Raw genomic sequence first — 137,830 nt, 5'->3', positions numbered from 1 at the left:
ATTATTATTATTATATAAAACAGATAATTGTAAAAAAAGTCACTTCACATATGACTCGAACATCATGTGTAATCGGGCCTTAAAGGCCAGTTTCCACATCGTGTTAGAGTCATATATAAAGTTGTTTTTTTTTTGACATTTTACAATTAACACTTTTATAGCAGACTTTAAAGCGCGCCAAGTAATTTTTAAATTCAAACTAAATCCTATACATTATAAAATATATACTACACAAATCATATTTTTACTGCCCTCATAATTCAATTTTAATATATAATATGGTATAAGGCGTTTCCTTTCAGATAACAAATTGTGTGAAACGCCTTAAGGTATGCTCTAGAAATGTTCAACATAAATATAGAAAATTTAGTTTTACATAAGCCTTCAGAGAATATTTCTTTAAAAAGATATAATAATTATTGATTTCGAGCTGTATATGGATTCTTAAGGTAGCAAGTCCTAATTTCGTATGCCTATCAATACAAATTTATGTCGCAACATTTATTAATATAATTCTACCCTCCAATATACAATGAATCGTATGGCACACGTTCCAATTGGATGGAATTGAATAGTACAATATCACTTACATATGTACCTGTCTGCACCTTTAGAATTGAGAGGGAGGTAAAGATTATGTTTTAAAGGTGAATACTCATCCTCAAGTTCGTTAGGACAGACATAAGATTTGAGTAATTCAATCGGATGTATGAGGTGTGTTTGTGTGCGTTTTATGACCCTATTTAAACGCTTGGCAACAACATTGAAGTCATAAAAGGACTTTTTTAACTTCGAAGAAAGTGTTCGCAATTTCACTATAAGCGATCATGTCGCCTGGTATCGGTTTGCGGCAGTTTTACAACTGGGAATTCCCAATTTAGGGACAGGCAGTGCCTGAGGTGTACTATGAGAGGTCACATTACAAATCGAGGTCTACATTTTCATATCAAACGAAGACATCGCATCCAATATGCCAACTCATGTTGGATTTTGAATAGAATTCTTGAGAAAATGTTGAATAGGTGGCGGACTGTGTTGTTGTTACTGTTTGAGTTTGGTATAGGAAGGATTCCTGTTTGCAATTGTCTTGTAAGGATTAGTCAAAGAAGAGTGCGCGAAACGCGCTTTTGTATTTGTTATTTATGAATGTTGCTCTATTTTATGGCATCTTTGGTTGACATGTTGTTGTTGGTGCTGCTTTATTGTAACAAAACAAATACACATGTCTTCCTCTTCTATTTTCGAGGTGTAGAGGATTAATTATAGGCCTGCTGTGCTCTATGACACTTGTTACCAACGGAAGATTACAATTGTTACAGCGATATTATTATAGGGTATTAGAACGTTAAGTTGCCGGTACATGCCAAGGTTATACGATTCATATGAGATAAAAAAGTACAACAAAGTTAAAAGAAATAGTTTTTACATTTTTTTTTTTTAATTTTATTGAATGAAAGCAAAAAATGTAGGAAATAGCATCAAATTTTAGAATAAGTTTACATATGTTCGATCAACATTGGCATGAATTATGGCCTTCAAACGGCCAATGAAACCGTCACACGCTGTCCGAATATTGCTCTGTTGTATTTTGGCCCATTCCCGGAGAAGCGCTTGCTTGAGGTGATCAACATTTTGGTATTTTTTAGTGCCAAACTTTCTTTCCAAAATACTTCAGACACAATAGTCCAACGGATTGGTATCCGGAGATTTTGGTGGTGGCCATTGTGCGCTGGAAATGAAGCAAGGAACCTCATTTTGTAACCATTCTTGGGTGCTGAGTCCTGTTGGAATGTCCAAGGCTGCGGCCAAAATGTTTGCGTGTCCAAGGCTTTAATACACCATACATACATATTTTCCCGAAAATAGTCGGAATTTATTCTGATGCCACGGTCGATTAATACGAGCGGATAGCGACCATCGGCTGTTATGGCGGCACACACCATCACCATGGCCGGCGCTTGAATTCTGGTGGCCAACCGAAAATGCACATTTTCACCTGACATCGTTGGCAAGTAAACACGATCATTTTGGTTGTTTACAAACTGCTCTGCTGGACAACGAATGTTTTCTCACCGGAGAAAACCAAATTCGGCAGTTCACCACTTTCGGCCAAGCGAAGCACTTTTGAGTCTATTTTCTTTCTGTTGCGGTGTAAGTTCTTGCACTTTTTGGAATGTCAATGGCTTTACCCCGAGCTCATTTTTCAATATTTACCGAATGGAATATTGCGATCACGAGCCATTTTTCGATCTTTACTTCTCGAACCATTTCTGCTGATGTTGCTGTTTTCTTCCGTCCACTTCCTTGACGTCGGGCTACGCTGCCAGTATCACGGTAACGAGCGATGGTACGAGACACAAAAGATTTGTTCACATTTAAATGCTGGAGTGCCCTAACGATAGCCACTTGTGGCTTTCCAGCCAAATATAAAGAAATCACACTATCACGCTTGAATTCCATCACGAATAACTTTTTTTCTGGAAAACTCTCACCAAAATGCTTTTGTACACTTGTAAACAACATAATGAGCTGTCACTGGAATAATTTTAACAGCTGTCGGACGTGTGGCTTAGAAATGAGAGCAGTCTGAAGTTGGTTGCAGTTGTTTGATCTCACCCTGTATTTTTAGCCTCCAACATATATTCCAATTGGGCAGGATAAAAAAATAAGGTAAGCGGATTACTTATATAGTATAATATCACTTACATGTATACCTGTTCTTTTGAATTGACAGACAGAAAGATTATGTTGAACAGAGTGTAAGGAGAGAAGTATGATTAAAGTAATTCGATCGGATACTTGAAGTGTTCGTGGATGCTACTATGACCTTTTTCAAATCGCATAGGTAGAGATATTGCAGTCATACCAATGTGGTCATAAAAGGACATTTTTATTAACTTCGGAGAAAGTGTCCACAAGTTCTCTACAAGCGAACATGATGCTTGGTCTCCGATTTACGGCAGTTTTACAACTGGGAATTCCCAATTTATGGACAGGCAGTGCGTGTGGTATACTCACAGTTTGAGATCTATATTTGCGAAGATATGGCATTGAGTTGGCATATTGAATTTCGAATAGAATTCTTGAGAAAATATTGAATAGACGACGGGTGGTGTTGTTGTTGTTTGGTTTTAGATTTGGAAGGATTCTTGTTTGCCAATGTCTTGTAAGGATTAGTCAAAGAAGAGTATACGAAACGAATTTTGGGTAGTTGCTATTTATGAATGTTGTTTTATTTTATGGCATCTTTGGTTGACATGTAGTTGTTGTTGTTGCTTTATTGTAAGAAAACAAATGCACATTCTTCCTCTTCTATTTTCGAGGTGTAGAGGATTAATTATTGCCCTGCTGAGCTTCATAACAATTGTTCCTAACGGAAGATCACATTTATTAGAATGACATTATTAAAAGTGATTAGAATAGCGATTTGTCGGTACAAGCCAAAGCTATATATTTTAATCTATCTGCAATTCACATTTTTTATACCCTCCACCATACTATGGAAGACATATTAACTTTGTCATTCCGTTTTTAACTGCTCGAAATACTCATGTCAGACCCAACAGCGTAAAATTCTAAGTCACGCTATCTTTCGAACAAATTGAGATAGAAGGCTAAAATTTAGCACACATGTTTATTTTGGCAGTAGGCAGGTTAAGTTCGTAAATGGGTCATGTAGGTCCACGTTTTCATATAGCCGCCATATAACGGTAACTCCCGATATTCGGTATTTTGATGATTTTAGCGACATTATTCACCGGAATTGTTTTAAAATTTGGTATTGGAAGTTCGTAATGGTTACTGCAGCCTATGACAGAAAATTGTCTGTGCAGGTGTACGTCTTCGTATAGCCCCCATATAACGGTACCTCCCAATATTCGGTATTAGTTTCAAATTACGTATTTAGAGTTCGTAATGGGAACTACAGTCTGTGACAGAAATTTGTCTTTGCAGGTCCAGGTCTACGTATAGCTCCGATATGACGATACCTCCCTATATACGGTAGTTTGAGGATTTTAGCTACATTATTCACCGTTTATTTCAAGTTTCGAATTTGAATATGGTAATGGCTTATAACAAACAATGCCTGTGTGGGTCCATGTCGTATAGACCCCAATATAAGGGCTATATTCGGTATTTTTACTTTTTAACTTGTTTATTTTGAATTTTTTGTTGCGAATTTTAATTTTTAAATTTAGGTGATGATACACAAACAGATTGGTGCCATGGCATGGCATATTAAAGTCGAATTATACTAGGGGCAGGATTCGAGTGTGGCTCTGGCATTCCCTTATGGCATATCACAATATATGCCATTTCATGATGCCAAACTGCTATCAGGGATAAAGCCTGACCATTTTGCAACAAGAAAATACTACGGTATCCCAAAAACTGCCACGAATTGCATCGGACAAAGAATTATTTAGTCACATTGCTGATTAAAACTTTCATTAGTAGGGCGCCATCTACAATTCGTCACAAAATATTAACTATTGTCCAACATCTAGCACAGACACGATCCTTAAATTACTACCACCGACAATTGCAGGTCGAAATATAAACTTGGCATCATAGGTTGGTAGCATGTTTACATATAAAATCGTTACCCCATGTTAATAATTTACCTAGGTCTCTTCGGACCAAATCCATTTGGTGTCGATCTAGAGGTGTCCGTTCGTCTGTTTGGCTGGCTGGTGCGCACGATAACTCACGAAGGGAGTATCCGATTTGGCCCAAACTTGGTACATAGTAATATTTTTGTCATACTTAGATCGAGTTCGGAGATGGCCAATATCGGTCCACTACTTCTGGTACCTCCCCAACAAATTATCTAAAATTTCAAAAAAAAAAATATATTTTCTGCACAGAAAAAAAATAATCCGATTTTGCTACAACTTTGCATATCCTAAAATTTGCGTCAAAGCAAGATTAGGTTCGGAAATGGACAATATCGGTCTACTATATCAAGTACCTCCCCCACAAAGGGTCAAAATTTTGAATAATTACAACTCTTATAAAATGTGATGTAAGAGACCTATTGTCTTCAAACATCCCAATAATTTTACTAGCCCAAGGTCTGGTGTTAAGATGGAATATATTGGTACACTCTTTCTGGTACTTCCCCACAAAAGATCTGTATTTTTAAAAAATATATTTTCTGCACAGAAAGAGGAACTATAATCCGATTTTGCTTCAACTTTGCAAATCCTAATATTTATGTCAGTTCTAGGTCAGGTGCATCTCTTATAAAATGTGATATAAGAGTCCGATTGTCTTCAAATTTCACAGATCCAAATATTTTTATTAACCCATGATCTGGTGTTATGATGGAATATATTGGTCCACACCTTCTGGTACCTCCCCCACAAAAGGTCGAAATTTTGAAAATCCATGATTCTCATAAAACGCGAAAATAAGAACCGATCTCGATCAAATTTGACAGAGGTATTTTTCGAGCAGTATCTGATACCAGACATCATTCTTGTGGGGTTCATATTACGAGCGTGAGAGACTTTAACACCAAATCGAATGAAACATATATATGGCTATAGCTATAGCTACATCTGAACCGATTTTCACCAAATTTGAAGTATTTGTTTCTAGAATGAAATCGATCGGATGTGCCAAAATTCAGGTCATTTGGACTGATATTGGCAAAATTAAATCGAAATCGGTTGAAGATATATATATAAATCCGATTATCACCAATTTCAATAGGATTCGTCCTTAGGCCAAACAAATATTGTTTGGAAAAATTCATCTCAATAGGATAATAAATGCAACCTGCATTTTGTTCACAACAATACATGGACGGACGGACTGAATGCATAAATCGACTAAGAAAGTGATTTTATGAATACCCTCAAAAGTAACCATGGGCCTCTCTCACTTCCTTCTCCATGTTACAAACAAATGCACATTGTGGTGTAGGGTATAATGACCACAATATTCCCCCAACTTTAAATACGAATTTGTTGAATTTAAATGTTTGTCTATTTTCGGTATAATTACTATATAATATTATTATTAATATTAAATTAAATCCTAATCTTCGGTCAATTCTTTCTATTATTTTCGCTAACAAAGCATTAGCTAGCATTTTCATATAAGAATATCTCAAAAGAGCAATAATCCAGAATCTACTCTCTTTGTTGTTACTACTCTCGCCATATAAACAACTAATTTCTCTCTGCATCAAATTACTCTTTGAGAAAAATATTTGAATCTGGTAACACCGCCAAGAAAAAGAGCGCGAAAAACTGTCATGCACACATTGTATTTTTTGTTGCTTTTTAAAAATCCAACCAACTGCTGATTTTTGAAACAAGAACAATAGAACATTTGTACATGCTTGATCTCCCATTTCAAAGAGCTTGTTGTCGTAGACATTAACAAGAATTTGCCCGCCATAAAAGAATTTCAGGTAGTCATCTGCAAACTACCCTGGTTAACCAGAAAACGAAATAGGATATAATTTCAGTTAGAATGTCAGATCACAATGTATGAGAATTTTGCTCCCCTAATGTGACATGGGATGCCTCTAGGTAGCCGAAGAATGTGTGTAATACAACAGGCAAGTAAAAAAGGAGGATCAGTTGTTGTAATCCAGTAGGTATACATAAATGAGTTCAAAGATATCCTTATATTATGTGTCCTGCGCAGCAAACTCCAGTCAGTACTAAGTGGAACCGGCTTGAGTGCAGAGAGTGACGCAAAAAACATTTAACCGAAGAAGGATATTCTGGTTTGAATTGCCTAATAGCAGTGATATAATAAATTTATTCTACTAATGGATTCCAAAATGGTAAGTAAATTTGAAGCGAATAAGTCCAGCGAGTTTTTTTACTAATCCCTTGCTTCCTCATTTTTAGATTTCCTCACAGATCATCATTAAGCCTCAACAGAATATGACCGCCAAAATATTGGTGGGAAGTGGACAAAATTTTAAACGTTCTCCCGATGTCTATGAACGCCCCTTGATGGTGAATGCCTGGTGTCAGACCACAAATGATGATTTCAAGTTCCTGCACGAATTCGAGCACAAACAGGAACAGACAAAACGTGAAAATGAGTTGCTGGAAAAAATCCGCATTTTGGAGGAAAATCTTAAGGCCCATACGGAATTACTTTCTCAAATTCATGCCACATCGGCACGGACGTCAGCCCTGCTGGGACAATCATCCACAACGGTTACTGAACAAATCAGTGTTAAACCCATACAGATTCAAACGATTGAATCACAATCTTCGAGCGTAAATACCTACAAAATAACTGAGCCCAGGCTCAGTAGGAGCTCTCACAACTCTCCCACAAGTTCGGTGATAAATCCCCAACAAATGCCTACCAATCACATGGAGAGTGTAAAATATACCATCATCGCTGAAGGTGCTGGCGATGCTCATGGCGAGCCAATAGAAATCCAGTTGGCCGAAGATGATGGGGCATTGAATCTCAACACCTCTGCAGATTCGGATCGTTTGGAAATATGTTTGGCATCAGATGATATGGAAATTAAAACGGAAACCCTAAACACTCTTTCCACAACCACCAATACCATTACCCCTTTGTCTCGCAGCAATGCCAGCAGTGAACAGAACTTTTTGAAACGTAGAAGACTACCGGCTGATGAAAATGAGGAACCTGCTGATAATTCCTATTCCTATGAACAAACAAAGAGAAGATCAAGCAACAACAATAACAAGAACAACAACATGTCAAACATTAAAACCGAAAATCCATATCAATCCACGCCAAAACAACAGCCATCTCCGTCGTCTTCAGGAAACGACACGGATATCGAATACAAACTCAATATGGACAATGTTATGGTATCCATAGGTCCAAACAATACCAGAATACCGGCCAAAATCTATGAGGGCATGAACTGGAGTTCAGCATCGATTGCCACACGCAAATTACTTATGGCCATATTCGATCGTAAAACCCTGGCAACCCACTCCATGACTGGCAAACCGTCACCTGCCTTCAAAGATCATGGCAAGCCATTGAAGCAAATGTTAGACCCGCTGGCAATACAAGATATCATTTTTGCTGTAACTCGCAAATGCAATGTTTCAGAGAAGGAGGTACGCAATGCCATTACAACAAAGTGCGCCGACGAGAACAAGATGATGAAGCTGCAGCTAAACAAACGAACGCCAATGCGAGAAATCAAAAAGGAAAACAGTCTTGGCGTCAAAGCGAACATGATGATGTGAGAGGGTTGAAATGCTACCGGAAAGAGACTTTAAAAAGTTCAATATTATTGTTGTTGAAAATGGAATCCCAAGGAATCTTCTGTTCAAAAAAGCACTTGAGTACAAAAAAAAAAAAAAAGAAATTGTATTAAAATATTTACAAATACAAATGTATTTATTTCTATGAAAATAAAACCAAATATTATTGTTTAAGTTAATGTGTCAGCTTATCACTCATTCGGGTCAAAGGGTATTTTGATGAATGGCTTTGTAAAGGGTCTCTTGGATCAAATGTATTTTTATGGATATAAACCCAGTTTTGGAACTTTTTATACCCTACACCACATAGTGCTAAGGGTTTTATGTCGTTTTGCATTTGTTTGTAACATGGAAAAGGAAACGAGATAGACCCATTGTAACTTTTGAAGATCTTCACAGAATCACTTTCTGAGTCCGTCCGTCTGTCCATGTATTTTTGTGAATAAAATGCAGTTTGTATTTATTATCCCATTGAGATGAAATTTTCCAAACAATATTTGTTTGGCCCAAAGACGAACCCTTTTGAAATTCGTCAGAATCGGTTCAAATTTGGATATAGCTCCCATATATATCTTCAATCGATTTCTGGTTAATTGTGTACCAAATGGCCAATAATAGTCCAAATGACCTGAATTTCGGCATATCTGACCGAATTCAGTCTAGAAGCAAGTACAACAAGAAAATCGTTTCAGATACAACTATATCTCCCATATATATGTTTCATCCGATTTGTGGGTTTAAGTCCTCACATGCGTAATATGCACTCCACAAGAATGATATTGGGTACCGGACATCAGCTACAGCTCGTATGCCAAATTGTATCAAGATCGGTCCAGATTAGGATATAGCTCCCATATACATCTTTATCCGATGTCAGGTTTATTGTGCACCAAACGGCTAGTATCTGTCCAAAAGTCTCAGTTTTGGTACATCCGACCGAATTCAGTCTAGAAACAAGTACATCAAATTTGGAGAAAATCGGTTCAGATATAGCTATAGCTCCCATATACAGAGTGAGATGAAAAAAAAACTGCAGCCAACTTCAGACTGCTGTCATTTCTGAGCCACTCGTCCGACAGCTGTTAAAATTATTCCAGTGACAGCTCATTATATTGTTTACAAGCGTACTAAAACATTTTGGTGATAATTTTCCAGAAAAAAAGTTATTCGTGATGGAATTCAAGCGTGATAGTGTTATTTCTTTATATTTGGCTGGAAAACCACAAGTGTCTATCGTTAGAGTACTCCAGCATTTAAATGTGTGTCGCGTACCATCGCTCATTACCGTGATACCGGCAGCGTAGCCCCCCAACGTCAAGGAAGTGAACGGAAGAAAACAGCAACATCAGCAGAAATGGTTCGGAAAGTAAGGAAGCGACTTGATCGAAACCCGCGTCGCAGTGACCGAAAAATGGCTCGTCAGCTGAACATATCGCAATATTCCATTCGGCAAATATTGAAAAATGAGCTCGAGGTAAAGCCATTGGAATTCCAAAAAGTGCAAGAACTTACACCGCAACAGAAAGAAAATAGACTAAAAAGAGCTGTTTCGCTTGGCCAAAAGTGGTAAACTGCCGAATTTGGTTTTCTCCGATGAGAAAACATTCGTTGTCCAGCAGTTTGTAAACAAACAAAATGATCGTGGTTACTTGCCAAAGAGGCCAGCTAAAAGTCTTCACCTTCGGTTGGCAACCAGAGCTCAAGCGCCGGCCATGGTGATGGTGTGAGCCGCCACAACAGCCGAAGGTCGCTCTCCGCTCGTATTAATCGACCATGGCATCAGAATAAATGCCGAATATTATCGCGATAATATTCTGGAGGGTTTCGTGAGTGTGAGTACGTGGATACCTGCCGCTTTGGCTTAACCCCACGGTGCTCTAAACACTGGGTGAATACTATGCGTCCACCAACGCCCCCACATAAGTGAGTACCAATTGTTCACACGTATTTGGACGTGATCACCCCCTTGGTTAGGGGCGGAGCCTATCTAAACTCCTGCCTTTCTATGGGTCAGGCACCCGGTTGAAAATGCAACTCCACATTCGAGTTAAACTCTACCCGCGATTTGGGTACAAACCACAGCCACCGCGAAGCTCCCACTAGGGGACCAACACCAACTGCCAGGCTAGGTCCAAGGACCTAGGGGCACCTGGCACCCGCGGTACCAGAATATAGCCTCCGGTCAGGCTTCGTAACCGAAGTTACTACCAGTTGGACTCCAAACAATCCTGGACTGGTAACCAACTCCATCACAAACCAGCAATGTTAAAAAAAAACAAAACACATCAACAGTGGACACACAGACAACGACTCAGTCTCCCTCACGGGTGACTTGCAACCAATAGATGGCTATCACCTTCACAAGCAGAGACAAAAGACACAACAATAAACAAGACCCTCCTCACGGAGGATCCCACGACATGACACAGTGGAAAGGCAGATCTCAAAAGACACCAACCAACAACGAAGACACTAACAGCAGGCCACAAAAACCAACAACCACCAGGGAAGACCGGCAATTTAGAGCCTGGACAGGCGCAGCAATTCTGAAACAAATCAGGGCACAATTACGAGGTGGTTAGCTCTCGGTTTCCAGAGCAGCAGTCCTTCTTCTATTAAAGACCTCTTTGGAGAACAAGTCCAAAGCTTGAAATGTACCCTCGTCATCCAGACACTTACTATAGTCCCATCGGTCATTAACAAGGACAATCCCCATTCTATTAATGTCACGTATGTCATCATACAATGGACACTGCGTCAGCACATGCGCGGAGTTCTCACGACCCCTGCCACATGCACATTCAGCAGTGTCTGACAGGCCCCTAGTATGCAGAAAAGCATTTAGGGAACCATGTCCAGTCAATATGAATCCAAGACTAAGGCCAAAACCAAAGCTTGGACGATTCATAACGAACGTCACATCTGGGATAAATCCATATGTGACTCTCCCGTTCTGGCTCTCATTCCACCTATTTTGCCACCTGGTGATCATACGCTCAAGAAGAAGAGCCTTGTTTCTCGCCATATCACGAGACACCTCCAACTCCGACACCCAGTCTTGCTCCGAGAGAGGTAAACCTCTCTTGATCTTAAATGCAATTCCCCGCCGTGTTACCTCTAGATCCAAAGGAGGAACACCTAACAAGACCTGGAGCGCGTCCGTCGATACCGTCCTACAAACAGGCATACAACCAAGCAAAGCCACTCGCTGGCAGGTCAGAATATTCTGGAGGGTGTATTAAAGCCTTGGACACGCAATCATTTTGACTGCAGACCTTGGACATTCCAACAGGACTCCGCACCATCGCACTCAGCACGCGCCAGTCAAGAATGGTTACAAAATGAGGTTCCTCGCTTCATTTCCAGCGCACAATGACCACCAAAATCTCCGGATACCAATCCGTTGGACTACTGCGTCTGAAGTATTTTGGAAAGCAAGGTTGATACTACAAAAACACCAAAGTGTCGATCACCTCAAGCAAGCGCTTCGCCGGGAGGTGGCCAAATTACAGCAGAGCAAAATTCGGGCAGCGTGTGACGGTTTCATTGGCCGTTTGAAGGCCATAACTCGTGCCAAAGGTGACCAATTCGAACAAATCAAAACTTATTCTAAAATTTTATGCTATATCCGACATTTTTTGCTTTCATTCAATAAAATTTAAAAAATATGTAAAAATTATGGCGTTTGACTTTGTTGCTGATTTTTAATCAAATTTTGGGACTTTATGAAATAGCGTAGATTAGATTTAGATTTATTTATCTTACTTATTGCGTAAGACATATAATGCACATTATACATTGAGACATTTAACTTCTAATAAATTAAAATATATTATTTCAAAATTCTCACGTTAAGCGCTAAGTTCAATAAATTACATATGTTTACGTTACTCAAACATGTATAGGTATTTGCCATTTTTACATTCGTGAAGGCCATAATCGTATTCTATTTAAATGTTTATGAGAGACGCAATCAAACATTCGAGTAGGAGTAGGAAAACTGGGAATTTCCCACTCATAAAAAGCCGAAACGAAACTGAGCGCAGCAGGTACAAAATATAAAAATGCATTTCAAGGTCAGCCAGTTTAAAAATTTATGGCGGCAAACTCACTGATCCTACCAGAGCTACTGATGATAGATTCCAAGAATTGGATTTCTTATTAGACATGTGGTTTTGATACCTTGTCCAGCTGCATAAATAAAACCAGAGTCTGTAATCCTGTCTTTTCAAAGGACTATATGTTATCTTATACATATGCTAAAATCTATGTGAATATTAAATCTAATTTGACGGATTGACAGAATGGTCAAATAATTTGAATTTATTAATATTTTGATGTGTATTAAAAATGACTATGTTAGTGCAAGCCATGGTAGAGGAATACAGATAGATGGATTAACGCTTGTGAACATTAATATGTGAACATTTTTTAATGTTTTTTTTTTTGTCAAAAATAAGTAGATTTTTATAAGTTTTCTTATACGACACCAATCGAGGTTGTTATGGTATGTCCAGTAGCCGTGTCGATGCGACTACCTGTATTTTTCTACCATAGTGCAAGCGGTATGATAAAATCGCCTTACCAAAGTTTCTCTATATGTGTGACGTGTAAACGGAGGAATTTTAAATCTAATTAACACGTTTTATTAAAACACGTTCGGTGTAGATAAGTCTTAACATTGGCTCTTTAAGACATTAAAGATTAAAAATCAAAATAGTCTTTTTACATATGATTCATAATTTTTGCTTTCACACACTTGCATATGCTTTTTTTATTTCCTGTGATTTATTTATGAAAAAAATGTAGTCAATGTATCACATGATGTGTGCAACTTCTACACACGGAAAAATTTACATTACATATCTAAAGATAGAACCATGGTAAAATTAAGAAGCTAAAGTCATTTCAAGTAAGCATATCACCCACCTCTTCACTTTCTGTAATTTACCTTGTCAACTTTCGCTGCATAGTAAACTGGTTCCTATCTCTGATTTGTGTACATACAATGGAATTGTAAATTCAAAATTTGACAATGTGATATTGAGTCCAAACATATGATTGCATGATTTTACCTTCATTTCGTGTATCACACTTGTCTGTCCTTTGCATAAAACAAACTGTCTTGAAGAGATGTATTTTTCTACACTTACTTCCTAATCTCACGTATACACAATACAAATTGTCTGAATCAGAGCAGAGACATAAGTATTGTGTCTGGTTACCCAAAAATATGTAGCAATTGTTGCAAATTATTACTGGAAGTCGTCTGTTGACACAAAAGTCAAGCAAAAGATAGCGGTTCAAGAGAGACTTTTTGACAGACCTTTCACTGAGAGTTTCTCAATTCTTGCTGGACAATTTTCTTCTTGCAATCGCTTGTAACTCCTCTCCTACCGGTGATTTATGTTTGAGCAAGCAATTTTAAAAAATCTTGAAATCGGAATCCTAATTGTTCTGAGTTTCGGCCGTATTTATATTTAATTATCGTGTGATTAATTTATATTTATATGGCTGACAAATTGTTTTGTCAAATCAGCTGGTAGCATGCAAGTTTTTGTATGGGTTTACATCTGTTTACTTTTCACAGTTTTATTGCAAAGCAGAATAAAACTATTTAACGCTCTCAAGAAGAAGCTGCTGAACAATTCCCGCAGGAAAAGTAAACTTAAAGATGGGAATCTCCATATTTGCATTGTTTAAGTAGATGGCGTTGACAATATGAATACATGTTATGTCACCATATAATGACATAATTTGACATATTTGTTATAGGGTTTACACTGATTTGTACTAATTCAATGTTCAAGGGAATTTGCTGCAATGGATTTCTGAGTTCATATCTAACATTTCCGACGCTTTTGGTTGGTTTTTTTTTTTTTTTGGGTTTATAGTTTTACTCATGGTAGAATAAGAAGGTAAAGTCATGCAAACATTTTTACCTTCTTAATTTCACCATAGTTTTACTATTATTCTTGAATTTTTTTGGACGCCTACATCACAGAAAAAACATTTTCGACAAATATTGCAGGAAAATTACGCATTTATATCATAAATGTGAAAATAAAGAATTTTCCAATGTTTAATGCAATAAATGATGTTGAGATATTTGGTATAATTCGCTTCTAGTTGTTTCAGGTCAGTTCTAAATACTGTTTACATCTAGTGTGTACCCCACTTCACTAATATTATTCAGCACACTGTTGCGCCCATTGCCACAATGGGATTCTCTTTCATCCAATTGGCATCTGCAATATGGCAACCATGAGAATCGGGCGCGTAAAATGTGTTTTGTTTTGAACTCAACTCCAGCTGCTTTTCATTCAAACCAAACTGCAAATAATTATACTTTGTGTGTGTATGTGTGTTGCGTGCTGTTCCGCTTGTTTAGATTGTGGCGCGTTCTGTTCATTTACCTACCCGGCCATACCTATTAAGGGAATAGGATTTCATTGCAGTTAGAAATAAATGGTATATGGCTTACACACTCGTTCACAGACATTTTCCACCCCTAAATTTGTGCAGCCCTCTTACGATCGTGTATGAACGTGCAACAAGAACTAGGAATTTAGGTAGACAAATTACAAAGGACATCGCAGCAGGCCGACAGGCATGCCAATGAGACTAATCCCTGGCACAAATTTTGTGTATATTCAAGTACGCTCATGAAACAAACAGCCAGTCCCGATCGAAACGACAAAGAGCAAAGTGGTTTTGCTAAAACGCATTCTAAATTGAATTATTCTCGTTCATCGAATATTCCTTTCTTCAAAATGGATCCCAAAATGGTAAGTACAGTGTAATGTGATATCTAAGAGGACTTTAACCTTATGGATTTTTATAACCCAAATTTTTTTCCTTACAGATATCATCACAAATCATAGTTAGGCCACAACAAAGAATTCCCATAAAAGTGGTAACTGCCTGTTCCCAGAATTTCAAAGGAATTCCAGATCAGAAACAGGAACGTCCCCTTATGGTAAATGCCTGGTCTCAAACCACTGGTGATGACTTTAATTTCCTACACGAACTAGAACAGAAACAAAAATCATCGAAACGAGAGGAAGAACTTATGGAAAAAATACGCATTCTTGAGGAGAATCTTAAAGCACACACCGAATTGTTGTCTCAAATACATGAAACCTCTGCCAGAACATCGGCATTACTTGGACAAAGCAATCAAACAAAACCTATACAAATACAAACTATTGAATCGTTATCGCTTCAACATTCCCATCCTGTCCCCAAGGTAGAACGTTCTGAACACTCACCCAACAGTTCCAGTCACGATCCAATGCAAAACAGCAGAACATCGTCCCCGAAAAGTGTAAGCTATACCATCATTGCTGAAGGTTCAGGTGATGGGAGCCACGAACCCATTGAAATACAATTAGCTGAAGATGATGGGGCTCTGAATCTTAACAGTTCGGCGGATTCTGGTCGTTTGGAAATTTGTCTTACCTCAGATGAGGTTGACATGAAAAACGATACAATTTCAACACCAAATACTTCGCAAATATCCCGCAGTAACTCAATGGCATCGCTTACCAATAGTACTGAACATAATGGCATAAGAAAACGGAAATTCGATGCGTATGATGCTGGAAAAGAAAATGAAAGCACCAACTACTATTTCAACGAGCAAGGGGTTTTAACAAATTCCAACAAAAAACACTCAAGTGAACAAACACCCCAAAAAAGTCTGCTAAAACCGGTGAAGGCAGAAAATCTACTGGCCTCAACAAATGACTATGGTGTGAACGGCCAAAATTTTAATACACCAAAAAATAACAACATCGATTTAGACAATAAAATCAACAAAGACTATGTCATGGTCTCAATTGGTCCAAATAACACTAAAATACCCGCCAAGGTGTATGAGAGTATGAACTGGAGTTCGGCATCGATTGCAACACGAAAACTGCTCATGTCCATATTTAATAGACAGACTTTGGCAACCCACTCCATGACGGGCAAACCTTCCCCGGCATTTAAAGGCCATGGTAAGCCCCTAAAGCAAATGCTTGATCCTTTGGCAATACAGGACATTATCTTTGCTGTGACGCGAAAATGTAATGTATCCGAAAAGGAAGTTCGCAACGCCATTACAACCAAGTGTGCCGATGAGAATAAAATGATGAAACTACAAATGAACAAACGAACGCCAATGCGTGAAATGAATAAAGAAAACATAGAATATAAGTAGCCTGCATTCGTAGGCATTGCATAGAGTCGTAATCCCAAGGATTGTCGCCTTATTTGTTAATAATTTGTTTAAAATTTTCGCCCATACAGCACTAAGGTACAAATTGATGAAAGGTTTTTTTTTACAATATATTTGCAAGAACATATATTTTTATTAAGACCATAAACCAAAAGATAAATGGACCAAACCCACATTAAACAATACAATTTTAATTTAAGATAAAAGTGTATCTATCTTGTTAAATTTACATATATGCATATGTAATAAATATTTTTAAAATTTTGTGTACTTAATTATTATTATTTATAATAAAACATAATAATTATCGTTGAAAAATGCCCAAAGGGTGTTTTGTTTAAATAGTTCTATTGAATATTTCAGGACTTGTAAAACGAAAACTTTTATGAAGGAAACAAATGCCAAATGGAAAGTTCTATGAAGGAAAAAATTATCATTTCATATTCTTATAGAACAAGAATCGAGCTAGCAAACTTGAATATGCATGAAATTTTTATTTGAATTGATAGTAAGGTCCATATAACTCATGGTACAATTAAATCAATTTAACCTCATTTTAAATAATAATTTCCAGCTCTGTATTTTTCTGTAACTTAAGGTAAAAGCACATAAAAGACTTTTTTGACTGGCTTAAGCCATCGGCTGGCTTCTTCGTAGAGGAACATATGCGTTTTAGGTTGACTTAGTTCGATTACGGTCCTAGGCTCCTTTGTTCTTTTCCGAAGAAGCCAGCCGATTACTTAAGCCTGTTAGAAAAGCGTTTTATGTATTCTCACCTTTACCTTGTCAAATTTAACTCTATTGAAAACAGGTTTCACATTTTGACAATGAGATGTTGTCAAATGTATAACTTTGAAAAAAATTGTAAACATTACATTTTTAATTGTACCCATGGTACAATGAAGAGAAGGTAGGTCAACTTTGAAATAATTGCAAGTATAGAGGTCTACCTGTTTGGCTTGTAATGTCAGAATTAGTATCAAAACAATAAAAAATCAAACAACTTGTTGCATTTATTTTGAAAAAATAATTGAAAAACGCGATAAATGAATGAAAGGTCAACACTTCTTTTCAAAATCATGTACTATATATCTCTAAGGGATTATTTCGCTACAAAAACTCTAGATTTTGTCGATGCATACGTTGAAATAAACATTTTGAAAACATCCGAATTTGAATATTTTCTGAACAATTTTTTTTGTTATTGAAAAGAAAACACATACATAAACAAATATAGATGACATATTAAGCCAAGAAAATGAAAAAAATTAAAATCATATGGTATCATGGCCCTACCTTGATATTATTGTACCATGGTTTGAACATTATTTTATACAAATGAATGTTGACGCGACCGCGCCTCAGTGGAGAAGATTTTAGACATTACTTTATGTTTAGAATATCTTAAAAACGAGATTCAAAATTGGAGGGTCTTGGATGTGGACTTCTTGAGTTTTCGAAGGCTACTGAAAGAGAGGCTAGGGAAAGATAGCATAGAATTCCTAAGCATATATCATATAGACAGGGATGATAAAGGAAATATTTTTCATTCGAAAGTAGCTGTCCCCATGGTAGAATTAAGAAGATAAGGTAAAGTAATCATATGTTTAAAATTTTTTGAAAATTATTCGGTGACAACATCTCAGGCTGGAAATACATAAAGCGCATATTTGGCTGGCTTAAGTCATCGGCTGGCTTCTTCGTAGATGAACAAAGGAGTTTTAGGTTGACCTAGTTCGAGTTTGACCCTAGGCTCCTTTCATGGTAGAAAAATACAGGTAGATGCATCAACGCTTGGGAGCATTGATCTGTCAACATTTTTTAAATTTCTTTTCAAATATAAGTAGATTTTTATATGTTTTCTTATACGACGTCATTCCGAGGATATTATAATACTCGTTTTTCAACAATTTTTACAAATTTAAATAATTTTTCATTCAACATTTTCAATTCCAAATTTTGTTTGACAGTTTACTGTCCTAGCAGCTGTGTCGATGCGTCTACCTATATTCTTCTACCATGGCTCCTTTGTTCATTTCCGAAGAAGCCAGCCGATGACTTAAGCCAGCCAAATAAGCGCTTTATGTATTCCCAGCTTCATTGTCAACATTTATACTTATAAATTCATTGTGTACACAGAAATCAGAGATGGAAACCTCTTTTTTATTCAGTGCAATCAGACAAGGTAAAATACCGAAAATGCAGAGATGGAAATCCCTTTTTGAAATGATCTTACCTTCTTAATTTTACCATGGAAGGGACATAAAAGAAAAAATTGTAATCGTAGGGTCTATTATGTATATTTCGAGGAGTTACAAACGGAATGACAAAGTTAATATACCCTCCATAGAATGGTGTAGGGTATAACGAGTAAGAAAGCAGCTAAATTCGGCCGGGCCAAACTTTTTATACCCTCCATCATTTGGAAGAAACTTGAAAAATTTTCAAACAATTCTGTCGAAGAATACCGCTCGAATGAAAACCGCTATATGGGGGCTATACAATGACGTGGTCCTGCATAAGTAATTTGTGTCATAGGCTGTAGTAACGGTTCCGGACTTTATATACGATTCCTTCGAAAACAGTGGCTAAAATCATAAAAATACCGAATATCGGGTGGTACCGTCTGTTAGAGAGTAAAGTTCTCACAAAGAACTTCTTGTGTAGAATTTCAGACAATTCCATTGAAAAATATGGCTAAAATCATTAAAATACAGAATATCGGGGGTACCGTTATATGGGGGCTATACGATGTCTTGGACCGATATAGCCCATCTTCCGACTTGACTTGCCTGCAGACAAAAGACAGATCTGTGCAAAATTTTAGCTTCGTATCTTAATTCTTTTTGACTGTAGCGTGATTACGACGGACGGATGGACGGACGGACAGTGTTAAATCGTCTTAGAATTTTACGCTGATCAAGAATATATATACTTTGTTGGGTCTAAAATTATTATTTCTATGAGTTACAAACGGAATAGCGTACTTAATATACCCTCCATACTATGTATGGTGGAGGGTATAAAAATTGCATGGCATGTCGCCAGTATGCTTTACAAAACGCCATATGTCAAAGAAAATTACAGTATTCAACATTTGTTAACAGATGTCGCTACAATGTATAAACAACAAACGTGCTGTCAAAAGAACATAAACAGTGTTGCCACGGCAATCCATCATTTGACATTCTGCAGCCGGGGGTATTTTAAGGAGAAACAAGAACAATTCTCACATAACTTGTATAAATAACAATAAGAAAAGTGAGTGACATAAGGGTTGCTGTGGATACCAACAAATCATATAAAATTTATTGTAAAAAAAGTAAACATGCGCATTTGAAAAAAATCATCCTCATAACACAGCTAAGCTCGTAAAATACCATAGAGAAATTTGGTCGTATTTCGGCTCTCAGTTAAACGATTTTGACAGATTGGTTGGGACAGACGTCTTGCATTATCGCGCGGATAAATAATCGGAAAGATATATGTTGTGTAAAAAGTTGGAAAATTGCAAGTGTTTTTCTTTCATCAGTATAAAATAAACCAAGGGGAAAAGAACAATCAGCGACAACAACAAAACAGTGCAAATTGCCAAAAAGAACGTAAATAAAGTCACAAAGAGGCAAAACAAAAAACATTCGAGCATATTCTGCTGATAAACGAAAAAGAATACAAAAGCTAATTACAAAAACAAACTACCGAAATCTGTAAGATACTTTGAGTTTGGATTTTCTTTTAATTTCCAATCATCGTGTTGGTGGTTTACAACGTTTTGGGGGAAATTGTGTATCTTTGATTTGTTTGGTGCGTTCGTGTGTGGGCAAAACAAATATTGTTTTCCATTAAATTATATTTTCGAGCTATGGATATATTGAAGAAAATGTTCCAACAATCGGAGGAAGACGGCAAGGATAAAGAGTAAGTAGTAATAACGTAACATTGTTGTATGCGCTACAAACTGACCTGTTTGTTGGAACGTATTAATAATTCAATTCCATCCTAGACTAATTTCAATTTCTCGATTAGAATTGCATAAATGCATAGACACACAACCAAATCCTATAGTATATAAAAATGGATTGACTCTGCTGCTGCTGGCTGGCTAGCCAGCTGATAGAGAATTTCAAATTGTCGAACTTTGGCAAAAGAGAACAGGCAGAAAATCAATAAAACAACAGTGTTGTCTGAGCACTCAGTCGATTTCAAATCAAATTTCCTGGCCAAATGTTTTCAGCTAAAATTTCCGTTTGCGGTGGTTGTGTTGTCTAATACACACATACCTACTACAATCTATATGGACCATTTCGGTGTAGACAATTTTATTGTTTTTGTTGCAAAAGTTATCATATACCGTCAGGATATATGCATGGCTGGTTGATGTATGGAGGCTGCGCACTTCCCAAAAATTCTTATGAATTGCTTTTGGGATGTACAATTTGATAGGACTAGATTTATACACAACTCCTTAATTTAGAATATTAGCTTTTTTATAACGATTTTGATTTTAAAGTGCATATTTAGTTAATACACTTTTTATGTCCCCAAATATTGAATGTAGAATATCCAAATGCCCATTTGCTGTCATTCCGTTTTCGATTCACTAAAACTAAAATATTCTTCATTAGCGTTAAAGGTGGTTATCATTGAGAGGACTAGATATGTAATTGAGAGGACAGCTTGTAATTTTTCCTGGATCACCTACCGTAATATTTTGTTGATGATCATTATCCAGTTTTCCAATACCACTACTGTAGTACGCGCTTCCGCTTCTCTTTCACTTCTGTAAATATCAGGATTTGTCCACAGAATTCCTAGACTCTACTAGGGAAAATTTTAAGTCCTTTCTTTTTTTAAATGTTTTTTTTTAGTACCGAAAAGTCTCTAAATATAACAATATGGATATTATTTCATTTCAGCTCCTTGGCCAAGGATGAGTTTCGGAAACCTCAATGGTTCGAAGAGGCCGAGACCGATGATGAATTATTTGATGATGATCGCAAGTTTGCTTTCCAAATATTTACCAATCCCATGGAGTTGCAAAAACATTTTGAACGTCAAATGCAACAAATTTTGGAAGCTGTCAGCGAAATGGAGGGTGGAGGTACAATTTACATAGCTCACAAAAAAGTGTTTCTCGAAAATTAACTTTCTTCTTTACCATTTTCTTTAGACAAGAACATCATTGTTGAAAAGAACATCAAGGAAGATTATCTAAAACCCGGTTTTGAAAGTGAAATTCTTAAGGAATTTGAAAAGCAAAAAGCTAAATACTATGACACCGATTTGGATGGCGAGTAAGTTACAATAAGCTTTCTTTAAAGATTCGATTTGTTAAGTTTTTTAATTTCAATAGAATCTATCCGGATCAATTGCATTCGCTATTGCAACGTTTCGCCAACGGCGAGGGAGAGGTTATAAAACATTTACATGATCCCGAGACGCCTGGCCACATTTTGCCACGCAATGATAATAAGGCATTCCGTAATTGGAATAGAAAACCAAAAATGAGCGATGAAGAGATAATAATGGGTAAAATTCATGGTACCCTTGATGATGATGCCCAGGGCGAGAAACATAAACGTGCACCACCGCCCCCCGCATTCCCACGTCGTCCGGATATTATGACACCAATGACCCCGATGATGCCGAGAGGATCATTTGGCGGCGGTGGTGCCTTTGAGGGGACTTATACGGTAAGATATCAAGAAATATTTTATTCAGAAACTCCTGAATTAGGGTTTCACCACGTAGCTGTCATAGATACATTGTTGTTATGCTAATCTGTTTAGGATGCATGGCCTATGGCCTGTAGCCATATACCTTCCGGTATGCGTTGGAAAGGATTGACAGGGCAATTGAAATAATGCAGTGCTGTAATTGAAGCAGTTTTAAAAACTATGAAAACTTCTGCATTATTTTAAAATGAAGAAACGGTAAATGTTCTGGAATACAGCAAGATTGGATATAAAGAATCTAGTTGTGGAGAATGTTTCCAACTTTTTCCGTGTGGCTACCTTTAAACTGAACCTTTTGATTAGTTTATGTTTGAGATGATGCAGAGGCATTGTCCGTTAGATCACTTGTAGTTTTAATAAAGTGTGATCTCAAGAATTGACTCACAACGGATTTGGGTAACAGTATTTTTCCAGTTAAGGAAGTGAGTTCTGGCTCAAAGGTCTGTAATTTTAATTTATTAGAGGGTTCATGAATGGTTTTTAATTCTTTGCCAAAACCTTGCTAAAACTAGCTTCCACTTTACCCACCCTATTTACCCATACTGCTCTACATATGGGGATCCTACACATCGAGAGTTGTTGCATTAGGATATGACCTCTCGAATTTCGTAAAGAACTTCAGTTTCGTCCCTATAAGCTCCCACTCCTTGTCAGTGAGATTCGATAGATCCCCATCGACATATCGGCTACAGAAGTTTTCTACTCGCCGATAAGCCTTTTTAGCCCTTGTCTCCTTGGATTTGGCATTCTTGGTGTCAGAAGAACTACCTCAATTACCTTCTACCTTGAGAGAATGGGCTTGTCGGTGTCTACCATCAAATTTGTATTGGGTCCGCTGGGTCTTCTTAGGTCAACTTTCTTTCAATTGAAAGAATTTAGGAAGAAAATCGAACATTGATCTGTAGCCATATTACTGAGGGTATACGAATAGGTTCAAAAATCGATTATTTTTCTATGACCCCCGAACAGATTTAGATAACCCTATCATGTGACCACTTCTTAGCTCACAAAAAAATTCCGGGTAGCCAGGGTCGTGCCCCAAGAAAAAAAAAATGGTTTTTACGAAATCAGAATAAAAATCTATGGTCGAAAGTTGGACGTACCGATTACTTAATACCCTACCCGTAACAAATTAGCGCATCTGTCTCACTCCGATAAGAGTTGGGCAGTTGCAGAGTAAGTGCTTCACAGTCCTGACAAAGTATTCAGTATCGTCAACACCCCCCCCCCCCCCAACACTTCGAATTCATCATACAGGTGGCTTCACTGGGCTCTCAATCTCTCGATCTACTGACTCAGATCCGCGTCTGGCCAATTCATCAGCCGATTCATTGCTAGATATGTTGCAGTGTGCAGGGACCCAATAGAGTTTGACAAACGACTTAACCTTTTCCAGAGCATTCCTGTAATCCAGAACCGCCATAGATTTTATTGTAAAAGAATTTAGAGACTTCAGGGCCGCTTGACTAACAACATATATAGTCACTGGTCCATCCATTGCTCATTGCTTCTCTTTGCCAGCAGCTCTAGGGACTTTCTGACAGCAAAGATTTCTGCCTGAAAATGCTGAATTCGTTGTTTAGTTTGAAGGATCTTTGAATACTTAGGCTTTCACAGAAGACCCCAGCTCCCGTTCCACTTTCCATCTTTGAACCATCAGTTCATTAAAAAATATTTATCGTAGCAATAGATATATGCGAACCGAGTTTCATCAAATGGAAAAATTCGGTTAAAGGTGCAAAAATCCATCCAATTTCGAACCAATTAATTGCATATTAAAACCTATTCATTGTTATTTTTACAGGGTCCCAAAATGTTTAGTCAAAGTGTTATGACCAAAACCATACGCAAACCGGATGGAACATATGAAACTACAAAGATTACCCAAGATTCTCAGGGCAATAAAACTACAACGGTTACACGTGTCGTCGATGGCAAAACTGAAACAATTACTACATATGATGGTGCCGCAGCCGGTGCTGCTGCTGCCGGTTCCGTTACGGGAAAGAATCATTTGAAACAACATTCAAACGAACCCCAGGCTCAAGTATATTCAGATCGTAATGTTTATGTATCCAAAGAAGGTTATGCCTTACCACGGAACCTCTGGTGACCAGTGGTTGGCCAATTGCAGATCACTGATAATTTGCAAATTCAATTTATTATTATTAATATTATCCTCAAAGCAAATAAGCAAAACCAACAACAACAGCAGCAACAAGACAAGACATTGTGTAAAACAACAACCACAGCAGACCCTTCTCTATTTACGGATTCTGTTTATGTAGTTTCTATTATTATAATGATTGTAGTAGTAATGGCTTTAGCTTCTTTAAAATCAACACCAACAACAACAACAACCACAACAAAGGCAAATATTTATTCAACAACACCATTAACACCTATCGTCGTCTCCAATGATATTTTAGTTTATAGATTACCACGAATTTGGTGTTTTAGATGAAGAAAATCTTATTGAGATATTGACAATTGCATTGAATAAGACAAAGCAAAACAAAAGTAATCCCCCATGAGTGGTGGGACATTTAAATGCCACAATTATTACAAAATAATAATGACTTTTTTGCAGTTGAACAATGGAAAAAACAAACAACAATTAGTCATTGTCGATTTTGTTAACAATTGTCTTTATATTGTTTGGAACATTCTGTAGCAATGATGATGGATGGTGTTGTAACTTCTACATAACCATTGTTATGCAGGAATGCAGAAAACATTGTTGGCCATCAGTTTGGTTGGTCGGTTGGCTGGCTGGCTTGACTCTTACTGGCCGGTTGGCTGACTCTGGCTACATGACAATGTACAAAATTTCTTTTGTACATCCTAACACTTGGGAAAAGACAACAATTATGAATGACAACAAACAAAACAAAACTTTCCTATGCGGAGCTGTAATTCTCTGGTAGGTTTTTGTTTTTCAAATATTTTACGTTTTAATATCATTTGCATGGCATTGGCCTCAATCATCATCTCAAAGCACCAGAGGTTAATGACAACTCCTCATTAACTGTTGGTCGGGGATGGACGAGAGGAAGCTGAAGGAAACGTAAGTGAATTGATTTTATGTTTTTGGATTTGTTAAAAAAAATGAAACGAAATATTTTCTTTAAATTTTGAGAAAATTTAACTAAACACACTTAGATAAGATTCTATTTTAAGGAATATGGAATATATTCCGACCTTAGGTCAATGCAATTCTGGTTAATGTTTGTGCAATTCTTACGGAGTAAACAATATTTTTGCAATGTCTGATCTAAGTGTGTTTTTGAGAAACCAAAGTCTTGCAAAAAAAAGTATTTTTTTATGTTTAATTAGAATTAAAAAATGTTAATTTAGTCATTTTCATGGAATAGTCCACTAACACATACACACCAACACGTATACACAGTCAGTCGTCTGTCTCAATAATGAAAGTTGAAAGCAAAAAAAAAAAACAAAAACGCAGCGAAACAAAGCTCATCTAAAATACCAAATTGTCAGTAACATTGCTTAAAGTAAATGAAAAAGACCCTATTTTTCTTTGTTCTTAAAATAAAATCTCACATTGATGTTGAACTATAATTTCAAATAACTAAATATTTATAAATAAAATCTGCTAAAAAAAAAGAACTACAAAAATCATCACATGAATTTTCAATCAATCATTTAGAACGAAGTTTTCCTTACGAAGAAGACAAAATTTTAGATTTTACTTTTAAGTTCCTCTTTTTATTTTAATTTTATAAAACAGTTTATGTATTGCTATTTTCTTGATTATATTAGAGAAATTAAATTTCTCGTAATTTTTAATTATTTTATTATTATTTTAGATTGTAATGAAATAATTAGTTTTATGAAGATATTTTAAGTTATAAATTCGAGTTTGGTTTTACCTTTCTGCCATGTTCAAACGTTACCTACCTTACCTAATAAAAAAATCAAAAATCAAATCAAATTTAGATCGAGTTCGGAGATGGCCAATTTCGGTCCACTCCTTCTGGTACCTCCCATACAAAAGGTCGAAATTTTCAATAATAATCCGATTTTGCTGCAAGTTTGAAAATCCTAATATTTGCGTCAGAGCTAGGTCAGGTGTGAAAATGGACAATATCGGTCCACTCCATCAAGTACCTCACCCACAAAGGGTCAACATTTTGAATAATTACAACTCTTATAAAATGTGATTTAAAAAAAAGGTAATGGGAAATAGCCAACATTCCCAAACGGCATTGAAGGAAAATAAATTTATTTCGAAATGTAATATGTACCAATAACAAAAGGAGCAGTTGATACTTTTATATGGTTTATCTGGTCTTTTAATTTGAACTTTGAAGTCTTGTTGGGTGTACGTAACATCTGAAAATGGCAGAGAACATAATTATAGTTATAATTATATTTTAAATGAATGTAATTGTTTGTAGATTTTCAAAATTTTACTTAAGGGGAATTCCTCTATTTTCAGTATATATTGTATATCAACTGGAAAGAGTAATATCCAATATGATTTCCAATATCATAAATAAACTTTTGCCTTTCCCTGTTCATTTACAATAGGTGATTAAGAGAGATTCCCTGACATTTGAAATTAAGTTAAATAAAAATTATTATTTGGCTATGTAACAAAATTGGTAATTTTTGTATTTTTGTTTAGCTTAAACACATTTTAGTTACATATTGAATTAGTTATACTTTTTTTGTGTTAAAAATACATGCTTTTTTAAGTTTCATGGAAATAAAATGAAAAAAATATGATTTTCATAAAAATTCTTTTGTTGTTTACTTTTTTACTCGACAGCAGCTATACTTTTTACATTGGCCTATTTGAACGTTGCTTGCAATACAATCACCATTATTCTACTTGTCGACGTCGATACTTATTTGGTATTAATTAACGGCGACGATTGTTTATACACAATTATAATCTGACATTTCTATTAGTTCCGCCAGCTCTTGCAATTTTTGTTAAAACAACTGAAAAAAGCTGTAAGTTCGGCCGGGCTGAACTTTGAATAGCCTCAACCATTTGGAACGAATTTTGCAATTTTCAAAAGAAAATAAAAACCCTTAAAAACTCTGTTCAAATCTTAAAAATGCCGAATGTAGCCGTTATATTAGGGTCTATACGACGACGTGGACCTGCATAGCCAGCTTTTGTCTCTGATAATATTATATGGGGGCTATACCAAAACGTGGATCTGCAGAGACAATATTCTGTCATAGGCTGTAGTATCCATTGGGAACTTCAAATACCAAATTTGAAACATTTCCAGTGAATAATTTCGCTAAAATCATCAAAATACCGAATATCGTGAGGTACCGTTATATGGGGGCTATACGAAGACGTGGACCTGAACAGACAATTTTCTGTCATAGGCTGTAGTATCGATTAAGAACTTCAAATACCAATATTGAAACAATTCCGGTGAATAATGTCGCTTAAATAACCAAACTACCGTATATCGGGAGGTGCCGTTATATGGGGGCTATACCAAAACGTGGACCTACTTCGCCCATTTTCGATTACGATACAGCTTACATTATTTTACATAGAGCTTCAAAATTTGGCACAATAATTTGTATTGAGTCTAGGATGGTTGGTATTGAAAATAGGAGGTCCACGTTTTCGTATAGCCCCCATATAACAGTACCTCCCGATATTCGGTATTTTGATGATTTTTTGCCACATTTTCCACGAATTAGTCTAAATATCGTAATGGGTTCTAGCTCCGAAACATTGTATGTACAGGTCCACGTTTTCCTATAGCACCCATATAAAGGTACCTCCCGCTATTTCGTATTTCGAGTATTTTTGCCGCATTTTTCCACGGATTTGTCTAAAAACTGGAATTTTTATTCTTAATGGGTTCTCGCTCCGGTGGCAGAACATTGAATATCTAGGTCCATGTTTTCCTATAGCGCACGTATAACGGTGACCACCGATATTCAGTATTTTGATAATCAAAGTTACATTTACCCACTATTTTTTTTTTTCAAATTTGCCATTTAAGACTCGCGATAGATAACAATCGTTGTTATATTAAATTGTCTTAGAGGTTCCCGTTTTGGTATGGCCCCCCTATATAACGGCCCCACTCACTTTATGGTTTTTTGATAAGTTTAACGGCATTATCCGAACGGTCTTACTGGTATATGTAGTTTAAAGTGGAACACACTTCAATTCAGATACTTTTATATAAAATGTTTTCCTTACCCAATGGCGGAGGGGAATTAAACGTTCGGCCCGACCTTACTTAATGTGTTTTTACTTGTTTTTGAGTAGACGTATTAGGCATTGTTTTCAAAGGGATCCCGTTATTATTTGGCGTTGAACTGATTGCTGATTCTAGTTGTCGGCTTTCACTCTCAGGTGGTCCAAGCACATTTGCCAAAACAAAACTGTCTACCGTTTCAAACTCGCATTCTTGGTGTCGGCACTCCCTGAACAGCACTCTCAGGATTCTATGTTGTCGTTACATTTTCTTAAAGAATATCAAAAAACATCTCAAATATCGATAAATTGTGATATTGACACTTAGAATACCGATTCGCGACAAACGCCGTCGACTTGTGTGGACGTCGACAAATAGAATATGGATGAATATAAACACATTCCTTTTGGTGTTAACGATTTTCAATCATTTTATTTTGTAATATATATTCAACAAAATTGATATTTTTAAATTTAATTGCAATATTATTTTTCTAAATTTGTTTTAATGATGACCATCTTTCTTGACAAATCTCAGACCGCAATAGCCACATGTGTGTGCACCAGGTTTGTCCTGAAAAGAAAAGGAAAACACAAGTAAGTATTGTAATATATTAGCCAACGTAGATTCTGGCCACTTTGCATGTTACACTTAAAAATCAAGCCTAAACTTTTAAGGATTTCAAGGGGATCAACGACTGTTAAGCTTTAGCATACGGAACTGAGTAGCCTCAAATTTAGTTTTCCATTCTGAAGGAACATTTTTCGAAGGAAGCTTTTGGTGGTTTCCAAAAAGGTCTAAACACAGAATGCCGCAGTATACAAGCGAAATGTAAATCTTGTTATTGGTTCCACTCAGTGGGTAATGCGCATACCGATGTAATATATAAACTACTACATTGTTGCGATATATTTTGCCAAACTTCGGGAAAAAAAATTTTTGACAACCTAGGCTTAACAAGGTGTTACTGGAAAATGTGTTTAAATTTCTGTTAGACAGTTTAATCCCAACTAAGTTTGAATAGGTTTACCCACATAACTGGACAAGGGCAGCGCTGGGATACCATAGTAGACATAAAACAAGGGAACTGATGAGGATTGGTGGCTCTTTCCGAAGCCTAGGTATTCCCTGCCTTACCCCCTGGTAAACATTGCCATCGTTCTCCACTAATAAACAAACGTTGTTTTTATAAAAACAACAATAATGGGATTAAGCCTGGCCATTTTGAAACAACAAAGTAGTTTTGAAATTATTACATGAACTATCAAAATTGTACTCTCCTTATATTTTCCAATATCTCGAGTAAATCAATTTTCGCAATAATATTAGGAATAGGAAAAAGTCCCTTAGTCTGTGTTCAGCAACTAGTAGGACGTTCATACGATTGAACTCAATGCTAACAGACAAGTCAGTCAGGGGAGCTATGTCGTGACAGCGAGGTTTGTCAATTTATGTGCTACGTAATGGAAGAGAATTTTCAGGCTTGTGACAATACCGCGCTACGACTACAATAGAGTACTACCACAAAGGGCCATCTACGTGAGAGATCTAAATTTTTCCCGTACGACAGCACAACCCAATTTTCTCCGCGAAGTAACTTCATGTGTGCAATCTTTGCCGTATCATTGTAAACTGGATTCGTTAACTAGGCACGCAAGAAGCTAGTCTCTTTACAGGTCTATCAGGCAGATGTGAATCGTAATTATACGAGTTCGTTCGAACAGCACTTGAACAATACAGTGCGAATTTCACAAGGAAAGTAGTCCTACTTTTAACGTAGACAGATAACAACGTGTATTGATAGTGTGGCTGCTCAATCGGTCTATTAATGCACGACACCTATCACTATGTATTGCCTCTGTTCCAGAACTCGTTTATAATATTGACATGCAAAAAATTGAATTGCAAAAGTAGTGGATTCTTGCAGGTTCTGGAACAGAGCTATGCCAATAACAATATTAACACCATAATTGCATCCAAATTTTTACTTTGTAACCTGGGAGTCTTGATTATCTTAATAGCTAAGATTCATCCGCAAGCTCTTAACTTTGATGACATGGTTTCAATTTCTTGTTTTTTAGTGGCATGAAATAACACCTAGATCCAGTAAAACTCGGGTCGTTTGGGATCGTCGAATCCTTGCCCTTGGGAATGTGTAAATTTGTTGTTAAGTCAACTATTTTATTATTTGGGAGCAACTCTAGTTTAATAAAAATTCTCGGATTTTTTTTTTTTTTGAAAAATTTTCCAGAGGTAGGTATTTTTACCCTGGAAATTGAAAGCTAATGAGAATACCTAATCAACAAGTGGCCACATGATGGAGCTAATTAAAAGGATTCCAGATTTTTATTAAAATTCGAGATTTTTTAAATCTCCCAAAAGTCAAAAAAAAAAAAAATTATGCCAGATTATAGTTTCCAAAATGCTACGAGCCTATTATGTTCGGTATATTGAAATGATCTTTGCAGTATAAAAAACTTTACTTCGCGAAACCGCTGTTGGACATTTTTATTTTGGGTAGGTATTCTCATTAGCCTTCAAAAGATAACTATTTTGTCCATATCGGTTCAAATATCCGAGAGTTTTTACTAAACTAGAGTTAAGCCATTATTTGTCCTGTGCTAAGCAATAGTCGATCGGTAATATTATTGCAACTTACCAAATTAATGTAAACCTTAGGATGTCCCAATGGGCCATCTCCTCCATCGCAGTATACCACACGTTCTGTGCATTCTTTGGGAGGAATCTCATCGACTAACTTAATACCCCAATTTTCGTTGACATAACGTTTGGCATTGTTGAAACGGACATTGCGATAATCCTTTTCGTCAAAGACCTGAAAAATATAACATTATTTATAATTGTCATAAGAAAGAAATTCGCAACGAAACGTTTGCGTAACAGAACCAAACACACATTTGCCCATGCAATGGGTCTGGGTTTGTTTCCAACTTACTTGACCAGTGTGGGTGACTTTTTCCAAATCGTTGCGTGAAGAATATGAACGCACTGGACTGGTGGCCAAGGGTGCAATCAAATTCTTGCCGTTCTTTGACAAAATCGACAAATTCGACACAACTTTGCGGCAGGCCATTTCAATTTTTTTCCACAATAACTAAAGACAGACAAACTACACAGCCGAGTGTTTTTCTCAACGGCGGGGTTGCTTGCCAGTTAAGTACAGGGATGGAAGTTCAAGATTCGAATAGTACTCAAATAGTGTTTTTTATGTCACTTTTATGAACACTGAAGATATCTTGAGAATTCTATACTAAAGACTCTATACTTCGTTTTTGCGAACATTATTAAAATTATAATAAAATAGAATTTATTTTACGCAAAGCATATTACGTATTTTAGATTTAATGCGCCATGGACATAGATGACAGGCTTTCAACCAATATATTAAATCAAATATCTAATAATAGAATACTATAAAAGATAACATTAAGTTTACATATAAACTTTAAATAAAGTAAAAAAAGTTCTAACGTATACATGGCATAATAGAAATTTGCGTGTTTGTACCATTCCCCGTAAATTAGATTCTGGAAAGACTTTTAAAAAGAAAATATACATATATTAAATAAAGCATTAAGAAAAAAATATTTTATATAAGATATCTGAAAGACTTAATGTATTTCCCCCCTTTAAATATGACTGCGAGCAATGGGCCTACAGCTACTAAGCTTAAAATTACTTAAGGTGGTTATACATAATACGCATATTTGGCTGGCTTCTTCGGAAATGAACAAAGGAGGCTAGGGTCAAAATCGAACCAAGCCAATCTAAAACTCCTTTGTTCATTTACGAAGAAGCCAGCCGACGACTTAAGTCAGCAAAATATGCATATTATGTATTTCCACCCTAAGGTCTGCACTTTTTCATGCAAGCAGTTTCCTCTTGTAAAATGGATTATTAATTTTTATTCTATTATCACTTTTTATCCACTTTTGAATTTACATTTCCCCAAAATAAGAGTTCTGGAAATCGCTTCAGGGTACTTGTGAAATTGTCGAAAGGAGATGTATTAAAAAAGTTCTATTTTACTACAGTTTCCATCCCTGGTTGTAGTTAATTGTAGGCGGCGCTATTTTTCTCCCAAAGCAGCTGATTTTCGCTGCCGGAAAGAAAAAATGGAAACAATTGAAAAAAAAATTATCAACGAAAAGGACTTGGATTGATAATTGCGAAAACCTAATTTGTTTTGATCCGTTCACTATTATCCAACTATAAATGTTCCAATAAGAAACAAGAGAGGATGTCCAATGAAAAATGAGTAACGCAAAACAAAATCACAGACAGTTTTTCTTGTTTACGAATGATAGTGAAACGTAATGCCGACAAGCTGTTTTTTACGAATGACACTGGGGCTTTGTTTAGTAAATCATACCATGGTCATAAGATCAGTGTTTGGCACATAAAGCCGCTATCAGACGGCATGAGTTTATATGCGTCAAAGAAACAAGAAAAAAGTAACTCTGTGCTGGAGTCCCATAGTGTCAAATAGACTTTTAAATATGCAACAGTTGGTTTCGTTAATTTTTCATTATTTTTTAACAAAATTCTTATATTGTGGAAAATCCACGAAACAAGAATGGAATTTGGGGGTTATCCCACAAGATTTAATCTACAATAGCTGGACAATACAGTTGCATCCCATAATTATACAATGCGTTGTTCATTAAAGTCGAAAATATGCATTTATTTTGCAATTATTGAATTTTTTATTCAAAACAATACACACACATACAAAGATGTGTACATGGCTCAACAAGAAAGGTTGCTCAACTTCAAAGAAACTGGAAAAATGCAACTCTGTGCAGGAGTCTTATAGTGTCGAAAACCCGCGAAACATGAATGGAATTTCGGGGTTATTCCACAAGATTGAATCTAAAATAGTAGGACAATACAGTTTATCCCAAATTTTTACAATTTGTTGCCCAACGTCGAAATATGCGTTTATTTTGCAACCAAATTTGGAATATTTTCAAATTATTGTATTTTTTTTTTTAAATACACACACACACAAAATGTGTATATGTTTTGACAGAATAAGGGCACCAAAAGAAAAAAAATGTATTTAGGGGTTAGCTTTGTTCTACCAAAGGTTCTACCTTCTGTAATTGTGTCATCCTTTTATGTACTCTTAAGAACATAAAAGGTGTTGCAATAAATACATTTATATCCCAAAATTGTGGAATGTGTTGCCCATTAACGTCAAAAATATGAATTTATTTTGCAACTGAATTTGAAATAATTATAATTTTTTTTTAGTCAAAACAATACACACACATACAAAAAATGTGTACTATGTTTTGACAGAATAAGGGCACAAAAAGAAAAATATTGTATTTACGGATTAGCTTTGTTCTACCTTCTGTAATTGTGCCATGGATGTGCATATGTTTTGACAGAAAAGAAAAAAATGGTATTTAGGGGGTAGCTTTGTTCTACCTTGAGTAATATTGCCATGGGTTATTCAACACCCAAGTTTTTCTCTCCCATATAAAAAATCCTTTCCGTACCCTGGGTAAAAATATGCAATATATTCAAAACATGTGGTCTGTTCCAGAACTTGAAAGAATCTGCTAGTTTTGCGATTTCGTAAAGGGAAGATCTGTTATCGTAGTAAAAAATTGTACATTCTTGCAGTTCTGGAACAGACCAATGAATATCAACAATATTTGGTCTGTTCAGAGCTGCAAGAATGTAAAAGTTTTTACTGCGACAACCGATTTTCCCTTTACAAAAATTTTAAAACTAGTAGATTCTAGCAGGTTTTCAACAGAGCACTTAAAAACTTCTTTGGGAGTGGTGGATTTTCAAAATGTAATTTGCTTTTTATACTATCCAATTATCGGGTTCTTATTTTAAAATTAAGTTATGTATTTTTTTTAACGTAGAATGCAATATCGGTTAAAAAGCCATGGGCCCTTACTGACGTAGTCAGGGTGGGCCTAGTCGGTCCGGCCCTATTCGAAATTATGATTTTTTAGATTTTTAGAGCTTTTTGCTTGTTTTTTTTTTCTTTTTTTTTTGGTTGGCACCCGAAATTGTTTCGAAAGACATTTCTAGCTACAGACACTGCAATAGTGTGTATGATATCAACACATGCAATATCTAAACGCGGATATTGCTTTGTTACGTAGGTTGACTTTCAAAGCATACAAAACTTGAAATAAAAAATCTTTATTATTAACATTATATACAGTTTGTTCTTTTATTTGTATTTTAATAAAAATTTCTTTTAAATTTCAAATATGATTTTTAATTGAAAATAATACATATTAATAAATGTGTGTGTGTGTGTGTTGTTGATTTATAGTCATACATAATATATATAGATCATATTATATTTATGATGTAATATGTTTCTTAAACCCTTTATTAACTCTCATTTTGTATTCTAATACAAACATGATAATGGTAATGTGTGAAGGCCAATTATTTTGTTGTTTCTTTTTATATATTTTTGTTTACCGTTAGGAGTTTTTGTCTAATACCGATTCGATTTCTTTCTTTTCTTTTTTTTATAACGATAGATAACATGTAAAAAATGTGTTTTTTTGCTGTATAAAATTAAGAAAAAAAAAAATAATAATAATTTTCAGTAACATAATATTAAACTTTAAAAGTTTCATGGAAATACATAGATATTTTAACAAAAAGAAATAATAATTATAATGTAGTAAATGTACGAGATTTTAAATCTGTGAGGGTGTCTAAAATAATTGTTGGAACGTTTCATGTTTTTATATATGTGTGTGTCCCCATAGGAGGAATAACACAGAATAAATTGAATTACTTTATGACTGAGGTAATCTTAACAAAGGTGATGATATTATGCACAAATAGTCAAATAAGATTCAAATCTTATGTAGATAGAAATTTAAAGCAACAATATTTCGACTCCTCTGGTTTTGCGCATTAATTAGAAATGTAATTGCGTTTTAAGCAACGGCAATATACAAAAAAAGTTATCAATTTTATTGGTGGTATTTTATCAAAGCCATAGTGTGTCTTGGAGGGGGTGGTCTTAACGCATTTGGTCCCACGCATCAAGGGAATTTCGTATAACAACAATTATGTTCCACTTGTAGTGGCTGTGGAGTTTAAAAAGGCGAAACATTGGCATTGGTTGTTACATACAAGTAAGAGAAAACGCGTTTTGACTTTATGGGATGACCTCATTTTTAAACAATCTCGCGGGCACTGGGCACAAATGACTCCCAATAGCTTATTATCTAGAATGGAATGGACATTTTTTTTAATAATTACTTTTAATCTCTGAGATTATGTGGCTTACCTGCTGCTGATGGGCCATCTGATCTTCAAGATATTTGACAATGTTTGCCTTAAAATCTTGTATCCGATTTAATTCAAAACGTTCCATTTCCTTTTTAATTTCTGTTGAAATTTCCTCGAATTGTTGTTGACATCTTTGTACCTTGACTTGCCACTAAGAATAAAAAGTGAATAACAAGTTTGATAAATAAATTAAAAGTGAATTTGAATTGAACTACAAAAAACATAATCCATTGTTTCAACACCTTACCTCTTCCACTTCCTGGTGAGCTTGTTCCAATTTATCAGCTCGATTATTCAGTTCATAACGACCACGATTTTCCCGACGTTTAGACAACTGCATTTGGGCATGTTGCCAATTTTGAAAAACTTTAACACGTTCATGAAATACGGATTTAATGGCAACAAACAAACCCAAATAGTCTTTTATAAATTCCGACATAATATAGTAATCCGAGTTTGATTGTTCCGAACGTAAAATTTCTATTTTCTCCTCAACATCGGCCAAACTTGATAAGGCTCGCGAAAGACCGGTGTGTTCCTCACACGTGCTAAGCATGGCAGCCGATTTCGCCACCATACCGGTAAGATTCGCCAGTTCTTTGCGCGTGGTAACCAGGGATTTTAATGCGGAATGTAATTTTTGAAGGTTATTATCCAAGTTTTCCACTTCAGTTATTTTGTCATCAAACCACTGCAAATTAAAAAAAAAATAAAATAAAAAAAGAGATTATTAAAATTACCTTTAAACTTTGAAATTATGGGAGTTTTAAATTTACCGGATCATTTTCATCCATTTTATATGTTATTTTATTAACAGTCTCACCAACTTTATTGAATAGACGCACCACAGCAGCTCCACTCAAGGCCGCAGTGTTAACGGCACGAGGTAACTCCTTTGAAAAATGTTTAAGATTTCTTTTTAATTGTTGGAATATTAGAAAAAATTTTCAAAAGAAATACATACCTGATCACTTTCTAAAAAGTTAACGAAATCCAAATCAACTCTAAGCACTGGATGTTGAGCGGTACGATTAATGTATCGTTCTAATGCGGCCCTGCGCTGTTCTACCCATTCAACATTGGATCCATTGCCAGGTTCATTTTGTTGGGGACTTATTTTAACTTTTGTAGTACCTTTTAAACAAAAAAAAAGGTGTGTGTGTCACAGGACCAAATTAAACCCAGTAAGGAAATGTCAAAGTCGGGCGGGCCGACTATATAATACCCTACACCACGACGTGTATTTAGAGGAGCTCCCGTAACAAAAATATTATATTGGGAATTTATGGGAAGTAGATCATACCAACTATGAACCTTAGTTGAAAGCGTATCATGTCTTTAGAGCAGTCACAATTTGGGAACTATATCCAACTCTAAACCCAACCATATCTGTATAGTGCATGATATGATTTCGATGAAAACTATATTAAAAAACATTTATTTGAGCAATAAATATACCGTAGTATCATCAAAAGGAAGAATTCGGTTGAATATGAAAAAATCTCTCCAATTTGGGCTGATATAACATATAGTTGATAGAAACCTTAAAATCTGAACCGATCTCGATGAAATTTAGCAGAGGTATTTTCAAGGTATATCTGATACGGTACGGTACAGTATCAAATATCATTGTTGTGGAGTGCATATAACGCACGTGAGGGACTTAAACACCAAATCGGATGAAACATATATATGATAGCTATAGCTATAACTGAACCGATCTTCACTTAATTTGATGTACTTGCTTCTAGACTGAATTTCGTCGGTAGTGGCAAAATTCAGTCCATTTGGACTGACATAAGTTATTTAGTGCACAAAAAACCTAAAATCGCATAAAGTTATGTATGGGAGCTATATCCAAATCTAAACCGATCTTGACAAAATTGTATGCATTTATTTCTGGGCTGTATCTGATATGTTGAACCAAAGATCATAGTTATGGAGTGCATATTACGCATGTGAGGGACCTAAAACCCCAAATCGGATGAAATATAGTTATTGGAGCTATAGCTAAATCTGAAATGATTTTTTACCAATTTTGTTGTACTTACTGCTAGACTGAATTCGTATGAATTTGCCAAAATGCAGGATATTTAGATTGATATTGACCATTTGGTGCACAATTAACCTTAAATCGGTTGAAGATATATTTGGGAGCTATATCTACAATTTGACCGATTACTTCCAATTTCAATATTGTTTGTCCTTGGGTCAAATAAATTATTTGTGCAGAATTTAATCTCGATTGGGCAATAATTGTGACCTGTACTTTTACAAAAATACATGGACAGACGGACATGCTACAAAGGCATAATACCCTTACCATTATGTGGTGTAGGGTATAAAAATTTGATTCGAAATAAATTCGAGTGCATGAGATAACGGTTTAATTGAAAATGCCGATTAAAGTCTAATTCTAAAGGTTTAGATACAAAGTATTTTTACTGGTTAAAGTCATCGGCTGGCTTTTACGCAATTTGCATTTGTTCATCCTACGACTTAAGATATGGGTGCATAAGCAGCTTGCAGTCTTCGTATGGCATATTTTGTGACATATCATAAAGGAATGCCATAACCGCACTCGAGCCCTGACGTCGTTATTCTTATAATCTGACATTAAAATGCCTAGTCATGATGTCAAGCTGTTTATTCACCCACTCCTTTAAGCCAGTAAAAAGGGCCCTTATATCTGTAACTTTAGAGGCAAATTCCTTCCAATCGACATTTGTCCAATATCGAAAACGAGAAATCGGTCCCTGTGTTCAAAACTGTTCAAGGAAGAGATCTTCTTTTATAGAACTTACCAAAAATATTTTTTGACGGTGCTGGTGGAACAATTTTTCCTAATTTTATATATTTGCTAGCCAGCAGCGAATGTATACCCAGAAAATCACTAAATCGCCGAAGTGTACTAAATTCGGTACGCTTAAATTTAGGAATGTTGGTTTTGGTTGTAACCCTTTCAAGGAGAGAATGAAGTTTTATTAATATACATATATATTAAAATAAACAAATATATAATATATTTACTTGTATGTCAGATATGAACCCATGCCATCACCAACTTTTTGGGGTTCTGATACTGTTATTTCGATAAAATAGTCACCATTATCGGATAGAACATCTTGCATGTTACTTGATGAGATACGACGCTGGAAAATAAGATAGTTAACATGTATTATCACAAATAGCTGTTAAATTTGAATTTTAATTTTAACAGAATTTGATTTGAATTTGATTTATTATTCAAAACAGTACATATAAGGTGAGATGAAAAAACTGCAACCAACTTCAGACAGCTGTCATTTTCAAGGCACTCGTTCGACAGCTGTTAAAATTATTCCAGTGACAGCTCATTATATTGTGTTAATCATACAAACGCATTTTGGTGAGTATGTTCCAGAAAACAAGTTATTCGTGATGGAAATCAAGCATGATAGTGTGATTTCTTTATATTTGGCTGGAAAACCAAAAGTGGCTATTGTTAGAGCACTCTAGCACTTAAATGGGAATAAACCTTTTGTGTCTCGTACCATAGCTCGTTACCGTGATATTGGTAGCGTAGCCCAACATCAAAAGCCATTAAAATTCCAAAAAGTGCAAGAACTTACACCGCATAGGCTCAAAAGAGCTAAATAGTTGCTTCGCTTGGCCGATAGTGGTGAACTGCCGAATTTGGTTTTCTCCGATGAGAAAACATTCGTTGTCCAGCAGTTTGTAAGCGAACAAAATTATCGTGTTTACTTGCCAAAAAGGTCAGCTGAAAATGTGCACCTTCGGTTGGCCACCAGAACTCAAGCGCCGGCATGGTGATGGTGTGGGCCGCCATAACAGCCGATGGTCGCTCTCGCTCGCATTAATCGACCGTGGCATCAGAATAAATGGCGTTTGACTTTATTGCAGTTGTTTTATCTCACCCTTTACATATGCCTTGACATTACAAGGCTACCATTAGAAAAAATTGCCAGCCTATCTGGTTGTATGTTTCAATATCAATCTAGCATATCCCCCAACCCCCCGTATCCCCAAACTTTATGTATTTTGAAAATTGCATATACTGCAGCAAAAAACAAAAAAAAAAATGCGCTGAAATTGAAAACCGATAATTTAATAAAAAACGAGAATATAAAACCTGCCTGGACAAAAATTTCCGATATGTTCCCACCATTTTTTAGCTCCCATATTAGGTCGCAAGGTATTATTTTTTTTGGGTTGAAAGGTATAATTTTTTATGTTGAGCATATTTTTTACTTAGATATTTGAGGAGGAATTCCTATAGACCCTTGTCGAATCTTCCAATCCACATGGCTATAAATTGGTATTTTTGGCTCTTAGCGGGAACAAAGAAGGAAAGAAATCGACATAACTATGAAAAATTGCTGATTATTAAGATTTTCATCATTATATCTGAAAATAATAGAATTTTTTTGGGCATCTACAAACTTAACAACCCTTCCGTACAGAGGCCCTACGTCACTAATAAAAAAGGGTATTAAACATAACCATATTTGCTTTATGAAAAAAACCTTATCAGTAACTTTTAACATTTTGTATTTTTATCTCTGCTGCATTTGAAATGAATCAGAATGTTTTGTACGTATATATTCATAAATTCTACATTATCAATCAATTATGAACACTGGACATGTTTTGTTTTTAATTCAATCATCGAAAAAAAAGGAAAACTAGGGAACATAACCGATTTGACCATCATCGATGAGTGCAACACTTTGGGCAGAACGGAAATAATGCTCATAACCATTCAAACAGTTGCACTGATGCATGAACAAACAATCCACAATACAAATAAACAACCGATTTGGTGGTGGTATTAACCTGATAAGCAACAAATGAATTAATATATACAAAAACAAAAAGCAATGCAAAATTATAAAATAAACAAAGGATGATTGAGCAAGTTAATAAACATATTTATATTTAATATATGTATATTGCGGTTTAGTAAGAATGACAAGAACATACAAAGAGAGGGGGGAGTAGAAGAATCTGCTTAGCTGTGTGTACAATACCAACAATCTTATATTAAACTAGAAAAGAAATTACTGCAGATAGTCCGCTCTATTATACGCCTCATTCCCTGCTGTTTGCAAAGCAAATTATGTTGGACACCACAGACACCGCCCATCAATTTCTTTTAAATTTGTATTTTTTTTTACACTTGGCACCACAGATTACACACACCGCAGATTGAAGAGTTCGTTTTTGACACGCAAGCTATAAGCGTATTGGCAATTTTACCGGATGCCTTCCAATGCATAGGCTACCCTCATTTTTCTTTTCTAACTCTAACGTTTGCCCCAATTCTTAATAACTTACATGTATTGAAGATTGGCTTAAACCATTATTATTTGTGGCCGGAGATGGCACTTCTTCTTCCTCTTGTTCATCTTCATTGTTGGAATCTGCTCCGTTATTTATATCAACATCGGCAAAATCGCGTTGCATATTTGATATATCATCAACGTTTTCCATAGACATAATTTAATTTGTGACTTTTTTTAGTTCCTTCAAATATACTATTTGTTAATTTAATAATATTTTGTTAATAGTTCTATAAATATTAGAGAGGCGGCACAAAAAACAAGATTTTCACATAAAATAAAGATATCTCTTCTTCTCTCCAACAGTTTTACTGTCAATCAAAAGTTTTGATATCGTATAATTGTCAGATTCTTATTCGAAATGTCGGTAATGCAGTGTAAAGAAATGAAGTTTTCAAATAAAGTGGCTTGTCGGTATGCCAATTTTTCTCATAAATGCCAATTCGTATAATAAAGTTACTTTAGTCACAAAAATGATAGAGATGACCTTATTCTTTCAAAACATATACACAGCTTGTATGTGTGTATTTTTTTTTGAATTAAATAATAAATTGAAATTATTTCAAATTTAGATGCAAAAAATACATATTTTCAACGTTAAAGGGGAAAAATTGTATTATTTTGCTATGAAACAACAATGTACCTCTATCTTGGATTCAATTTTGTGGAGAAACCCCAATATTTCATTCACATTTTGTGGCATGTTTAAATATATATTTGACACTATAAAACTCCGGTACAGAGTTGCATTTTCCTTGTTTTTTCGAAGTTGAGCAACCTTTCTTTTTGAGTCATTGTCAAAATGAATTGCAACATAGCAAGCATGGTACAATAAGGAGGTAGAACAACTTCTTAAAACTACAGAAATACAGCCCTGAAGTTATGCCCGCTTCCTGTCCAATTCATACAAAATTATATGCATCAAGTTGTTTGCATTTATTTGATATTTTTCCTTATTTTTAAAATGATTAACGTAGCCCGAAAGATGACTGAAATACCCGGATTTGCTTTCAATAACATGAAATAAACTGTTAAAACTTTCAATTCATTGGTAAAACTGGTTAAAAGCTTTAATGCGCGTAAGTTTTTTCCAATCATTAATTTTGAAAATATTTTGTTTTTAATATTCAAAACGATATATACAGACAGAAAATTGATAGAAGTCGGGCACACTTAAGGTACAAGTACATAAGAAGCTTGAGGTCATGGCTAGGTTTATTTTGTGACACTTCATAAAGGGATTACAGAGCCGCACTAAAATCCTGCCGTCGTTTTCCATTATAATTTGACAATAATACGCCTAGCCATGACTTCAAGCTTTTTATGTACTTGCACCCTTAAGCTGGAAATACATAAAGCGCTTATCTGGCTGGCTTAAGTCATCGGCTGGCTTCTTCGTAAATTAACAAAGGTGGTTTAAGTTGACTTAGTTCGATTTTGGCCCTAGGCTCCTTTGTTCATTTCCGAAGAAGCCAGACGATGACTTAAGCCAGCCAGATAAGCGCTTATGTATTTCCACGCTTACACAAAAATTGTAATCAGCTGGTAGCTCTACCATACCTTTTCATTGTACCATGATATCAAGTATTGTACAACTCATGGTAGAAGAATACAGGTAGTCGCATCGACACAGCTGTTGGGACAACGAGCTGTCAAACCATATAAAAATATATAAATCTACCTATTTTTGAAAACACATTTTAACATCTTTGGCATATCAATGTTGTCAAGCGTAAATAACACTAATGACACTTGAGAAATCTAATATAAATGTAAACAAAGACTCACAAGGTGTAAAAAACGTACTTTCAACACTTCCAATTTATCTTTCAGAGAACTGATCCTTTCTTGGTTTTTATTTCTTTGCATTTCAGACTTCTTTCCTTTCCGTAACTTAAAACAACAACTACAGTACAATTTTTTGGTAGAATTTCAAAGCTAATGGTTCTTTTCGTACCTTGTAATGCCGATGACCTAAGCCAGTCAAAAAAGCCTTTTATATACTCTCACCTTTATTCTCCTAAAGGAATTTTCTACTATCAAACTTTTTAAGTCACAGGGTGATACGAAGTCATATTTTTTTTTTGCAAACATGTTTATGTCAAGCAATACATTAGGAATGTGATTGAGATAAGAGCTTAATTAATTTAAAAATAATAATAGCTATCACGTATTGTCTTAAGTTTTATTAAATTTCCTGATAACCAGTAATAACAATTCTGAAGAGAAAAAAATAATAGATACCAAGTTGTTGAATTAATTGCTTTATCAATTTATTTTATTTGCAATAATGAAATTAGAAAAATAATTGGAATCAAATAATAAATCCAGTGGATTTCCTTCGACACATACTTAATGGTATTTACATTTGAAATCCACTGGATTTATTAGTTGTGCCCCAACTTTATTGGGACCTTTAGGATGGTACTACTTGGTTCTGTGCAATCCATGTTATAAAAGATGACACTTGGACAAATACCGATGGCGAATTTGCTTGGCCACATGGCAATTTGCCCCATGACACAATACCAATCAAAACATTTTGACCATTTACTGTTTGTACCAATGGTCCACCTGAGTCCGAGGTACAAATACTTATACCGCCTGTAAGAGGGCCGGTGCAAAGATTTGTCGAATGAACGTTGCTCCCTTGAGCCCCCAAAGCTGATTCACATGTCGCCAAAGATATTATGGGGACCGTTGCAACTTGCAAAATGGAGGGATATGCAGCTGTATTTGTTGTCGATGTACTACCCCAACCGTAGATTAAAGCATTTCCAGTGGGAACCACACCGCTGGGGGGCAGCGAAACAGCAGCCACTGCACTTGACCATTGGAATGGAGTTTTGGTGTAGATCAAACCAATGTCGTACGGAGCTGTTCCACCCAAATACAAGTCATTCACAACAAAATAATCAACGGAACGGGTCTGGGTTGTAGCGGCCGTGCCTGCAACGTAAATACTTCCAGCTACAAGAGTACTGCTCATAACTTGTGTGGATGAAGATAAACAATGAGCTGCGGTAACAACCCAATTAGCGTTCAGAATACTTCCACCACAATAGTGAGTGCCATCCAATTGGATCGACACAGCGAAGGGAGCACTATTTGGAGCTGCATCAGTACCACCAACTAGACGGCCAATCGGTGCTACAGTTGTCAATGTACCTCCTTTACATATTTGAAAATTCAACAAAATAAACACTATACGAAAGTATAATAATTTCCGCCTGTTAGCCATGGTGAGAAGAAATGAACTGACCTAAACGATTAAGCTTTCTATCAATTTATTGCTAAATATTTCCTAAGATAAAGACTCTCAAAACATAAAGGCAATAGCTACTCAATGATATCCAGCAAAGTCGGCTAATAGCTCGTTTATACTATACTATTGAAGATTAACCTACTGGATTCAATATACCCAGTGGGTTCACATTGTGTGTCTATATACATTCTTATGAGGATATAAATGCAGCTCAGCTTATTTTTTTGTTTACGTATTCATACACAACCAAAAAGAGAAAATTAAAAAAATATCCAAAAATAATGTAGCGATAAATATTATGGAGAGAGTTGAGAATGCTTAAACTAACAGCCTGTTCCACCATATCGAAAGAACACGTTCGCACAACTTTTACACGACAAGCAGCTGATTTCCGTTCCACTAAAATACATCAGAACAAAAAATTGTACGAACATCAAAGCGAAAGAAAACGTAAGCATTTCAGTATAATTTTGCGTTCCACTATCTATTTTCTTTCGCATGCATGCGAAGACAAATGTCAAAATCCGTCACTTGTGTGATTGCTGTCGTCCATGGTAGAAGAATACAGGTAGTCGCATCAACACAGCTGCTGGGACAATGAACTGTCAAACACATTTTGCAATTGAAATTTTAGAATGAAAAATTATTCAAATTTGTAAAAATTGTTAAATAAACGCATATTATAATAACCTCCGATTGACGTCGTATAAGAATACATATAAAAATCTACTTTTATTTGAAACAACATTTTGAAATGTTTGACATATCAATGTTCCCAAGCGTTGATGCATCTACCAATATTCTTCTACCACGTTGTCGTCTAATTATAATTTAGGAGAATTGTTTCAACATAAATATTGCGATGATTGAAAATGGAAACAAAAAGGTGAGCAAAAATATTAAATACCATTATAATATGTGAACAACAAATATACTTTTTATTTCCTCAATTCCAACTTGAAAAAATCATCTCAAACACAATTGCGGGTACTAATTGATTATATGAAAAATAATCCTGAGTTCGCCTAAGAATTGCTAATATTTGGAGCAGCAGGCTCCTCAACATCATCCATAAAATATAGGGCAACAGAAATATTCATTTTTTAATTTTTGGAATAAATAAATAAATTTAACATAATTACTGGGAAACTCGGAATATTACTGAAATGAAAAAACTGCAACCAACTTCAGACTGCTGTCATTTCTAAGCCACTCGTCCGACAGTTATTATTATTCCAGTGACAGCTCATTATATTGTTTACAAGCGTACAAAAGCATTTTGGTGAGAATTTTCCAGAAACAAAGTTATTCGTGATGGAATTCAAGCGTGATAGTGATTTCTTTATATTTGGCTGGAAACCCACAAGTTGCTATCGTTAGAGCACTCCAGCATTTAAATGTGAATAAATCTTTTGTGTCTCGTACCATTGCTCATTACCTTGATACTGGTAGCGTAGCTCGACGTCAAAGAAGTGGACGGAAGAAAACAGCAACATCAACAGAAATGGTTCGAAAAATAAAGAAGCGACTTGATCGAAACCCGCGTCGCAGTGGTCAAAAAATGGCTCGTGAGCTGAACATATCGCAATATTCCATTCGGCAAATATTGAAAAATGAGATCGGGGTAAAGCCATTGAAATTCCAAAAAGTGCAGAAACTTACACCGCAACAGAAAGAAAACAGAATCAAAACAGCTAAAGAGTTGCTTCGCTTGGCCGAAAGTGGTGAACTGTCGAATTTGGTTTTCTCCGATCAGAAAACATTCGTTGTCTACCAATCCGTTGGACTATTGTGTCTGGAGTATTTTGGAAAGCAAGGTTGGCACTAAAAAATACAAATGTTTCTATCACCTCAAGCAAGCGCTTCGCCGGGAATGGACCAAAGTGCCGTAGTGCAACATTCGGGCAGCCTGTGACGGTTTCATTGGCCGTTTGAAGGCCATAATTTGTACCAAAGATGACCAATTCGAGCAATTCTAAACTTATTCTAAGATTTAATGCTATTTCCGACGTTTTGTGTTTCATTCAATAAAAATTAAAACAAGTAAAAAAGCAGTAAGTTCGGCCGGGCCGAACTTTTAATACCCTCCACCATTTGGTACAAATTTGGCAATTTCCAAAAAAAAAAATAAAAAAATAAAATAAAATCCGTTAAAAATTCTGTTAAAATCTTAAAAATACCGAATGCGAAATTTGAAACAATACCGTTAAATAATGTCGCTAAATCATCAAAATATCGAATATCGGGGAGTACCGTTATATTGGTGCATGAAGACTAGGTCCACGTCTTGGCTCATTTTTTGACTTAGGATGTAGTATCCATTACGAACTTCAAATACCAAATTTGAAACGATTCCGGTAAACAATGTCAATCATCAAAATACCGAATTTTGGGAGGTACCGTTATATGGGGGCTATATGAAGACGTGGACCTGCACAGATAATTTTCTGTCATAGGCTGTAGCATCCATTTCGAACTTCAAATACCAAAGTTGAAACAATTCCGGTGAATAATGTCGCTAAAATCATCAAAATACCGAATATCGAGAGGTACCATTATAATGGGGCTATATGAAAACATAGACCTACATGGCCCATTTACGAACTTAACCTGCCTACTGGAAAAATAAATACGTGTGTAAAATTTTAGCCTTCTATCTCAATTCGTTCGAAAGATAGCGTGATTAATATGCCATATAAAGGCAATATTCGGTATTTTTAAAATTTAACAGAATTTTTTAAGGATTTTAATTTTTTTAATTTCCAAATTCGTTTCAAATGGTAGAGGGTATTCAAAGTTTGGCCCGGTCGAACTTACTGCTTTTTAACTTGTTTTTATATCACCTTGTATTTTGTTTGTTTATTTACAATTAGCTTGTTTAAAACTGAACTGTCAGTTCGGACGGAGCCAGCTGACATATTGTTGTATTTTTTACAGCTTTTTCGCGTTTAAAACTGTCAGTTTTGCGATTTTTTGATTAACTACGCGATTATTTTTTTCAAAGGTATATTTAGTAACACTGAGTCACGAAAGAACGAACAAATGTTTGTGGAACGCACTCTGATACGAAAGTGAGTGACTAGCTTTTGTAAATTTTCTTTCGATATCGTGAGTGTTTGGATTTGTTCAACAAGATTTACCATCCAAAAAATAGTTTTTTTCACGACCGGATTTATTTCAAATCCCGTGCGGAATCAACATACTATGCAGAAGTACTGGGTTCTTACATAGGAAACGCGGCGGAAACATTTTTATGACGGTCAACAATGTGAATAAACACTAATTTTATCCTTCACCTTGAAAAGTAGGGTATATTAACTTTGTATTTCCATTTGTAACATCCCCAAATATTCATAGTAGACCCCATAAGGTGTATATATTCATAATCAGCATAAAATTCTAAGTCGATTTAACGATGTCCGTCTGTTTGTTTAAATCACGATACAACCCACATTATTTCACATAAAGCAGAATTTGGCAGAACAATTTGTATTGTGTCTAGGATAGCTGGTATTGAAAATGAGATATATCTCTCCACGTTTTGATATAGCCGTCATATAACGGTACCTCCCGATATTTGGTATTTTGATGATTTTTGCCACATTTTTCCATGGATTTATCTAAAAATTGGTATTTGTAGGTCATAGTGGGTTCTAGTTCCGGTGGCGAAACATTTTTGTATAGCCCCACATAATGATACCTCCCAATATTCGGTATTTTGATGATTTTTGCCATATATTTTCACGGATTTGTCTTAAAATTGGTATTTGTATGTCCTAGTGGGTTCTAGCTCCGGTGGGGGAACATAGTATATATAGGTCCACGTTTTGGTATGGCCCCCCATTTAACGGCACCTTCCAATATTCGGCATTTTTATGATTTTTAGTTCGCAATTGGTTCTAGCTCCGGTGGCGGAATATAGTATATATAGGTCCACTCTTTCCTATAGCGCACATATAACGATACCCAGTGATATTCGGTATTTTAATAATCCCAGTTACATTTACCCACGAAATTGTTTCAAATTTGGTATTATAAAGATTTGGTAGATAACATGGTACAATGAATTCAAGGTAGGGCAGAACTACCATATGATTTTAATTTTTTTTATTTTTCTGGCTTAATAAGTCAACTTCGTTTGTTTATGTGTGTGTTTTCTTTTCAATTACAAAAAAATTGTTCAGAAAATATTCAAATTCGGGTGTTTTCAAAATGCTTATTGCAACGTGTGCATCGACAAAATCTACAGTTTTTGTCGCGAAATAAACCATAAGAAATATATAGAACATGATTTTGAAAAGAAATTTTGACCTTTCATTCATTTTTCGCGGTTTTAAATTATTTATTCAAAATCAATGCAACAAGTTGTTTGCTTTTTTATTGTTTTGATAGTAATTTTGACATTACAAGCCAAACAGGTAGACCTCTATACTTGCAATTTTTTCAAAGTTAGCCTACCTTCTCTTCATTGTACCATGAGCCTACCTTCTCTTCATTGTACCATGGTAGATAACAGCATTATTCAAACTGTCTTACACGTTTGAATTCAGATATTTTATATAGAAATGCGGAGGGTATTACCTTACCTCCATTTTACCTTTTTTCTGACACCATTTTGGCTATTTTTTGCCTATCATTTGGATATGTAAACATACTCCAGCTGGGCGACATTTATACCCTTCTAACAACTACAAAATGTCTATCATCTCAAATTGCATTGCATTGAAAATTCGAGCAGTATTCAACTTGAATCAAATCGAAGACATGTTGTACCTGTACCGCACTCAAATGTAGGGTGGTGAGCAAAATTATTGATAAGAAAATACGCGAGTTTTTTAATACACAGCACACATATCTGCAATTAAATAAAAGAATTTAATAAGAACTAATCAAATTGTGTGCAGAAATTCTGCTTTCCAAGTATTTGATAACCAATTGTTAAAAGTGTACACATTTTTATAAATATTTAGATAAATACTTTATCTTATTATTTTCAATTTCCACCATTTCCCAAATAGCTTATTCCCTGAGTTTTTGCAATTGTCAAATAGCCATGTTGGAAATATCAAGGGTGAATAACTACGGACTTACTATTGACTTTGTCACCAGTACTACTGACCAAGCGTAGACAAGCAATGTTTTTTCCTACAGATATTTTGTGACATTGTCAATAGTAAATCCACGGTTTTTTCGAGGCCTATGGAGACATTAAAAACAGTGAGTCAGTATTCCATGAGGGTCATGTAATTGCATTAGTACCAAATATGATTTTTTATACCCTACACCACATAGTGGTATTATGTCTTTGGGCATTTGTTTGTAACAGGGAGAAGAAGCGAGATAGACCCATAATTACTTTTGAGGATCTTCATAAAATCACTTTTTGAGTCGATTTATGCATCTCAGCCCGTCTGTCCATGTATTTTTGTGAACAAAATGCAGGTCGCATTTATTATCCGATTGAGATGAAATTTTCCAAACAATATTTTTTTGGCCAAGGACGAACCATATTTAATTTAGTGATAATCGGACTAGATTTAGATATAGCTCCCATATATATTCAACCGATTTCGGGTTAACTATGCACCAAATAGCCAATATAAGTCCAAATTACCTGCCCATTCCCGGCGAAGCGCTTGCATAAAGTGATCGACACTTATTTTTTAGTGCCAAACTTGATTTTCAAAATACTGCAGACACAATAGTCCAACGGATTGGTATCCGGAGATTTTGGTGGCCATTGTGCGCTTGAAATGAAGCGAGCAAGCTCATTTTGTAACCATTCTTGGGTAGCGCCTGCTTAGTCCTGTTGGATGTCCAAGGTCTGCGGCCAAAATATTTGCGTGCCCAAGGCTTTAATACATACTCCAGAATATTTTCGCGATAATATTCGGCATATATTCTGATGCCACGGTCGATTAATTAATGAGCTGTCACTGGAATAATTTTAACAGCTGTCGGATGAGTGGCTTAGAAATGACAGCGGTCTGAAGTTGATTGCAGTTTTTTCATCTCATCCTGTATCTTCAACCGATTTCGGGTTAATTGTGCACCAAATGACCAATATAAGTTCAAACGACTGAATTTTGGCACATCCGACCGAATTCAGTCTAGAAGCATGTAAATCAAATTTGGTGAAAATCCGTTCAGATATAGCTATAGCTCCCATATATATTTCTCATCTCTCATTCGTACTATGCATTCTACAGCAATGATATTTGGTACCAGATATTATATAGAGTTCAGAAATACCTTTTCCAAATTTTATCAAGAACGGCTAAGCCATATATATCCTTAATCGGATTTCAGGTTTATTGTGCAAATAGTGGCAAATATCAGCCCAAATAGAGTGAATTTCGGGACGTACGTTTCCATTTTGTGGAACTCGGCTCTGATATATATTTTTTTAATATAATCCTTCTCCAAGTGATATCATGCACTCTATAGTAAACTATATCGGTGGGTATCGTTATATCTGCGCTATAGGAGAACGTGGAACTAAATATTAAATGTTCTGCCACCGGGCTAGAACCCATTATGAACTAAAACTACCAATCTTTATCAAAATATCGAATATCGGCAGGTACTGTTATATGGGGGATATAGCAAAACGTGGACCTACACATAGAATGTTTCGCCACCGGAGCTAGAACCCATTATGACCCACTAATACCAATTTTTAGACAAATTCGTGCAAATATGTGGCAAAAATTATCAAAATACCGAATATCGGGAGGTACCATTATATGTGGGCTGCCTATACATACAATTTTTCGCCGCTGGAACTAGAACCCATCATGGCCAACAAATGCCAATTTATATACAAATCCGTGAAAAATTGTGGCAAAAATCAGCAAAATACCGAATATCGGGCTCTTGTCAGTCACAACAGTAACCACCACAAAAACAACCACAGCTTTTCCAACAGCATCAACAAAACTATCCCCAGTTCTTTCAACAGCAGCAACAAAACCACCTACAAATATTGCCACCAGAACGCCCGCAGCAGGATCTGCAAAAAGAGAGATACATGGTCCGCAGCAAGTGACTATTCCTAAAAAAGATTCAAGGTCATCATTACAAAATATGAATATTAATAACGATAATGTCATTTAAAGGTGAAATCGTTTTTCTTTATACGCAAACTAGTTGAACCCGGTGCGCTTCGCTACCCCCTTTGATTTTATATGCATTCAAAATTTTATATACGAATATTTGTTGGGTTAAAAAAATAAAACAAATTCAAAAAAAAAAAAAAAGAAATAGCTCGGTCTGCCAACGCGTGAACATGCCGGGAATAGCTGATCATGAGAAAAGCAGGAACATGTCAAATTTAGTCCGCATATACGAAGAGTTTGTCCTTCGGATTTATTAATTTCATAGCAAATGTCAAACGTGAAGGAAACTGAATCTTTTGAAGTTGAGTGGCATTTCTGTTGCAATTAGAGAATTCAAGGTGGCAACATACTTCCCCGTAATAATCGTATCCTCAATTAAATTGTTGTGTAGTTTTTTACTGTTAGCCTAATGCCATTGGAAAGGCTTTGTGGGTACGTGCTTCTTAATAAAATCACCTTCCAATCTGAACCGATTTCAATATAATTTGACAAAATTTACTTTTACACCAAATTCCGTCCCACCTTCCCTATTTCATTGAAATTAAATGCACGTACCGAGTTTGGTTCATCAAATATGTGAAATCGGGAGAGAATATATATGGGAGCTATATCCAAATCCATCTGAATTTTCCGCCACACTATCTGAATTTCATTGGAATCGGACATACATATCGTGTTTGGTGCATAACATTCATGAAATCGGCCGAAAATATATATGGGAGCTACATCCAAATCTGAACAGATTTCAATATAATTTGGTAAACGTATGTTCATTTTAAATTCCGTCACACATTCCAAATTTCATTGAAATTAGAGATACATAGCATGTTTGGCACATAGCAAATAAACGCAATCGGTCGAAAATATATGTAGGAGCTATATCTAAATCTGAACCGATTTCAATATAATTTGGAAAATGTTTTTTCTTTTTAAATTTCGTTATGCATTCTAAAATTTGGAGACTGTATTTGTAATCTATCAATAGATATGTGCATATAAAATCTAAATTTTTGGGAGATACCTCCGATTCTTGCCACCAGCAGTTCCCAGTGAATTTCAAAAATTTATATAGCCTATGTTACTTTCAGGCGATGTAGTACTACACGGTTTCAGGAAAATCTTTGCAGCGATTTTCGAGTCCATAAATTAACAAGTAAAAAAGCTGTAAGTTCGGCCGGGCCGAACTTTTAATACCTTCCACCATCTGGTACAAATTTGGAAATTTCCAAAAAAAAAAAAATAAATAAATAAATAAATAAAATCCGTTAAAAATTCTGTTAACATCTTAGAAATGCCGATTGCCTATACGACAAAGTGGGATACCGTTATATGGGGGCTATACGAAGACGTGGACTTGCACAGACAATTTTCTGGCATGGGCTGAAGTATTCATTTCAAACTTCACATGCGAAATTTGAAACAATCCCGGTAAATAATGTCGCTAAAATCATCAAAATATCGAATATCGGGAGGTACCGTTATATGGGGGCTATACGAAGACGTGGATCTACATGGCCCATTTTCTGTTTTATGCTGCAGTATCTAGTACGAACTTCAAATACCAAATTTGGAACGACTCCGTTAAATAATGTCGCTAAAATCATCAAAATACCGAATATCGGGGAGTACCGTTATATGGGGGCTATATAAAGACGTGGACCTACATGGCTAATTTTTTGACTTAGGATGTAGTATTCCTTACGAACTTCAAATACCAAATATGAAACGATTCCGGTAAATAATGTCGTTAAAATTATCAAAATATTGTATATAGGGATGTACCGTTACATCGGAGCTGTGCGAAGACCTGGACCAGCATAGACAATTTTCTGTCATAGGCTGTAGCATCCATTAGGAAGTTCAAATACGACATCTCAAACAATTTCGGAGGGTATTGTACCTAAACTCGTCTAAATACCAAATATAGGGAGGTACTGATATGTGGGACCTGGACCTGCGTAGACAATTTTCTGTCTCAGACTGTAGATCCCATTACGAATTCTAAATACGTAATTTGAAACAATTCCGGTGAACAATGACGATAAAATCATCATCAAAATACCGAACACATCTCCTAATACGAAATGGTCTAGAATACATATTCTTTGTAGAGTCTAAAATGTTACAAACGGAATGACAAACTTAATATACCCTCCACACTAAGGTGGGTATTAAAAAAATTAAATTGTTCTTTTGCATTTAGTGTAACTTTATCTATCTGTTTTGTAATTGCCACATTTAGTATATTTTAATATTTTAAAAGGTACTTTTTATATAAATATATTAGTCATTGAAGGAAAATCCCCTCTCGTCAAGTCGAAATGCGCCAACTGCGTTGCTTACAATGGTATTTATCAAAAATATATTCATATTAAACCATATAGGCAAAACTTGAAGATAACACCTCAATTTATTTGCAAATCATAAATCCCCTTAAAAGGGCTCCACCAACAAAATACAAAGTAATACTGAGTTTTCAATTAATTGTTTTATCGACATTTATTTATAATGTAATTTAAAAAAATGATAAGCCAGCATTTCCGCTACTTTTCTTAGCCCAATGTAGATGGTACCACCTGGTTTTGTGCAATCCACGTAGTAAATGCCGATACTCGGACATACACCGATGGCGAATTAGCTTGACCACATGGCAACTTGCCCCATGACACAATGCCAATCAAAACATTTTTACCGTTGACTTTTTGCACCAGTGGTCCACCAGAATCGGAAGTACAAATGCTTATGCCGCCTGTTAGAGGCCCAGTACAGAGATTTGTCGAGTGAACATCTCTTCCCTTAGCTCCCAACGCTGACTCACATGACTGCAATGATATTATGGGAACTGTTGCCACCTGCAGGATGGATGGATATTTAGCTGTATTTGTTGTCGATGTACTACCCCAGCCATAAATGATGGCATTTCCAGTGGGAACCACACCGCTGGGGGGCAGCGAAACAGCAGCCACGGCACTTGACCATTTGAAGGGTGTTTTCGTGTAGACCAAACCAATATCGTATGGGGTGGTGCCACCCAAATACAAATCGTGTACTACATAATAATCAATGGATCTCTTCTGGGTGGTCGAGCCGCTACCTGCTACATTGATACTCCCGGCCACAAGAGTGCTCTTCCTGACCTGAGTTGGCGAAGTTAAACAATGGGCGGCAGTTACTATCCAATTTTGATTTAGAATACTTCCGGCACAATAATGAATGCCATCCTTTTGTAGCGACACAATGAAGGGAGCAACATTTGCCGTTGCACCAGTGCCACCAACTAAACGACCGGTTGGTGTTACGGCTGTTAATGTGCTCCCTTCGCAAAGTATATTGGCGAATATCAAAATAACCACCACCGCGAAGTAGATGTTTTTTGCTGCGCTAGCCATGGCGAGTAAATATAAACTGACCGAGAAGATTAATTTGTTTTTAGCGCCTTGCAGCCTGAGACGAGTGCTTCTCAAGATAAACTTTTTCAAAAACACACTCAAAAAAAAAAAAAAGAATTTGTGTGGCAAGCTCGACATTGTTAGGCTCTACAACTTTGAGATTCGCAAAGAAAATCAAAAAAATTGTCAGGAAGGGAAATTGCGATAAGGTTGAGACTTTTCTTTGTACCTTTATTTAAAAAAAAAAAAAACAGTAAGGCAAAGTGGAAAGTCGGGCGGGGCCGACTATATGATACCCCACACCACTGTACATATTTTGAAAAGCTTCCGTAACAAAATAATTTATTTAAAGTAGATCATACCACCTATCAACATTTGGCTTTAAAGCAGTTATAGTTGGGCTTCAGGGGGAATTAATTTATGGGATGCATATCCAAATCTGAATCGAATCTCACAAAATTTGACGGAGACATTTTAATCTTTTACAACAAATAAAATTGCTATTCAGAGTGAGATGAAAAAACTGGGACCAATTTCAGACTGCTGTCATTTCTAAGCCACTCGTCCGATAGCTGTTAAAATTATTCCAGTGACAGCTCATTATATTGTTAGCAAGCGTACAAAAGCATTTTGGTGAGAATTTTCCAGGAAAAAAGTTATTCGTGATGGAATTCAAGCGTTATAGTGTGATTTCTTTATATTTGGCTGGAAAAACACAAGTGACTATCGTTAGAGCACTCCTGCATTTAAATGTGAATAAATCTTTTGTGTCTCGTACCATTGCTTGTTACCGTGATACTGGTAGCGTGGCCCGACGTCAAGGAAGTGGACGCAAGAAAACAGCAACATCAGTAGAAATGGTTCGAGAAGTAAAGAAGCGACTTGGTCGAAACCCGCTTCGCATTGGCCGAAAAATGGCTCGAGAGCTGATCATATCGCAATATTCCATTCGGCAAATATTGAAAAGTAAGCTCGAGGTAAAGCCATTGAGATTCCAAAAAGTGCAAGAACTTACACCGCAACAGAAAGAAAATAGACTCAAAAGAGCTAAAGAGTTGCTTCGCTTGGCCGAAAGTGGTGAACTGCCGAATTTGGTTTTCTCCGACAAGAAAACATTCGTTGTCCATCAGTTTGTAAACAAAGAAAATGATCGTGTTTACTTGCCAAAGAGGTCAGCTGAAATTGTACACCTTCGGTTTGCCACCAGAACTCAAGCTCCGGCCATGGTGATGGTGTGGGCCGCCATAACAGCTGATGGTCGCTCTCCGCTCGTATTAATCAACCGTGGCATCAGAATAAATGTCGAATATTATAGCGAAAATATTCTGGAGGGTGTATTTGAGCCTTGGGCAGACCTTGGACATTCCAACAGGACTCAGCACCATCGCACTCAGCACGCGCCACCCAAGAATGGTTACAAAATGAGATTCCTCGCTTCATTTCCAGCGCATAATGGCCACCAAAATCTCCGGATACCAATCCGTTGTACTATTGTGTCTGGAGTATTTTGGAAAGCAAGGTTGACACTAAAAATGCGAAAGTGTCGATCAACTCAAGTCGCAGAGCAACATTCGGGCAGCATGTGACGGTTTTATTGACCGTTTGAACTCCATAATTCATGCCAAATGTGACCAATTCGAACAAATCTAAATGTTAGCTATTATCTGCACAATAAACCCGAAATCGGTTGAAGATATATGGGAGCTATGTCCAAATCTAAACCGATTTTGATACAAATTGGCAGAGCTATTTCTGGGCTGTATCTGATATCTGGTATAAAATATCATTGTTGTTGAATGCATATTACAAATGTGAGGTACTTAAACACCAAATCGGATGAAATATATATGGGAGCTATAACTATATCTGAATCGATTTTCACTAAGTTTGATGTATTTGTTTCTAGAATGAATTCGGTCGGATGTATCAAAATGTACATCCTCAATATAGCCTCAATAAGTTTGATAGGAATTTAGTGTAATGTGGACTACACACAGGCATTTCGTGTCAATTTCATAAAACATGGCTCAGACGCTGTCGATAACGAGTTCTGACCAACGACACATTTGAACATGAATCCCAAATAAATGTAGTGTATTGAGCAAAATAATTGATAAGACAATACGCGAAACTGTTTATAAACATCATTGATTATAAAGAGGGTATAAAACCAATTAAAGTGAGAGCAGATATTCGTCTTCGTTTTAGAATTAATAACAACAAATATATACACAACTGTCGGTCTTTCCATTCTTACAGTGTTTTTGTCTGACGCAAATATTTGATCTAAAAATGTTAAGTTCCATCAAAATAAACACTCGGATTAGAATTATCCAACTTACAGTAACGTAAACAGTGTAACCACTTGTAAAATCCATTCCAACTGCCAATTATGTATTGTGAATACCTCGCAAGGGATTTCAGATTGTACTTATACGCAATGAAAATGACAGTTTAATCCACACGTATATGTAAACATGGTATTCGCCTAAGTTTACATCATGGCAGAAGAATATAGGTAGATGCATCAACGCTTGGGAGCATTGATATGTCAAAAAAAATTAAATGTTTTTTCAAATATAAGTAGATTTTTATATGTTTTCTTGTACTACGTCATTCGGAGGCTATTTTAATTCGCGTTTTCATCAATTTTTGCAAATTTAAATAATTTTTCATTCAACATTTTCAATTAAAAAATTGGTTTGACAGTTCATTGTCCCAGCAGCTGTGTCGACGCGTCTACCTATATTCTTCTACCATGGTTTATATCAAATCAGAACGTGGACTTTCATAGAACCAAAAAGTCATCGGCTGGCTTCATCGGAATAGAACAAAGGAGCGTAGGGCCAAAATCGATCTAAGTTAACCTAAAACTTCTTTTGTTCCTACACGAAGAAGCCAGTCGATGACTTGAGTCAGTCAAAAATCGTTTTATGTATTCTAACCTTAAGTCTCTTCCAGCCGGCTCAATGGTGATGTCATCCGAAGGGCTAAGTGTAATATCGATGGTGATGCTTCAACAACCGGGAGTTGTGTATGTCACCCAAATTTCTGATGTCTGGAAAATGGACAGGGTGGTCCTGTCGTTGAAGAGAAGAAAGGATACCAGCATAACTTAATCGTTCTGGCCGATCTTAATTTTGTCTGCACTTTCTGTAATTTACTTTGAAAAATTTCTCTGAATAGAAAAAAAGGTTTCCATCTCTGATTTGTGTATAGACAAAGGATTTATAAATATACATTTTGACAATGAGATGTTGTCAAATGAATAATTTCGAAAAAAAAAATTGTAAATATATGATATCATGACCTTACCTTCTTGATTCTGCCATGTACTCATGGTAGAATTTTCAAAATTATTCATTTGACAACATCTCATTGTCAAAATTTATATTTACAAATCCATTGTATACAAACAAACCGGAGATGGGGGTCTGTTTTCTACCCAGCTAAATTTGACAAAGGATAGGTTTATTTGAATTTACTTTTCCTTCGTAATTTTACCATAACAAGACTCTTGAGGCAGTAATGCCTCAGGAAGTAATCTTATTTCAAAAAAGCATCCCCAGCTCTGCATTTCTCTAGAATAGATAGTATAATCGATGTGAAAATGACAAAATATTTGGCTGGAAATGCATGTACATTTCTTGGCAATCGTACGCCCATATCTAAGGAGGAAGTACAAAATATAAATTGGACAATGAGGGGACATAGAATGCATGTAAATTTCTTGGCGGTCGTACGCCCATGTCTAAGGAGGAAGTACAAAATATAAATTGGACAATGAGGGGACATAGAAAAAAAGAATTGTCATCGTATAATACATGGCACAAATATAATCTAAAATAGAAAAATAAAATATTAGAGTCATAAGCAGACCTCCAAACATCTCGCTCGAATTTTTACAAAGAACGAAACTCTCTCGAGCGAAAACTATGAATAATTACCCTAATTGTTAATTTTATCCCTTATATGTAACATATGCCAATAAAAAATTAATAATTTGTTATGTATAGATTATGTATTACAGTCAGTGTAATACTGCCATTTACATCAACTCTTTAAGGGGGAAAGTAAATAATTAAAAACAAGTAAAAAAGCTGAACCATTTGGAATGAATTTGGAAATTTTCAAAAACAATAAAATCCATTAAAAATTCTGTTAAAATCTTAAAAATACCGAATGTAGCTGTTATATTAGGGTTTATACGATGACATGGACCTGCATAGGTAACTTTTGTCATAAGCCATTACAATATTCAAATTCGAAACTTAAAAAAAAAACTCGGTGAATAACCCAAAACGTGAACCTACATGACTCATTTTCAATACCAAAAGTCCTGCAGACATAATACACATTTGAGTAAAATTTTATCAACCTACTTCCTTTCGTTCGGAAGCTAGAGTGATTTCCACAGATGGACGGATATCGCTAAATCGACATAGAATTTAATGCTGATCAAGAATATATATACTTTGTGGGGTCTAAAATGTATATTTTGAGGTGTTACAAAAGGAATGACAAACTTAATAAAACATTTTTGTTTCAAACAAATTTTATTATTAAATTAATTTTTCTTTAAGATAATATACAACAAATTACACATACATACACATGGCTCAATAAGAAAGGTTGCTCAAGTTCAAGGATGCTAGGAAAATGCAACTCTTTACTGGAGTCTTATTATGTCAAATAGATTTTTTAAACATGCAACAATTTGGTTTTGTTTATTAACCGTTTTTTGAGTGGAATATTGGACAAAATTGAATCCAAGATAGTAAAACAACAAGTTTGTTATATCCCAAAATTATACATTTTAACGTTAACGTGGCAAATAAGCATTTCTTTTGTCTCTAAATTTGAAACAATTTCAAATTATTGTCTTTTTTATTCAGAACAATACACACACATATATAAACTGTGTATATGTTTTAACAGAATAGGAGCACCAAAAGAAAAAAATTGTATTTAGGGGATAGCTTTGTTCTACCTTTTGTAATTATGCCATGCATATACATACAAATTATGTGTATTTCGATACAAGTCTGTAATCTGAACAATTCAATATTTCTGCTGTAATGTTTGTCGATATTAACATATACCAAATGCACACTCTTTTTTCTGCTGAGGCGAATTCTAGTTGATTCCACTACTTGAAAGTCCACGATTCATTCGAGTATTTACAATATTGACAATCTTAGGCTGGAAATACATGATGAGCATATTTGGCTGGCTTCTTCGTAGACGAACGAAGGAGTTGTAGGTTGACTTAGTTCGATTTTGGCTGTAGGCTTCTTTGTTCATTTCCGAAGAAGCCAGCCAAATATGCTCTTTATGTATTTCCAGCCTTACTGTATTGTGGCCTATGAAACATTCTATCTTATCCATTTGCCATAGATCCATAAGTTCCTTGCAAGATTTACCCACATCGATTCGCTTTTAATAAAAACCAGCGAAAGGAATTAGAAGACATATTTTGCGATTACACGTCATAGATGTGCTTCACGTTAGATCCGATCAAAACAGCCTTTTGCAACAAGCATGGCATTGCCAACCCGTTGGCGATTCTACTACCTTCAATTCAGGCTTTTTTATTTCCATTTTGATCTGTTGCTCTATTAAGGTTTGCGTGGCCAACTCAAACATTTGTTTGACATTTGATCTAGTTTTCGCACTTGTTTCTATAAACATTACATTCTTTGCTTTTGACGTCCTTTCTCCTTCATCTGTTGTAATTTGACGTTCCTCGCAGATATCAGTTTTATTGCCTACAAGCATTATTTTCACTTCCCTATGTTCTTCGGCTCGTATGACATCAATCCATCTAGAAGCTTGTCGAAAAGATAATGGATTGGTAATATCATAGACTATTATCGTCAATATTGAGTCACGAACATACGACGGTAATATGGAATAAAAACGTTCTTGGCCAGCTGTATCCCACATTTGAAGACGCACATACCGTTGGCTGGAGTGCATTGTCGTTGTTACAAATTCGATACCAACGGTAGGCTGATAACTGTCATCGAAGATTTCGTACAAGAAACTTTTAATTAGGGAGCTTTTTCCTACTCCCTGACTTCCCAGGATAATTACTTTATTTGTTGGAATTTTGTTGGCGAAACTTCGAGCGAATGTCATATTTCCTTCTTCGACTGGGACCGTGGCCGTTATATAAATACGTATTGAAGAGCAAAGTATAAACTCGTATACTAACTGAAGAGGCTTGTTTATATCTACTTATATAACGGCCGTATTTTTGTGTTACAATAAAAAAAGCCACTCCGGGTTTTTTGTTTACCCCGTCTTAGCAATCACATTCTTACATTAACTGATGACATACATATATAAATGGGTGTTTTACATGAAAATCGATTTCACATTAATGGTCGATTCATTCATTCTTTAGCAATTGTAGAAGTCATTCATTGCCTATTTTGTCAATTAATTAATCAGAACTTTGGAAGGTATTTCCATTTGCGGTATTAATGTTAACTGATGCAATGTGGCATTTCGTTACGTACCTCCTTAATGTCGCTCTGCTGCATGTCATTTGGGGGTGAGATGATTTCCAAAACTTCCGCCTTTTGCATGAGGTAGGATAATTAAGAAAGAGGGTTACAAAACATACATAACCCTGGTACAATAAAGAGTTAGAACAGCTTCGTAAAACTACAGAAATACAGCTCTGAGGCTGTCAGAATTATTCAAAATTATGTATATGCAACAAGTTGTTTTCATTCATTTACAGCCTATTCCACGATATGGAAAGAATACGTTCGTACTCCTTTAACACGACAAACAGCTGATTTCCGTTACACTAAAATCCATCAGAACGAAAAATTATACGAACGAAAAGCAAGTAAGCATTTCAGTGTAATTTTGCGTTCTGCTATCTTTTTTCTTTCGCGCGCATGTGAACACAAATGTCAAAATAAGTCACTTGTGTGATTGCTATAATTCAACATAAAAATTGCTATGATTGAAAATGGAAACAAGAAGGTGAGTAAAAATAATAAATACGATTATAATATGTCAGCAACAAATATAATATTTATTTACAGAACGAGAATTCCGAACAAATCATCTACTACAGAGCTGCGGGCACTAGTTGATTATATGAAAAAGAGTCCTGGGTCCGCCAGAGGAGTGCCAGTATTTGGAAGCAGCAGGCTCCTCCACATCATCCATAACATATAGGGCAACAGAAATATCCATTTTTTGAATAAATAAATAAATTGAACACAATCACTGGAAAACTAGGAATGTTATTTTGTTTATTTATTTACAATTTGTTTTTGTTTGTTAACAGCTGAACTGTCGGTTCAGGCAGAGCCAGCTTACGCTTAGTTGTATTTTTTACAGCTTTTATTCGGCCATTTTGGCGATTTTTTGTTTAATTTCGCGATTAATTTTTTCAATGGTATATTTAAGGTAAGGTCACATTGGGCAAATATTTGACGAAAAATGTCAAATATTTCTTTGTCACAATCTGACCAACAAATATTATTTGACGGCAAATACAAAAACAGCTGATTTTGGGAAAACAAAATTATTTGAAAGGAAACAAAAATTTGACCAGTGTGTCCATAATGTGAACACATATGTGACAGCCACCTTTGGGCTGGGTATGAATACCCACACATAATTATGCATTGGCCACATTTGAATATTATCGCACAGTCGATTATATATTTTGGGTCACAAACAAATTACAATTAATTCTATTTATTTGGTTGAATTTATAGTTTCCATCAAGAAGTTGTGAAAAGGTAAAAGCAAAACAAAATAATAAAAACATCTGTTCGTGTCTACCAGTGTTGTAAAGGGATTCAATTTCATGTTGCGTAGTTACACCACGGTGTAAAAAAACAGTGACCTTCAAACTGTGCCTGATCGTAAATTGTACGATCAATTCTCAAACCAAATATGTACAATTTATCGAATGAATCAAGTTTTGATTTTTTTATTAAATTTTAAAAATAATATTGAATACAATTTATAATGTAGTAAACTACTTGAATACTATTTTTGGTATACATAAAATATATACGTGTTTACTACTGAAAACATTCTTGCAAGTGATGTAATTTAGCGCCATCTGGAGATTAAACCCAGAACAAAGGATGAAAAATATCGAGATCCACCATGGTTGATATTCGAATGACAGTATATCACTATATTTCCACCATGTGCATTCTGACCTTCATTGAAAGTGACATTGAAGTTACGATTTAGAAAGTCATAGACTGTCAGAGTGAAGGTGATATACTAAAAACCACCACGAAGTACAAAATAGCCGTTAAATAAATACAAAAAGTCTGTAAAATAAATGGTGAACCAGTGAAATTATTTACTGATTTTAATCAAAATCAATTCAAGAATAGTCATAGCTAACGTTGACGTTAATAAAATATTTTTGTTATTAAAAATATTTTACACTCGGGTAAGAATTGTATTAAGTTCTTTAAATATATATAGATTCCTTAAAACGAATTATTTCATCCTTCTTAAAGGATATTGTGGTAAAACCAGGACATTTTTTTTTATCAGGAACAAGCAGTCCTCAGGTTGGATTATATATATATATATATATATATACACATGTTGCAAACCAACTTCACCTGTGGATGGTGAAACCACTTTATCCCGGGATTCACAATAAATGAGAAAGCTTCACTTATCTAACTCAAAAACCAGATTGAAAGACTACATTTTTTTTTGATAAAAAAAATTGATACGAGTGAGTACGACAGTCAAAAAAAATTATAAAATTATGAAAGATCATTCTGCATAAAAAAAATATATATATTAAATGCGAAAAAAAACTAATATTTGTATTCAAATATAATCAAATTCGACACACCTCACGTGTTCAAAAAAATAACTGTACAAACAAGAAAAATTGTTCGTAAAACTATTTAAAATAAATTGTCGAAAATCTAAAGCGGAGTTTTAGGCGCTTATGATTTTCAATAAAAATTATCCCTGTATAAAAGGTTTTCTTCACAAAATATGTAGCATGACACAAAATTTTACTTTCATTTTAAATCAATATAAATATAAATCATATAATGTCCTAAAATAACTCATTAATTTGCCAAAACAATTTTTTATGAATAATAATTTTTATGAGTAAAATTAGTAAAAAAAATATAAAACTGAAAGAAATTATATACATAAATTTATACAAATCAAAAAAAAAATAGAACTAGTTTTAATTATTAAAAATAATATAAAAAAGAATGTAAAAATAATATATATTATATAAAAAAAAAATTATAAATATTAAAATTATTAAATAAATTAAATATTAAATAAATTAAGGTAAAATTAGTATGATTAAAATATTATTATAAATAATGTGAAGCATATTTGCTAAAGATTAATAATATATGAACAAATTAAATGATTAGAAAATGGAAATGTAAACTTTTATTTAAAATGGGTTGAGTAATTTATCAGGGTAGTGATAGTCGTTTTTGGGGTGTTTCTACAGAATTTTTGGCGACAGAAACACCAAGGTATACTGAAAAATGTATATGAGGGGTGGGCAAAGCCAAAGAGGTGTAACATCAGAACCTCATTCAAACTGGAATTCTACCTTGTGTTTATTTTAAATTGAAAGGCTAAGGCAGATATATGTATACATCCGTTTCCTCTTAAATTCTTTTTATTGTTTTCCCTTTTTTTTCTTAATACAAACTATGATGACAGTTACGAACTAATCAAAGGTACACAAATTTAAGTGTGCTGTCAAGTGGATAAAGAACTCCCCTATCCGGCGAGCTAAGCCGCAGCCTACCAACATGTACCTACTCCACTTAACCCAGGCAGTCACATTTATGGCGCCCAACGTGGGGCAATTTAAATTTTTGATTTTTCCAACATAGCCCAAACTTTGGAACAGATTGTATTCTACACATCGGTATCCCGGAAGGCATTTTCATAGCCATGCCGTGTTGTACAGGTGCTCAGTTACAATCAATTCCACAAGTCTACAATCGATCAAGATGAATAAGCAATCATAAAAATAAAGAAACATAATCAGAGGCTATACAGCATGGTATTATACGTTCTTTTTTTCTTTTGAAAGCAGAAAGCAGAAATGACTTCGAAAGTTTTTATAACAATTAACTTATTTTTGTCCCAAATTGTATACTTATACTTGCCTACAAAATACTCTAGCCAAAACAAAGAAAACAAATAACATCCAATTTAAAATAAATACTTTATTTTATATGTTTATAGATAATGTAAACATAATTTAAAATATTTCAAAAACAATTCAATTTTTCTGTTATTTTAAATTTCTAATTATAATTAGAAATTAGTAAAATTTTGAAAATCCATTAAATTGTTTTATTCTTAGATAAACATATTATAAAAAAATCACTACCTGATAAAATATATTCAACCTAAATATTCAAAAAAATTAACAGTAAAAGAATAATACAAATTATTATCGTACAATAATTTTTTTTTATTAAAAAGATTGTCAAAGTTCATTATTTAAAAAAAAAATATATATTAGAGATATTAAATTTATCTAGAAATATTATAAAAAAAATACAAATTCTATAATCAATTTATATTAAAAAAAACGAAAAACAAAAACATTTATATTGTCTTGAATTATTAATATAATTTATTTTTATTAATAATATAATATAGATACTGAATGAATTGAAAGTATATATAATTATAAATACATATATGTGATTTTGTTAAAATTAATTGAATTATAAATAACGATACAAAAAAATACAATCAAAAAAAGTATATAAATAAGAAACAATACATGTAAACTATATATAAACACATTTATTATTTAATTTAAATTCATTAAAAAAAAAAAAAAAAATTCCCCAAAAATATAATTACTTAAAAACATTATATATTTATATTAAGAAAACAAAATAAATGTGGATATATAATAAATTAAAATATTAAAATTCAATCAAAATTAGACAAATAAGTAAACAGAAAAATACAGAACTCGAATATTATAAAATACATAAGTTATAAAAAAAATACCAGGAATATTTACCTGAAAAAAAAAATACTTTATTAATATTTAAAAATACAAAAAAAAAGCAATTTTTATGTTAATATATATACGTAAACATATCAAACAATTATACAAATATTAAGTCATAACTTCTAATATAGTCATTTAACTTCAAATATTATAATACTACACTTCAACAATTTTTTTTATCCTTTTATCTGTTTTCTTGCATGAGATACATATAATTTTCTAACTTGAATTCATTATGGCCAACAAAAACCCAAGTCAAACTAGAACTTCTAGCAGATTGGCAAACAAAAATACACCTATTGCGAGCGGCACTAATATTGATGTTGCAAGCACATCTAATGCTGCAATACTAACTAACCCCAATCTCATAAATCACAATACTTTAACCAATATTACAACTTCTAATACACCTATCAGCAATCGTAACAATATGAATATTTCTAATACTTCAGCACAAGGTGCAGATAGAACTGTGGTTGAAGCAGGTATTCCACCACTTATGTCAATCATTACATCTTTACCTACTGGTGTACATACATCATCACCTGAAACTAGTACATCAATTACAAGACCACCATACAGTAGTTTAACAGGTCAGGAAACAACAAGAAATACTGACATAAACACGGCAATGCCAAGTTCTAATAATAATATAAATTTAGAAGTACCAATAAATAGCAACGATGGTCCAAGTCTCAGAGAATTTATTAGCGCTTCTGTAAGAATTGCTCAATCTGAAGCAATGAAAAATATGGAAGATCGTCTTGCATTAATGATACCTCAAGTAGTGAGAAACTCAATTGACTCACTAAGAAATATGTCATTAAATATTACTCCTGATCCAATAAGACCGGAGATATTTTCTCAAAATGCGCAACAGCAGAACACACATTTCCAACAACAACCTAATCAACATTACAATCCACAAACAATTAGGGAACCATATTCTCAGAATTTTCCTCTTGGTTATAAATCAATAACACCACTACAACTTCAAAAGTGGGGATTGAAATTTGATGGTTCTTCTAAGTCCATCAGTGTGGAAGAATTCGTATTTAGGGTCGAGTCTTTAAGGTTAGACTATAACTGTCCTTTAGACATTTTCGTGAAAGGATTTCACCATTTACTCACTGGTAGAGCATCAGAATGGCTTTGGTTATTTAGACAACAAAACCCAGTATGCGAATGGGATCATTTAAAATACCACTTCATAAAAAAATTTCGAAATTTCGAAAGTGATTTCGAAATACAACGAAAAATAATAGAGCGTCGACAGCTTCCATCGGAAACTGCTGACATCTACATATCGGAAATTGTTCGTCTCAAAAATCAAATGAGAATACCCATACCCGAATTTGAGATTGTGAGAATCATAAAAGACAATCTCAAAGACGGATTAGTTCAACTAATTTATGCCAAAAACATAGATTCAATCGATGACCTCCTTGAGGAATGCAAAAGAGCTGAAGTTACAATGTCAAAACGTCTATCTTTTCGACAACAACAGCCACATAATTATAGACGAATTCATGAACTAGAACATGACTTAAATGAGACATTCGAAAATGCCCTAGATGTAGAAGCTCTACATAACAACAAAACAACAACAACTAAGATCCTAACTTGTTGGAACTGCAAGCAATCAGGCCATACTTTTATGGATTGCGAATTGGACCAACGTAACATATTCTGTTACAGATGTGGGTTCGATGGGGTCACATCACCAAAATGCCCTAGGTGTTTGGGAAACCAAATGAAGAACATAGGAAAAACTGGGACCTCATGTTCTCAACAGAATGTAAACCAGTAAACAAAACTAAAAATATATTAGAAGCAAAACCTATTCTACTAAAAACCACAAATCATCAATTAAGACAGCATACACCAAAATTAAAAATCCTTGTTCCATATGAACAACGATTGGAACAATACAATAAAATTAGGTCTGACATATTTAAAGATTTTGTACCTACGATAAGCAAAAAAGTACTTAAAGCTAGGAAATCTTACACCAAACGAAAAAAAGAAAGACAGGAGATAGCATCTGCCTGCATAGAAGTAGCTAACGACATCAGACCATACATGGATGTCAAGTTAAATGGAATTGATTTCACAGGTCTCATGGATAGTGGTGCATCGGTCAGTTGTTTAGGCAAAAACTGCCTAGAAAATGCCAAAATGATGAATACACCTATCCTTAATTTTAAATCATCGATTAAAACAGCAGACGGTAAACATCAAGAAATAATAGGCAAAATAAATGTTGAATTGAAATGCGGAAATAAGACGAAAGAATTGACATTGTATCTAGTACCAAACTTAAAACAAAGTTTGATACTAGGATATGATTTTTGGAAAAAATTAAACATTAAAATATCTGTCGAACCGGATGTTAATGAATTGCACAATGACGTCATGAACATAGAAACTAAAAAGACACATGAACTATCATATGAGGAAAATATACAATTAGAAAATGCGAAACTATTCTTTAGATGTTATACAAAACATGGGTTGGGAAAAACTCATCTCGAAAAACATATCATTGACGTCGGAAATGCTATTCCGAAAAAAATGAGATATTTTCCAGTCAGTCCAGCGGTTCAAAAACTAATGTATAATGAATTGGATCGCATGATAGAATTAGATGTTATAGAAGTCGCAACAAATGCAGAGTGGAATAATAGAGTGACGCTAGTTATCAAGCCGAATAAAAACCGATTATGTCTTGACGCAAGGGAATTAAATAAAGTAACTCGAAAAGACGCATATCCATTGCCAAACATTGATGGTTTATTGGCTAGACTAGGAGATACACATTTCATAACCGCCATCGATCTAAAGGATGCATTTTGGCAAATTCCTCTGGAGGAATCAAGTCGCCCCTTAACAGCGTTCACTGTCCAAGGTAGACCTCACTACCAATTTAAGGTAATGCCTTTTGGACTGTGCAATGCAGCTCAAAGGATGTGTCGACTTATGGACAAAGTGATTCCTTCAGAGTTGAAAGACCGAGTGTTTGTGTACCTAGATGATCTCCTGATAGTGTCACAGAATTTTAAGGATCATGTGCAAATACTTAAAGTAGTAGGAGAAAGGTTAACTAACGCGGGATTGACAATTAATATGGAAAAATCCAAATTTTGCTACAAAGAATTGAAATACCTAGGGTACATTGTCGGAGCAGGTAAACTCAAACCTGACCCTGGAAAAATTGAAGCAATTGTCAATATAAAACCTCCTAAATCTCAAAAAGATGTGAGAAAATTCTTAGGAACGGTAGGATGGTATCGTAGATTCATCCATGAATTTTCCACTCTGACAGCTCCTTTGACAGATACTTTAAGAAAATGTCCAAAATTCATCATGACTCCAGAAGCTCTAGAGTCATTCGAAAAATTGAAAATATGTCTAACTTCCAGTCCGATATTGTGGAGTCCTGATTTTACTAGACAATTCTTCGTACAATGTGACGCTTCAAACGTCGGAGTTGGTGCTGTTCTTTTTCAGAAAGATGATGAAAATGGAGAACATCCAATTGAATATTTTTCCAAGAAACTGAACAGTGCCCAACGAAACTATTCAACGACGGAAAAAGAATGTCTGGCAGTCATACTCGCAATAGAAAGATTTAGACAGTATATTGAGCTCATGGATTTTACTGTAATAACAGACCATTCCAGTTTACAATGGCTTATGCGCCAAAAAGATTTAAACGGAAGACTAGCAAGATGGAGTTTACAACTCCAAAGCTACAGCTTTACAATCGAGCATCGTAAAGGCACTAAAAACGTTGTACCTGATATGCTATCACGTATGGACATGGATGAAATCACCGCGGAAAATACTTCATTTATTGATTTCAATTCAAATGAGTTCAAAAATCCAACATATTTAAGTCTTATTGATACCATTGAGCAAAACAGAAACCGTCTACCTGACCTAAAAGTGTGCGATGGAATCGTGTACAAAAGGGTAAAATTTAATAGAATAGATGTTGAAAGTGAAGACGACTGTTGGAAGATATGGCTTCCAGATAATTTAACAACAGAAATAATAGCAAAATCTCATAACAACAACACTTGTCATGCTGGTATATCGAAGACATTGTATGATATCAGGCAATATTTCTATTGGCCAACGATGGCTTATGAAATTAAACAATATATTAACAATTGTGAAATTTGTAAAGAAAATAAACACCCTAAACAGATATTAAGACCACCAATGGGTAATGAAGTTATAACCCAAAGGCCTTTTCAGAAGATTTATATCGACTTCTTGGGTCCATATCCAAGAACGAAATCTGGAAAAGCCTACATTTTTATCGTTTTAGACCATAAAACCAAATTTGTGGTACTAAAGGCAATGACAAAGGCTACGGTTACACAAGTCATAAAATTTTTGGTAGAAGAGATTTTTTATAAATTCGGTGTACCAGAATTTATTCATTCCGACAACGGAAGACAATTTACATCCGATATGTTTAAAGATACATTAAAATTATTTGGAATCAAACATATACGAACTGCAATACACGCACCACAAGCAAATGCAAGTGAGCGAGTGAACCAAACCATTCTTAGCAGTATAAGAAGTTATATAAACTCCGACCAATCTAAATGGGATGAAAAGTTACCCAAAATCGAGTGTGCCTTGCGATCGACGTTACACGCCTCAACAGGTACATCTCCATATTTTGCCTTAACAGGCTACAATATGATAACACACGCAGACGCGTATGGAATTCTCAGAAAACTAAACGCATTAGAAGATGGTAGTCTGGATTGTTTACCTGCATCAGACAGAATGCAAATTTTGCATAAGAATATTAATAAAAATCTGCATGAGGCTTATGAACGTAATAAACGCTCATATGATAGAAGAAGCAGAATTGTAACCTACAAACCAGGACAAGAAGTCTATAGGAAAAATTTTGTACAAAGCAATTTTGCCAAAGGAATAAATGCAAAATTTTGTAAACCATGGCTTAAATGCAGAATAAGAAAAGCCATTGGAAATTGCTATTACGAAGTGGAAAACCTAAAGGGCCAACTCATTGGTACCATTCATGCGCAACACCTCAAACAATAGGTTAGTAACTACATTGTCATCTATGGTTAGTAAAATAATAGTTACTCTCACCAAATGCCAGTTGATGCAATGTTGTTAAAATAAAATCCATGACATCCATAGGTCGTCATTGTGTTCGGCAAACAAGATATAACACCATCTGAAAAAGAAAGAATGGTATTTCATTAAATTATATTCAAAAAACCAAAATAAGATAATTTCATTTTTGATACAAAAGTGGACAATCCTATTCCATTGAAAGTAAACCCATTTTACTACAGCCCAAATACCTGAAAAGGGTAAAAAAATAAATGTTAAAATAACAATAACAATCTATTGGAAACCAACTTTCACGAAATATTTCATTACATCTTTAGCTGAATACATGCATTTATGATATGCACATATGACAGCAAATGCAAAACTCTGTCTTGAGTAATTTCCACATCAGATTTTTATTGTCCTGTCACAAACAGATATCCTTTTTTTGTTATGACAGACTTTCAGTTTTTGTTTATGTTATTATAAACCTTACAAGACAGGTAGTTCTGGGTATTTCCAATCCCATACAAACATTGGCATGTATTTCAAGAAGGTGAATCATTTCAATAATAATTGTAGCCTGAAATATATAAAATAATATTTATGAATACGTTTTATACAATAATTATTTGTAATTACCTGATGGTAGTATTCATACTAACTCCCAAATCATTTTCCCTACACAGGTTCCGAAAAATGATCTGGCTTTGTGACAGCCACCTTTGGGCTGGGTATGAATACCCACACATAATTATGCATTGGCCACATTTGAATATTATCGCACAGTCGATTATATATTTTTGGGTCACAAACAAATTACAATTAATTCTATTTATTTGGTTGAATTTATAGTTTCCATCAAGAAGTTGTGAAAAGGTAAAAGCAAAACAAAATAATAAAAACATCTGTTCGTGTCTACCAGTGTTGTAAAGGGATTCAATTTCATGTTGCGTAGTTACACCACGGTGTAAAAAAACAGTGACCTTCAAACTGTGCCTGATCGTAAATTGTACGATCAATTCTCAAACCAAATATGTACAATTTATCGAATGAATCAAGTTTTGATTTTTTTTATTAAATTTTAAAAATAATATTGAATACAATTTATAATGTAGTAAACTACTTGAATACTATTTTTGGTATACATAAAATATATACGTGTTTACTACTGAAAACATTCTTGCAAGTGATGTAATTTAGCGCCATCTGGAGATTAAACCCAGAACAAAGGATGAAAAATATCGAGATCCACCATGGTTGATATTCGAATGACAGTATATCACTATATTTCCACCATGTGCATTCTGACCTTCATTGAAAGTGACATTGAAGTTACGATTTAGAAAGTCATAGACTGTCAGAGTGAAGGTGATATACTAAAAACCACCACGAAGTACAAAATAGCCGTTAAATAAATACAAAAAGTCTGTAAAATAAATGGTGAACCAGTGAAATTATTTACTGATTTTAATCAAAATCAATTCAAGAATAGTCATAGCTAACGTTGACGTTAATAAAATATTTTTGTTATTAAAAATATTTTACACTCGGGTAAGAATTGTATTAAGTTCTTTAAATATATATAGATTCCTTAAAACGAATTATTTCATCCTTCTTAAAGGATATTGTGGTAAAACCAGGACATTTTTTTTTATCAGGAACAAGCAGTCCTCAGGTTGGATTATATATATATATATATATATATACACATGTTGCAAACCAACTTCACCTGTGGATGGTGAAACCACTTTATCCCGGGATTCACAATAAATGAGAAAGCTTCACTTATCTAACTCAAAAACCAGATTGAAAGACTACATTTTTTTTGATAAAAAAAATTGATACGAGTGAGTACGACAGTCAAAAAAAATATAAAATTATGAAAGATCATTCTGCATAAAAAAATATATATATTAAATGCGAAAAAAAACTAATATTTGTATTCAAATATAATCAAATTCGACACACCTCACGTGTTCAAAAAAATAACTGTACAAACAAGAAAAATTGTTCGTAAAACTATTTAAAATAAATTGTCGAAAATCTAAAGCGGAGTTTTAGGCGCTTATGATTTTCAATAAAAATTATCCCTGTATAAAAGGTTTTCTTCACAAAATATGTAGCATGACACAAAATTTTACTTTCATTTTAAATCAATATAAATATAAATCATATAATGTCCTAAAATAACTCATTAATTTGCCAAAACAATTTTTTATGAATAATAATTTTTATGAGTAAAATTAGTAAAAAAAATATAAAACTGAAAGAAATTATATACATAAATTTATACAAATCAAAAAAAAAAAATAGAACTAGTTTTAATTATTAAAAATAATATAAAAAAGAATGTAAAAATAATATATATTATATAAAAAAAAAAATTATAAATATTAAAATTATTAAATAAATTAAATATTAAATAAATTAAGGTAAAATTAGTATGATTAAAATATTATTATAAATAATGTGAAGCATATTTGCTAAAGATTAATAATATATGAACAAATTAAATGATTAGAAAATGGAAATGTAAACTTTTATTTAAAATGGGTTGAGTAATTTATCAGGGTAGTGATAGTCGTTTTTGGGGTGTTTCTACAGAATTTTTGGCGACAGAAACACCAAGGTATACTGAAAAATGTATATGAGGGGTGGGCAAAGCCAAAGAGGTGTAACATCAGAACCTCATTCAAACTGGAATTCTACCTTGTGTTTATTTTAAATTGAAAGGCTAAGGCAGATATATGTATACATCCGTTTCCTCTTAAATTCTTTTTATTGTTTTCCCTTTTTTTTCTTAATACAAACTATGATGACAGTTACGAACTAATCAAAGGTACACAAATTTAAGTGTGCTGTCAAGTGGATAAAGAACTCCCCTATCCGGCGAGCTAAGCCGCAGCCTACCAACATGTACCTACTCCACTTAACCCAGGCAGTCACACATATGATCAATTATTTTCCTCATTTTTTGTCAAACATTTATTTGACGTTGCAAATGAAAAATATCGGTTTAAAACATTGTCTCACCATTTTTCTTTAAGAACAGAAGCATTTGTAACATGATGTTTAATGAATATAATGACAAACGAATGCAATAAGTAGTTTTGTTTGTTTGGTATTTTTGAATTAATTAACAACGCCCACCAAAGTGAGTAGTAGGTCAAGATTTCTTCTCAAAATAATTTTCTATATCTATATATATTTATATGTAAACTGTTTACATATGGTTGTTCCAGAATGTTTTTACTACGACAACCGATTTTGCCTTTATGATATCGAAGAAAATTGCAAAACTAGTCGATTCTTGCAGGTTCTGGAACAGCCCAATAATTGAACACAACAGCATACTACCCTACTATGAATTTTATGCACCATGGTTTATATGCATACTTATAAACATACAAAAATTGCAAAAAAAAAAAAGTTGTTCTGGCAAGGCATTTATTTCACAACAGCCGGTCTTTTGTTTCCCTTCTCCAAAATAAATTACACCCGAAACTCTATTTTATTTATGTCTCTCTTTCACTCTCTCTGTCTATTTCTCTCGGCCAAATAAACTTATGTTTCCTCAGAGTTTGATCAAACAATTTCATGGGGAAAATATATTTTATGAATGTGAACATGTGTCAAACATGTTTTCCCATAGCACTATTTGACGCTGTTTGGTGACTGCTTGAACAAACAAAATCTGTCAAATATTTGACTGTAATGTGAACATCGAATCAACTCTGTATGAATTTCACTTTTGTTCAGTCAAATATGGGATAACAAATTTCGATCAAATATTTGCCCAGTGTGACCGTACCTTAATTCCACCAAAGTGAGTAGTAGGTCAAGATTTCTTCTCAAAATAATTTTCTATATCTATATATATATTTATATATAAAATGTTTACATATGGTTGTTCCAGAACTGCATGAATGTAAATGTTTTTACTACGACAACCGATTTTGCCTTTATGATATCGAAGAAAATTGCAAAACTGGTTGATTCTTGCAGGTTCTGGAACAGCCCAATAATTGAACACAACAGCATACTACCCTACTATGAATTTTATGCACCATGGTTTATATGCATACTTATAAACATACAAAAATTGCAAAAAAAAAGTTGTTCTTGCAAGGCATTTATTTTACAACAGCCGGTCTTTTGTTTCCCTTCTCCAAAATAAATTACACCCGAAACTCTATTTTATTTATGTCTCTCTTTCACTCTCTCTGTCTATTTCTCTCGGCCAAATAAACTTATGTTTCCTCAGAGTTTGATCAAACAATTTCATGGGGAAAATATATTTTATGAATGTGAACATGTGTCAAACATGTTTTCCCATAGCACCATTTGACGCTGTTTGGTGACTGCTTGAACAAATAAAATCTGTCAAATATTTGACTGTAATGTGAACATCGAATCAACTCTGTATGAATTTCTCATTTGTTCAGTCAAATATAGGATAACAAATTTCGATCAAATATTTGCCCAGTGTGACCGTACCTTTAGCAACACTGAGTCACGCATGGTAGAATTAGGAAGGTAAAGTCATGCGATCATATGTTTACAAATTTATTAATTTCACAACATCTCATATAAATCCATTGTACATACCTTCTTTCCATGCAATGACATTTGACAAGCTAAATTAAAGAAAATACAAAGATGGGAATGTTTATTTGAAATGACTTTACCTTCTTAATTTTACCATGGAGTCACGTAAGGCTATGCAAAGTTAAGTTTACTGAATTCATGTTGCCGTATTTTATATTGATAATATGGTAATAACAGCAAAATATATTCAAATAAAACATGGATAACGCAAATCGTTTATTTTATATTAAAGAACTGAATTATAGATTTATTTCACGAAATAAATTACAAATTAATTTTGTTTATTATTTTTTAGACTGAATTGAAGATGTCACTGTGAAAAAAGCTGTTACTTTTACAAAAAGCTTGGCATATCACTGTAAAAAACTCTTTATCCTTCACTTTTCTTAAAGTAAGGGATAACAAAACTGAACTATAAAGGAAACATATAAGAACGGGCCCTTGATTATTAAGTTATGTAGTCATTATTATAATAGTCAGTATAATATTATAGCCCATTTAGACTAGTCATTTTAAATCGACTCGATTTCTAAATCAATCTTTTTAAATTATACTTGTTTGGACTATTTAAATATGATGTAAAATGTCAGACATCTGTTTTTGTTTACGTATACATACACACTTTTTGATTACTTACCATCAAGGCCCATTAAATAGGTCGTCCGATTATGTCAAAATACATTTGTTTATATTTGGAATTCGACGAAAAATGACAAGCTGTCATTATACAATAGACCTGTCTGGTTATTTTCCTGAAGTAAATGTCTGGTAGTTTCTTTCTGAAAGTTTTATTCTCAGCTGATTTATGAAAAACGAAGCAATAAAAAGAAAAGAAATACACACAAATAAAAAATACACCGTAGGACTATACAATTAGGCTTGTGATTACTAAAACAAATATGTTTTAAATGTGCTTATCCGAAAATAAATAACCGGAAGGAGAAGAATAGCAAATGATTGGAAGAAGAAATTTGTCCAGCAAGAATTCGCAAACACTCAGTGAAAGCACTGTCAAAATTCCTTTCTCGAGTAACTCTCTTTTGCAGAACTTGTGTGTTAAAAGTAAGTAAAGTTAAACATTTTAGGGTAACCAGACACACCTAATTCTATTCCGGCTGCTTGACTACAAATGCGATTTTTTTCTCCATTCCAAAGTACGAAAACGCAAGGTCAAAAAGGAGCACAAATTGCCAAAAGTATGTTCATTGAAACGTCTTGCCTTCTGTTTAATTTTATTACTTTGCTCGTGTGCTTTGTTTCGTATGATTTACTTTGTTTTTTCTCATGGCAAAAGAATACAGGTAGATGCATCAACGCTTGGGAGCATTGATATGTTAAAAAATTTAAATATTTTTTAAAATATAAGTAGATTTTAATAAGTTTTCTTATACGACGTCATTCGGAGGTTATTATAATTCGTGCTTTCCAACAATTTTTACAAATTTATATAATTTTTCATTCAACATTTTCAATTTCAAAATTGGTTTGACAGTTCATTGTCCCAGCAGCTGTGCCGATGCGTCTACTTATATTCTTCTACCATGTTTTTTTCTCGTAGATGTTTACAAATTCGCCACAAAAAAGATAAACAAAGGCGAATTATTATTCGCTTCAGAAGAAATATTGACAGTTCGAAGAAGTAAAACAGCTGATTTTAAGGCAATTCGCCCTTTACACGACCTAATAAATGGGCCTTATTTACCATGGTAGAAGATTACAGGTAGTCGCATCGACACAGCTGCTGGGACAGTAAAATGTCAAAACAATTTTGGAAATGTTGAACAAATAATTATTGAAATTTGTAAAGATTGTTAAAAAATGCATATCATAAAAACCTCCGATTTGCGTCGTATAAGAAAACGTATAAAAATCTACTTATTTTTGACAAAACATTTTAAAAACTTTGACACATCAATGTTCCCAAGCGTTGATGCTTCTACTAGTATTCTTCTAGCTTGTTACTTACTAAGAGTTTGCAAATATAATTGTTTGAAAATGGAAGGATTCGATGTTTTGAGTGAAGTTTTTCTTCAATGTTGCGATCGACAGGAAAGTCAACAAATGATGCTGAAAAATATATACAGGGATCTGAAGTATATATTCATAAAAATCATGATTTTGATAAAAAAAAAAAAAAAAAACTAAATATAACTCGGAGTCTGCGAATGTCTGGCAAAGTTTTGTTTTTTTTTTTTTTGTTTTTGTTTCCTGCGAAAAGTGTGCAGGAAAATTATTATCAAATATATAGTCTTAAATTTGTATTTAATTAAAAGCAAAAATGTCTCTCTTTCTACATCCATATTATGGTACAATGGAATAAAGGTAACCTCACTTCAAATCTGCATTCCCAGCTCTGCATTTTCTGTAATTTACCTTTTCAAATTTCAATGCTTAAAAAAACTGGTCCCATCTCTGATTTTGTGTGTATTCAATGGATTTAATAATATAGATTTTTACAATGAGATGTTATCAAATGTATAAATTTAAAAAAATTGTAAACATATGATTACATGACTTTACCTTCTTAGTTCTATCATGATCCATATTATTGATTTTAAATTAAAGTAAACGCATGGTATAAGAATACAGGTAATCGCATCGACACAGCTACTAGGAAAATGAACTGTCAAACTAATTTTGTAATTGAACATGTTGAGTAAAAAATTATTCAAATTTGTAAAAAAATGAAAACTGTATATCATCTGTATACCGATTGGAGTGGTATAAAAAATATATAAAAATCTACTTATTTCTGAAAAAAAAACATTTTAAAAATTTTGACCATGATACGAACACTGTTGCCAATTTTGGCACAGTCCACAATAGTTGTATGTTTAGGTGCAAAACGCAGTGTTATATTGCAAAATATTGCAATTTAACATTGGATTTAAAATAAATCCTATTTTTCAGTTGATTTTTCTTTAGTATCGTTAATAATGCAGAATTTAATATTACATATGATTAATACTATTCTAAAGAAAGAAGTGAAATAAACCACAAAAGAATTTCAAACAAATGCAGGTTTTCGTAGGTTAATTTAGTTTACACAGCCCACGTTTGTACACACATTGGAAACGGATTGAACTTCCTACTGCAACTTGTGTATGCATTCTAGAATATTTGAACAAATAATGTCAACGGAAAACAAATTCAAAGTAATTGTTTTGGGAGAACGAAACGTTGGAAAGTCCACTATAATTACAAGATTCATGTATGACAATTTCGACCATGTCTATAAGGCCACAGTTGGTATTGACTTTCTTATAAAGGCGGTCAGCTTGGACAACAGTAGTGTACGTTTACAAATATGGGATACAGCTGGCCAAGAACGTTTTCGTTCGCTAATACCCTCTTACGTTCGTGATTCATCGGCAGCGATAGTGGTCTATGATGTCAACAATAGACGATCGTTTCAACAAATATCTATGTGGATTAACGAATTACGAACACAATTGAGTATGGATGTGGTAATAATGTTGGTAGGCAATAAAACGGATCTCACAAATGAAAGAGAGGTCGAAACCGCAGAAGGCCAAGACAAAGCCAATGAATTAAATGTCATGTTTATGGAAACAAGCGCGAAAAATAGTAACGATATAAAGGGACTATTTCAACGTATGGCTATGGCACTGAATTTTAAAGCAAACAGCATGCCACGAATACAAGAGGAAGTAGTCAAGTTGGAATTTCAGAATGGGAACGAAACTTTAACAAGTAGAAAATGTTTTTGCTGAATTGTGATATAAACAATGTTTGTGTCATGGTGAAATAAAAAAGGTGAAGCCATTTCAAATAACACTATCCGTCTCTGCATTTTGTGTAATTTACCTTGTCAAATTGCACTGCATAGAAAGCAGTTTACCCTTCTCTGATTTGTGTATATACAATCGATTTATAACTAAGCATTTTGACAATGAGATGTTGTCAAATTAATAATTTTGAAAAAAAATTTAAACAAATGAATGCATGACATTACCTTCTAAATTCTACCATGATTTGTGTATGTATGATATACCTACAAAGAAGTTAGATGAGTTCATGCAACTTCTATATACATGTTTCATGCGATTTTATATATAAGACTTCTCAAAGTAAAACAATATAACCTCTAAAACAATGACATTTGGTACGAGAGGTCACTACAGCCTAAAAATACCTCCATTAAATTTAGTGGAAATCGATTCAGATTAAGATATAACTCATTTATATGTATTTCATCCGACTTCAATAATATTTTAAAATAAATCCGTAATCTGTTTGTGTAAAGTATTAAGGTGGGGCACCTTGGCATCATGACTAGGCATATTAATGTCAAATTATAAGGGGGAACGACGGCAGAATTTGAGTGTGGCTCTGGTATTCCTTTATGATATGTCACAAGATGTACCATGCGAAGACTTCAAGCTGCTTATGTACCCACACCTTTAAAATGTGTTTTATTTTTCCAGACTAGCCAATGAATCTTGACGATGTGGCTGAATCCGGATACTATTTTTTATGTAAATATTTTTGAAAGAGAAACAAGACCCATCAATTTGTTGTACAGTGTTATTGAAACAGAAGTGTTTCAATATCACTGATTAAGCGTTAAACAAAACCACAACAATGTGGATAAAAATATAATTTCTAAAATATAATTTTATTGTAATCTTCACAACTTAGCAGTCAGTACTCCGAAGGCATACCTAGAGACAAAACATCACGCATTAATATATCAAAAACGATAGTTCATCAACATTCAACCAACTCACTGAAAATGACATCTGGAGAATTTACAAGTGCTCTAAATAAATGTAAATTAGTTTTCCTGGGAGAACAGAGTGTGGGAAAAACTTCCCTTATAACTCGATTCATGTACGACAGCTTCGATAACACATATCAGGCTACAATTGGTATTGACTTCCTATCGAAAACTCTCTACTTGGATGATCGTACAGTGCGCCTACAACTCTGGGATACAGCGGGCCAAGAACGATTTCGTTCTCTGATACCATCATACATTCGAGATTCGACAGCGGCAATAGTTGTCTATGATGTCACCAAACCACAAACATTCCAACAAACCTCCAAATGGATCGAAGAAGTAAGAGTCGAGCGCGGTACCGAAGTTATTATAATGTTAGTTGGCAACAAAACGGATCTGGCCGGAAAACGCCAAATCACAACGGAGGATGGTGAAAATAGAGCCAAAGAATTGAATGTAATGTTCATAGAGACAAGTGCAAAAACGAGTTATAATGTAAAAAAATTATTTGAGCGTGTAGCTTCTGCACTACCCTGCGTACGTTCAGCAGATCCGAGGGAGACTTCCAGTGAAGATGAGCAAAGAATCGAATTGGAGGAAAGAATCGAAGCATCGAAACAAACTAAAAATAAAAGCAAATGCTCTTGCTAGTCTATTTAAAGAGAACATAGTTATAAGTCATTAGCAATATATAATTTGTCATACATTTATATATTATCGAATTGGAAACCACAATTACTCCACTCTAATTGGGGTTTTTTAGTGATGCAACTTGGAAAATATTTTAGACGTGTTCTGATAATAGATTTAACTATGGCGGAAAAACAGTAATATCATTTGCCAAATCAGTATTGAAACCCCTTTTATATATTGGAACTAATCAATCACTTTCAAATAACTTAAAAAAATTTAAAACTATTTTTATTAAAATAAAATAATTAAAAAATAAAGCCGTCTGACGTTTTAGCGTTTGGAAACATCGATATGTCAAAAAATTTTAAATGTTCTATCAAATATAAGTAGATTCTTATATGTTTTCTTATACGACGTCTTTCGGAGGTTATTATAATTCGCGTTTTCAACAATTTTTGCAAATTTAAATAATTTTTCATTCAACATTTTCAATTCCAAAATTGGTTAGACCGTTCATTGTTCCAGCAGCTGTGTCGATGCGTCTACCTATATTCTTCTACCATGAGTTTTGCATACACATTTCAGGCAATCAATGATTTATATATCAAATAATAAATATTTATCGTTGTATTATACCATTAATTAACTAATTTTGCAACACAAAAATTGTAATTTTAATTTTCATATCAGTTTTAAAGAGTAAATCACACATTTTGTTAACCGAATGCTGTTCGATAACAATTTGCAATGTTTGCACAAAAGACAGAAAATTCTCTCAACTTCAAAGAAACTAGAAAAATACAACTCTGTACTGGAGTCTTATAGTTTCACATAGACTTTTAAATAAGCAATAGGCTTTCAGGCTTTGTTTGTTTTTATTTTTTTTTTTACAAAAATCTTATATTGGGAAATCCCGCGAAACAAGAATGGAAGTTCAGGGTTATTCCACGAGATGGAATCTAAAATAGTAGGACGATACAGTTTTATCACAAAATTGTACAACTTGTTACCCATTTACGCCGAAAATTTGCATTTATTTTGCAACCAATTTTGAAATAATTTTAAATTATTGTATTTTTTATTCAAAACAATACACACACATACACCAAATTTGTATTTTTTTTTTTTGGCATAATAAAGGCACCAAAAGAAAGAAATTGCATTTTGGGGGTAGCTTTGTTCTACCTTCTGTAATTGTGCCATGGGAGTGAGTACATAAGCAGCTTGAAGCCTTCCTATGGTATATTTTGTGACATATCATAAAGGAATTCCAGAGTCACACTCGAATTCTGCCGTCGTCTTTTCCTTTTAATTTGACATTAACCTTTAACTGACTAGGTGAAATTTTGGAGGTATTTTATGACGTTGTGGTAAATGAATAACAAGTGAATGCAATCAAAAACGAGTACTGTTCGATTACAAAATTCTGAAGCCAATTTGAGAGTTTAAAAGTAATGAAAATAAATCTAGCTTGGATAAATATGCACCACATAGTCTAAATCAACCTCGCACTGTATTACCACAACTTAACATTACACGTCGCCGCAATTGACATCTGTGCGTCGATACTGCCGTTCACCATCCAATCAGGTAAATTCACAATTTGTGGTGGTGACTCAGTTGGAAAGCAAAGTGAGAATGTCAATTTTTATGCTAGAAAATTTAACAAGAATTTAATTAGCAATTCAATTGAGAAAACAAAACAGAATTTATTACAAGAAAAGAGTGCAATTTTTTTATTCTATACAACGGGCTATACTTTTGTTGCATACGCAATAAAAGACTGAGAGACTCATACAAAGGAGGACAAGTGCGATTAGAAAAAAGCTACGCAGAGGCGAAAAATTCAAGTAACCAGCCCAGCCCCGAATACGCAAGCAAACGACGTAAACTACTCCATTCACTCCCCAAGCCAGCGAAGTAATTATTGTTGACAATATTACTTTGAAGTGAAGTGATAATTAGTTCAAAACAATTATCGGAAGAAACTAAAGGAGCCACTGCCGCTGTGTACCTTTCAAAAAAAAGCAATAAGTAATTTAATTGTCTCTCTTGCTGTGTATACGTGGGCCACTTAATGTTCCGTTTTCTTTTGTATTTTGTGTTCATATAGAAAAACAACAGCAACAAAATGTCTGGAGATTTTGCAAATCCTTTGCGTAAATTCAAATTGGTCTTTTTGGGCGAACAGAGTGTGGGCAAAACATCGCTAATTACACGCTTCATGTACGACAGTTTCGACAACACCTACCAGGCCACCATTGGCATTGATTTCCTTTCAAAGACTATGTACTTGGAAGATCGTACAGTGCGCTTACAGCTGTGGGATACTGCTGGTCAGGAACGTTTCCGTTCCCTTATACCATCATATATACGGGATTCGACCGTGGCAGTTGTGGTCTATGATATCACCAACACAAATTCATTCCATCAAACGTCCAAATGGATCGATGACGTGCGAACTGAAAGAGGCAGTGATGTCATTATCATGTTAGTGGGCAATAAAACAGATCTCTCGGACAAACGGCAAGTGTCGACGGAGGAGGGCGAACGCAAAGCGAAAGAGTTGAATGTTATGTTTATTGAGACAAGTGCCAAAGCCGGCTATAACGTAAAACAGCTGTTTCGACGTGTGGCAGCTGCATTGCCGGGTATGGACTCGGCGACAGAGAATAAGCCAAACGAAGATATGCAAGAAATCACTCTTGACACACAGAAAGAGACAAAAGATCCTGAGGGAGGCTGTGCCTGCTGAATGCTGCCGTTGATATCAGTTCTAACTTCAACATTTCATTGATTCCTCCTCCAATTGTCGTTGACGTCGGCCCCTACTCCCAAAACATTCATTTCACCCAAACCAAATTCATATACTATGAATGATGACATACCAGGCTAGCAGAGGGAAATCTATCAACAATGCCTAAGAGGGCATTGTTCATTGTTTTCTTCTGTTTTTATAAGGCAACATCCTCTCAATTTCCATAGCGAAAACAAGACTTTGTGGAACTTAATTTTTTAAACTAGTAAAGTAGCTAAAAATTAACCCTAACACAAGAAACAAAGTGGAATAAAATATTTTTAAAAAAGAAACAAGCCAAAATGTGTGTTGTGTACACAGTTTTCAAAATATATACGGGAAAGTAATTTTATATTTCAAATGGATTTGTTTTTATCGACATACATACATATTTTTAAAACTGACTTTCAATCACTTTTAATGGCAACTTCACACACACACATTTTTATATATATTCTTACATTCATTTCTACTATACATTTATTATTTTTTAAAGATATATGTAATATTTAAGTTTATTTATAACGTAAAATAAATAAATAAATAAATACTTATAATAACACAAGGAAAATGAAAATTAATAAGAAAATCCATTTAAAATAAAAGCAAAGGAATGACATGGCTTATGTTTTTCTTTATGTCGTCAGTGTAAGTCTTCTTTATGAAATTTTGTTATTATATGTTTTAAGTCGGCTATTAGAGTTAGAGGAACTTTTTTCTTATTATCCATCCTTAATCATATTTTTTACTTTCTAGAACAATGATATGCCCATTTAGAATTTTTAGTGATATACTACAATATACTTGTTGTGCGAACACAAAATTGTCATATCAAGTCCATTGTTTGCAATTTAGTTAATTTTAACTTGTTCTGTTGTTGTGTCCATATATGAATTTAATAATGCAAAGCAAATTAAATATTTCTTAACCTCATAAATTAATATAATCTGAAATTTGTTTCGAAATCCTACGTTATCTTATCGCTCAATTTTATCTTGAATACGTTTGTGGGTAAATGGTCTACTGATCTAAATTCAACGACATGTACTTTTAATCATCATCGTTCGGCGAAAATATGTGCAATCACAGAGTGATTGAAAGCCATTATCTTTTTAAAAATAAGCGCAACAGTTGGCCACCTTTTAAAATTACAAGTTGGATATGGCAAACAAAGTGTGAATGAAATTGCTTTCAAAACGACGTTTTTATCAGCATTAGCAACTTTTTTCTAAATGGATTGGGTAGATTTCTTATCGATATATGGGCATGTTAAAGAGTTCAGTGCTCGTTATCTGACTGTTGCGATCAGTTTGGAATGGGAACACTTTGTTGGTGCATAATAATCTCAGTCCAATCATGAATATCTGTACGGATTTCTATTCCTGTGGAAGTATTTTTAACAAGAGTTCATTTCTTTAATTTATTTATATCAAAAGGGTAGTGGAATAACCTACTGACTTATAGTCAACGCCATGACGAAACGGCTGAAGCTGGGTTTTTGTAAATTAGTACTAAAAGGGTATGGAAAGTACTAAAATGTAGTAAAAATTGCATACATTGTATTGGACAAACGGAAAGAGTTAGAATTATCTAATTTGGAATAAGTCAATGATGGAGTGCAGCACAGATGGTAATCGAAACTTTGGTATTTTTGAGTGCCAACCTTGCTTTCCAAAATTCTCCAGACACAATAGTCCAACGGTTGGTATCCGGAGATTTTGGTGGCCATTGTGCGCTAGAAATGAAGCGAGGAACCTCATTTTGTAACCATTCTTGGGTGGCGTGTGCTGAGTGCGATGGCGCTAAGTCCTGTTGGAATGTCCGAGGTCTGCGGCCAAAATTTTTGCATGCCCAAGGCTTTAATACACCATCCAGATGCCACGGTCGATTAATACGAGCGGAGAGCAACCATCGGCTGTTATGGCGGCCCACACCATCACCATGGTCGGCGCTTGAGTTCTGATGGCCAACCGAAATTGCACATTTTCAGCTGACCTCTTTGGCAGCCTATTAATTGACCCAATTCCAAATTTAGTGTAATTTAGTAGCTTTCGCACAAATATAGGACGCTTGTTCAAAACCACCTCTATAATTTAAACTTGACAACAAAAGATACCTAAAGAATAAATTTCGAGATTCCAGCCTTATTTCTTTCCCCAATACCAAATTTACTATCATTTAGTAGTCTTCGTACAAATATAGGATGTATTTTTAAAACCACCTCCATATCTTACCCACAGACACCAAGAGAGACCTCGTTATCTGACTGTTGTTGCAGTTTTTTCTTCTCACCGTGTACTAATGTAAAAACCAAAAAACTTGAGGTCTGTATTATTATTGCTGTAGCTTTTTGTTGGACATATTTCAATTCTTTTGCAAACTTTCTTTCGTTTTACAATTGAGATTTTCCCGGAGAAAATGTGATTTTGAGAGCATTTGCTACCCAGTAACAATACTCATTACCAAATAATGGTTCCTTGATGCATGGAACTAGTTAAATTACAATATTGTGTGACGTGACTACGATGAGACAAAATATGTACTTACAATTTTGCCTTGGATTACAAAAAAAAAAAAACGTTTCCATAAAAACAACATGATTTTCTGTGTTGCCCACTCATAGGCAATTAGCGGGTATTTTTATTCAATAATATTGCTAACAATATTTTTATTTGAGGCATTTAAATGACAATACAAATGCATGCTTGCTTATACATTCATCTCATAAAGTTGAACTTCTCACCATATACTGTTGTTTTGAATCGTTTGTTTAAATAAATAGTTATTTTAAGAAAAAAGAAATTGAATTAAGTAATATTCTCGAAATATTTTAAAACCATCTAAAAACTATCTTCATTTGTAATGAATTCATCGCGAATTTTTTGTAGTTTAGTTATCAAATCAGCAATGGAAACTTCACCGTGAACCTTGTTGTCGCGTGTACGAACATTAACCGTATTCGAGGAGCGTTCCTTTTCGCCAACCACCAGAATAAAGTTAAACTGAGCCAGCTGAGCATTACGAATTTTCTTATTCATTGTATCGCCAGCATCACAATCAGCTTCGACCATAAAGCCAGCCGCGTGCAATTGATCTCGTACAGATTGGGCATATTCATCGAATTGAGGTCCAACAGGAACGACCATTACTTGACGTGGTGACAACCAGAATGGCCATTTGCCAGCATAATTCTCTGTGAGAATGGCAATCATACGTTCAACAGATCCCAAAATGGCTCTGTGGATGATAACTGGACGTTTCTTTTCACCATCATCGGAAATGTAGTTCAAGTTGAAACGTATCGGAAGTTGGAAATCCAATTGTATTGTGGCACATTGATGGGCTCTCTTCAATGCATCCATAATGGTAATATCAATTTTGGGGCCATAGAAAGCACCATCGCCAGGATTTTCTTTCCATGGCATACCGAACTCATCAAGAGATTCCGCCAAAGCTTTTTCGGCAGCATTCCATTGCTCCAACTCGCCCAAATACTTTTCTGGTCTGGTAGAAAGCACCAAATTGAAGGAGAAACCAAAGATAGTGTACACATGGCGTAAAAAGTCCAAGCAACCCTTCATTTCGCTCTTGATTTGCTCAGGAGCACAGAAAATATGGGCATCATCTTGTTGGAAACGGCGTACACGGGTGAGTCCAGTCAATGCACCGGACAGTTCATTGCGATGCAAGACACCAAAGTCGGCCATACGTAAAGGCAATTCACGCCATGAACGGTTGCGCACATCAAACATTAAACTATGAAGGAAAAAGTAAATGAAAAGGGTTTCTTTGGATTTTTGTTCAATATAACAACACCTACCAGTGGCCAGGACAGTTCATGGGTTTCAATGCGAATGTTTCCTTTTCAGCCTCAAATGAGAACATATTCTCAGCATAATGTTGCCAATGTCCAGATGTTATCCACAATTTAGAGTTGTAAATATTTGGAGTGATAACCTCTTGGAAGCCCCGCTTCCTGTACTCGGACTTAATGAAATTCATTAGAGTATTATAGATATGGGCACCCCTGGGTTGGAAGAAGCACGATCCGGGAGAAAGTTCATGGAAAAAGAACAGCTCCTGCTCTTTACCAATCTTGCGATGATCACGTTTTGCGGCTTCTTCTTGTATTTTTTCCCATTCCTTGAGTTGCTTTGGATCGGGGAAAGAGATGCCATAGACACGTTGCAATGATTCGGCATCGGCCTTACCTTCCCAGTAGGTGGAGGAATTCTTGGTGATCTTCAAAGCCTTTACTTTACCAGTGTGGCGTACATGAGGACCACGACATAAATCGATCAAGGGACCACACTTATAGACCGTGGTAGTTTCAGTATTGACTTTTTCATTCAAAATTCTACATTTGAATTCATTGTACTTGAACATTTCCAATAAGTCAGCTTTTTTCATTTCTAGACGTTCGAATGGTTGTTTTTCCTTTACGATTTGTTTAACCAAACCCTCCATGACTGGGTAATCGTTGGTGGAAATCTAAAATAAAGAAATTAATTACCTTCCAAGGACGGGAAAAAATGCAAACATTTTAATACTTACACCCTCCCCATCCAAATACATGTCGTAGTAGAAACCATCAGCAATTGGTGGACCGTAACACAAATGACCACCATATATACGTTCCATAGCTTCGCCCATAATATGAGCAGAACTATGCCAGAAAACGGCCTGAGCATCGGGATCATCAAATTTCAGCAAATGCAAGGTACAATCTCCCTCCAAGACACGATCCAAATCCCACACTTCACCATTAACTTTGGAAATAATGGTGTTATCAGCCAGGCCTTGGCTAATGCCCTTAGCCACATCGTAGGGGGTAGTTTCCCATGATGTGCCATCGACTTGCTTGCCATCGGGTAAAGTAATTTTAATTGGATTACGTGGTTTGGCAGCCAATTCGGCTAAATATTCAGCTTTGCATTTTTCCCACAAAGCATTGCGTTCCTCAATATATGCTGGCCATGGATTAAGTTCTTTGACTGAAAAAATAATGCGAAATGAAAACGTTTAATCAATTGAATATTTATATCAAATAAATAAAAAATGTCGGAAATAGCATCATATTTTAGAATAAGTTTAGATTTTTTCAAATTAATCACCTTCTTGACCTTTGGAAGAATTATGCTTATTTCGCTTTCTTTTAGCGTTTTGTTTTCCAACATCTTGAACCCTATGTGGAGGAGAAAGGAATGGTCCGATCTCTATTATCTTTATAACTGATCTTTTGTTAATGGAAATCTTGAGATGTGTCAAGTCTGAATGGAATCGGATTTTAATTTCGCGTTTTATGAGCTTCATGAATATTCAGAAATTTGACCCTTTGTGAGGGAGCTACCAGAAGGTGTGTACCGATGTAACCCATCTTTAGACCAGACCTTGGGTTTATATAAATATTGAGATGTGTGTAATTTGAAGACAATCGGACATTTATAAGAGTTATAATTATTCCAAATTTTGACCCTTTGTGGGGGATGTACTGGATGGAGTTGACGGATATTGTCCATTTTCGCACATGACCTAGCACTGATGCAAATATTAGGATTTGCAAAGTTGGAGCACAATCGGACATCGCCAGATCAACTCCAAATATCCTAAAACGGATTTGGTCCCAAGAGACCTAGGGTCTAAAACCTTCGATGAGGCACGTTTTGGACGTATCAAATGATATAATTTGAGGGTGAGATGAAAAAACTGCAACCAACTTCAGACTGTTGTCGTTTCTAAGCCACTCGTCCGACAGCTGTTAAAATTATTCCAGTGACAGCTCATTATATTGTTTTGCTGAGAATTTTCCAGAAAAAAAGTTATGCGTGATGGAATTCGAGCGTGATAGTGTGATTTCTTTATATTTTTCTGGAAAACCACAAGTGGCTATCGTTAGAGCACTCCAGCATTTAAACGGGAATAAATCTTTTGTCAAGGGAGTGGACGGAATACAACAGCAACATCAGCAGAAATGGTTCGAAAAGTAAAGAAGCGACTTGATCGAAACCTTCGTCGCAGGGGCCGAAAAATGGCTCGTGAGCTGAACATATCGCAATGTTCCATTCGGGAAATATTGATAAATGAGCTCAAGGTAAAGCCATTGAAATTCCAAAAAGTGCAGGAACTTACACCACAACAGAAAGAAAATAGACTCAAAAGAGCTAAAGAGTTGCTTCGCTTGCCCGAAAGTGGTGAACTGCCGATGAGAAAACATTCGTTGTCCAGCAGCTTGTAAACAAACAAAACGATTGTGTTTACTTGCCAAAGAGGTCAACTGAAAATGTGCACCTTAGGTTGGCCACCAGAACTCAAGCGCCGGCCATGGTGATGGTGTGGGCCGCCATAACAGCCGATGGTCGCTCTTCGCTCGTATTAATCGTCCGTGTCATCAGAATCAATGCCGAATATTATCGCGCTAATATTCTGTAGAGTGTATTAAAGCCTTGGTCAAGCAAACATTTTGTCCGCAGACCTTGGGCATTCCAAAAGGACTCAAGACCATCGCACTCAGTTAAAGTTATTCTAAAATTGGATGCTATTTCCGACATTTTTTGCTTTCATTCAATAAAATTTAAAATAAATGTAAAAATTATTGCGTTTGACTTTGTTGCAGTTTTTTTTTATTCCACCCTGTATGTCTGTCATAACTTGCGAAACAAGTCGGCGATTTTTTACAACTTGCTATATATAAATATTTCTCTTAACCAGAATTCTGAGATGATTATCGAAATTTACATCAGTCTTAGGTCAGACACGAATTGGTCAATATTGGCCAACTGCTTCCCCCATAATGGGTCAGCAGTTTGAATAATCATAACTCAAGGCTGGGGATATATATCGGTCGGCAAAGCCGACTGTTGTTAAGGTCTATTCCCCATGACGTGCCCCTAAAAGCTGGTATGTGACAAAGATAATGTCTAAGGTTTCAATTTTTTCCAAGCATTAAATGAGCACAAGAATTACATAGATAACTGCGGAGTGTTAATTAATTGATCTACCGGCTACAATTCTTGATCTAATATAATATAATAAACAAATGATTTGGTAAATTCTACTCTACACTTACATTTTAACTATTTGTAAAAGAATATTTCAAGCATTGTTTAATAAACGGGCTTACCTTTCTTGCCACCATCAGTAGCTGGAGCATTCTTTTGCTTCTCCTTCTTCATTTTATTGGCCTGTAAATATCAAAATAAGAAAAATCAATAACACACAATATTTTTGTCTTCGTCTCAATAAATTTAGGGCATAGAAAACAACACTTCAACATTAACAAAAAAAGAAACAATCGAATATTTAGGTGTGTGTGTGTATGTATTGTTAAAAAGCCGTCTGTGATAGGTCTTGTCGTATCTTTACGTGTCAATATATCAGAAGGTAAATAGTTAATGAAACTTTGTCTATGATTCGTGTTTTTGTATAATGGAAGAATTCTTATATTTTTCGTGAAGTACTTTTTTTGTCATTTTACAACTCCAATGAAAACAACGTGTTTTTATTTATGAGTGTGCGTATGTGTATGTATCTTTTTCTCCACTAAAGTTGTTCTTGGCGTTGAATAAAAATTTTTAAACAGCTGTGTAATTGTTGTCTTCTTGTCTTGTACTGATTCACTTTAAAAATAAAAACGTAGTCATGTATTAATCAAATGGAAGTAAACACAAGAAGCGACTGATGCAATAACATGGGTTAATTGTGATATATTGCAGGATAGGATGTGTGATGAAAATAAGGTGAAATAGTGGTAACACTGGGAAAAAGCTTTAAGTTATATACAGAGTTGTAAAAATATTGGAGCCTTGCGATATGGTTGCCGTTGCAATTTCTCGAAAACTAACTTCTACAGATAAAACTGCACACAAGGAGATAACAGGTGGATTAGAAATCTTTTATAACTATGGGATTTTAGATGTAATTGGACAATTCATATTTAGACATTAATTACGAAATAATATTACGCAATGACAATCAAAATAGCCCAATTTTAACTTACAAACATTTTTTTTGGTCCGAATAATTTACTTTCTCATTTCATAAAACAAGCTAGTTCTTGCAAGCCAAAATTTGTTATTAAAATCATAAGTACATAAGTACTGTTATAAATGAAATGGAGGTTGTGGTGAAAATATACCCTAGCTGGGGAAATGTAATATCCAAATCCCTATACGTCTTATAATTTTTATACCCTCCACCATAATATGGAGAGTATATTAAGTTTGTCATTCCGTTTGTAACACCTCGAAATATACATTTTAGATCCCACAAAGTATATATATTCTTGATCAGCATAAAATTCTATGTCTATCCGTATGCGGAAATCACTCTAGCTTACGAACGAAATGAAGTAGATTGATAACATTTTACTCAATTGTATATTATGTCTGCAGGACTTTTGATATTGAAAATGGCCCATGTAGGTCCACGTCTTCGTATAGCCCCCATATAACGGTACCTCCCGATATTCGGTACTTTGATTATTTAAGCAACATTATTCACCGGAATTGTTTCAAATTTGATATTTGAAGTTCGTAATGGATACTACAGCCTATGACAGGAGATTGCCTGTGCAGGTTCACGTCTTCGTATAGCCTCCATATAATGCTTCCTCCCTTTTTTGGTATTTTGATGACTTTAGCGACATTATTCACCGGAATTGTTTCAAATTTGATATTTGACCTCCCATATAACAGTACCTACCGATATTCGGTATTTTGATGATTTTAGCGACATTATTCACAGGAATTGCTTCAAATTTGGTGTTTAAATTTCTTAATGAATACTACAACCTAAGACAGAAAATTGTCTGTGCAGGCCCACGTCTCCGTATATCTCCCATATTACGGTATATCCCTATATTCGGAATTTTGATGATTTTAGCTACATTGTTCACCGAATTTTTTTTATTTAAGTTTCGCATTTGAATATTGTAATGGTTTATGACAAAAATGCCTATGCAAGTCCACGTCGTCGTGTAGACCCTAATATAACGACTACATTCGGTATTTTTAAGATTTTAACAGAATTTTTAACGGATTTTTGTTTTAATTTCCTTAATCGTGGAGGGTATTCAAAGATCGGCCGGCCGAACTTACTGCTTTTTTACTTTTTTTTTTTTTTGAAGTTTTTTTTTCCCATTGGTATGTATTTTTACTCTGGTTCCGGGATACTATTTTTTTCTTGGGGGACGGAGCCGGGACACCAGATTTCCATCCACTTACCCAATATAGACAAAAAGGTATTAAACAAAAAGGGGTTTTAAAAAAATTCGGGTCCAACTATAACTTCCGAACCGATTTAAATGACCCCATTAAACGATACCTATATTGTCTATATCACGTAAGTGGATGCGGGTCTAGCCCAGGTCTTGAACCCGGACTTTCGGGTCAAAAATCTGGGGTCACGGGTCCGTCCCACAAGAAAATAATAGTTTCCGGAAATCAGGGTAAAATACCTACCTAAACTAGAGTTGTTCCCACAATTTCTCCACACAAATTTTAGTCTCTCCATTCACAAACCAACAATATATGGTGCCCCTTGCAGAGCCAAAGTGTAAATTTAATTCTCATCATTTCAAAACCATACACCTTTAGTTGCAACCCCAAATTTTACAACTCTGAATACCATTCAGCATACGTAACAGGGGTAAATGCACATGCATTCAATTTCAATATGAATCACTTTCGATTCTACTTTTGAAACACAAAACTCTTAAATGTAATTAAAAAAAAACAAACACAAATATTAGTTTAAACAAATTACTATCTGTTTAACAAACGCATAATAACACCAACCAAAGTAGCGTAAGATCTTAAAAGTGTCCCCTGATTAATACAGCAATTTATTTCCCGGTATGGTTGAAATAGGTGCTGTTGTTGTTGTTGTGAAGAACGTTGTCTGCTGTGGCTGCTCAGCTCTTTTTGGACTGAAAGACTGACACAACTATTTGCCGATTGAAGCACACGTAGATATTGACTGCTCGAAATTAAGCGTATTTGAAATGCCTTTAATTCGTTTCGTTTTAACACTTGCACAAATGTATTCATTACTTTTCAATAGATATATAGCTTCGATTAAATTTAGTGTTAAATGTAAATTAATTTAACATGCCTTTTCTTTATTTAAATCCAAATTTTGCAAATCTGGTACCACGTTGTCAACCATTTTACTAGCGATAATTTGACAGACAGAAGTTATTCTCTCTTAAAATGCCTAGGGATAACTTGAAGTTGTACGCAAGACCATGTGTCAAGTGCTCATAGTCTACAGTGACATGGTAATACATCAATTTGGGTTTTGCCGCGATAAAAAGAGGTAAATGAAATAATTATTTTTTAAATGTTTCTTGTTTCAAATGATATTAGAATTCAAAATTTAGGGAAGATATGAAAGTTAACATTTGTCAGATGGTATAGAGAACCTGTAATAGCCAGAATTTTAGATTAAGTTCGATGGAAAAGGGAAAAATGCCACTCTGTAATAGAGTCCAACAGTAAGTTTACATATAAATGTGTTAAACCACAGGATTTGAATTAAAATTGTCATATCCATTTATATACTTCAAAAATACATCCTCTTAACCCTACAACAATTAAAATATTAGGATTTTCCACAATATAGAGTACAAAATAGGAAGAAAATATAGTTTCATCTCAAAATATTAAAATTCACTCCCCACTTACGTGGAAAATAAGAATTTTTGTAACAACTGATTTTGAAAAGATAGGTGTGTCTTTTTATCCTCAATTTCATTGCAATTGTTGCAAATTGGTACTGAAAGTTAACACAAAAGTTCTGCAATTTTCTCCTCCCTGTGATTTATACTTGAGAAACCAATTTCAAAGCATCATTACGATTTAGCCCTTCCCTTCTGTTGTAATAACGCTAGAGTCAAAACGCATAACATTTGGCACAGATCTGTCTTTTGTTTGCAGGCAGGCCAAGATCGAAGATAAGCAATATCGGTCCACGATATCGTATAGCCCCCATATAACGGTACTCCCCGATATTCGGTATTTTGATGATTGTAGCCAATTTTTTTAATGAAAATCCACAAAAGGAGTTCCTTCTGAGTACTTCCTGGCATAGTACAATAAAATGGTAAGGTAGAGCTCCCAGCTAATTACAATTTTTTTCTAAGTGTGCCTGACTTCTGCCAATTTTGTGTATGGGTTTGTTGTTTTGAAAAATAAAAACAAAATATTTTTAAAATCAATGATTGGAAGAAACTTAAATTGCGTGAAGCGCATTAGTAATATTAACCAGATTTGACATGGAATTGAAAGATTGAACACTTGAGATCATATTTTTGAGAGAATATCCAGACATTTTATTCATCTTTCCCGCTATTTGACTAATTTTTGAAATGAACAGAAAATATCAAATATATGAAAAGAACTTGTTGGATATAATTTTGAATAATTCTGACAGGAAGCGGACATAGCCTCAGGGCTGTATTTCTGTAGTTTTACAAAGCAGTTCTACCTCCTTATTGCACCATGCTTCTTGGAAGAGAAATGTCTATATAGGTCCACGATATCGTATGTAATCCGCCGAAATTCGATATTTGGACGATTTTAGAGACATTCACCGGAATTGATTTTAATTTCGTATTCAGAGTTTGTAATGGGAACTACAGTATATGACAGAAAATAGTCTATGCAGGTCCAGGTCTTCGTATAGCCCCGATATAACGGTGCCTCCCTATATTCGGTATTTTGATGAGATCTTGACAATGAGATGTTGTCAAATGTATAAATTTGAAAAAAAAAAAAAAATTAAAACATATGATTGCATGACTTTACCTTCTTAGTTCTACCATGATTTTACCTTACTCACCGCATTTTTTTTAAGTTTCGTATTTAAATATTGTAAAGGCTTATGACAAAAGTTACCTATGTAGGTCCACGTCTTCATATAAACCCCAATATAACGGCTATATTAAGTGTTTTTAAGATTTTAACAGAATTTTTAACGGATTTAATTTTTGGCCCGGCCGAACTTACTGCTTTTTTACTTGTTTATTTTTGCGTGCTTGATTTCTTTTCATTGAATCTGTACTTATCAATTATGGATTCGTGATTCAATTAAATATTTGAAGTATTCTGAAAACTAAAATTATATATTTTTGGAGCAGAACATTAGAACATTGTTTATATATCCTCCATTTTATGGTTAAAGCTAATGTAAATGTTTACTTTTGTAATAATTGTCAAACTATTACATAATATTTGTTTAAATTAAAAACAATAAGACAGCAGATAATTGTGTTGTTCGCTCTTCCAAGTGTTTTGGCACGCGAACACAATCCCGTAATAAAAACAATTATGTACAAAAATGTAGATGTATATGTTTGTATTTAAATTTAGAAAAAAAAAAGCTTTAAAGGTATTTCTTAATTTTTTACATAATTTACAAAATTAGAGATATGTTGAACAATCAATTAAGCGAGCCATATATCTGATGTGCAGTCACCGCCTGGGTAACGCATTTCATGAGGCAATGTGGGTCCATAGGGTTCTTTGCCGAAATCAACCAAGAAATTTTCGTCTAATTTCATACCACCATTTTCATGGTCAATATCAATTTTAACAATGTGACCACCCTTCTCCACCATTTTGGGATACATCTATAGGAGGCAAAAATGGTTAAATGATTCCACTCGAAGTAACATTGGTCAGAAAAACATACCATTTTATCCCAAGCCGAGAAAAGAGATGTAGAGACATACAATCGTTTGCCATCCAGTGACAATTGCATCATTTGTGGTCCTCCCTCAAGACGGCGGCCCTTTACCACGCATGGCTCAGGACGTTCCTTGAAAAATGCAAAGTTGTTGCTATATTTTATCAGTTATAACTTAAAATTTCCTAATTTTTACCTTCAATTCTTTGTCTTCAATCACTTCAACATCTGTTAAATCTTTACAAATGGCCCCACCCAAAAATACTTGACCTGTAAGCTTTGGATTTTCTGGATCGGAAACATCATATTGACGCAAGTCACCATGACGCCATAAATTAATGTACAAATAACGATCATCCAATGAGAGTATAATATCAGAGACCATTCCACCAACAGGCTGAGGTTCATTATCGCCAAATTTCACCAATTTTGTTGGCACATCGATGACCTTTTTGCTTACGTACTCATCGCTATCTTCCTTCTTTTTGAAATAGAATACCTTGGCATTCAAAGCGCAACCGACAAAACCTTCGGCACGTTTGGGATCATGCATAAAGCGCACCTCGAGCGGTGTGAAACCCTCCATACCCAAGTCAATAGTTTGAAATAGAGTTCGGGTAGACCATTTGAAGAAATTTATACGGCATCCATACTGAGTTAGATCATTCATGTCTTCATCCCTCCAACCTCTGAAGGAAAAAAACAACAAGAAATTCAATCAAATTAGTCGTCATAATTAATTTAAAAAACTTAAATAATTACAACTGATCCTCTCTTTTCAAATTAATGAAGTTAATTTTATCTCTTCATTAATTGGCCCCAACCAAAATAAATTACACGAGTGCAAATCATTTCTTACCTTCTGAATTTCTTTGGAGCACCCCATTCGGACGAAACCATAACATCCCAATATGGTTGATACCAAAAATCATAACCACAATGGGGTTTCTTATCGCCCTTAATCCATGTACCTAGACAATTGAATTCCGAATCGAATAAAACAAAATCACATGTAGCATTTCCCTCGGCATCTCCCATAATCGAAATCATAATATTTCCATCGGCCAGGCAATGAGTTGTATGGGGAGCCGTTACATTATGGCTTTTTAAGACTTGTCCATCGACTACTTTACAAATTTCTGGTTTCCTGGGATCAGTTGCAACATCCAGAACATAAATAAAATCAGAATTAACCGATGGCAACACAAGTTTATCACGTTTTGGAATACGTTTGGCATTCTTGTCCACATAATAACAACTGGAACAGGCATTCCAACCGGAATGGTGTAATTCATTGCCGGTACGATTGGTGAAAGTGCGATGAATAACCTAGCAACATCAATAACAAATAATAACCAATCAAAGCAAAGTGTTATCTACACCACTTACCTGACAATAAGTGGGACTATCGGGATCAACATCGACCGTTGCAAGATAATCACCATGGGGCTCGTCCAAATTTGGCTGTACTGTCACCGTATACAATAACTTCTCTCGTGGACCATTTTTCATGGCATCAAGGGGCGTTGGATAGCCAGGTCCATGACAACATTCTAGAACATAGCAAAAGATGCATTTAAATATTTGCTGCGCAAAAATGTTCCTCAACGTAAACGTGTCCAAACTACAAATTTAATGTAATTATGATTTTACTTTGTTCACTCATTTTTGTTTCCTTTTCCCAATAGTCTACCGAAATTCTAATAGCGAAATGGACTCTTCCCCTATCGGAATACAACTGAATTCAAAATTTTGCCAAGTAACAAACCAAGAACCAATTCGTATTCAAGGCATAATCTTCATTTATTCCAGATCTATTTCTTCGTATCAAAAAGAAAGAGAACCGATAAGAACTTAAGCACTTGTACAGCTAAAGAGAGCAAACAGATCACATACATGACCAGCAAAATGCACGAGCAGTGTTGATAAACAAACACATACAACACCGGTTTTATATGGCAGATAAGTCTCTGGAACCATGGTGCTACGGAATAATCTGTGTTGTTTATAAACCGGTGGACATCATATCATTAGAAAAAAAGGCGTGTGTTTATTGTTTAAGAAAGAAAACCAACAAAAACTATCCATATGTTATCTGCTAATATTGGGGCCAGTACCAGTTAATTAATAAATTTTGAACCTGTTTTTGACACACAAAAACAATTAGGAGAAAAAACTAATGTTTACAAAATTAATGGAAATTTACTCTTCTTACACTCGAGAAAAAATTTCGGGTTTTAGTGATATCAAGTCTTAGGGTGTTTTACTTAAAACGACGCGATACGTCCGAATCAAACTTTAAATACCCTACACCATTTGGAAGGAACTTGCAAAAAACAGTTCTTTGAAAAACGACGCTTAAATTTAAAAAAATACGAAATATTAGGTGTTACATTTCTATGCGACTATAAGAAAACGTAGATCTGTGTAACAAATTATCTGTCAACGAGGAAGGTGCCTATTTCGAAATCCAAAAACTCAGACTGATATAAATGTAGCTAAAATCTTTAAAAAAATGTAGCTAAAATCTTCTTGGATCTGTACAGGAAATTTGCTATCATAGGAAGTAGTACCTATTGTTCTGAATTTTAGGTAATTCTAAAGATAATTCAAAATACCAAATATTTAGAGGTATGGTTAAATTTGGACAGTACGAACTACAAATAACAATTCTGGCGAAAAAAGCGATACAAATCATCAAAATACTGACAATTCGTCCGGGCAACTGGATACACTTGAAGTGAGTATCTAACCAATGTCCTTAACTTGTCGTTAGCTACCCACATAGTTCCCGAAGCCTGGAAAATGAGCAGGGTGGTCCCGCTACTGTTCGAGGACGTTGAGAATACTATCCTCCAGCCATGTTTGAAACGTTGGAGCGTCAACTATATGTGTAGACTCTAGTCGTACGTCGGAACATATACGGATGACTGTATGATGATGACATATGTGTCAGGGTGTACAACTATCTCGCGGAGCTTGCCGTCTTCTTCCACGAAGCCGGCAGCACTTGGGGATCTCTGGCTACAGTCCATAAAGGTAGCAGAGTTTCTAAAGCTGGACATTGTGGAAGAACTGGATTAATCAGTCTATAAACAACGGAGCATGTTCACACTGCTAGAACAACAGCATCAAAATACCGAATATCGGGGGTACATTTATATGGAGACTATACCTAAACTTGGATTAATATGGATAATTTTTGCCAAGATGTTTCCTATGTATAGGGAACACAAACTGCCAATTCTACTTATCTAAAACATCATCAACCTACTTCATTTCGCACGGAAGCTAGAGTTATTTACACAGACGGATAGACAGAAAGACGGGCGGACGGACATGGCTAAATCGCCAAAGAATTTTATATAATATGATAAAGAATGTATACCTTGAGGGGTCTAAAATGTTTATTCGAGGAATTACAAGCGGAATGAAAAACTTAATGAAAAGTTCCAACTGAACTGTTTGGAAACTGGAACTCAAATACCAAAAATCAGGAGGTTCCGTTATATTGAGGCTATACCCAAAAAGTGTATATATATTGAATGTCTTTTGCGAGGAGTGAAAGTACCCACTTAAAACTCGAAGCTGATTGTTTGGAAATAGAAGCAAAACCTCAAAATACTGAAAATCTGGAGGTGTCATAATACGTGGCAAATATCAATATCTTTGCAAAATTCCAAAAGCTCATTTACTCCACTTCGAACATTTTAACTCCCACTATATTTTAACAAGTAAAAAAGAAGCAAAGTTCGGCCGGGCCGATCTTTTTATACCCTCCACCATTGGGAAGAAGTTTGAAATATTTTAAAAAATTTTCGTCGAAAAATATCGCTCAAATGAAAATCCTTATATGTGGGCTATAGAAAGACGTGGACCTGCATTAAAAACTTTGAGTTATTGGTTGAGGTACCCATTACAAACTTCAAATACGAAATTTGAAAAAATTCCGGGGAATACTGTTGCTAAAATCATCAAAATATAGAATATCAGGGGATACCGTTGTATGGGGATATACGATATAGTGGACCTATATATACAATTATATTCCAGGGCGTAAAGTACTCAGAAGGAACTCCTTGTGTGGATTTTCAGACAATCCCATTAAAAAATGTTTCTAAAATCATCAAAATACCGAATATCTGGAGGTACCGTTATATGGCAGATACACAATATCGTGGACCCATATAGAAAAATCTCTTCCAGGGGGTAAAATACTCATAAAGAACTCCTTGTGTAGAAGTTATGATAATTCCATCGAAAAATGTGGCTATAATCATCAAAATACCGAATATCGATGTACTGTTGTTGAATGGGGCTATACGATATCGTGTACCATCTTCGAACTTGAGCTGCCTACATACAAAATACTGATCTATGTACAATTTAGGCTTCTTATCTTAATTCGTTCCAGCGTGATTACAACAGATGGACGGACGCACGGACAGTGCTAAATCGTCTTAGAATTTTACGCTGATCAAAAATATTTTCGAACTTAACCTGCCTACTGGTTAACTATGCATATATGCAAAATATTAGCTCAATTCGCTAGATCGTCTTAGAATTTTACGCTGATATTTCGAGGATTTACATACGGAATGGCAAAGCTAATATACCCTATATATGCATATAGAATGATCCAAACCGAAAAATACTTAACTTTTTCTGAGTTTGCTAACCCGACACATCTGTTAAATCTCCCGTCGAATTATGATAAAACTAACTTTTTAAAACAACAAAAATCATTTGTTGAATATTTCTATGTTTATTTGGAATTTCAAAGAATTTGTTTTATCTCGAGCAGTATTATTTGTTTATTTTTCAAATATTTTAAAATTGTAGTTGTGCATTGCTTACAGATAATTGCTAAAATCTCCCCAGTAGTGCAGTTTAGTTGTCTTCATGTTAAGCCCTTATTTATAAAAAAAGTAAAGTAGTAAATTTGTGCAATTTATCGATCAAATTCAAGCGTGGATTTTTAAAATAGTAACAAAGCTAAATCCACTGTTTTTTCTAATCCAAAACATTATTAGCTTCCGAGTTAATTACCCCCTCCGTTTGCTTTCGGCATACGACTGATTGGGCGTTACCCAATATTATCCTCGTGCAGGTGGCGGTTGTAATCGACGGCGGCGCGCCTGCTGGCGATCCTAGCTTCTTAATCAAATATTATCCTCCAAGAGCAGGTCATTATCATCGTTGCGGTCGGGCAAGCACACAAAGAACTCCAATAGATTTAATATGGGCCCGCGAGAGAAGGGATTCTGGTAACGTCCGCGTTTATCGCGCAGATAGGGATAACGTTTATAGTTGAACATTTCATTGGTTGTCAGATTCATGCAAGCGTGTAGGATCTGAAATTAAAATCCAATCAACACAATCCAAATTAAACATCCGAATCCCGAGACTTTCTTACCGAAGTACAAGTTAAAATCCATCCTAGGCCGCAAAAAACTACAGCCTCTATTAGACCCAAGACATACAGCAGGGTAAATCCTTCAATCATTACACAGTAACAGGCAAAGTAAATGGTAAAAGAGCAGTTCACTGCCACGGAGAGAACAAAGAGGAAAAACCACATACGATTGCGAAGACCAACGCAATTATAGATGAACGGACAGTGGTGATCGAAGTAGGAAACACAGCGATTGCAGACCCTGCAATGTTTTGCCCTCAACGGACGCAGACAGCGACAGCTGTGGCAGAGCCGTGTTAAAATCACATTACGTTTCTTAAGCTTATCGAAATAGGGTATCTGTTTGATTGCCCTATAATAGGCATCCGAACTTAATGGTATATAACCGGGATCACGACGATTTGCAATAATCCAACTAATCCACATCACTGCATTCCAGTAGATAAAACAATAATGGGAACGACGTAAAATGTTCCATGTAATTGGTATGGCCTGCAAAGTAAATTATCATGGGAATTACATTCTTCCTCCTCACACAGGTATCTACTACCTACCCTTATCATGTACATTGGATAACCCCACAATAGAACCGAGAACAAGAATAACAAAAGCGGTCCCTTGGAATCGCCAGCTCCTCCAAATAGCCAGCCCCAAATTTCCGATATTGAGGGTATCCACCGGGACTTTTTCTTTACTTCCGTGTAAAGCAAACGAACAATATCCTGGTGCTGGTGGGCCTGGGCCAGCATCATGGGTGTTTTACCATTTTTATCCCTTGGCTCCAAATCCATATTGGATTTTTCACAAAGCAAACGTACACAAGACATATTTCCCGACAGACATGCCAAATGTAGAGGGGTGGAACCAAAATTGTCGGTTTTTTGCAATTCCACACCAGAATACATTAGCAAACGCATAAGATCGGCATGACCTTTGTAGGCAGCCCAATGTAGGGCTGTATCACCATTAATATCTGTCAAATGATTGAGGGCACCCATGCCCAATAGATAAGCAGCGGTAGCTGTTCGTCCATACATGCAGGCCACATGTAACGGTGTTAAACCCTTAAAATCGGCCGCATTTACATTGACGCCAGCCTGGAGCATTACTTGTACAACAGCAGCATGGCCTTTGCGACAGGCCCAGTGTATCGGACGAGGTCCCTGCGTACCCAAGCATGGCAAATCGATGGGCGCCAATCGTTCTATTAAATAGCGCATCATTTCCACATTGCCATTTAGGGCCACCCAATGGGCAGGTGTATAGCCATGGCGATCTCGTGCCGACAGACATTCTATGCCAAATTTTTCCGTCAACTTTTCAACATCACTAACTTCGCCATTCTTAATAATGTCGAATATATCATCCAAATGGGCCACAGAACCATCGACACCTTCGAAAATCAAAAGATTTTCATCAACTGCACCATCACCACGGCCCGCATTGCCGCCACCGCTGCCCGGACCATTGGGACCGCCTACAGCCCCATCCACACCCCCCACAACTTCTACTACACGTGGAGTATGTGGTCGTCGTGGATCAACTTCATGATCAGTGTGTGCACCATCTTCCTCGGCAACCATGTTGCAACTGTCATAGGTCAGGGGCAGGGCCCACACACTACGGGCTGTTCCTGAAATTGTTTTTAATGAAAATTGTCGTCTCACTTTCTGGAAAGTTCATATTATACATACCTGCCCCCGGACTTGGGTGAACTTTGCTGTTTTGCGTCCTGATGCCGTCCGTTGAAGCCACGTTAAAGAAATCGTTGCGCTCCCCAACGACGTTGGACGCCGTTAATAATGTCGTTGATGATGTTGAGACCGCTGCTGGTGATATTGCTCCTCCAGAGGCTACTTGATTGCTGTGGAGTAGCAGCAACGGGTTTTCAAGTAAGTGTGAAATTTTGTTGGATTTTTCTGGCAGACCCTATCGAAATATTTCTAAACAATACACTTTTAAAAGTGTCCTATCAACTAACAACAGCAAATGTTAAAAGTTGAAATTTCTTTTTTGTTGATTTTTCTTTAATTTGAATCACAAATTTTCTCAAAATCTAAAGAAGGCCAGTGAAAAATTATGTCAGCTTTACTGTACGAAAATCGATATCCTTCTGGAAGGAGTGACACATGCAGAGTGTCTGAAATGGTTAATTGTAGGTTTGTTTACATCACAAAAGCTCTCTTTGCGCACAAGATACAGTTTGCCTGAAAGTATGCAACCACAAATAAAATAAATATTAGCTATCGTAGTGTTGATATGTAGATGGCGTGATTTTTGCTTTGTTGTACTTCACTCAACAGGCTATCAATCGGCATTGGATGACACTTGTTTCGATGAAGATTTCGTATAACGTTCGTTACTCCAATGTCAGACAAGAAACATATTCCTTGAAAACTCTTGTGCTTGGTCCAAAACTGTAAGAATGTAAAAATTGTTACTACAATAAATGATTTATATACGAAAATAATTGCAAAACTAGTAAATTTTTTGTTGGTATTTTCTAGTTTGACTCACATTGCTTTTCTTATTGGTTATTAAAAACTGAATCGACTAAAAAGAATTGAATGAAATAATACAGGGTGAGATGAAAAAAAAACTGCAACCAACTTCAGACTGCTGTCATTTCTAAGCCACGTGTCGGACGAGGTGTTAAAATTATTCCAGTCTCAGCTCATTATATTGTTTACAAGCGTACAAAAGCATTTTGGTGAGAATTTTCCAGAAAAAAAGTTATTCGTGATGGAATTCAAGCGTGATAGTGTGATTGGCTGGAAAACCACAAGTGGCTATCGTTAGAGCACTCCAGCATTTAAATGTGAAAAAATATTTTGTGTCTCGTACTATCGCTCGTTACCGTGATACTGGTAGCATAGCCCAACGTCAAGGAAGTGGACGGAAGAAAACAGCAACATCAGCAGAAATGGTTCGAAAAGTAAAGAAGCGACTTGATCGAAACCCGCGTCGCAGTGGCCGAAAAATGGCTCGTCTGCTGAACATATCGCAATATTCCATTCGGCAAATATTGAAAAATGAGCAATGAGGCAATGAAATTCCACATTTACAGAAAGAAAATAGACTCAAAAGAGCTAAAGAGTTGCTTCGCTTGGCCGAAAGTGGTGAACTGCCGAATTTGGTTTTCTCCGATGAGAAAACATTCATTGTCCAGCAGCTTGTAAACAAACAAAACGATCGTGTTTACTTTTAGAATATTTATTGTTTGTTGCTAGATTTCCCCAGCGCCTCAACCGCACTCAAAAGTATGTACAAAGCATGGCACAATGAAGATAAGGTAGGTCAACTTTGAAAAAATTGCAAGTATATAGGTCTACCTGTTTGGCTTGTAATGTCAGAATTAGTATCAAAACAATAAAAAATCAAACAACTTGTTGCATTTTATTTTGAATAAATAATTGAAAACCGCGATAACTGAATGAAAGGTCAACACTTCTTTTCAAAATCATGTACTATATATCTCTAAAGGATTATTTCGCTACAAAAACTCTAGATTTTGTCGATGCATACGTTGAAATAAACATTTTGAAAACACCCGATTTTGAATGTTTTCTGAACAATTTTTTTTGTTATTGAAAAGAAAACACATACATAAACAAATATAGATGACATATTAAGCCAAGAAAATAAAAAAATTGAAATCATATGGTGTCATAGCCCTACCTTTATATCATTGTACCATGGTACAAAGTATTTTGTACACCAGGAATGTGGGGAAATACCGCAGAGCAACATTTGGGCAGCGTGTGACGGTTTCATTGGCCGTTTGAAGGCCATAATTCTTGCCAAAGCTGACCAATTTAAACTTATTCTAAAATTTGATGCTATTTCCGACATTTTTGCTTTCATTCAATAAAATTAAAAAATATAAAAATTATGGCGTTTGACTTTGTTGCAGTTTTTTATCTCACCCTGTATATTATAAAAGTCCGAATTTATATTAAGCACGTTTTCTGGCAGCAATTCTTTTTGGGAAGAGGGGTAAGTGTAATGGAAATGGATAAAAATTGCTCGAACTGGCAATTCCTTTTGTGTTCTTATTATTTTTATACAAAAATATAATTATAAATTACAGAAAAGGCAATAATGAAATAAATGCCTTTTATAAATGCAAAAGGTAAGTTCGTAACAGAGTGATAAAAACGGCCGCCAGTAAACACGAAAAATCAGGACAAAAGAAAAATTATAAAATTGATTAAAAAAAACAATAAAAATGTAAAACTTATTTATTGCTTAAAAACAGATTGAACAATGTTGAGCATACTTTTCCTTTCGGGTTTCATTTTTTAAGCTCGTCCTTCATCAATACGAAAATTATGTAGATGGTGCTACCTTTACTGCGTCTCACTGCATTTCTCTCAACGGGCTATCAATCTACCTAGAATGCCAATTGTTTGAATGAAGCATTTCTATTTTAACTTTCATTTGCTTTGTTTCTTCCAGAACCTGCAAGAATCTATTATTTTTGCAATTTTCGATATCATAAAGGATAAATCGGTAACCGTAGTAAAAATTTTTACATGCTGCAGTTCTGGAACAGATCAATTATTATTGGGAATGCTTTAATATTTAATGCCTATTATAAAGCCTATTATAATCCAAGTATTTACTATTAGCTGGATATAATGAACACAATTCCGTGTGTAGAAATTTAGTTGGAGTGCCACAGAAAGTCTGATTGGTCAACCGATGGACAAATCGTATCAATTTTACTTAACTACAGTCAAGGAAAAATGTCTAACAGTTTTGGTCTGTTCCAGAACTGCAAGAATGTAAAAGTTTTTACTACGATAACCGATTTTCGCTTTATGATATTTGGTCTGTTACAGAAAGTTTTTACTACGATAACCAATTTTCCCTTTATGATATCGAAAAAAATTGCAAAAATAGTAGATTCTTGCAGGTTTTGGAACAGAGCAATTGTGAAGAATTGCAAAGCCAGTAGATTCTTGCAGGTTCTGAAACAGAACATTTATTAGCTTTCACCGAAAGGTGAAACAATAGAGCAAGGATAATTGCAAGAATCTGGCTTCTGATTAGCTCATGCGTTCATTTTAAAGAATCTAGTTCTGATAGTTATCTTCCCATACTTTTCGCTGAAAGTTGTATTTATATGGTAGTAAAACAAAACATATGATTGCTTAATACAAAAATGGATATATTTTTCGCTTCTTTTATAAAACATTGTTAATAAAATTGCACAATTTATTTTATTTATTTCGTTTTGTGAGGATAAGTAAATAAACTTAAACTTATTGCGTATTTTGATAGAAAATACAGGGCAATATAATAACCATTTTCCTGGGGTAATGTGCGTTTTAAAATACTTGTTGTAATATTGGTTTTAATGATAACTTTGGCTTTTCTTATTTTTTTTCTTCTTTTGAGATGAACAGAGAATGACACTAGAAATAGGAAATATTTTTGATCGACATAAACGATTGATACAATGCAAATACTTTAGCAAAACTCTTTGTAGAATACTTTAAATGTTCTAGTTCTCAAAGCAAAAATCATAATTTTCTGGATCTTCGGGTACTGGTGGAGGATCTTTACTAATGTCAACACCTTCAGTATCTAATAATCGTAGTTTTATCTCCATTGAGAGCAGTGTATCGAAATCATCCTTTTTCTGTTTGCTAACCATTTCTTGACCCAAGAGAGCGTTAATACCATCTGTCCAATAGTTAAAGACCGTTTCATCGGGTGCCACAAAATCGATCGTGGTATGGTCCATGTTTTCGAATGTTATAGAAAATGCCAGATTTACGGCGGATTTACGTGTACGCATTTCCTTCATGTGTGGACACTCCTTGCCCTCCAGCAATTGTTTGATATCAATGACCGATACCTTATTGGGGAGTTCCTCGAGGGTAGGTATAGTTTTTTCATCACAATCGCCATAATGTATTACTTTATGGTTTGGCGAAAGACGTGCGTACCAAAATTTATCCTTGGATCGTGCACCGCGTGAATATTTTGAAAAGCGGGTACCTAGGAAAATGGATGAAATGTTAGTTCAACGTGTTTGTTTTAAATTATGCCACAACTTACCCTCCACCAAAAATGCCAATCGTTGTTGTTTTATTAAATCTAAAATGTGAGGTGAGATTTTCTCCTTTAATTTCACAATGGCCGAGGCTGTGGAATCACATTCCTCTTTCGATGTTCGCTCCTGTTGTCTTAAATTCGTTATAGTCTGATACGTGAAATGGGCAATTTTCCCACGAAAATCTTCAAAATTGTCAGGCTTTTGTTTTAGGGTACGTGTTATCTGTTCACGTACAACACTGAACACTTTTTGAAAATCTTCACCTGTCGCCCGCATATCCTTCCACGTGCGATTCAAAGTGATTATGCAAATACAAAAGAATTCCTCAAAGGGATGGTCGTGATTGAAGAACATAGGCTGGAAATCGACCGACTGGTCGGAAGGTGGCTCTCCTATGCGTAGAATATCACACAGCAATTTTACCAGCTCTATTGAAGTGCGGCCAAAAGGACATTCGTGCTCATCACCGCGGCAAGAGTTTTCATGAACGATTTTTGTATATTGTTGGGTAAAATTTCGTGCAAAATAAATCATGCAATCCAATGCTAATATACCCGGAGGAGTTTCCATAAAGTCCTGTGCTGGATTCATGTCGCATTTGAATCCCAGTTTCTTATAGTACTGGGCAAAATTCACATTTCCCGAACCTGAGCAATTGTTAGAATTGCCAGCCATTCCCGACATTATGCCTGAGTAATCATCGAATGCAATCTTCCTTAATTCCTTGATCTTTTCATGGGCATCTTGATCTTGATTTGTCACTTTCATGCGCATGCGTTGCTCCAACAAACCCAGTGTAAGAGTCTGTAACACATACAACTGATGGGTCATTTCTGTGGTGGCTACACAACTATTTATGAGAGCCAAACGATATTGCTTAGCACTAATAGTGTGGGCTATTTGTCTCTTCCGGCCATCATCTGCCTTCATAAAAAGAGCATTGATCAGTGCAATGGCATTTTGCAAAATCACTGAGGACTTGGCATCCTGTAGCAATTTCAAAAGATCTTGCAAAGTAACCTCTTGTTCCACTAGCGTATGCTTAGAACTATTTTGCACAATATTTTCTAAATTCGATAAAGCACTTTCCGTACACTTTGGATAATTCATGAAATTACGAACAATATGTATGTTACGTTGAACAAAGCTGTTCTGCAAAATCTCCCATGACACTGTGCCATGTTCCATTAATTCCACAAAGCTTTTGAGGCTATATATGAGAATTTTGTCCTCCTTTTCGTCGGGATCTTCAATCATGCTTATTATAATGCCAAGACCTTGTTCTTTTATAAATTCCAATGCAAATGTTACATCGACCGACAGTGTGGCAAGTTTTTCCAAACATTCAGCCTTGACACAAGGCGATCCGGCTCTCAATGTTTCTAAAATGTCATTGGCAGTTTTAGACGGTGAGTATTGTAATCGTAATACAGAACCATTTTTGATTTCGTTGCGATTTTTCTCCGTAACATATTTTAAATGGTTGGCTTCACAAAACTGCAGAGCATAATTCTCGGGGTCGGCAATACCCCAACAATTACAGATTTCTTGTATTTTGCCTGGAAGAAGAAAAAAAATAGAAATGTTATAATCTTTGTTATAGCATATTGATTGCGAACGTTCCTAACGACACTATTTACCACCAATCATGAGAGTGACCTTCATTTAACATGGCATCCCGTACTCACCATGGTATGCATTGGATGATGAATATTTATTGTACTACTATTCATATTGTAATGAAAAATGTACTTTGTAAGGGAACCACAAATATCGTCAGTAATTATTGAAAACATACAATCGCATCGCATAAGAACTTTTAAAAAAATCGATAAAAAATAACATTTTCAATTAGAGAGGCCTTTAAAAGGAATGAACAAACTTCAAATATCCTTCATTTCTAGCTATATTGGAAAGGGAGTTTATTGCAATTTCTTGTACAGATTTTTACATTTCCCTTCGTTCATAATATCCTTAGAATCAAGTCGCGCTTATATGATTATAAAAGCATTTTCAATATACGCAGAGGAAATCGGCAATTTTATGACCAGCTTCCGTTCCTGTAATGTATGCACAGAATATTAATTAATCATCATCAACAATGCGACTTCTGTATTGCCACTTATGTGTACGTGTGTGTATGCATTATGTTGTCGAAAAAAATAGTCGTCGGTGTGGAATAAGGGCGTTGGTTTTTTCAATCCTAGAATCTATATTCCCAATTTACTTCACATGCAGGTGGTTTTTTGAAGTGATTTCCTCATTAGAATCAGGACCAGGACCTGACTATTCTATGAAAAATCAATAATAAAATTTCTACCTGTCAATGGTTGCCGCTGATCTAAATTAATCAGTTGTGCTATGTGATTTTCAAATTCTACGGCAATTTTCACAATGTGAGCATCCTTAACGGGCATCTTTTTTGGGATCATATTGATGCCGTATTATCGCCGTTATCACAATTAGAAAAGATACTAAATTATTTATATTTTGACCCCGGGTGTTTATTTGGAAATACAAAAAAACTCTGCCGATCTAGTGATACTTAAGTCGACTTTTGGCCAATCGATTTATTAGTAGACTCGACATGCTTTCGATAAAATATCAAATAATCGTTTTCCACATATCGACTTTTTGGTCAACTTTAAACGAAGAGTTGCCTGTTTTCATAGACACTTGAGTGGGCAAATTAGAATTAACTCACTTATGCTATGTTCTCATTGCACTTTCAATCAAATTGTTCGGTCTCAGAATTAGGCATGGTAGAAGAATATAGGTAGACGCGTCGACACAGCTGCTGGGACAATGAACTGTCAAACTAATTTTGGAATTGCAAATGTTGAATGAAAAATTATTTAAATTTGTAAAAATTGTTGAAATACGCGAATTATAGTTGTGTTCCAGAACCTGCAAATTAGTACTAATTAGCACTAATTCTGCTACAACGCGTTCCCGTACTCCAAAAACTAGCAAAACTTGCAGCTCTCTCGAGAAAAAAATGGCGCTGAGTGGTGCACATTTCTGCTTGTTTTAGCTACATGAATTTGGCCGAGCAAAAATGTGCATATTGTAAATTTGACATTTAATTGGCAGGGCTAACAAGGTTGAAAAATGTATTGATACATTTCAATAAAGAAAATGATCAACTTGAAAACTAAAGGAAAAACTAATATTTGTAGTGCAAAAAAACAAAAAGAGAAAATATGGAGCAACTGACGTATTCACTTTTGGATGATTCCAGCAGTAAAGAGGACTGGCTGAATGAGGAATCAGATTATTAATTATTATTATAAATTATTAATTTTAACTTATCGTCTTCAATACTCATTTTTTAAATGTTGCCGCTCTTTTCAGTAAGGTTTCACCAGTCCGATTTAGGCTGTTTACTTTTGGAATTATGAATTTTGACATTTTATCGCATTTCTGCTAATTTTCCGTTCCCTTATTTTTTGAGCAAACCTAAATGAGAATGACATTTCGAACTGTTCTCTCTTCTGCTAGTTTTACTACTAAAAAAGTACTGGAACACAACTTATAATAGCCTCCGAATGACGTAGTATAAGAAAACATATAAAAATCTACTTATATTTGAAAAAAAAACGTTTAAATTTTTTTGACATATCAATGTTCCCAAGCGTTGATGCATCTACCTGTATTCTTCTGCCATGGAATTAGGTACATGAATTAACCTTTCTTTTTCAAAAATTATGTTTGTTGATTTTAATGGGAATAGATGAAATTATTGTTTTTCTCCCAAAGATTTATTATATCATTAATTTTACAATTTTCATTGATGTTTTCAAATTTTTCTGTAAATGTCGACATTTCTAAAATATTTTTGAATTTTTCTATTTTTAAATTCTGCTGGAGAGACACTTGTCAACCATTTTTTCTGCCGATACAAACATTTTGAAAATTTTGCATCATTTGTTTCCAGTTTTCTGTGGAAATTTCAACCCGTGGACAAAATGCGTACCTCGTATGAGAAAGAAAACTAAATTTACTTTCGTTTGAATGTACATACGCTATTCAATATTGTAGTTTTCATTCATAATTCATTCATTAATTCAGTCTTCCCAAAAAATTTTAAAATTTTATTAAATTTTTCTATTTTGAATTTTTAAATGCCATAATTTATTTATTTATTTATTTATTTTTTTTTTTTTTGATAAATGCTGTCATTTGTCATCTTAGTTCTGAGAGTGATTTGAATGGAACAAAGAACAAAATTAAGTAGATATTTCTTAGTTAATGGTCGAATAAGGCATAGGGACTGTGTACTTAGCATTAAATCAGACTTACCAGAAGGCATGGTACAATAAAATCAAGGTAGGGTTGTGATTTATTTATTATTTTTTTTTTTGCTTAATATGTCAGCTTTATTACTTTGTTAAGAAAATATTCAAAATCGGTTGTTTTCAAAATGCTTATTGCAACGTATACAAAGGCAAAATCTACAGTTTTTGTAGCGAAATAAAACTTTAGAGATATATAGAACATGATTTTGAAAAGAAATTTTGACCTTTCATTCAATTTTAGCGATTTTCAAATATTCCAAATCGATGCAAAAAGTTTTTTGATTTTTCGATTGCTTTGATAGTAATTCTGACATTACAAGCCAAACCGGTAGACCTCTATACTTGCAATTTTTTCAAATTTATCTTACCTTGCCTTCATTGTACCATGCCAGAAGATAAACTCATGCAATCCTTGCTCTATTTCTACTAGTTTTGCAATTTGTGTCGGCAGGATGCGAGTGCGGCACTGGCATTCCTTAATGATATGTCACAAAATATGTCATGCAAGGATTTCAAGCTTTAAAGATGAGAATACGTAAAACGATTTTTCGACTGGTTTAAGGGCATGGTAAAAGAATACAGGTAGATGCATCAACGCTTGGGAACTTTGATATGTCAAAAATTTTAAAGTGTTTTTTTTTTTTTTCAAATATATGCAATTTTTATGTTTTCTTATACGATGTCAATCAGAGGTTATTAAAATATGCGTTTTTCAAAAATGTTTACAAATTTGAATAATCATTAAATTCCAAAATTGGCTTGACAGTTCATTGTCCCATTGAAAAAATGACATGACAAGAAAAAACCAATATTGGATCAAATATTCAACGTTGTCAATCATAAGGCAACTAAGGATATATATTGGGAACTGTTCGACAGTCAATTTTTTATGCGTATTTGTTTTTGTGTTCTAAAAATCTATGACAATGGATTTTTATCATTAAAGGCAAGTCGAATCGACGCTTTTTTATAAATAAAAGCCGCTCCTTTCTCCAAACATTACGTATGTTTGCGTCCAACTTTGCAAAATAAACTAAAATATTTCTAGTTTCATAATGAATTATATTTTATTTATGTACAAACTGGCATATCACTCGTAATTACAAACGTTTTTTCAATTGTTTATATTTAATTTTCATAATTGTATAAAAATATTCCTAATTATTTTTAATATAACATGTTAATTTTAATAGCTTAATTTTTACGAAAACTCAAGAGAATCGGATAGATTGCATCTAAACACTCCAAGATATCCTTTCTCGCCTTGGCACCAGTAAAAACAATTTTACCATTTACAAATATCAATAATACCATACGGGGTTTAACCATTCTATAAATCAGACCAGGAAATAGTTCAGGTTCATAGGAACTGAATTGACCATGAATTTGATTTAGATTCTCCAAACGTATTGGGAATCTTAAATCGACGGTCGCAACAATATTTTGTAGACGAAAATCGGTAAATTTTATAGGGTATCCCAGTTTTTGAATGATTCGGGCAAATTTTCGTGTGCCAAGCGAAGCCTCTGACTCATTACGTGCCCCAGTGCATATTATTTTGCCGGTGCGGAATATCAAAGCTGTACATCGGGGATCACGCATACGCATTACAACGCCATGAAATCGTGACGGAGTGTATTCGGAATTTCTGGTACGATTATTTATGTCCTGAAGATTTAATTCACATGCCAATGAGACCGTTGCCACAACATTTCTACAAACAAAAACATGCTATTAAAGGAGATATGGGCTATTGAAAGCTTTCTGGACCACTTACTGTAATTTTACGTCATGTTGCGCTTCATTGGTTTCGATAGGCGCGGATGCAGGTTGTTGAGGTAGAAGGCTTGCATGTGGATTATTCTAAAAGGGAGAAAACATAGGTATATCATTGGAAACGATAAATGATTTACACATCAATGCTAGACTTCAACAATAGAAATATGGCACTGCATGGAAACAATACCTTAACTGCCACGTTTTGTTGTGGTAATTGTTGAATTGAATCTGTTGTCGTATCCATTGCAACGATTTCTATAAAATCTGTTCGTGTAACTACTGTACTGTAAATTCACATTCAATTCATATTTCTCAGAAGTTTATTTCTTAATTGCACGTCAATAAATCACATTTTCTTCTCATTCCATTTTCAACATATTCACGTACGACGCCAGCAAACTAATATAATGGATTACAAAGCTTCCTTATAATAAAATGTCGCCGTAACGAACCAAGTCGAAAGCGGCAGTACATGATAAAAAATAAAAATCAAAACAAAAACTACGAATGCATGCAGAGATCCGAAGATCGATAAATTCCTATAAGGGTTTTCTAAGCATTTTTCGCCCCAAAACCAAATGTGTGGTTCATTAGCATGGGTTCATCGAATGAGCAAAGATACCATAGTACCATGAATTTAAGGTAGACCATAGCTACCATGAAAAAATTCTTTCCCGGAATCAGATTACAAATACCTACCTCTAGTAACAAATTCAAATTCCTATAACTCGTACAAGTAGGTCTATTTTTTCAACTATCTTAAACTTCTCCTACCTTGTCTTCTTTGTACCATGATTGGAACATGGATTAAGTCTGAATTACACAAATACTACAAGGTAGGATAATCTTGAAAAAAAAAGAGTGATAGAAAAAAGACCATTTACTGTACGCTAGGGAGGATGCATACTTCAATGATATGTCACAAAATACCAAAGATTATAAACACAATACAAAATATTAATAATCTGTTGCAATACTTTACAATTTTCAATAAAACTTTTTTAGGTTTAATTACTTCATAAACCTCTATCCGCCAATATAAAAATATAAACTATAAAAATAATACTAACGACAAACTGATTAAACTAAAAAATTGAATTGGATTTTGCTATGGCTTAGCTTGAATTAATTGTACCATGTTTACACCGAACATGTTTTCATAAAAGGCATTTTTTGGATTTTAAATATTCGTAAAACATTAATTGTACCATGTTTACACCGAACATGTTTTCATAAAAGACATTTTTTGGATTTTAAATATTCGTAAAACATGTAGTTAAGGTATCGATGAAAGCGATAGTGATTAACATATAAAGCGAAAGTGATTAACATATAATCTTAGAACTGTTATTGTCCTTTTCTAACTTAGCCTGATTGTGCATAAATATGCTACGTGCGAATGGGATGAGGTGTAATATTAATGTTAAACAAAAGAGAGTAATGTAAAAGATAATGAGATGCGAGGTGTCTGAATGGCGAGCAGACAAACTTATTACTAGATCAAATAAAATATCGATACATCGATGGTGTCATCGAAAGTTTTCTAGCGCTAGTCGAAAGTCGACTTTCGTATACCTAATATTATAAAAATGTCTGCTCATGGGGGCGATTGGAGCTCCGTAGTAAAACCTCTTTTAAATAATCGTTACGCATTAACAAATAAAAATGAAATCCTTAATATAATTAAGGCTATCACGCGAAGGTGAGTGAAAAGGAATTTTGTCAAAATATTAACTATTGACAGAGAAAAATGCAAAAGAAGTTATGCCAAAACTTGTGCGTATGTGTGTATGCGGCAACTGAACAAAGAAATTTCTTCTTCATAAAATTTGCAAGTTATTGCGAAATTCTTTCATCAAGTTTAAGAATATTTCATTTTATTTTGCAGTGAAAATGAGTTTTTCGACGAGGATAACAATCATTTGCAGTTTTATACGGCTTTTGCTGCCTTAGCTGCGGATAAATTGAGTCAATGCAAATATGGTAAGTGCAGGAAAAATTGTATGTATGCAATGGCGACACACAGGGTGACAAGATGTACCGTTATAGATGGGTTGAGACATTTACCAAGTAGTCAATTGTCAAAGAATATTATTTATTTATTATTTTTTCTTGAAAGAAAAATGGAGTGCTGAGACACAGCTTTCATTAATTTAAAAGGGGGTAATCGAAAGGAAAATGTTCTATTTTGTATTTAAAAAATTCTCTGTGCATATTTAGTTTCTTATAAGAAGAGAATAATGTGTTTTTGTGGAGAACTTTGGTTTTACAGAACCACATATGTTTAATGACCCCAGAAAAGATCGTGATGATATGTTCGCGACTGTCCAGGCTTCGGTGTTTGCATTTATTTTTCAACTCTGGCACCAGATACTCGGTCATGTTGCTAGCCCGTTTTCGTCATAATTTTCAATTTCCTTGAGTGTATTGCAAGTGGTCCTGGAATGCGATGTGATTCAATGTTAACCATGTATTCTAAGAATGGAGTTTTGCCTTAGATTGATATTGTTGTACGATTGCTATTAATTGCTCTGAGTCCACTAAGACTTGTCCAAAGACATGATATTTTAGGAAATTATTAGTCGCATATTCTAGCAGATACAATTCAGACTACATTGAGGCCAAGTCAGAAAAGTAATTCATATGATTCAACTTGTTTTTATATAGAAGTATTATGACGAAGTGACTCATCAAATTCCTGTGAAAAGTCGACTTAATTTAATTGTTTTATATTCATTAACATGGGTAAAATAATAACATTTTGTATTTTTTTTTATCTTTCCAGCAGTCTCACAAACACAAATTCATGAGGCATGCGCCATTCTAATACGATTCATATTATTGCGCTTGGGCAAGGTCTGCGTCTATGAAATAAAATGGTTGTTACCGGCTTTGAAAAGCCTATGCGAAGGCAAACCATCAACTTCATCTCAAACGAAATCAACATCCACAGCAACAAGTGCAGGGGCTGGCGGTGCTGGAGCAACTGCAGGCAGTAATAATGCTAGCTCCTCAAATACCAGTGCCACCGCAGGTGCTGGTTCAACAAATGTCTTGCAATTTGATTATAATGCTGTCGCGGCTGTGCTGAAGAGCAGCAAATACCCAGAAAATACAAAAAGTATTGTTGCCGCCAGTAGTTCCACAGGTGGTGGTAGTAATGCTGGAGAAAAGGATTCACCTAAATCGGAGATAAAAAGATCTCGTTCCGATTTGTCTTCTATAATTATACATCAGTTAACAGCGCCATTGGAAGCCGGTAAAATGACATGGGCTCCCCTCAGCGAAGAGTTAACCGACTGTTCAGTAAGTAATGCAATCTGAATAACTCAAGTGCATTGTTATCATAAATATCTTTGATTTTAGGAGGTATTCGCTTCAAATGCTGCATATCTACAGTCTTTGAATGGGGCGGACATTATCTTGGATGTCTGCTCGTCATTACCAATTTTGACCCGTTATCGTCTTAAATATCAAGAGACCATCGCTAACTTGGCTGGCAAACCATTGTATTTGCCTTTGACACAAGTAGAAGCCACACAAATACGAAACACTTTGACACATATGGTCACCGATATCTCCATATTGTCACAAGCTTTGACATTACCTATTTTACAACCATTGACACCCAGTCGCATAGCTAAACTTTCGAAATGTGCTATTTCCGCCTTGTATTGCGCTGTTTTAGCTTCAATTGCCAGCAGTGTTTTGAATATGTCGTCTACGGCAAGTACCCAAAAATCAACAACCTCTGGCGGATCAACTGCTTCATTGTCTACACAATCATCGAGTAAGGATGCCGATGACAACGAAGAGAATGCCCGCACAGTGGTCGACAAAGCATTGGAAATTTATACAACTATTGGACAAATGTTTAAAGAATCAGCTCGTTCACACATTTATCAAAACCATCTATGTTTCGGTGCATGGCTCCTGGTAAGCGGTATCCAAGGAGCTTTGGGCGCTTCAGGCAGTACCAGTACAAGTATGAGTAAAGATGATATATCGAAACAGGCTAAAAGTAAATCTGGTGAAAGTATTCAACCAACTGCATCTGCTCGTGTAAATCTCTTTAAAGTTCAACAGGGATTTGGTGTTTTGAACGCAGCCATTGCCAATCACTGTATAAAACTCTTGACAGAACTTATAGATGATTTAAAAATCGAAACAACTTCGTCTATGGATATTCAACAGCAGCAGCAGCAAGGACAAAGCCAACCTTCTACAGCTGCTTTGCCAGAGCCGGCAAATTTTGATGTCTTAGAAAACTATACAACTTTGCAAAGAGTAATGCGTGTCCTTAACACAGCCACATTACATCAGCTGTTTACCTTCTTGGCCACTGTTACCTACCGTAAAGCCTGCAATTTGAAACGTGCAAACACTAAAGATCGTACAGAATGTGAACCAATAAGCTACTCAGATTCAACAACGTATTTTAATGATACCCTTTCATGCTCAGACAATTCAGAGGAGGATGATAGTGAAAGTTATCTGGGTCATTGGTTTAAAGAAACTCTTCAACCTGAATCGGCCGATGAGAATCAATCGGTTGACAATAATGATAAGAACAATGAAGGACAGAAATCGAATTTAGTACCAGCCTTAGATGAGCCTCATGAATACCTGGATTTGGCGGCACAAATTTTCTGTTTCATGGATCAATTTTTCTCCCAAAAACATAGTTATCTTCAGAGATACGTTAAGGCTGGCCTATCTGATCAGCAAATGCTTTTGATGGCTAACATACTTAAAGATTTAGATCGTGATTCCGCCAGAGGAAATGAAACAGAAACCAACACATGCAACAAATGGCAATCGGCAATGATAAGATTTTCCGGAGCAGTTGGACGTTATCTTCACAATTTGGTATCGGCGTCTTTGCTGAGTGAATCTTTGCAGTCAAATCTTTTGCAACATCTTGGAGTATCGCCCTGGTCCAGCGAAACCAACACATGGCCATTGCAGGTCTACCCAAGCACTCTTTCAGTATTGGTACAGATTTTATTGCTAAAACCCACGCAAGAAAAAGAAGCAGCCTGTCTTTCTGTTTGGCATCGTTTGATCAATACTCTAGTAGAGGGCGTATGTGGATCATCTTCGACAAATCCTCCAACAAATGTTGATTATGAGGACCTTAATATGGAGCATGCCCAGCTTTTGCTTTTCCTGTTCCATTCATTGAATCTAATGCAAAAGAAATCTATACTACTTTTAACAGCCGGTGGTGTGATACGGTGTGCCGAAGTTTGTCGTGATATATCTAGTGACAAACCCATAAGGAATAGTCAAATTATTTTGCTATCCCGTTTACTTCTCTTCTTGGAATATCTGATGAAACATTTGTACAATGCCCCATCAGAGCTATTGGATTCAGTCCGATGGAATCTCTTCAGCATTAGCACTATGCATGAAAATCAAAAGATTGCCGATTTATTGAATAATAAGACCAAACTGACTTCGTTTGTTCGCAAAGACATCGAGGATGAGTTTCGTAGAAGTGCAGCTGATTGTATGTCAAGTGAGTTTAGGATATAAACATAGGTTGATTAAATTTATTTATTGTGTTGTTCTTCTGTTTTCAGATATTCGTCCGACGTTCTACTCGCTAACTCTTGTAGGAGATACATCTCCAACAAATCAAGAGTTCAAATTAGATGGTTTGGCATGGAATTTCATCCTCTGCACCCCGGACAAATTAAAATATCCCTTATTGGTAGATGCACTTATTGATATTTTGGGCATTACGGATATGACACTGTCATGGCATTCTCGAGATAGTACACATACTCTGTGTGCCATACGTTATTGCTTTAGCATATGCTGGAAGCTATTGCTGGGTCTACCGCCATCAACCACACATGTCGAGCAACTACAAGTTGACAAGAAACCTAATTTGCATTCACTGCTATGGTCCATTCGTTGCCCAACTTCGCATTATCTTATTGTCAACAGTCTAATTAAACAAGGCATGTACACGCAATTCGCCGAAACTTTGTGGAATACCATAACCGATCGTGTCAGTGATGTACGTTTTAGTTTGAAACAAACAATTCTGGGCATTGAATCTTGCAATGAACATATTAACAAAGGCAAGTTCCCAATACCATATTTTAGATAATTTAAAAGAAGTGATTTAAAAATTATTATAATAATTTTCTCTATTTATTTATAGCCAATCCACCACTCTCATATATAATTTTATTGGATGCTTTATTATCGCACATGCAAGCCGTTGCTTGGGCTGAAAAGGAGGGCATTAAGCCCCAGCGATCCTCTTCAAATAGTAATACAGCAGTAGCAAGTCCAACTACTGGTTCTTCGCCGATAGCAGCTGGAGCAAGTGCCGACGAATCGACATATGCTTCAACGCAATTTGATAATAATGAACAAAAGAGTGAATCTGATTCTGGCAATGCTATTGCCTTGCAAGAACGTCACCAATCATCTAAAGAACTTCTACAAATGTTGGTCAATACGTACAAAGTTCTACGCGATACAGTTCGTCACAAAATGGTGCAAATTTTACCATTGGCCAATGTTACGCCAGATAATATTCTGGAATGTATACTGGCCATTGTAAATTCCAATAATTCATATTGCACAGATTTATGTTCACAATTCCTAAAATTGTTGGACAATAAAAATAAGGAAGTTATAACAGGTGATTGGTGTGAATCCCTGCCAGTGTCCGATGCTATTTTCAATACATCCAATAGTGGTCAGCAAACACAACAATACCCCGCTGAAGTGTATACCCTTACCGTAATTGAATCACACATTACTGAATTGACCCGAGACAATTACTACTCGACTTTGAATTCTTTCAAGCATTGCCTGAAGAGTCTTTTTAGTTTGATGAATCTTTTGTTGACATCATCACAACAACAATGGCAGCAGGATAGCGCTTGCAAATCCCTCATAGAAGAGCAACTAAAACCCATGCTCATAGAGACTATGATGGACGCACGCATGGAATATGTTTTCGATATTGCCGAGAAATGTTTGCTAACATTAATGCAGGGAGTCGATCAAGCTTCAGAGCAACAGCAATTCATGTCATACAACTATATACTGAAATATCACTATCGTTTTCTAATGGAATATGCTGAGGAAGCGAAGAACTTCCCACCCTCGGTGCAGCAAAGTTTGATATTTGATGAATCGCTATTGTTCGCGTTTGTTAAGTCAATGTCTGCAATGTTGGAGAAACCCATGGGTATTAAAGCCATACATCAATTCTTTACCCAGAAAAGCACTGACACCTCTCCGACGGCGATTAAACCCAGTTTGGTGGATTTGTTGTTGTCCTTTACGGGTACTAATCTATCAATGTCTTATGCTCGTAAACTCTTAGAATTTGTTGAAAAACTATTCCAAATAGCCCAGCAACCAGACTCGGCATTCCCACTAGAGGAATTGAGAAGTTGCTTTGGAGAGTTGGCCAGTGTTGAGCAACAACGTATCAAGTGTTGGCTAACACATGTTATTTATGGCCCACAAAGTGTTATCTCACAACAAACAGAAACTCCCGTGGAAAAACAATCTTCGGCCACAGGTGTGCCAGCCACAACATCCAGCACTTCATCCAGTAATGCCCAGACACCCACAAATATGGCAACCATTTCTGCCATAGCCTCTTTATCGGAACAATTTGGCAATCAATCGTCAACATTGGACAATGCAGAAGCAATAGATGAAGACAATGCCGCAAATCAACCCTCAGCTGCTGCGGCTGCGGCTTCAGCCACTCAACAGAATAGCTCGGCAGCTGCGCAATCGCTGAGTATTTGGCCTCAACAAACCACAACGGCTGGTAATAGCAGTTTCTTGGCTACAAATCAGTCAGAACCTTTGTCTACCACTCAAGACGAGCAATTACAAAATCAACAACAGAGCGAAAGAAATGGAGCTCTACTGCTAAATGTTATCAAATATATTGTACATGATGGCAAGACAACCGCAATCGGCTCAAACACAACCAACAATAATGCCGTGGCGTTGCTTTTATTCCAGTCTTTGCTTCAACTGGGTCAAACATTGATTTCTCCATCTTCACATGAGGCCAATGATTTCTCTGATATTCTACAAATAATGATTTGCTTGGCCGATTGTGCCCAAGGCAAGGGCCATTCAACACTGTTCAATGCCACCATTATGTGGTTGGAAATTACCAAATTCCAGATTTTAGAAAAGACCCAGAGTCTACACAAGTCGCTCATAATGTCGCCCAACATCTTGGAAAACGTTAATGCTCTGTTAAAATATCTGCATGAGTTGCTACAAAGTTTGGGACACAGAGGCAGCAAACACCAACAACAGCCTGCCTGGGATGATGACATTCAAACCGATTTGGAAGATTTAATGGACGATCTTGCCAACGATCAGCAAGGAGACGATGACTCATTTGTTGAGGACTCGGACGAGGATAGCCTTAACAACAAATTGTGTACGTTCTCCTTAACGCAAAAGGAATTTATGAATCAACATTGGTATCATTGCCACACCTGCAATATGGTCAATACAGTCGGTGTTTGTTCGGTATGTGCCAGAGTTTGTCACAAGGGACATGACGTTAGTTATGCTAAATATGGAAATTTCTTTTGTGACTGTGGTGCCAAAGAGGATGGTTCTTGTCAGGCTCTGAGAAGGCGGGTATCTAGCGGTACAACGACTGGAGATAGTCGTGGACAACAAAGTGACTATTCAACATCGGGAATATACTCCAGTAGCAATAGCAGTGGAACGAGTGGCGTCTTGTCACAGTCGAAACGTGCACAAACACCGCCCTCTCAAAGCTGTTTAAGCCAGCAACAACAACAGCAACATCACCAACAGCAACAACAACAAAATTCCAATTCAGCTTTGCAAATGACAACCAATAATTTCCTAATGTCCTCCTCTGCGACAAACGAACGCATTTCTTTGCTCTCCAGACTATTGGAGGGTTCCAAAGAAGCCCTACAAAACACCGACCAGTGGACTAATATTGTGAAATGTATTCTCGAGTTCTTTGATGTTATAATGCCAGCCATCAAAGAGAATTGTGATCTCTTTTCGATTGTGGGCTGTCATCGTAGAGCAAAAGCAGCGCTTTTGCGTCTCCATGGAGAACAAACGTTCCAACATACCGATCAATTGATGTTACCAACATTGGGCTCGCAAGAAGGTGCCTTTGAGAATGTACGCATGAGTTATTCCGGCGATCAGGGACAAACCATTAAACAATTGTTATCATCCGGTTTGGTGCGACGAGTAGCCTTGTGTTGCCTTTCTTCGCCCCACGGCAAACGCCAGCACTTGGCTGTATCCCATGAAAAAGGCAAAGTAACAATTCTTCAACTGTCAGCCTTGCTAAAACAGGATGCTGCCAAACGTAAACTGACATTGACACAACTATCTTCGGCTCCCATACCATGTACTGTGCTCTCGTTGACTGCAAATCCAGCCAATGAAGATTGTTTGGCCGTATGTGGTTTGAAAGAATGCCACATACTCACATTTACCAACACCGGGGCCACAAGTGAGCACATTGTTTTGACCCCACAACTGGAGAATGGTAATTTCATTAAGAAAGCCCTGTGGCTGCCAGGATCCCAAACTATGCTGGCTTTGGTTACTGCAGACTATGTTAAAATTTATGAACTTTCGGAGGATACCTATAGTCCAAAATACTATTTCCTGGTGGCAGTGGGCAAAATACGTGACTGCTGTTTTGTATATCAGGATGGTGTTTACTACATGCTTATAATAGCCTCATCCGGCTATATATACTATCAAAAACTTGACGATCAATCACTGGCCAAACATGGAGATTTCTATGTAACAAACACCTTGGAATTAAATCATACACAAATTAAAGATGTCAATGGACAGGAGGGAGGTGGTGGTGTTTCCATCTACTACTCGCATACCCTGCAATTGTTGTTCTTCAGTTATTCGGTTGGCAAAAGTTTTGTTGCTCCCCTAACAGATGTCAACAAGGGAGTAAGATGTATTACCCATCTACAAATATCGCCCGGTTCCTCGAAGAATTCCTCCAAGGGTCCACCACAGCCTCTATGTCAGTGGACGGAAATACCCGGCCATCCAGGTCTTATCTGTGCCATGATGCACACATCTAATAATCCAGTTATATTTATGTTTACACCCGAACGTATTCTGATGCAAGAAATAAAGGCCCAATCCTCCAAGTCTCGCATTATGGATATGGTTGCCATACGTCATACAGTGGCTGGCGTTGAGAAAACAACCCTTATATTACTCTGTGAAGATGGAAGCCTGCGAATATTTACAGCCAATCAGGAGACAACCTCATTCTGGCTTTCGCCACAGGTCCAACCGTTAAGTAATCAATTGTACACCTCGAATTTGAGTAGCAAATCAACTTGTTCCAATGGAGCGAGTAAAAAATCGAAACGTAAATCAAGTCATCAACAAAAGACAACAGGTCCGAACGGCAATCCCATTTTCCCCATTGACTTTTTCGAACATTGTACCATGCTGCCAGACGTTGATTTTGGTGGCAATGATTTGTTACAAATCTACAATAAACAGAAGCTTAAAATACGCCTCTTCTCTACGGGAATGTATGTTGCCTCTACCAAGGCAACCGGCTTTACATTGGAAATATATAATAATGATCCGAACAATATGGTTATTGTGGGAATACGGGTACTGCTGGGAACACAAGATCCACACCGAGCACCACAAAGTGTTACTATATTGGGTAGGACAATACCAACACCAGTACGTCGAGCTCGATGGTTTGATATCCCACTGACACGAGAAGAAATGTTGCAATGTGACAAATGCCTCAAGGTGGTATTTGGAAAATCAAGAGATCCCGACAATGTTTGCATGCTTGATTCCATTGAGGTATATGGTAAATCTAAAGATTTAGTTGGTTGGCCCGATGATACGGATGAAGTTGCTGGTGGTGGGCCATCGTCTTCAGCGAATGTCGCCGGTAGTGGTTCAGCAACTGCTACATCATATGGTGTTATGGGTACCTCTGGAACTTGCTATGAAGGCTTCAACTCCATTACCCAGTTGGATAGAATGGTAACTATGCTGCTGGAAGTACTCGATTGTTCATTAAGTCTATTGGGTACAAATGCCCTGACTGGTACTATAAAACAAAAGGCCACAAATACTGCGACATCTTTGTTATTGTTGCCAACTCCTAACCAGGTGCAGGTACAATCAAGATATGTTTTAGCCACACTCTTTGGCAATCGCCAGGCCTATCACAATTACAAGGATTATGAAATGTTGGTATATGTCAACGATGAATTGAAGGTAAGCAAGCAATTACAAATATATGGAACGATATGTTAATTTTGTTATTTCCCCCATCATCCTATAGGTTCTCAAATCCAAGCTAGCCAGTCGTGAAACATTGAGAGACATAGATCCTGAAGCCTTCTACCGCTTGGTTCTTATGGTACGTGGCATTGCCACAACAAGACCCATGACATTGACGAAAATCTGCTTGGACAATAAATTCGAAATAGTTGCTGATTTAATGGAATTCGTGGAAAAGCTATACGAAATCACTCCAGCCATAGATGAGCCAACATCAATTGTACGCCAAGGTCTGTCACACACTGAGACAATAGTACATTGTCTGGTCGAGATAATGCATGCGTTTGCTTTGGCCGACATTTCTCAAGTGGAGAGGGTTACTTTGATGTTTATAAAACTATTGAAAAACGAATCCAGTGTTATATCCCACAGCGCCAAAGAGGCCATAATATTGTTGCTTAGTCCACGTTCTAAGCGCAGAAAAGTGGCCATTATAACACCAACATTGTGTTCTACACCAACGCCGCCGGCATTATCAACCACTGCTTCTATGGTCAATACTGCAGCTGTGGTAGGTGCAGCTGGTATGGGTAACGAGGATGACACCTTAGATGAGGCGGCCGGTATAGTAAATCCTGTGGTGGCAGCTGTTGGTGGAGGGTCTTCTTCACCGCCCTCTTCCGTGCAACGTAGCGGTAGTGCGGAATATGTAACAGTTCCCGGTGCAGTAGCCAATGACCCCAATGCATTGGTAGATCCTTTGGAAGCATTTATGGGTAGCGGTTTCCCTCAACTTTTGGGACTACAACAAGATGCAGATGATGAAGCCATTATGGATATTGCCATTGCTTTAAGTTTACAACAACACGATGGCAGTGGAGCCGAACCGGCTCTACAACATTTACAACAAGGACTTTCGAATTTGCAAGGAATGCGCAATGCTGCCGCTCAATTACAACACGCTCAACAACAACTACAGGCTGTGGCAGCGGCTGCGGCTGGTGGTGGTGGTAGTAGTGGCAGCGGTGGGGCTGCTGTGTCTTCAGCTGCTGGCTCAGATGATGAGGGCTCCAATGTGGCAACAGATGGTTCAACCCTACGCACTTCACCTGCTGAACCGGTGGGAAGTGGTGGTTCAGAAAGTGGAGGCAGTGGTGTTGAATCAATTGGAGGTACCTCGGGTAGAAGCAGTACATATGAAGGTGATGGTGGTGGTGCCACAGCTTCACCGCCACGTGCCAGCGGTGGTAGCATGACAGGTGCCAGAAGTTCTGCTAAAGGAGCAGCAGGAACAGCAGTTGGTGCTAGCGCCCTAACCAACGTTGCACCTACAGAAATGCCAACAACGAGTCGAGCAGCAGCCTTAGAGGCCAGTCAAAGCAACGATACCGAAGATAATGATGCTACTGAAGATGAAAAATTGGCCAAGTTACACGATTTAAGGTAATTTTAGCGTTTTTGCCTCTTTAAATCTATATCTAATAAATGTCTCGTTTTTCACAGAATTGCAATTTTGGGTAGCATCATCTCCAACATCAAGACTCTTGATGACTGCAATGGTTTGCAAGCCATACCATTGATCCAGGTCATACTAATGCTGACCACCGATTTGAATGGTAACAATGAGCGTGACCAGAAAATCTTAAACGATCTACTTACAGCTCTAGTTGAGTATGTTGAAATGGACTCCATTTCAAATGCTTCGAAGGTATGTTTTGTGTAAATCAGAAATGTAATGTGATGCAATTTTAATTTCCGTTTTTAATTCTAGATGAAAGACAAGAATCTTAAAAATGAAGTTCGTTTGGCCCTACTGTCTCTTTTCGGTGTTCTAATGGGCAAAACGAAATCGAAACAGGCTGGAACAACTTCACCACCACATCAATTCAAGGATAACGCCTCGTTTGTGGCCAGTACCACAGCTAGCATTCTAAGCAATAATGGAGCCTTTACATTCTGTTTGGTTGTTATGGAATCATTATTGCAACATTGGAAACGTGTATCCAGCGAACAAAATCAAGCATCGGTTGCTGCGGCGGCAGCGAGTGGTATTGTTAGTGCAATTGCCACTGGTCCCAGTAATAGTGTTACTACGCCTGTTGTCAGTGGTTCGGCGGTAACACCAACACAGAATAGCCTCTTAAAACCAATTCGTTATGGTCCCAAGCCTGATTTGTCAACACTGATACCACATAACTATTTGAAAAACTATCCCGACATATTTGAATCGTACGATGCCCTTCTAACTGAAATGTCTGTACGTCTGCCGTATCAAATTTTACGTCTATCGGCCACACATCCCGGCACCTATGACTGGTATCATTCATATTGTGAAAATATGACTTACACTTTGTGTGAATACATGATGTTAAATTTGAATGCCTTATTGAGGCGTCAAGTGCGGAAGCTGTTGATGTACATTTGTGGTAACAAGGAGAAATTTAGAATGTTCCGTGATGGCCATTCATTGGATGTACACTTTAATTATGTTAAAGATTTGTGTAATCTATACAATACGAAGGTGAGTAATTTTTTATTTTAGTTTTTTTTTTTTTCATTTTATTGCAAATGAGGCTTAATAAGCTACGCAAGCAGGCACGACAATTATCACAAATCGATGAAAACATATCAATAGAAAAGTGTTGGCATTAATCTGTTGGTAGGCCGTAGTTAGTTTTGTTGTTTAAAAATGGTCAGACTTAATCCTATTTTTGTTAGAAATATTTGCTTGCGGTATTTATAACAATTCTCGCCCACAAATTATGGCCTGCTGGTTCCTTCAATGAAAATACGTACCGTTGCAGCGTTTTGGTTAATGGAGGAGGTAGATGAATACCCACAAATTTGTTCATATTAGCTCTTAGGGAATAGAGTCTTCCTTAGTTAATAATTAAGTTAGCACCCAGGCATTTCAAATAACCAACAATATGAACCAGAAAATCACTAATGAACAGCGCCACTCACGGTTTCGGTAGAGAAAACATACTGATTTTGTTTTAAACAGGTTAATTTGCAGTTGATTTTGAAGGGTGGATATATCAAAAAAGTTCGAGGGTGACTCTTAAAAACATTCAAAAGAGCATATCCCAACACTGGGACTGGAACCATTTTAAGGCACATTTTAATGGCAAGAGAGAAGATTAATTTTCTGTATTATTGAAAAAATTGGCTGTCATCTTGAATTTTTAAGAGCTTTTTATTTGTATTTGAAGCTAGCAAGTGTCGGCTAACTCGCCAGCGAAAACTCCACCTTAAAATTTTTTAGTACTCAAGATGCACAATTTGTTTAGTTTGCCAACATTTTTATACCCTCCACATTACATAGTATGGAGGGTATATTAAGTTCGTTATTCCATTTATTGTAACTCATCGAAATAATAATTTTAGACCTAACAAAGTATATATGTATATATTCTTGATCAGCGTAAAAATCTAAGACGATTTAGCCCCGTCTGTCTGTTGCAGGTCAAGTTCGAAGATGGGCTATATCGGTTCACGATATCGTATATAGCCCCCATATAACGGTACCTTCGATATTCGGTATTTGGATGATTTTAGGCGCATTTTTCAATGGAATTGTCTAAAATTCTACACAAAGAGTTCTTTGTGGGTACTTTACTGCTTGTAAGATAATTTTCTATATAAGTTCAAGATCTGGTATATCACCTCGATATTCGGTATTTGGATGATTTTAGGCATATTTTTCAATGGAATTGTCTGAAATTCTACACAAGGAGTTCTTTGTGGGTACTTTACCGCCCGGAAGATAATTGTCTATATGGGATATCGTATATCCCCTATATAACGGTACCTCCCGATTCGGTATTTTTATGATTGTAGCCAAATTTTTCTATGGAGTTGTCTCAAAATCCACACCAGGAGTTGCTTCCGAGTATTTTACTCCTTGGAAGAGAATCGTTACGATATCGTATATACCCCATGTAACGGTAGCCCCGATATTCGGTATTTTGATGATTTTAGTGACATTTTGGATCGGAATTGTTTCAAATTTCGTATTTAAAGTTTGAAGCTCGAAATGAGTACTACAACTTATGCCAGAAAGTTTCTATGCAGGCCCACGTCTTTGCATAGCCCACATATAACGGTATCTCCCTTTATCCGGTATTTTGATGATATTAGCAATATTATTCACTGGAATTATTTCAAATTTGATGATATTAGCGACATTATTTACATTTTGTATTTCAAGTTCGGAAAAATTACTTAAGCAGGCCCACGTCTTCGTATATCCCCCATATAACGGTTTTCATTTAAGTGGTATTTTTCGACGCATTTTTTTTAATTATTCAAGATCTTTCCAAATGGTGGAGGGTATTGAAAAATAGTTTTTTATCAAAACTTGAAGGTGTCATATATTTTTCAAGTTTTTGCTTTTTCGGAAGAAATAATAAGAAATGGTTTACCTTTTCCATCAAAAAGTCTTTAAAATCGGTCATTTTGTAGTTTACCGAGGAGGATATTAGTAAAGCCATTGCACAATGGACACACATTCAGTTTTTCTGCCCAAACTATTTCAACCTCTACATATGTAAGACCTTGAAACCAAAAGTGACTTTAATATCAACTTTCAGAATTTCACCTCTATCCCTTCCCTAGACAAAATTGTGAGTCAAAATTAGTACCATTTAGAACTTTTTCAAAAAATTCCAGCTATATTCCTTCACCCAATTTTGTGCCACTTTTCGAACAACTATATAACACATTTCCAAAACCACCTCCATATGTCCCGACTACACTCGAACGGCGAGTCTTATATCAAATTACAAGCACTATTCACCCAATACCAAATTGTACAGAATACGACACTTAAATAGTAATACAACAACTCGATTATGAACCAATTTTGCTCCCACTCGATACGAGGAAAATATACTCACTCATTCGAGCAACATCGAAAAATTGAGCTTGCTCGAATTTTTTTCTGCTCCTGGGAGAGCTCTCACTCAAATTCGAGTAAATTTCAATTTTTGAACAAATTAGAGCGCATTTTTCGAAGGTCTGCTAAAAACATCCTTCTATAAACGAGTATTTCTCGACAACTTTTGAAATTATTTAATTATTTTTTTTAATGAATTTTTTTTCGTCACTCTTTTTTTTCAGAACCTTGTCTTAACCAATCAATCAATACCAATTCTTAGCTACGACTCTTTAGTTGAGCTAACGGAACATTTACGGACGTGCCAGGAAATTTCACAAATACGTACCGGAAATTGGCAAAAGTTCTGTCTCATTCATGAGGATGTTATACCAGTTCTAATCGAAATTGCCTGTTATCAACTGGATGATGGTGTGTCGCCAATAATATTACAATTGTTACAAGCTGCCCTCTGCAATAATATACAGGCTGTAAAACAACAACAGCAATCGGAAAATGGTAGCAGCTCATCTAGCGTTGCTGGTGGTTCTAAAATGCGTGGAGATCGTGATAAATCGGAAGAAATTGAAATGACTTTTGATTCGAAGTTTGACTCCACGCATTGTTCCACATTTGTCCATCAAATATTCCGCTTCGTTTCCGATTCATTGCTGAATAAATTTGTGCGTATCTTCTTGTTGGAAACCAACATAACATCGATCCGCTGGCAGGCCCATTCCTTGGTGTATGCCATATATGATTATGCCAACGAACGACAGAAGGAGAAATTGATAAATATTTTATGGAATATGTGGCCTTTGGTGCCGCAATTTGGACGTCGTACAGCCCAATTTGTTGATATTTTGGGTTATTTGACGTTAAGCACGAAAACAATAACCGAACGTTTGCCAGAGTTTACCGAAAAGGCTGTAGAAGTTTTGAGACAACAAAACGATTTACTTTCCAAACATCCGAATGCTTCTATCTACACATCGCTGGAGCAAATTCTGCAAATGAATGGTTACTATTTGGAATCGGAACCTTGCTTAGTTTGCAACAATCCAGAGGTGCCCATGGCCAATATCAAATTGCCATCCATTAAATCGGATTCTAAATTTACCACCTGTACCATGATTGTAAAACTGGTCCAATGTCATACCATATCCAAACTTATAGTGCGCATTGCTGATTTGAAACGTACGAAAATGGTAAGGACCATCAATATTTACTACAACAATCGTACAGTGCAGGCTGTGGTGGAGCTAAAGAACAAACCAGCCATGTGGCACAAAGCACGTACTGTCACTCTGCAATCGGGCCAGACAGAAGTTAAGGTGGATTTCCCCCTACCGATTACGGCCTGTAATTTAATGATAGAGTATGCTGATTTTTATGAAACTGTAACGGGTTCCTCGGAAAATCTCCAGTGTCCCAGATGTAGTGCCGCCGTGCCCTCATATCCCGGTGTTTGCGGTAATTGTGGTGAAAATGTATTCCAATGCCATAAATGCCGCGCAATTAATTACGACGAAAAGGATCCGTTCTTGTGTCACTCATGCGGTTTCTGCAAATACGCCAAGTTTGACTTTAGTATTTACGGACGCATATGTTGTGCCGTTGATCCAATAGAATCGGCAGAGGATCGAGCCAAAACTGTGCACATTATACATTCTTCTTTGGAAAGAGCTGATCGTATCTATCGCCAACTGTTGGCCAACAAACAAATGCTGGAATTGCTTTTGCAAAAATACGCTGAACATGGATCTTCTGATCGCTTGATGGATGAGAGTTTGGGAACCATACACAGCAATTCGCAGGTGAATAAGATCATACAATTTTTGGCACAAAAGTACTGCGTGGAATCGCGTTCATCTTTCGAAGAACTCTCGAAAATTGTGCAAAAAGTCAAGGCATGTCGCAGTGAATTGGTGGCCTACGATCGTAGTCAAATGGATCAAAGCAGTTTGCCACACACTCCCGATAAACGGGACAATTTTAATATCAACAAATGTTACGGATGTGCCCTGGCCTCAACCGAGCAATGTTTGACGTTGCTCAGGGCCATGGCCTCAAATTATGAGTGCAGATTGGTGTTGTACAGTCAGGGATTGGTTGAAGAATTGGCTCAACATAATCTGCGCCGTGGCACTGCACAAATCCAAGATGAAGTACGAAATTTGCTGGTGTTGCTCACGAAGAACAACAAGGATGCCTGTATGAATTTGCTCGAATTGATCAGTGATCGTGTCAAGTCTGCCTTGCTGGGCTCGATACCCCTAACCAATATCGACTCGGCAATATACCATGAAATGGAATTGCTAAGAGTTTTAATATCGCAGGATGATTTTTGCTGGGAGCAAAAGTTGAAAATAGTGTTTGAACTCTTCTTACACACCTGCCGGTGTCCAAGAGGGCCAGTTTATTCGGTTATACAGCCATGTCTACACATAATGCTTAAGTTGATATCACCAACAATTCCCTCGCCGAAGTTGAAACGTGATTTGAGTCCCTCGACACTGTCCTCAATAAACTGTGTTGAAGGCCTCAGTGTCGATTTCCAGAAATGGCTACAAAATGACCCGCAACACTCATTTGAGGCCTGGAAGGCACGTATGCCCTCCAGTTCGCTGGCTCAACAATCAAAAAGCTACAAAGCCCTTGTCGCAGCAGCGGCCCAGAATTCATTGCAGGATGAACATATTTTAGCTGTTGTACTGGAATCGGTTCAGCATGCCGAACAGGTGGCCCATAAACCCACTCCGGAGAGACAACTTTCAAATGAGTCTGCAGGTTCTGCGAATGCCAACAGTGGTGCCACCACTGAAAGTCGAGAGAATCGTCGGAAAACGCTGAGGGAAAATTATCTGCGCGAGAAATATGGACAGCGTTGGCGTTTGCGTCATCTGAATCGTGGCCAACCCTACAAACCTCTGCAATTGACAGCAACTTGGTTGCAACCAATTTTATTCAACAACAATTCCCGCTTTAGACGTCCCCTCGTTTGCACCTTGATCACCGTATTGAGTCGGACCCATGATCGTAAACGTGAAATTCTCAATTTACTTACGACCTTCTTGAAGCATGTAGGCGAAGCTGGTGAGGCCAGCACAGACTTTTTGTCCTTGTACCGTTTACTAGCAGTGGATACACCTTGGCGTGAATACTTAGCACTAAAGGGTGTTCTCGTCGAGATATCGCAACTGTTGGCAGAAGAAATCAAAAAAATTCACCGCCTAGAGGAGACCACACTTTCTTCGGATCTATCTCAGGGATATGCATTACGTCAATTTGTTGAATTGTTGGCCCTTTTCCTGGACAGTCCACAAATACGCCAAGTCTATAAAACTCGTCTTCTGGGCCCGGTACTTGAGGGCTATTTGTCTTTACGTAAACTAGTAGTGCAGCGAACCCGCCTAATTGATGATGCGCAAGAAAAGCTTTTGGATATGCTCGAGGAAATGACCAGTGGCACTGAAGAAGAGACTCGGGCATTTATGGAAATCCTAATTGACACCGTTGAGAAGACACCAATGAAGGATATAAAAACACCTGTTTTCATATTCGAACGACTCTATTCGATTATACATCCCGAAGAAAATGATGAATCGGAATTTTTCATGACGCTCGAAAAGGATCCTCAGCAAGAAGATTTCCTACAAGGTCGTATGTTGGGCAATCCCTATCCCTCCAGCGAACAGGGATTGGGACCCTTGATGCGTGACATTAAAAATAAGATTTGCACAGATTGTGAGCTGATTGCCCTGCTGGAAGATGATAATGGCATGGAATTGCTGGTAAACAATAAAATCATTAGTCTCGATTTACCAGTCAAAGATGTCTACAAGAAGATTTGGTTGGCCGAAGGTGGCGAGAGGGATGCCATGCGTATTGTATATCGAATGCGAGGTTTATTAGGCGATGCTACCGAAGAATTTGTTGAGACATTGAATAATAAATCCCAGGAAGAAGTAGATACGGAACAATTGTTCCGACTGGCAAATGTATTGGCCGATTGTAATGGCCTAAAAGTTATGCTCGATCGTATTGGAAGTCTTCAGAATATAACCAGATGTCGAGAGTTGATACAAGTACTGCTGAAATTATTCCTAATTTGTGTAAAAGTACGTCGTTGCCAAGACGTTCTCTGTCAACCGGAATTGGGAGCAGTCAACACTTTGCTCAAAGTCTTACAAATGTGTCTGCAATCCGAGCCGGACTCGATTCAATCATCTGTCACGGAACAACTTTTGGAAATCATGGAAACAATACTGTCAAAGGCTGCCAGTGATACTTTGGACTCATTCTTACAATTCTCTTTGACCTTCGGTGGACCCGAATATGTTACTGCTCTGATTTCATGCACCGAATGTTCCAATGTTCGCAACAACCCATCGGTACTAAGGCATCTGATACGTGTTTTGGCTGCATTGGTCTATGGCAACGAAGTTAAAATGGCTCTACTGTGCGATTACTTTAAGGACACACTTGACTTTGATAAATTCGATTCGGAACGTACCGCCGAAGAGGAATTTAAACTGGAACTGTTTTGTGTTCTGACAAATCAAATTGAACACAATTGTATTGGCGGCACTCTCAAGGATTATATCGTCAGTTTGGGTATAGTTGAGAAAGCCATTGACTACATCACCCGTTATGCACCGTGCGTTAAGCCAACCCTATTGAGAACTGATTCGGACGAGCTAAAAGAGTTCATTTCCCGACCAAGCCTTAAGTATATTTTACGATTCCTCACCGGTCTGGCTACAAAACATGAAGCTACCCAGGTGGCTATTAGCAAAGACATCATACCCATCATTCATCGTTTGGAACAGGTGTCGAGCGATGAACATGTTGGCAGTTTGGCTGAAAATCTCCTAGAGGCTTTGTGCACCGATGCTGCCACAGCATCTCGGGTTCAAGAAGTCAGAGACTTTACACGGGCTGAAAAGAAACGTCTAGCCATGGCCACTCGAGAGAAACAATTGGATGCCTTGGGAATGCGCACCAATGAAAAGGGCCAAGTGACGGCCAAGGGCTCCATTTTGCAGAAAATAGAAAAACTACGCGATGAAACCGGTCTCACATGCTTTATCTGTCGCGAGGGATATGCTTGTCAACCAACCAAAGTCTTGGGCATATATACGTTCACCAAACGCTGTAATGTGGAGGAATTCGAAATCAAATCTCGCAAAACCATTGGCTACACAACGGTTACCCACTTCAATGTGGTACATGTTGACTGCCACACCTCAGCCATACGCTTGGCTCGTGGTCGTGATGAATGGGAGAGGGCCAGTTTACAGAATGCCAACACCCGCTGCAACGGTCTACTGCCACTTTGGGGACCAGAAGTTTCCGAGGCAGCATTTTCAGCTTGTATGACGCGCCACGCCAGCTACATGCAAGAGAGCACACAGCGCTGTGATATCTCCTACAACAATAGCATACACGATCTTAAGCTGTTGTTAATGCGTTTCGCATGGGAACGCAGTTTCCATGAAGATGCCGGTGGTGGTGGTCCCCAATCGAATATGCACTTTGTGCCCTATTTGCTTTTCTATGCCGTCTATTTGCTGCTCTCATCACGCTCAGCAGCCCGCGACAGCAAAACATTGGTGGCCTATCTAACAGCACCGCCCTCAGAAAAATGGCTAGAAACGGCATATGATGTAGAGGGTCCACTCTATATGTTGACCGTTTCACTGGCTCTCCACTCTCACGAAACATGGCAAAAACATCGTATAGCTCATTTAAAACGATTGGTTGCTGTGGCGCAAGCCCGTCATGTATCACCTTCGGTGTTGTGCAAAGCATTGCTATCACCGGCCGATAGGCAGGAGAAAGAATACTCTGTCTACAAGCCTTACTTAATGATATGGGCCCTCTTGGATCTGCTATATAGTACGCTGTTCAAAACTGTAGCTACACCTAAAGAAGAAGACTGGTCGATCTCTCTGTTCAATTACATACGTAAAAACGATGAAACTATGTTGAAGCATACCGACTCGATATTGGAGACGTTCACAGATGATTTCCTGCCCTGTACATCGTTTGAGGAGTTCTGTGATGTTGCTGGTAAGTTGGGAATTTATCGTTAATGAGAAGTTGTTGTTAATAAAAAATGTGGTTTCTTCTTCTTCTTGCCTTAGGTCTTTTTGGTGATATTGAAAACCCACAAACATTTATTGAGGATGTCTTGTCCACGTTGCCCACAACGGTAGCATCATCGGCTGCGGCATCTTCCTCATCCTCAAGTGGTTGAGATAACGCGTTTGAATTACGAAAAAATAAATACGAATTGAAAATGAATTATTAAATGTACTAACCACAAAGAAATATTGAATTCATTACTAATCCACTAGGCCCCGCCCCCGCCCCCATGCATGTTGATTTGAAACTTTAATGGGCTCCTGCTTTCAACAATAAATGGCATAAAACTACGTAGATTGTTGCAAAATAAACATATACCATTTAAATGCACTTTTAACAATTAATACCAATAACAAAATAATCGGAATAAATTATTCACATGTTCAAATATGTGTTATGTATTTTGCTGATGGAGAGGGAAGGATACAGAAAATGGAAACGGGAAGAGAGGTGGCCAACTTAGGCATGCAAAGCAAAATATGTCGAAAATAGCATCAAATTGTAGAATAAGTTTAGATTTGTTCGAATTGGTCACCTTTGGTACGAATTATGGCCTTCAAACGGCCAATGAAACCGTCACGCGCTGCCTGAATGTTGTTTTACGGTATTGTGGCATATTTCCGGCGTAGCGCATGCTTGAGGTGATCGACATTTTGGTATTTATTAGTGCCAACCTTGCTTTCGAAAAATACTCCAGACACAATAGTCCAACGGATTGGTATCCGGAGATTTTGGTGGCCATTGTGCGCTGGAAATGAAGCGAGGAACCTCATTTTGTGACCATTCTTGGGTGGCGCATGCTGAGTGCGATGGTGCTGAGTCCTGTTGAAATGTCCAAGGTCTGCGGCCAAAATGTTTGCGTGCCCAAGGCTTTAATACACCCTCCAAAATACGGGTTGCCCATATTCGAAAGACCCATCTGGCAACGCCATAACTTTTGACAGAGATGTCACATCGCTTAATGACATACCGCGTTTGAAGCGTCAGTCCAAGCAGATTTTTACCATGAACCAATACACGCCACGCGAGCGCTGAAATAGTTGAAATTTACAAGAAGTCAATTGTGAAAATTCAACGTGCTTTTAAAACATTAAAAAATGTGAGAAGTGCGCCTTCTAAGAACACCATTAAGCGTTTATACGAAAAATTTTCGACTGGTAAGGCTCTTTCTAATCCGAAGAGGCCATATAAAAGTCGACCAAGGCGATCGGCCGAGAATATCGCTGCCGTATGAGCCAGTGTTGAGAGGTCCCTCAAAAACGCCGTTCTCAGCAGTTGGGCATGGCTCGGTCCACTTTACAACGGATTATTCGCATTAATTTGAATTTGTTCCCGTACAAAATTCAATTGAAGCAAAGAATGTTGCCTGCGGACAAGCCTCGTCGATTGGAATGGGCCCAAAGGTCCGTCGAATATGGGCAACCCTGTATTTTCGCTATAATATTCGATATTTATTCTGATGCCACGGTCGATGAATACGAGCGG

The 137,830-nt window shown here is 35.8% G+C and overlaps 17 protein-coding genes and 3 long non-coding RNA genes across 25 annotated transcripts; 8 read left to right on the top strand and 12 right to left on the bottom strand.

Moving 5' to 3' along the window:
• Positions 1 to 6,661: 6,661 nt before the first annotated feature.
• On the top strand, positions 6,662 to 8,416 carry LOC101894852 (protein insensitive-like). Its single transcript, XM_005178888.4, has 2 exons — positions 6,662 to 6,805; positions 6,873 to 8,416. Exons 1-2 carry the CDS (start codon positions 6,791 to 6,793, stop codon positions 8,217 to 8,219), a joined length of 1,362 nt encoding a protein of 453 aa, XP_005178945.2. The 5' UTR covers positions 6,662 to 6,790; the 3' UTR covers positions 8,220 to 8,416.
• A 6,157-nt stretch (positions 8,417 to 14,573) lies between these two features.
• LOC101894694 (protein insensitive) lies at positions 14,574 to 16,588 on the top strand. Its single transcript, XM_005178887.4, has 2 exons — positions 14,574 to 15,025; positions 15,103 to 16,588. The coding sequence occupies exons 1-2, from the start codon at positions 14,903 to 14,905 to the stop codon at positions 16,441 to 16,443; spliced, it is 1,464 nt and encodes a 487-aa protein (XP_005178944.3). The 5' UTR covers positions 14,574 to 14,902; the 3' UTR covers positions 16,444 to 16,588.
• A 3,073-nt stretch (positions 16,589 to 19,661) lies between these two features.
• LOC101894535 (uncharacterized) lies at positions 19,662 to 26,688 on the top strand. The gene is made up of 5 exons (XM_011292352.3): positions 19,662 to 20,379; positions 21,378 to 21,562; positions 21,632 to 21,755; positions 21,815 to 22,154; positions 24,001 to 26,688. The coding sequence occupies exons 1-5, from the start codon at positions 20,324 to 20,326 to the stop codon at positions 24,307 to 24,309; spliced, it is 1,014 nt and encodes a 337-aa protein (XP_011290654.2). The 5' UTR covers positions 19,662 to 20,323; the 3' UTR covers positions 24,310 to 26,688.
• A 2,121-nt stretch (positions 26,689 to 28,809) lies between these two features.
• LOC101893516 (NADH dehydrogenase [ubiquinone] iron-sulfur protein 6, mitochondrial) lies at positions 28,810 to 31,565 on the bottom strand. Its single transcript, XM_005178881.4, has 3 exons — positions 31,362 to 31,565; positions 31,065 to 31,241; positions 28,810 to 28,978 (listed from the first exon to the last, which is right to left on the bottom strand). The coding sequence occupies exons 1-3, from the start codon at positions 31,497 to 31,499 to the stop codon at positions 28,910 to 28,912; spliced, it is 384 nt and encodes a 127-aa protein (XP_005178938.2). The 5' UTR covers positions 31,500 to 31,565; the 3' UTR covers positions 28,810 to 28,909.
• Positions 31,566 to 34,596: 3,031 nt separating this feature from the next.
• On the bottom strand, positions 34,597 to 41,375 carry LOC101893346 (sorting nexin-2). The gene is made up of 8 exons (XM_005178880.4): positions 41,054 to 41,375; positions 38,747 to 38,868; positions 38,521 to 38,675; positions 36,681 to 36,850; positions 36,493 to 36,609; positions 35,964 to 36,407; positions 35,715 to 35,867; positions 34,597 to 35,652 (listed from the first exon to the last, which is right to left on the bottom strand). Exons 1-8 carry the CDS (start codon positions 41,213 to 41,215, stop codon positions 35,602 to 35,604), a joined length of 1,374 nt encoding a protein of 457 aa, XP_005178937.2. The 5' UTR covers positions 41,216 to 41,375; the 3' UTR covers positions 34,597 to 35,601.
• Positions 41,376 to 43,303: 1,928 nt separating this feature from the next.
• On the bottom strand, positions 43,304 to 44,335 carry LOC101894373 (trypsin). The gene has a single exon (XM_005178886.4). It carries the CDS (start codon positions 44,297 to 44,299, stop codon positions 43,475 to 43,477), a length of 825 nt encoding a protein of 274 aa, XP_005178943.2. The 5' UTR covers positions 44,300 to 44,335; the 3' UTR covers positions 43,304 to 43,474.
• Positions 44,336 to 53,909: 9,574 nt separating this feature from the next.
• Positions 53,910 to 54,860, bottom strand: LOC101893185 (trypsin). The gene has a single exon (XM_005178879.4). The coding sequence runs from the start codon at positions 54,828 to 54,830 to the stop codon at positions 53,994 to 53,996; it is 837 nt and encodes a 278-aa protein (XP_005178936.2). The 5' UTR covers positions 54,831 to 54,860; the 3' UTR covers positions 53,910 to 53,993.
• Positions 54,861 to 59,656: 4,796 nt separating this feature from the next.
• On the bottom strand, positions 59,657 to 61,809 carry LOC109611845 (ras-related protein rab-6.2-like). The gene has a single exon (XM_059131382.1). The coding sequence runs from the start codon at positions 60,969 to 60,971 to the stop codon at positions 60,348 to 60,350; it is 624 nt and encodes a 207-aa protein (XP_058987365.1). The 5' UTR covers positions 60,972 to 61,809; the 3' UTR covers positions 59,657 to 60,347.
• Positions 61,810 to 61,855: 46 nt separating this feature from the next.
• Positions 61,856 to 64,038, bottom strand: LOC131806735 (uncharacterized). Its single transcript, XR_009344155.1, has 2 exons — positions 62,175 to 64,038; positions 61,856 to 62,089 (listed from the first exon to the last, which is right to left on the bottom strand). It is a non-coding gene; the product is annotated as an uncharacterized LOC131806735 (long non-coding RNA).
• A 1,701-nt stretch (positions 64,039 to 65,739) lies between these two features.
• LOC105262127 (uncharacterized) lies at positions 65,740 to 71,895 on the bottom strand. 3 transcript variants are annotated; one of them, XR_009344147.1, is made up of 4 exons: positions 71,626 to 71,895; positions 71,293 to 71,566; positions 71,017 to 71,234; positions 65,740 to 65,880 (listed from the first exon to the last, which is right to left on the bottom strand). It is a non-coding gene; the product is annotated as an uncharacterized LOC105262127 (long non-coding RNA). The 3 variants fall into 3 exon arrangements; XR_009344148.1 differs by having other exon boundaries at positions 71,299 to 71,566; XR_009344146.1 differs by having other exon boundaries at positions 65,741 to 65,880; positions 71,314 to 71,566; positions 71,626 to 71,891.
• Positions 71,896 to 72,399: 504 nt separating this feature from the next.
• On the top strand, positions 72,400 to 72,790 carry LOC131806715 (uncharacterized). Its single transcript, XR_009344149.1, has 2 exons — positions 72,400 to 72,537; positions 72,608 to 72,790. It is a non-coding gene; the product is annotated as an uncharacterized LOC131806715 (long non-coding RNA).
• Positions 72,791 to 78,649: 5,859 nt separating this feature from the next.
• On the top strand, positions 78,650 to 79,431 carry LOC101894023 (ras-related protein Rab-6A-like). The gene has a single exon (XM_059131358.1). The coding sequence runs from the start codon at positions 78,699 to 78,701 to the stop codon at positions 79,326 to 79,328; it is 630 nt and encodes a 209-aa protein (XP_058987341.1). The 5' UTR covers positions 78,650 to 78,698; the 3' UTR covers positions 79,329 to 79,431.
• An 818-nt stretch (positions 79,432 to 80,249) lies between these two features.
• Positions 80,250 to 81,048, top strand: LOC101893005 (ras-related protein Rab-6A-like). Its single transcript, XM_059131371.1, has one exon. It carries the CDS (start codon positions 80,351 to 80,353, stop codon positions 80,987 to 80,989), a length of 639 nt encoding a protein of 212 aa, XP_058987354.1. The 5' UTR covers positions 80,250 to 80,350; the 3' UTR covers positions 80,990 to 81,048.
• Positions 81,049 to 82,549: 1,501 nt separating this feature from the next.
• On the top strand, positions 82,550 to 84,733 carry LOC101892835 (ras-related protein Rab6). Its single transcript, XM_005178877.4, has 2 exons — positions 82,550 to 83,005; positions 83,085 to 84,733. Exon 2 carries the CDS (start codon positions 83,103 to 83,105, stop codon positions 83,724 to 83,726), a length of 624 nt encoding a protein of 207 aa, XP_005178934.1. The 5' UTR covers positions 82,550 to 83,005; positions 83,085 to 83,102; the 3' UTR covers positions 83,727 to 84,733.
• A 1,635-nt stretch (positions 84,734 to 86,368) lies between these two features.
• Positions 86,369 to 94,007, bottom strand: LOC101892549 (threonine--tRNA ligase 1, cytoplasmic). Of its 3 annotated transcripts, none has more exons than XM_005178876.4 (5): positions 93,879 to 94,007; positions 90,889 to 90,949; positions 88,323 to 88,762; positions 87,589 to 88,259; positions 86,369 to 87,524 (listed from the first exon to the last, which is right to left on the bottom strand). In XM_005178876.4, exons 1-5 carry the CDS (start codon positions 93,930 to 93,932, stop codon positions 86,609 to 86,611), a joined length of 2,142 nt encoding a protein of 713 aa, XP_005178933.2. In that variant the 5' UTR covers positions 93,933 to 94,007; the 3' UTR covers positions 86,369 to 86,608. The 3 variants fall into 3 exon arrangements, with proteins under 3 accessions (XP_005178933.2, XP_005178932.2, XP_011290653.2); XM_005178875.3 differs by having other exon boundaries at positions 93,563 to 93,961; XM_011292351.3 differs by lacking the exon at positions 93,879 to 94,007 and adding an exon at positions 91,226 to 91,451.
• A 2,085-nt stretch (positions 94,008 to 96,092) lies between these two features.
• On the bottom strand, positions 96,093 to 98,264 carry LOC101892377 (methanethiol oxidase). Its single transcript, XM_005178874.4, has 6 exons — positions 98,106 to 98,264; positions 97,842 to 98,005; positions 97,312 to 97,781; positions 96,649 to 97,141; positions 96,459 to 96,584; positions 96,093 to 96,396 (listed from the first exon to the last, which is right to left on the bottom strand). Exons 1-6 carry the CDS (start codon positions 98,116 to 98,118, stop codon positions 96,211 to 96,213), a joined length of 1,452 nt encoding a protein of 483 aa, XP_005178931.2. The 5' UTR covers positions 98,119 to 98,264; the 3' UTR covers positions 96,093 to 96,210.
• A 3,001-nt stretch (positions 98,265 to 101,265) lies between these two features.
• On the bottom strand, positions 101,266 to 103,976 carry LOC101893849 (uncharacterized). Its single transcript, XM_011292350.3, has 4 exons — positions 103,563 to 103,976; positions 102,423 to 103,501; positions 101,869 to 102,360; positions 101,266 to 101,806 (listed from the first exon to the last, which is right to left on the bottom strand). Exons 2-4 carry the CDS (start codon positions 103,449 to 103,451, stop codon positions 101,615 to 101,617), a joined length of 1,713 nt encoding a protein of 570 aa, XP_011290652.3. The 5' UTR covers positions 103,452 to 103,501; positions 103,563 to 103,976; the 3' UTR covers positions 101,266 to 101,614.
• A 3,044-nt stretch (positions 103,977 to 107,020) lies between these two features.
• LOC101892210 (engulfment and cell motility protein 1) lies at positions 107,021 to 110,489 on the bottom strand. Its single transcript, XM_005178873.4, has 3 exons — positions 110,256 to 110,489; positions 107,938 to 109,494; positions 107,021 to 107,877 (listed from the first exon to the last, which is right to left on the bottom strand). Exons 1-3 carry the CDS (start codon positions 110,365 to 110,367, stop codon positions 107,378 to 107,380), a joined length of 2,169 nt encoding a protein of 722 aa, XP_005178930.1. The 5' UTR covers positions 110,368 to 110,489; the 3' UTR covers positions 107,021 to 107,377.
• Positions 110,490 to 113,274: 2,785 nt separating this feature from the next.
• On the bottom strand, positions 113,275 to 114,455 carry LOC101892037 (TBP-related factor). The gene is made up of 3 exons (XM_005178872.4): positions 114,200 to 114,455; positions 114,011 to 114,096; positions 113,275 to 113,947 (listed from the first exon to the last, which is right to left on the bottom strand). Exons 1-3 carry the CDS (start codon positions 114,254 to 114,256, stop codon positions 113,428 to 113,430), a joined length of 663 nt encoding a protein of 220 aa, XP_005178929.1. The 5' UTR covers positions 114,257 to 114,455; the 3' UTR covers positions 113,275 to 113,427.
• Positions 114,456 to 115,582: 1,127 nt separating this feature from the next.
• On the top strand, positions 115,583 to 136,735 carry LOC101891628 (protein purity of essence). 2 transcript variants are annotated; one of them, XM_005178870.4, is made up of 11 exons: positions 115,583 to 115,714; positions 115,901 to 115,995; positions 116,801 to 117,318; positions 117,379 to 119,533; positions 119,598 to 120,104; positions 120,188 to 125,313; positions 125,381 to 126,762; positions 126,823 to 127,027; positions 127,091 to 127,840; positions 130,441 to 136,270; positions 136,345 to 136,735. In XM_005178870.4, the coding sequence occupies exons 1-11, from the start codon at positions 115,602 to 115,604 to the stop codon at positions 136,455 to 136,457; spliced, it is 16,794 nt and encodes a 5,597-aa protein (XP_005178927.2). In that variant the 5' UTR covers positions 115,583 to 115,601; the 3' UTR covers positions 136,458 to 136,735. The 2 variants fall into 2 exon arrangements, with proteins under 2 accessions (XP_005178927.2, XP_005178926.2); XM_005178869.4 differs by having other exon boundaries at positions 116,798 to 117,318.
• Positions 136,736 to 137,830: the final 1,095 nt, after the last annotated feature.

This window comes from Musca domestica, unplaced genomic scaffold, assembly GCF_030504385.1.
Source record: "Musca domestica strain aabys unplaced genomic scaffold, Musca_domestica.polishedcontigs.V.1.1 85, whole genome shotgun sequence".
NCBI lineage: Eukaryota > Metazoa > Arthropoda > Insecta > Diptera > Muscidae > Musca > Musca domestica.
This window is presented reverse-complemented; position numbering and strand designations above follow the sequence as displayed.

Bases quoted from the DNA above. Each gene is read 5' to 3' on its own strand.
- LOC101893346 (XM_005178880.4), bottom strand. From the start codon at position 41,215: ATGTCTATGGAAAACGTTGATGATATATCAAATATGCAACGCGATTTT. The intron at 36,851-38,520 runs GTAAGTTCTATA...TTTGTTTAAAAG, and splicing joins ACCGTCAAAAAATATTTTTG to GTACTACAAAAGTTAAAATA. The intron at 36,610-36,680 runs GTATGTATTTCT...CATTTTTCAAAG, and splicing joins ACTTTTTAGAAAGTGATCAG to GAGTTACCTCGTGCCGTTAA.
- LOC101892210 (XM_005178873.4), bottom strand. From the start codon at position 110,367: ATGATCCCAAAAAAGATGCCCGTTAAGGATGCTCACATTGTGAAAATT. The intron at 109,495-110,255 runs GTAGAAATTTTA...TTCTTCTTCCAG, and splicing joins TCAGCGGCAACCATTGACAG to GCAAAATACAAGAAATCTGT. The intron at 107,878-107,937 runs GTAAGTTGTGGC...CCATTTTCCTAG, and splicing joins ATTGGCATTTTTGGTGGAGG to GTACCCGCTTTTCAAAATAT.
- LOC101894535 (XM_011292352.3), top strand. From the start codon at position 20,324: ATGGATATATTGAAGAAAATGTTCCAACAATCGGAGGAAGACGGCAAG. The intron at 21,756-21,814 runs GTAAGTTACAAT...TAATTTCAATAG, and splicing joins GACACCGATTTGGATGGCGA to AATCTATCCGGATCAATTGC. The intron at 22,155-24,000 runs GTAAGATATCAA...TTATTTTTACAG, and splicing joins CCTTTGAGGGGACTTATACG to GGTCCCAAAATGTTTAGTCA.
- LOC101893185 (XM_005178879.4), bottom strand. From the start codon at position 54,830: ATGGCTAGCGCAGCAAAAAACATCTACTTCGCGGTGGTGGTTATTTTG.
- LOC101893005 (XM_059131371.1), top strand. From the start codon at position 80,351: ATGACATCTGGAGAATTTACAAGTGCTCTAAATAAATGTAAATTAGTT.
- LOC101893516 (XM_005178881.4), bottom strand. From the start codon at position 31,499: ATGGCCTGCCGCAAAGTTGTGTCGAATTTGTCGATTTTGTCAAAGAAC. The intron at 31,242-31,361 runs GTAAGTTGGAAA...TATATTTTTCAG, and splicing joins AAGTCACCCACACTGGTCAA to GTCTTTGACGAAAAGGATTA. The intron at 28,979-31,064 runs GTAAGTTGCAAT...TTTTCTTTTCAG, and splicing joins CTAAGGTTTACATTAATTTG to GACAAACCTGGTGCACACAC.
- LOC101893849 (XM_011292350.3), bottom strand. From the start codon at position 103,451: ATGGTTGCCGAGGAAGATGGTGCACACACTGATCATGAAGTTGATCCA. The intron at 102,361-102,422 runs GTAGGTAGTAGA...TTTACTTTGCAG, and splicing joins ATCCAATGTACATGATAAGG to GCCATACCAATTACATGGAA. The intron at 101,807-101,868 runs GTAAGAAAGTCT...TTTTAATTTCAG, and splicing joins GGATTTTAACTTGTACTTCG to ATCCTACACGCTTGCATGAA.
- LOC101892835 (XM_005178877.4), top strand. From the start codon at position 83,103: ATGTCTGGAGATTTTGCAAATCCTTTGCGTAAATTCAAATTGGTCTTT.
- LOC101892549 (XM_005178875.3), bottom strand. From the start codon at position 93,814: ATGAATACATTTGTGCAAGTGTTAAAACGAAACGAATTAAAGGCATTT. The intron at 90,950-93,562 runs GTTGGTGTTATT...TGATATTTACAG, and splicing joins TAAGATCTTACGCTACTTTG to GCCAATAAAATGAAGAAGGA. The intron at 88,763-90,888 runs GTAAGCCCGTTT...TTATTTTTTCAG, and splicing joins TACTGATGGTGGCAAGAAAG to TCAAAGAACTTAATCCATGG.
- LOC101892377 (XM_005178874.4), bottom strand. The intron at 97,782-97,841 runs GTAAGTGGTGTA...TGATGTTGCTAG, and splicing joins ATAGTCCCACTTATTGTCAG to GTTATTCATCGCACTTTCAC. The intron at 97,142-97,311 runs GTAAGAAATGAT...TTTTTCCTTCAG, and splicing joins GCTCCAAAGAAATTCAGAAG to AGGTTGGAGGGATGAAGACA.
- LOC101892037 (XM_005178872.4), bottom strand. From the start codon at position 114,256: ATGGATACGACAACAGATTCAATTCAACAATTACCACAACAAAACGTG. The intron at 114,097-114,199 runs GTATTGTTTCCA...TCTCCCTTTTAG, and splicing joins AACAAAACGTGGCAGTTAAG to AATAATCCACATGCAAGCCT. The intron at 113,948-114,010 runs GTAAGTGGTCCA...TTTTGTTTGTAG, and splicing joins CAACATGACGTAAAATTACA to AAATGTTGTGGCAACGGTCT.
- LOC101894694 (XM_005178887.4), top strand. From the start codon at position 14,903: ATGAAACAAACAGCCAGTCCCGATCGAAACGACAAAGAGCAAAGTGGT. The intron at 15,026-15,102 runs GTAAGTACAGTG...TTTTCCTTACAG, and splicing joins TCAAAATGGATCCCAAAATG to ATATCATCACAAATCATAGT.
- LOC101894373 (XM_005178886.4), bottom strand. From the start codon at position 44,299: ATGGCTAACAGGCGGAAATTATTATACTTTCGTATAGTGTTTATTTTG.
- LOC109611845 (XM_059131382.1), bottom strand. From the start codon at position 60,971: ATGACATTCGCTCGAAGTTTCGCCAACAAAATTCCAACAAATAAAGTA.
- LOC101891628 (XM_005178869.4), top strand. From the start codon at position 115,602: ATGTCTGCTCATGGGGGCGATTGGAGCTCCGTAGTAAAACCTCTTTTA. The intron at 127,028-127,090 runs GTATGTTTTGTG...TTTTAATTCTAG, and splicing joins CCATTTCAAATGCTTCGAAG to ATGAAAGACAAGAATCTTAA. The intron at 127,841-130,440 runs GTGAGTAATTTT...CTTTTTTTTCAG, and splicing joins GTAATCTATACAATACGAAG to AACCTTGTCTTAACCAATCA.
- LOC101894023 (XM_059131358.1), top strand. From the start codon at position 78,699: ATGCATTCTAGAATATTTGAACAAATAATGTCAACGGAAAACAAATTC.